Source organism: Salmo trutta, chromosome 14, assembly GCF_901001165.1.
Source record: "Salmo trutta chromosome 14, fSalTru1.1, whole genome shotgun sequence".
Lineage (NCBI taxonomy): Eukaryota > Metazoa > Chordata > Actinopteri > Salmoniformes > Salmonidae > Salmo > Salmo trutta.
The window spans coordinates 71,093,833-71,215,728 of NC_042970.1; the positions used below are offsets into that span (position 1 = coordinate 71,093,833).

The window sequence follows — 121,896 nt, forward strand, 5'->3', positions numbered from 1 at the left end:
TTCTCAGCATTGAGTACAAAGCGGGGTCTTGAAGTAATGGGTAGATTACTGGAGTTCTCCTTGTTACAGTCCCCCCTATGAACAGGTTAAACGGTCAAACTGTAGGTGTACAGTTCAGGCCCTCCTGCAAATAGACCAAGATGTTCTGGGGCTATTAGCACTGAGGTGAATGTGAGTGGGAGTCATAAATGTTGCCCAAGTGTGCGAGTACTCTTCTCCCTACTATTGACAAGGAGTGACGGTGGGGGACAGCCCACTTTGACCTGATGACTGGGCCTCAAATAGACTGAATGTGTGGGGCCGGCCTCCCGTACCAGCCTACCATTACCTGATTGTCACCACTGTGGTCTGACTGAGGGATTCACTTTTAGGTGCAGGCGACGTAGAAATAGATTTACTAGAACGGGTAAAGCCCCTCAGAGCACAGTGATTCTATTTCTATGTAGTCTATCTCTAACAGTGAATCCCTAGCTTAGGCAGACCACAGCGTGTGACAATCAGGCAGATTTGTGTTCCACCAGTACCCTTATCTTATGGAAACAGTACATTGAACCTACCGTGAAAGAGTTTATCTAAGTTGAACAGACACTTCTCTGTGAGACTAACAAATGGTGTTCGCCTTACTGACTGAGTGGATTGTTTCATTGTATGGTTTCATCAGCCTTTCAGCAAAGATATTCTTTCTGTAAAGGTTGCTGATGTTTTGGAATCTGCAAAGCTTGTTAAACTAAGACCGACATTTCAACAACAAAAAGTGTTGTTAGATGTACATAAATGTATTAACCCCTCTCAAAACCAGAAAAACAACCAGGTAGTAACAGTTCAATTCTGTTGTTGTGAGGGGCTTCGCTTACAGACTTCCTGACAGATGCCAGAGTGCCAGTGAACGCAGATAGACCTAACAGTGACACAGTGACAGAAAAAAGTGACAGCTTTAGTGCCGCTGTAATGTCCATAGGTTATGTAACCGTATGAAATAACTGCAATTAACCCGCATGCACACACACACAACATCTCTTTGGTGAAGTTAAACGTTGCACAAGCCGCTGTTTACCGCACTCACGTGGAGCCGGCATTCCTGCCCACTGCCATTATCTACCATTAAGGCCAGCTAACCAGCATGCATGGCCAAAGGCTTCTTTCCTGTCATGAGATAAAATGCATTTAGGGCTCATCTATTTTAGGGTCCCCATTTTCAATTACAAAAGTAAGTGACTGCCAAAACATTGTAACCTATTTTACGACTGGTCACCACTTTAGCCTATATTTAACGAATTAGAGGACTAGTTTATCGAGTTAGGACATAGAGAGAGGTTATTTGACCGCTGCACGCAGCTAGTGTAGGACCACACACACACACACACACACACACACACACTAGAGCTGGGATGATAAACCGAAAATTATCGACAGACATTTTGCTGATATCTTTCATTACGATAAGTAGCCTATAGTAGAGGAATGTGAAGTTTGAAATGAAATAAGTTTGCTAATATAAAATGGATGTTTGTTAATGGTACAATTGATGGCTACAACCGTCAAACTAGTACCAGTAGATTAAAGGATCGTTTTTAAAACCTGTGGTGTACATTCATGTTGTAAACTTATCGTTCTATTTATCGTTATCGCCTAAATTCAGGCAATTTTTTTCCCCCCATATTGCCCACCTCTAACTCACACACAAACACATCACAAATGACATGTCAGTATTGAGAAAAATACATGTGTTTCAGTTGAACAGGATGTTGGTATAACGGTCATGAAGTTCTGAGGAAGACGCTTCAGACAGGAAGTGTTAGATTAAATCCACAGAGACTTCAGAACTGAACAGGTGTAGAACAAACTAGTACACACAGACTGTAATATACTCTACATTGCTGACAGGTTGTCGGCAAGCTATTTGACCGAAGAATAACCTACATCTACACCACATTCAAATCCACAGCAATTTACAAGACATACTGAGTGGTTATGAAGGTGTGAACTGATAGGCTAAGTGGAAATGTGTTTCCCCCAGTTGAAAGACATTTACAACCAAGTAGTATCATAGCGTCCTGTCATATGTTGCTGCTGTAATTATCTGAAGTAGACTAATGACTAAAGAAAACAGTGACACACAATACCTGGCTACATACAGTACAGTAGCTTAATATAACGGAATCTTATTGTACATCATTTACATGTTAGTCATTTAGCAGACGATCTTATCCACAGCGACTTACAGGCGCAATTAGGGTTAAGTGCCTTGCTCAAGGGCATATCGACAGATTTTTCACCTAGTCGGTTTGGGGATTCGACCCAACAACCTATCGGTTCCTGGCCCACAGCTCTTATCCGCTAGGCTATCTTCCCAGTCTCCATCCATCCATACACACAGTACCAGTCAAAAGTTGACACATACTCATTCAAGGGTTTTTATGTTCACTATTTTCTACATTGTAGAATAATAGTGAAGACATCAAAATTATGAAATAACACGTGGAATCATGTAGTAACCAAAAAAGTGTTAAACAAATAAAAATATATTTTAACATTTGAGAGTCTTCAAAGCAACAACCCTTTGCCTTGATGACAGCTTTGCACACTCTCTCATTCTCTCAACCAGCTTCATGAGGTTCACAATAACTGAACCTGGAATGCATTTCAATTAACAGGTGTGCCTTGTTAAAAGTTAATTTGTGGAATTTTTTTCCTTCTTAATGTGTTTGAGCCAATCAGTTGTGTTGTGACAAGGTAGGGGTGGTATACAGAAGACAGACCTATTTGGTAAAAGACCAAGTCCATATTATGGCGAGAACAGCTCAAATAAGCAAAGAGAAATGACAATTCATCATTGCTTTAAGACGTGAAGGTCAGTCAATGTGGAACATTTCAAGAACTTTGAAAGTTTCTTCAAGTGCAGTCGCAAAAACCATCAAGCGCTATGATGAAACTGACTCTCATAAGAACCGCCACAGGAAAGGAAGACCCATAGTTACCTCTGCTGCAGAGGAAAAGTTTGCAGCACTCAGATTGCAACACAAATAAATGCTTCACAGAGTTCAAGTAACAGACACATCTCAACATGAACTGTTCAGAGGAGACTGTATGAATCAGGCCTTCATGGTCGAATTGCTGCAAAGAAACCACTACTAAAGGACACCAATAAGAAGAAGAGACTTGCTTGGGCCAAGAAACACGAGCAATGGATATTAGACCGGTGGAAATCTGTCCTTTGGTATGATGAGGCCAAATTTGAGATTTTTGCTTCCAACCGCCGTGTCTTTGCGAGACGCAGAGTAAGTGAACAGATGATCTCTACATGTGTGGTTCCCACCGTGAAGCATGGAGGAGGTGTGATGGTGCTTTGCTGGTGACACTGTCAGTGATTTATTTCAAATTCAAGGCACACTCAACCAGTATGGCTACCACAGCATTCTGCAGCGATACGACATCCCATCAGATTTGTGCTTAATGGGTCTATCATTTGTTTTTCAACAGGAAAATGACCCAACACACCTCCAGGCTGTGTAAAGGCAATTTGACCAAGAAGGAGAGTGATGGAGTGCTGCATTAGATGACCTGGCCTCCACAATCACCTGACCTCAACCCAATTGAGATGATTTAGGATGAGTTGGACCGCAGAGTGAAGAAAAAGCAGCAAACAAGTGCTCAGCATATGTGGGAACTCCTTCAAGACTGTTGGAAAAGCATTCCAGGTGAAGCTGGTTGAGAAAATGCCAAGAGTGTTTAACACTTTTTTTGGTTACTACATGATTCCATGTGTTATTTCTTAGTTTTGATGTTTTCACTATTATTCTACAATGTAGAAAATAGTCAAAATAAATAAAAACCCTTGAATGAGTAGATGTGTCCAAACTTTTGACTGGTTGGTACCTACCTACCTACCTACCTACCTACCTACCTACCTACCGGAACATGTCACCCCTGACAGTATCAATAACTGTGGTAACTAATATGTCACTGACAGTGTCCATCCATACATACCTATGGTAAGCCTCTCTGCGGTACTTCTTCATGGCCAGCCCGTCCATGTTGGCTGGAAGGTCTGCATAGTTCTGCAGTCTGTCGCTCCATGAAGTGGTCATATTTATATCTTTAAAATCCTCTGAAAGTCAATCTAGAGGGGGAGAAAATAAGAGAAATTCACTTTGACATGATTCTGCAGTTTCCTCTTCTTGTGCTTTGAGCATAGGCCTAACTGAACATTATATAGGCTTATCTATTAAGCGTCAAATATCTTTAAAATCTTCAAACAGGAGGGGTATGAACTCTCAAACATTTAGCTACACTAGCTCTGCGCAACCTGTATGAACGAGCCACAGTTGCATGCCACTGCCTGAAAACCGGCTGCATCTGGACTAATTATGTAGTTCTAAGGCGGTGAGAGCTGCCGGGCGGGGAGAGCTGCCGGGCGGGGAGAGCCTAGTCCTCCAGTCACACCAGCTGTTTGTTTTGTCAATGACAGAACAAAAGAGCCACAATAATCTTATCAAATCCCTAAAATACACTAGGCCAAGTCTGTGTACCAAGTGGCACCCTATTCCATATATAGTGTACAGGGTGCCACTTGGGACACATCCCTAGTTTGTGAGTCACTCTTGACTACTAAAGAAATCAAACAGCGTGTGCTGTCAATGTTCACACTCTGCAGTTTGCAGGCCATTTCTGTGCAAGACTCGGTGACGAATTAGAAGAACAGGGGATGAATGTAAGACGAATTACTGTCCTCATCCTGACTGTGGCTAATGAAAAACGGTCGGCCACCGAGGTGGAAGAAATCAAAGGAGTCACTCACTTCTTCCCGGGCTACTCAGTTTGAGGGACAAAGAGCTAGGGAAGGTTAGATTAAACCGAGCACACGTGAGAGGAAATTGAGTTGTACGGTAGGCGTAACACATTATTTGTATTTTTTTATGATAAAAACAGAAATGAAAAGAGCCTTCAGTGCCAGCATGCACATATGTTCAGTGTTTAGCAGCGTAACATTCTCAGGGGAAAGATTTATGTTTTTAGTCGTCTCTCCAGAGAATGCCCAGGTTTTTTTTACATTAACTGCCTTCTCTATCTCCCAGGAGACTAGAGAAGGGGGCAGGAGAAAAATCTGAGGTCAGCTTTTCTTTGTCACACAATACACAAACAAGCGAGAAAACCTTGAGGGGTTGAAGGGTGAGGTAGCCAGCAGATCTGACCTTGCTTACAGCAGCACTAGGGTTGTACAGAATTCCTGTATATTAGCACACTGTGTGCCAGCGTGAGATAAGGCTCGGGAAATGTACCTCAATCCAGGGATGAGAAATGTGTTGTACTTCGAATTGTCCCGTTATCCCAACTGTTACACCGAGAAGATTGAACAACTGCTAAAAACGAGCACTCGTTCAGTCTTCTCATGGTGTAACAGTTGGGATATTGGGACAATTCGGAGTACAACATATTTCTCATCCTTGGATTGAGGTACGTTTTCTGAGCAATATCTCACGTCAGCTCTGCGGTGTCTTAATATACATAGGAATGCTGTCCAACCCTAGTGCTGCTGTAAGCAAGCGGGTCAGATCTGCTGGCTAAGGGTGAGGGAAAGACTTATCCCCAGCAACCATGAGTTTCCTCGCTCTCAACTGTGCTAGGGAAAAGTGACATTTGATGAGATGCTCTGAAACTGGGTTCAGGCAAAGTGACGTCACACTGTGAACTACTCAACTGAGCAAGTTTTCTAAGGAGGCCAAGGACAGCCCTTGGCTTTTTGGAATAGATAAAAGTTTGCCTATTCCAGCCTTATGCTCCTTGACAAACCAGTGAAGAAATGCAGAGTATAGCTTTAACATTTTGTAATGGGCTATACAATCAAAGACCAAGTTAATATTTTTTATCCTCAATTGAAAATTATACAGTGTTCAGACTTGGTCCAAGGTCCTACAGGGAACACTGGACCTGCCTTGTCAGCCCAATCAATGCCGGATTGGCTGATGATGCACCATGCCAGATATGTTTTTGATGAAACAAATAGCTGCTACATAACGTTAGCTATCAAACTACTTTTTACGTTTGCTAAAAGAATGGGCAAATCAACACAAGGTAAAAAGAATGTCAAGTAAACTAGCAGTAACTACTCCATTTGAGTAGCAAGCAATAATCAGCTGAGCTACGCTAGCTAGCATGGTAGCTAACAGCAATTTTGTGGCCAACAAAAAGTTATAAGTTAGTTAGCTAGGTCACATTTTAAATTCAGTAGCTAGGTATGTGCTTTAAAAGGTGCAATATGCATAAATCACTTGCTAATATTTCACCTGAGTTCAGTTTGTGACAAAACAACCAGTAATTGTGTAGAGAATCATTGTACCATCTAATATATTTTCAATAAACAAAAATATTGTATTTTCAGCTGTTTGAAGCTGGTATACAAAACCAAAACTTAAGAACGGGAAGCATAGAAAAAGCGCACATAGAACAGATCTACAGCTTCTTAGACTTGCTTTCAATCATAATGAAAGATCTATAACCTGTATTTCTATATGAATTTGGTTGGGGGTCGCCCAAAAAAAAGTTACATATTGCATCTTTAATAACTAGGTTTAGCTCATTGTTAGCCTGAATATATACTGTAGCTACCTTTTAATTATAGGCTCAGCTCGCGCAGGGCTTGTCATTATGCGCTTATCTTGCCAGCACAAACAATGGTCTGTCAAATCACCTTTTCTTTGCTTGCAGGTCGCCAAGGGGGTTAGCTAGTAATGTAGCTCGTTATAGCTACCTCGTCAGCTAACAGCTGATTAGAGAGTTTAGCATTAAATACTAACGTTAGGCAATTTACAAAATGGACGTTAGTTAAGCCACAATTTAACTATTTTGTCGCATTTATTAGCATTATGCTAAGCTAGCTAGCAGGTTACAAAACAACCATTCACATCTGCTCCCCCTTCACGGAAAAGCCAAAGTGGCATACTGTCTATAGTGGAATAGAGCAAAAACGGATGTTCTGTGGCCGGTTGTACATACACTCACCTCTGTATTCCTCGATAAAGCAAAAGCTGCACCGTTTGATAATCTGAGCATGCGCTTCATACACGATCAACGTGGAACAAAATCGAAAAAAGTATCTGAAATGCACTCGCAGAAGAACAAGTAAATAGGTTATGCATACACAGTCCGTGGAGATATGATTCTTTCGCAATTTCTTGGAAAAGCTCTCCACTGACAGTGGATTGTTACCGAGGCAGTGGGCGGCGTTTTTCTGCTGTAAGGGGGAGGGACATAAATTGTATTATTGAACTGTGATGATTTTAGGCTGAATACAATTCTGATATCATCAATGGGCCGTCAATGAGACTACTGTTGCAATTCCTTTCATTCACTAAATGTATGTAGAATAAAAATACAATTGTGATTGTGACTAGGTGACAGTTCCACGTGATGAAGGCCTAAGGGCCAGGCTCCAGTCTGTTATTGCTGTCTCCCTAATCTACCTCTGTGTCTCCCCTGCTGTTTAGCAGTTTTAATGACTGAAAAAATCATGTTTATATCTGTTCAGCCTGCATGTAGGCATCCTATAACACCTCCCCGGTGGCATCAGCTGGAACTCTGTGTTCAGTGCATGTGTGGGGTCCGATATGACCCTGTCCTGGAGAGAAGAGGGAAGTGTCATGGCTATAATCTTCCCTGCTGTCTTAGTCAGTCTCAAGATTTGGCCTTTGAGCTGCGTCGTCAGGTTACCAAACCATGTAACAGTGAACTGCACCGTCAGGTTACCAAACCATGTAACAGTGAACTGCACCGTCAGGTTACCAAACCATGTAACAGTGAGCTGCACCGTCAAGTTACCAAACCATGTAACAGTGAACTGCACCGTCAGGTTACCAAACCATGTAACAGTGAGCTGCACCATCAAGTTACCAAACCATGTAACAGTGAACTGCACTGTCAGGTTACCAAACCATGTAACAGTGAACTGCACCATCAGGTTACCAAACCATGTAACAGTGAGCTGCACCGTCAGGTTACCAAACCATGTAACAGTGAGCTGCACCGTCAAGTTACCAAACCATGTAACAGTGAACTGCACCGTCAGGTTACCAAACCATGTAACAGTGAACTGCACCGTCAGGTTACCAAACCATGTAACAATAAGCTGCACCGTCAGGTTACCAAACCATGTAACAGTGAACTGCACCGTCAGGTTACCAAACCATGTAACAGTGAGCTGCACCGTCAAGTTACCAAACCATGTAACAGTGAACTGCACCGTTAGGTTACCAAACCATGTAACAGTGAACTGCACCGTCAGGTTACCAAACCATGTAACAGTGAACTGCACTGTCAGGTTACCAAACCATGTAACAGTGAACTGCACCGTCAGGTTACCAAACTATGTAACAGTGAACTGCACTGTCAGGTTACCAAACCATGTAGCAGTGAACTGCACCGTCAGGTTACTAAACCATGTAACAGTGAACTGCACCGTCAGGTTACCAAACCATGTAACAGTGAACTGCACCGTCAGGTTACCAAACCATGTAACAGTGAACTGCACCGTCAGGTTACCAAACCATGTAACAGTGAACTGCACCGTCAGGTTACTAAACCATGTAACAGTGAACTGCACCGTCAGGTTACCAAATCATGTAACAGTGAACTGCACCGTCAGGTTACCAAACCATGTAACAGTGAACTGCACCGTCAGGTTACCAAACCATGTAACAGTGAACTGCACCGTCAGGTTACCAAACCATGTAACAGTGAGCTGCACCGTCAGGTTACCAAACCATGTAACAGTGAACTGCACCGTCAGGTTACCAAACCATGTAACAGTGAACTGCACCGTCAGGTTACCAAACCATGTAACAGTGAACTGCACCGTCAGGTTACCAAACCATGTAACAGTGAACTGCACCGTCAGGTTACTAAACCATGTAACAGTGAACTGCACCGTCAGGTTACCAAACCATGTAACAGTGAACTGCACCGTCAGGTTACCAAACCATGTAACAGTGAACTGCACTGTCAGGTTACCAAACCATGTAAAAGTGAGATGCACCGTCAGGTTACCAAACCATGTAACAGTGAGATGCACTGTCAGGTTACCAAACCATCCATGTACAGTAACAATGCCATAGCGTATGATTGACCCAATAGTAGATGGGTGAATAATCTGCCCACGGGGCATTAGAATCTATCTGTCTATCATCCATCTCATGTCATATTTAAAGATATAAATGTCTGCTAAAGCAATTTAGAATACCAGGCTGTATAAAACCAACACTGTCTACATCCATCCATCCATCTAACCACATGCACCTAGCCTTGTATTTAGCTGCAGCTGTCCCATCCCAAGCTCTGGGGCCGTGCAGTACGAGTTGCGTCAACAGAGGGCAGCATCACACAACCATTTCCATGGGAGGTGTGGAGAGAGGTCTGATTCTGGAAAGCTGCATGATGACTAAGGATGATACAGGGATATTTACAAACTAAATCTAGCCATATGTCAGAAATGTGCTGGATCCTCTGCAGGACAATATCTGATGTAGGCCTATTAACGTAGAGACAAGACGCTTCATAGTTCATGGTTCATAATTGTCGTGTCAAATTATGTAGAAGGACCTTTATTACTTTCAGTAATGGGAGTAGCTCACACATGGCAGTAACACGTCAGGCTCACTTTCTAAAATAATATACATTTCAGTATTACTACCGGTTTTAGTCTACAGAATAAATGTGTTAGGCAGCCTAAACGCATCCTAAGTCCAATAGTATTGAGAATGAAAATGGCACAGGTTTAGAACAACATTAAATATAGTTTAGTACAATGTCTCCTCAGAGGTGAGTGGCTAAAACGAGATAAAATATTTCTTGCTGAAATCAGCACTGCGCCAAAACGGACAGTTCCATCTACCGGCTCTAGCGTCCAAAATAGGTACGGCTCCTTAGATGTGAGTTTAATCACTAATATAAATGTGGTTATTAACGCTTTAAACGTGCTTATAATCAATGACTCAGTATATTTAAGGTATTTGATGAGAGGTTGTTTTACCTGGGAAATCTGCTGTGGCCAGTTGGGCAGGCTAGAGGTTGACATCAGCCGGCATTAATTATTGATCGTTGGAAGGTCCCCCTATAAAAAGGAGACGCGCCCCCTGCTCTGCTCCCTTTCATCACTCGCCAAGATGAGCTACGGATCTGACTTCAATTCCGCCTCTTCCTACCGAAAGATTTTCGGGGAGTCTCCCCGTTACTCCAGCTCTCCATCCCGGATGAGCAATGCCTCTTTACGCAGCGGCGGTTACCGGTCCCACTCTCAGTCCCGGAGCATGGGCTCTAACCTGGGCTCCTCTTTCCACCAGAAGAGGTCCTCTGGCCGGTCCTACTCGCAGATGCCCATGCCGATGGAGAACTTGGATTTCGCCCAGAGCACGGTGCTCAACAATGAGTTCAAAATCATCCGCACCAACGAGAAGGAGCAGATGATGGGGCTCAATGACCGCTTTGCCATGTTCATCGACAAGGTGCGCAACTTGGAACAGCAGAACAAGGTGCTCGAGACCGAGCTGGTGACCCTGCGTCAGAGGCAGACGGAGCCCTCGCGCCTGGCTGACCTGTACCAGCAGGAGATCCGCGAGCTGCGCTCCCAGCTCGATGAGGTGAACGGCGAGAAGTCCCAGATCCTCATCGAGCGTGACAACATCGAGGAGGACCTGCAGAAGCTCCGCGGCAAATACGATGACGAGTACCGCCTGCGGGAGGAAGCCGAGCAGACCCTCAAGGCGTTCAAGAAGGACGTGGACGACGCCACCATGGTGCGTTTAGACCTGGAGAAGAAGGTAGAATCCCTCCTCGACGAGATCAACTTCATGAGGAAGGTGCACGAGGAGGAGGTGGCCGAGCTCATGAACATGATCCAAGCCGCCCAGGTGTCCGTGGAGATGGAGGTCTCCAAACCTGACCTCACCTCTGCCCTGAAGGAGATCCGAGGCCAGTACGAGTCCATGGCCTCCAAGAACCTCCAGTCCGCCGAGGAGTGGTACAAGTCGAAGTTCGTTGACCTCAACGAGCAGGCCACCCGTAGTCAGGAGGCGATGCGCGCCAGCCGGGAGGAACTCAACGAGTTCAGGAGGCAGCTCCAGTCCAAGACCATCGAGATCGAGAGTCAGAGGGGAACCAACGAGTCCCTGGAAAGGCAGCTCAACGAGATGGAGGAGAGGCACAACCAGGAGATTGGCCAGTACCAGGTAAGAAATTATTTGTTTAGTTTAAATACACTTAAAAGCTCAAATGTGAGCTTATCTTTCTTGCAGTTTGTTTACAAACATGTACGGGATAAAGCAAGAGATAAAGAACTGTTTAGTTTGGAAAGATGTTGCATTTAACCATGTGCAAGAAATTAAAAGAAATTAAAAGAAAATCACAATTGCTGTTCTAATAAAAGTGGGGAATTTAGCTATATAACATTATTTTAGAGCTATTAAATTGTTTTACTAAAATGCACAACACGAGAGCTGTAAAATAAAAGTGTTGAGATGACAATAGGAGCTGTTCACTTTCCAGGGTGCTGAAACTATTCAGGTGGCGTGATAAGACGCTCGGTCACCGATCACAGGGCTGCGGTTGAAAGCGTATTTGAGCTTTTTTTGAGTTTGGAAGTTGAAAACCACTGTTCTAATTTTAAAATACACACGCGCCTCTCACTGTAACTGTTTTGTGTTGTACTTAGTAACTAAGAAACTCATTGAATGCTCTCTTATAACCGTATTTTATTTGGCGTTACATTTACATTTACATTTGTGCGCGTTAGTGCGTCTCTGTACATAGTGATGAAATATTCTTTGGAGAGCGGCCTGTTCTTGGTTATTTAAAATCGAATTTATAATCTTATTGTTATCGTTATTCTCTTGAGTCAGACATCACGAACTCTCAGAAAAAACGTAGGCTATATTAAAACATAGCCTATATCAACACAATTCACTTTTAGGGTCGCCACTGTATCACAATTTGTTTTCTACTTGAATATGTTACCAGGACAACATGGCCGAGCTGGACAATGACCTGAGGACCACTAAGAGCGAGATGGCCCGTCACCTGCGGGAGTACCAGGACCTGCTGAATGTCAAGATGGCGCTGGATATTGAAATTGCTGCATACAGGTACTTAATATAATCATATATAATAATATAATATATGCAATTTAGCAGATGCTTTTACCCAAAGCCACTTACAGTCATGCATACATTTACCACAGCTTGTATGCATCATTATAATCATAACATTCATCATTGTAATCATAACTTCACAATGCTGTATTACTGTAACATACAAATTGACATCCTAGCTTTCATAAAGTTACAGTAGATTTATTAAGCTTGAAAATGTCATGCCTAAATACCTGCATGACCAACAGTTGATCAGCATCACTTTAAAGATCCTGATTAATCAATGACATAGATTTAGAAGTCATTAGCCACACGCCCTGAGGTGACTTAGCATTACTCTCCTGGGGTAGCATGGGCTGGTCACGTGACTAGTTTATATTTGAACCTGTATTTAACCAACCCTATCTCTCTCCCTTCCTCCCCTCCCGCTATCTCTTTCTCTACATCTCTCCTTCCTCTCCCTCTTCCCTCTGCCCCTGCTTTCTTCTCCCCCCCATCCCTCCCTTCCTCCGTCACACTCCCTCCCTAACACCCCCCCCCCCCCTCCTCAGGAAACTCCTGGAAGGGGAAGAGACCCGCATCAGCACAGGCATCACCTACTCCAGCCCCAGCATGAACATGAGGTCCTCCGAGATGAGGTCCTTCGGCATGAGGTCCTCCGAGATGAGGTCCTCCAACATGAGGTCCTCCGACATGACCTCCTCCGGCGACGTGGACTTGCCCAGCATGGGCAGCTACAACCAGACCACCAGGTACACCACCATCTCTGGAGGATCCAAGAAGGACGAGGGAAAGGACCAGGAGGATGGGCAGAGCAAGTCTGGCAAGGGGTCCAACGACGGAGACCAGAAGGAGTCCAGCGACGCCAACCCCACCAACCAGAAAAACTAGGATCTCCCCTTCCCTTAGGTTTAACCTTCCACCTTCCATCCCCTCCCTCCTACTCCCCATCCCCCTCCCCCCCTTCACAGGGGTATTCTCAGAGGGGAATCCGTTATAGTTTAGACTCTACTACTACTACTGTGTAACCTACCACTATCCAACAACCAATCACTGTACTTCTCTCCACTCTACTCTCTTACTATGACAATAACAAAGTAGTTACAGGCACACTTCTGGCCCTATCAGGAGACACATAGGTTATTATGGTGATAGGAACATACAGTTCAGTACAATACTCCCAACAGTTTACTCTCACTTTGAGCTCGCGCTATTGTATGGCACTAGCCTGGTTTAACCAGACTGAATGCTGTGCTCACTAGAAACAACAGTGAAACACAGCTAAATCAGTTTGGGACGCCAGGCTAGTTTGGCACCGAGCTGTGATAGATGTCATTCAGTTCAAGAAATAATCATGCACCACTGCCACCGCCTATGATAATATTCTCTATACACATTCCATGGGGGGAGGGGGGGATGTGTGCGCGAGAGTTTGAATTTGTGCACGGAAAACAAAAATCCAAAGCATATCAGCTTGTTAACTGTTGTTAATACGTCTACTACATCCACATACTACAATATGAATGAAAGCACTTGTATGGTACGGAGGTGAGAGCTAGAGATCGATCAAGTTTGTTAAAGGAGCACACAGTTATTCAAACTCAGCAGAAAACCAAAAAGATCTGTGATCTTGCTGAGCCATTTTTGCCTTATCTACAACGCAGATAATATTGCGAACTCTGAGTTTCAATGCAATGCAGATAAAAATCTTTTTTTTTTTTCAGACAAACATCACGAGTGACAAAATCAGAGTATATCTAAAAGGCTTGTTCGTACCCTGGTCTCGTCACTGTCAATAGCATCTGCCTTATGATCCCGGTCCACTCAAATTCGCATGACAACATGACAACAGCGCGTTGTTTAAACCGCCACCCCTTCTACACCAGAACCAGAGCTCAACCAACAATGGTTCCACCAAAAGCATCATTACTCTCCAAGATTGCTCTTCGTGTCAATTAACCAAACTTCTATAAAGGCCCAGTCCAGTCAGAAACGTGATTTTCCGGTGTTTTATAAATGTTTACACACTATGAGGTTGGAATAATTCAGTAAAATTGTGAAAATGATGATAATGCCCTTTTAGTGTAAGCGCTGACTGCTGTTTGAATAGACCGCCTGAAATTTCAGCCTAAAAGTGAAACTAGCTAATAATCAAACTGTTATTTGCATGATGTATGTAGTATATCTCAAGCTTGCATGGTGACAGATTGTTAGAGGACCATACTTAATTTTCACACACTCATAACATATAGTAGGAAAGCAATGGGATGCTAGGTTCCACACTTCATTGCCAGTGTTTTACATCGCCATGTACACAACACTCGTTTTAGAACATGAGGTTGTACGTGCTTAGTTGGCCAGTAGGTTAGACTTGAGATGAATGCCATCATTTAGACAGGATGTGACTTCGACACACGCTGCTGACATTGTCCTCAGCTACACTGCTTGGTTCTTGTGTGATGATTATGCGAATGATGAGGATGTTCGTCAAGACGAGGGTCATATTCAGGGCACTTATATATCGATCTAGATGTGATTTCATTTTTACTGTCGATCAGTTTGTGCAAGCCATGACTGGTTACAAGAAAAGGGGCAATGGGAGAAGTGGAAAGAAAAGTAGGAGGTGTGGGACTCTGAGAAACAGGGAGAAAGGAAATTAAACAGAGAGGGAGAGAGAGAAGATGAGCTACCTTTAAATTCCCTTTCTCACGACAGGCTCAATCAATCAAATAGAGAATGCGTAGATAGCGAATGACGTTTTAGCATGAATGCATGGGATTCTACATGGTCCAATAGGGTGTGACGGACAGAATGGTATGCATAAACTCCATTTCCCACGTTCCATTGCGGACTCCTGAAGCCCGTTTGAATTAACAGCGACGTCCAGCCTCCGAACAGTACCACATCACGACACTACGCCTTAGGAACACAACAACTAACAAGCCAAACAAACAAGTAAACAAAAACAAGCCAATAGTCCAGAAAAATGGACCGGACCATGATGCTTTTAAAGCACCATGACCTCTGAAAAATACGGCCATGACGGAATTATTATGTCTGTTGTAAATGATTATGAATGATCTCACCAATAGAAATCTGTATGTAAAGAAACTAGGCAGCCCTTTTGTTTCCTTCTTGTGCACTGTCCAGGTTTCAACACAACTACTTCTGTCTTCTTACCTCTGTATCTTAGCTTGAGTGCCAGTCTATTTCTGCTATGTTGCCAACTCACTGTCTCTCATTGACATAGAGTTGGCAAGAGAGCACAAACAAATCTGGAAATAGGCTACCTCTGTATCTATGTCTGTCTGACTTTCTGCCACGGCTTCTCTAAGCCCTGACCGGCTGCACTCACTCACCCTGCGAATGGAAACCACTGATTGTACAACAAACTACAGAAAGCTGTTGATTGGTGGAGATGTGGTTGCCGTTGTTTTACACGAGGCTTGCGTTACTAAGTGTCTGAGTGTCTGGAGTTGTATGTGTTTGTATATGTGGACAGTTTCCTAGGATAACTCATAGTGGGGAATCAGGTTGGGAAAATCAGAAAGTTTGGCCTACCGTTTCCTTCATTCTTGAGCTCCAATGTAAAGGAAATTTACAAAGGAAAACTGGTTGCAAGTACAAGCACAGCTACATCGACAAGTACAGATACAAGTAGCCTTGTACACAACCACAGGTATAAGTTTAGAATAGCTATGACTTCAACGTAATCAAGAGGGTCAAAGGTGTCTAAATACCATTGCAACAAGCCTCTACAACAAACCTCACTACTACTACTGCAGCACTGCCAAACTTTTCTAAAATGCATGTGCGACAAAAACAACTTTTCGTGTACAAAATAGAGCTGTTTTTGAATACCCATTGCCACGCAAAACCAAAACCGACAAATAATACAAAACAAAACATGGAATGAATGCTATAGTGTTGTCAAAATGCCTTAAAACACCAGCCGCTTTCTAACTGAACGAATCCTAACTTGCACTTGAAGTTAAACTTCCACTTAGCCTCCCATAGATATCAACGCAAGTGAAAATATGACTTAAGTGGAAGTTGGGATTCATGTGCGTCTACGTGTGGTTATGTTTAGGATGTTTTATTCTCAACCATCTTTCTCTAGCGTTAAGAGCAACAGCTACCATGCTAAACTGAATAACTGAAAACATGTAAACGCTTAATATCTGAATGTAGTTGATAGACTATGCTCTGACTCTGTACCTTACTGCTGATGTATGGCACACACCAATAAAACTAGACGTGATTAAGACCGTATCTCTGGGCTTGTTGTGTCTTTCTGATGGGGTTTTTAAAGGACTTGCCTCGTGGAATAAGCGAGCATACCAAACTGGGCACAATTCCACGTCTATTCCACGTCGGTTCAACGTGATTTCATTGAAATGACGTGGAAACAACGTTGATTCAACCAGTGCGTGCCCAGTGGAGTGCACTACCTATTTGACTTCTGATGCACTGTAGCACATTAGACCCAAACTCAACCTTTCACAGTAATGTTTTCTGTGTGTACTCAGTCACGGGAGATCTCAACCAAGCCAAATGACATCGTACATCGACGAATGGGTGGATCCTACGATAAAGTAGCCATTTTTAAGCGGTAATGCAGTCATTATGGTGGTAATGGACCAATCAAGCGAGGTTTAATACATCTATGAAGGAAACATGTAATCCCATTTACTAATGAGATTCTAATCTTATTCAGACACAGGAATAACAGTGGTATGATGGAAAGTGGTTTTCCACTCTTGGTCGTGCTAGGTAAATGAATCTAAGAAATATGCAGGATCTCGGTTTAGATGAATCAGTTATTCTTAGCTTTAAGTGAGCATCTTTTGGGATTCATCTAGCGTTACATGTGTTGATGACTCTATCAAAGCCTAGGTTGTTCATTAGAAGTTGAATGTGCAATAGATAACTCCATTAGTAGACCCATTCACTCTCGCAGTTCACTTTCCAATTAGAGAGCTCTTGTTCATTTTGTCAATGATGAAAGAAGTAGGTAGGAATGTAGGAATGTAAGAGTAATCATTTAACAATTCACACATAAATTCATGAATAAAGAACAAAAGATGTTCATTTCATTTGAATATCCCGCCCCCTCCATCTGTCAGGTGGAAAATGATTGACAGTTGTTGTAGCTGTTTGAACATCTCTGTGTAAAGAAGTGATGCTGAGACAATAAGGGCACAACCACCTTGACGGTTTGGTTATGGCTGTAGTCTGCTCTCCAGTGTCATGGTAGAGAGACACCTTTATAGATTGTCTGCTGTGTTGACCTTTGTATCTCTTCCTCTACCTACCTCATACACACACAAGCGTACAAACCACACACACACACACACACACACACACACACACACACACACACACACACACACACACACACACACACACACACACACACACACACACACACACACAAAACCCTTCCAACACCCAGGCCTTAGGCCTCCATGGACCCCCTGTAAGCCCCTCTCTCCCTGCAGCCTCGGCCTGTGGGCCGGGCCGGATTGGGCTGGGTGGTTCTGTGTGTGTGACGCACTCTGCAGTCCTTCAAAGATTTATACCCCTGCAATGCTGCCGAGTGGAAGGTCTAGCGAGAGGCTCACACAGTGGCATGCCATGTAAAAGCCCTGTTATGAAACAGCCCGCCCTGCATCAGATCAGACCATCCTGCATCGGAGCTATGCCTTTTTTCCCTTGTTATGCAGGTCCCAACTTAACAACCCTGCTCAGAACACTCAGAGATGTTGCCAGATATGTATTTTAGAGAGTGAAACAAATGCTGTCAAGAGTGGATGGCTCAGAGGCCAATGCAAGAAACAATCACAATCACACAAGGTCAGTGTAGCGTGCTGATGGCTAATTTCCTGCTAGCGTCAGCATGTTGCGCACATGCAGTTGGCACACTGTCACGCATAATGTTTTCCTTACAGTGTAAATGATGAACTTAAATGACTTAGTTGGAGTGTATTGGATATGCTTCAGTAGGGACAAACTCTGGATAACCCCAGCAGCTCCATAGCGTGATAGCGGCATATGTTCTAAAATACCTCTACAATGAACTACGTGAACAGAGAGAGGAATGACTAAGGCAATCATGACTAGTCAGCTTGTGTTTTGAGGAAACATTCTCTCTCTTTCTCCGTTTCTATCGCTCTCAACTTCTCTCTCTATCGCTATCTCAATATCTCTCTCTCAGGGTCTCTCTCTCCCTGTTTCACCTCTGTTCTCTATCTTTCTCCCTCTCTCTCCCTCTCTCCCTCCCTTTCTCCCTCCCTCCTCGTCCTCCCTCTCTCTCTCCGTGAGGGATGTTCTGAAAAGTAAACATGTTTTATCTTTCCGGGGTCATGGTGGTGAGTCTTTCTCTCCTCTCTGTTGGCGGTGGACGGGGCAATGACAATCAGGCCGTGGGCTGTGGCTGCGGAGCCATAAACCACACACACACCCACACACCTGACTGGGGCTGGGGGAACGAGGGAGACCATAAACTTCATCTGGCCATCAGCGCCTCGGATCAATGCAATCGCTCCTCTGTGGGAGAACAAGAGAAGGAGTGAGTCATCATGGTACCAGGCAGGTCACCCGCGATACAAGTCAGTATTCGACGTCCATCCATGTCTGAGGACGTCGGGAGATGACGTGGAAACCTGCCACTAGGAGCAACAGTGAGCGCTGTAACCTTCAAGTAGGTTTCAGTTTTGTGGATGGGGATGGCGGATTGGCACCGAACGGTGCATGTTCGAATCCAGCGATATCATTTTTAGTTTTTCTGTTTTAAGCCTATCCCAAACCTTAACCTTTACCTTAATCATTCGGAGGTAATGCCTTGAACACTTCGAAATTTGACGTCTGAGAAACATGGATGAACGTGTGATTTTGACGTGAGACTGTTAGAGCTTGTAGCACAGCACGGACAGACGCAGAGTCACATACACAGATGCACATATTCACATACGCACACATGCACGCACACACACATCCATACACACACACTCCCATAAATCATCTCATTACTTCATCAGTGACGACTTGTGATATATGTAATGTACGTTAATTGATTTGCCAGACGGAAAATATTTACACAAGAAGCAACCTAATATCACACAGTCGAACTCTCAGTCATTTAGTAAGTTCACCATTCTGTAGGTCAAAATCCCTGAACCCAAGGGCCCACTGAAAACAACAATTATGATACATTACCATTACATTGTATATATATTCCCTATAGCAACAGTATGATATCAGCCTGCAGCCTCTTCTAATGAAATGAAATCACCCACAGCTCTAACCCCTGCTGCTCCTTACCCCGGTGGGAGTAGACCCATTCATCACACTCTCTCACAGGCTTACCTGTCACTTAGTCCACCCACAGACCCATAAACGCAGCACACACACACACACACACACACGTGCGCATGGAAGCGGATGCACACACGGGCACACACACACACACACATAAATGCGCAGACACACACAGTCTCTCCCGCCCACCACTACTTCAATGGGCCGTAAAAAAGCACATTCCGGAATCAAGGCAAGGAATACGACTGTTAATGAAAAATTCCTGAAGTTGTAGCTTTTAACCCGCATGTTATGTATCACCTGACGGCAGACAGGAGGAGGGAGGAATTATTGGTTGTAAAATGGTGGACGTGCTGCAGTCTCCCATCTCAAGGTCTCGTTAGAAAGTGATTGAGCATCTTCAGAGGTCACCGTCCAGGGCTGTTGATGTCATCAGTAGGCGTCCTGAGGGTTATCGTTAAGCTTGAACTCTGTGTCTAATGAATGTGAGAGAATAGTATGGCCTTCAATCTTTTACCAGTACCAGTGGAGGCCGGTGGGAGGAGCTATAGGAGGACGGGCTCATTGTAATGGCTGGAATAGAACGTATGGACAGGAGTCAAACATGTGGTTTGATGTATTTGATATTGTTCCAAATCATTCCATTCCAGCCATTACAATAAGCCCATCCTCCTATAGCTCCTCCCACCAGCCTTAACTGACCAGAACATGAATATGTAAATAGGCATGTTGTATTAAACACACTGTATTTGCAATATGCAGATGGCATATGCAGATGCTGTGCAGGACCTATGATCTATTTATCCAATCTTTGTAATGTTTCAAAAACCTTTTTTTCTAGGCAGACATAGACAATCAACATGTTAAAAATAACAAATATTAGGAAAACACTTCTTTGCATAGCTTGGTCTCGTTACCTGTAAACAAAGTGTTAATTCTGGGTCGCTAGTGGCTGCTGTTGCCTTGGATACTGTTGCTAACGTCCCGCTGTGCTCTAGCGGCCTTGAGAGCCACCTCTCAGACAAATTGGGCAGTCAGGAAGATAGACACAGACAGACAGACAGACAGACAGACAGACAGACAGACAGACAGACAGACAGACAGACAGACAGACAGACAGACAGACAGACAGACAGACAGACAGACAGACACACACACACACACACACACACACACACACACACACACACACACACACACACACACACACACACACACACACACACACACACACACACAGTCTTGTCAGTGCCTGGTGTTGCATCCAAAAGACGAAGAAGATCAGACATCACAGTTTAAACTCACGGACAAGTAACCTCTCAGTCGATAGGAACCCAAGCCTACAGGTTCAGTAGTCAGGGACCAGTAACCTCTCAGTCGATAGGAACCCAAGCCTACAGGTTCAGTAGTCAGGGACCAGTAATCTCTCAGTCGATAGGAACCCAAGCCTACAGGTTCAGTAGTCAGGGACCAGTAACCTCTCAGTCGATAGGAACCCAAGCCTACAGGTTCAGTAGTCAGGGACCAGTAACCTCTCAGTCGATAGGAACCCAAGCCTACAGGTTCAGTAGTCAGGGACCAGTAACCTCTCAGTCGATAGGAACCCAAGCCTACAGGTTCAGTAGTCAGGGACCAGTAACCTCTCAGTCGATAGGAACCCAAGCCTACAGGTTCAGTAGTTAGGGACCAGTCATTGTATCATTCAGTGGCTGCAGACAGAGCCCCAGCTGGTCATAGTACAGGGACTATTACAAACAGGACAGTATGTTTTTTTATCATGGTGAATTCTCATAGAGGTTTGTTGTGTGCTGTCGTGGCAGTTTCCTGTGATTGGAAAGTGTCCCACATCCAGAAAATAATAGGCTAGCGTTGTTTTAGTAGCCTACTGCCAGCAGTAGCTTTATCTCAGTACTCTGACAGTCTCCAGTGTCCCGGCCCATTACACAGGCGTCTAGTAACCTGCTGTGGTGCCCCTCTGGAAATCATAGAAACAGCATAAGTCAAATGATGTGGGAGCCCAGAGTCCAACAATCAGTATTACTGCAGATAAAAGGCTTGTATAAGGTGCCAAAAACAAAAGGTGGCTTCAACAGAAGAGCTGCAGGGGCTAAGAATAATACAGGATATTGACATGGTAAAGGACTAAAAATAGCATATTGATTCATAAAGAAAATCCCACTGAGCGCACACTGGTAGAATCAACGATGTTTCCACATCATTTGAATGAAATGACGTTGAACCAACATGGAATAGACGTTGAATTGACGTCTGTGCCCAGTGGGATAATCCAGAAACCAAGAGTACGTCCAAGCAAAATATAATACAGCTAGCAGCTATACCAAACCAAATCTCCAATTACTACAATCAGTGCCTCCCCATGAATGAGAAAAAAAACTGTGTCACGTTACCCAAAAGGATAAGTGACTCAGGACTCTCCCTGCTATGAAAACAGCGTGTTTTTCCGCTAGCTGGTGCTAATTATAGATCAGACCGACTCAACAGAGCGAGACAGACAGAAGAACAAAGGGATCGGCTGTACTGCTGCTGTCACCATGGACACCATGCACTAGTCTTATATAATCTCCCCTGAAGGAGATGGAACAGTCTATTCCCTGGTATTATCTGTACTGAGCCCAGAGCCCTGAACCCTGAGCCCAGAGCCCTGAGCCCCTGAACCCTGAACCCTGAGCCCCTGAGCCCTGAGCCCAGAGCCCTGAGCCCCTGAACCCTGAGCCCAGAGCCCTGAGCCCCTGAACCCTGAGCCCAGAGCCCTGAGCCCCTGAACCCTGAGCCCAGAGCCCTGAGCCCCTGAACCCTGAGGGATCCAGCAGCAGAGGCAGAAGAAACAGAACAGACCTACAGTATCTAACCCCATTAGAGACTCAGTAACGGTTCAACAAGATACACACACACACACACACACACACACACACACACACACACACACACACACACACACACACACACACACACACACACACACACACACACACACACACACACACACACACACACACACACATCTCACCCCATCAGCCTAACTGTTCAGATGGCTAGACAGACCAGCCTGGGGAGGAAGACAGTGTTATTCTCTGTCTCTTTATACAGCTGACTGGGTTGGTGTGCAATATGAGAATCCAGCTGAGCTCTCCCCTGTCTGTCATACAGCAAGCTAGAATGGGAATATTCAGTCAGCTCTCCCCTGTCTGTCATACAGCAAGCTAGAATGGGGATATTCAGTCAGCCCTCCCGTCTGTCATACAGCAAGCTAGAATGGGGATATTCAGTCAGCTCTCCCCTGTCTGTCATACAGCAAGCTAGAATGGGAATATTTAGTCAGCTCTCCCCTGTCTGTCATACAGCAAGCTAGAATGGGGATATTCAGTCAGCCCTCCCGTCTGTCATACAGCAAGCTAGAATGGGGATATTCAGTCAGCTCTCCCCTGTCTGTCATACAGCAAGCTAGAATGGGAATATTCAGTCAGCTCTCCCCTGTCTGTCATACAGCAAGCTAGAATGGGGATATTCAGTCAGCCCTCCCGTCTGTCATACAGCAAGCTAGAATGGGGATATTCAGTCAGCTCTCCCCTGTCTGTCATACAGCAAGCTAGAATGGGAATATTCAGTCAGCTCTCCCCTGTCTGTCATACAGCAAGCTAAATGGGAATATACAGTCAGCTCTCCCCTGTCTGTCATACAGCAAGCTAGAATGGGAATACACAGTCAGCTCTCCCCTGTCTGTCATACAGCAAGCTAGAATGGGAATATTCAGTCAGCTCTCCCCTGTCTGTCATACAGCAAGCTAGAATGGGAATATACAGTCAGCCCTCCCGTCTGTCATACAGCAAGCTAGAATGGGAATATACAGTCAGCTCTCCCCTGTCTGTCATACAGCAAACTAGAATGGGAATATACAGTCAGCTCTCCCCTGTCTGTCATACAGCAAGCTAGAATGGGGATATTCAGTCAGCCCTCCCGTCTGTCATACAGCAAGCTAGAATGGGAATATTCAGTCAGCTCCCCTCTGTGTACATTGAAGGTTCTGCTGCATGGTCTTTATGATAGTGATACTGCATAAGGCATTTAAATGCTCTGCTGTAATACATTATAGAGTAATAATCATACAGATGTAGGATCTTAATTTGAGGCAGTTTTCTACAGCAGGAAAATAATCCTGCAGCAACAGGAAATGTGAATAATTATGTGGATTACAATTTCTGGACATTTTTGTAGGGGTTGATACATTTTTCGTAAGGGAAAATCAAGTTTGACATTTCTAAGTGGAAATTACAAACTTTGGAAGCCTTTTTTATCCCACCCCTTTTTCTCCCCAACTTTGTGATATCCAATTGGTAGTTACAGTCTCGTCCCATCGCTGCAATTCCCGTACGGACTTGGAAGAGGCGAAGGTCGAGAGCCGTGCGTCCTCCAAAACACGACCCCGCCAAGCCGCACTGCTTCTTGACACAATGCTCGCTTAACCCGGAAGCCAGCTGCACCAATGTGTCGGAGGAAACACTGTACACCTAGTCGACCGTGTCAGCGTGCATTGCGCCCACCCCGCCACAGGAGTTGCTAGAGCGCGATGGAACAAGGACAACCCTGCCGGCTAAACCCGCCCCTAACCCGGATGACGCTGGGCCAATTGTGTGCCGCCTCATGGGTCTCACGGTCGCAGCCGGCTGTGACACAGCCTGGGATCGAACCAGGATCTGTAGTGATGCAGTGCCTTAGACCGCTGCGCCACTTGGGAAGCCCAGAAGCCTTTTTAAACCTTAAATACACAAGTTTTACATTTGAGCATTGCAGGAAAGTTCTCCTGCAATGGGGTGACCAAATTAAGATCCTACATCTGTATCCATTGAGGATAAAAGCACTCTCCTGTCTTTACATTCAACATTCTGGAATATAGGCCTTAGATAAATAACTGCTATACATATATTGATGGATGTTATAGTTAGTGTTGCGAGTCAGTGTGTTGATGTGGAGTGTGTCTCTGCAAAACTCCTCGTAAAGCCAAGCCTTTTCTCCTCCTGTCCCTGGGGAGCCCAACACCACGTCACGCCACTGCCGTTCTGACTGCGGCAGAGGATGGCACACACAGAGAGAGAAAGAGAAAGAGACAGTGTGGGTAGATCAAAGCATAATGCAGGATAGCATTTGTTTTCATTTGCATTAGTTTACATTACAAGTTATTGTTTTTGCAGACTTACAGTATAACACATTAATCTTAGAATTGCATAGCAACATGTTCCTTGTTGTACACCACATGGCAGAGAAAAGCAGTCAGTCCACATAAAAAAATACCACAGTGTAGTTTAGAATACTATAGTACTTACAATGGTAGTATTCAGACCCCTTTTCCAAATTTTGATACGTTACAGCCTTATTCTAAAATAGATTCAATTGTTTTTTCCCCTCATCAATCTACACACAATACCCTAGAATGACAAAGCAAAAACAGATATTGAGATTTTTGCTAATTTATTAAAAAGAATCACTGAAAAATCACATTTACATAAGTATTCAGACACTTTACTCATTACTTTGTTAAAGCACCTTTGGCAGCAATTACAGCCTTGAGTGTTCTTGGGTATGACGCTACAAGCGTGGCACATCTGTATTTGGGGAGTTTTTCCCCATTCTTCTCTGCAGATCCTCACAAGCTCTGTCAGGTTGGATGGGGAGCGTCGCTGCACAGCTATTTTCAGGTCCCTCCAGAGATGTTTACTCATTACTTTGTTAAAGCACCTTTGGCAGCAATTACAGCCTTGAGTGTTCTTGGGTATGACGCTACAAGCGTGGCACATCTGTATTTGGGGAGTTTTTCCCCATTCTTCTCTGCAGATCCTCACAAGCTCTGTCAGGTTGGATGGGGAGCGTCGCTGCACAGCTATTTTCAGGTCCCTCCAGAGATGTTAGATCGGGTTCAAGTCCGGGCTCTGGCTGGGTCACTCAAGGACATTTAGAGACTTGTCCTGAAGCCACTTCCTGTTGGAAGGTGAACCTTCGGCCCAGTCTGAGACCCTGAATGATCTGGAGCAGGTTTTCATCAAGGATCTCTCTGTACCTTGCTCTGTTCGTCTTTCCCTCAACCTGACTAGTCTCCCAGTCCCTGCCGCTGAAAAACCATCCCCACAGCATGATTCTGCCAACACCATGCTTCACCGTAGGGATGGTGCCAGGTTTACTCCAGATGTGACGCTTAGCATTCAGGCCAAAGAGAATCTTGTTTCTCATGGTCTGGGAGTCCTTTAGGTGCCTTTTGGCATACTCCAAGTGGGCCGTCACGTGCCTTTTACTGAGGAGTGGCTTCCGTCTGGCCACTCTACCAAAAAGGCCTGATTGGTGGAGTGCTGCAGAGATGGTTATCCTTCTGCAAGGTTCTCCCATCTCCACAGAGGAAATCTGAAGCTCTGTCAGAGTCCCTTCTCCCCCGATTGCTCAGTTTGGCCGGGCAGCATGCTCTAGAAAGAATCTTGGTGGTTCCAAACTTCTTCCATTTAAGAATGATGGAGGCCACTGTGTTCTTGGGGACTTTCAATGCTGCAGACATTTTTGGTACCCTTCCCCAGATCTGTACCTACACACAATCCTATCTCTGAGCTCTACGGACAATTCCTTCGACCTAATAGCTTGGTTTTTGCTCTGACATGCACTGTCAACTGTGGGACCTTACATTGACAGGTGTGTGCCTTTCCAAATCATGTCCAATCAATTGAATTTACCACAGGTGGACTCCAATTAAGTTGAAGAAACATCTCATGGATGATCAATGGAAACAGGATGCACCTGAGCTCAATTTCGAGTCTCATAGCAAAGGGTCTAAATATTTACGTAAATACATTTGAAAAATATCTAAAAACCTGTTTTCGCTTTGTCATTAATGAGGGGAAAAAACGATTTAATCAATTTAAGAATCAGGCTGTAACGTAACAAAATGTGAAAAAAGTCAAGTGGTCTGTATACTTTCCGAATGCATTGTATATTGTGCCACTGGCCTGAGACAATTGACATTCAATATGTAGCCTAGATGTAGCCGAGTAGGCTCACGTTAACTAGCTAGCTAACTTAGCTGGTTCATTGTTGCCCATGCGAGTAAGTTAGGCTAGCAAGCGTTTTAGCTAGGTAGCCTACGACAACAAAAACTAAAAGCGTACTGCATGACAGAGCCATAGACCATTTTGCCAACATGAAAGAGAGGAGGATGGCATTGGTTTTCAGCTAGTTTGTAAGTAGGGAGAGACACACAGACACACACACGCACACAGACATAAATAGACAGCCACTTGATATTTAGCAACATTGATTGAACTAAGTTGTTTTTGGTATCTTTAAGTTTTGTTTTCAGTGTATTAAACTAAGCATATATATAGCCTTGTTGATTTGATGGTGTTTAAATGTTTAAGTTGAAATGGTGCTGAAATAGCAGAGATAATGCTCCTGTTGTCTTGGTGATGATTTGCGGTAACTGTGCTTCTAAATTAGTAGATGTTTAGTAAACGGTCAAATATTAACTTGCTTTACCATGTTGCCGGTCATATAACTGTTTGTTCCATGAAATATTTGCTTTGTAGACTTCACCGGACAGATGTTGCTCTCTGGTTATGTGATGAAACAAACGTATGTGTAGTTGAATTTATTCCGCCATGGACTGTTGTCTTTTTTGTTGCCTCGACCATTTTATATCACAGTGCCTTATGAACGAATGGGTTATCGAGCAAACAACAGAATTATCACAACATTGGTTGTAATATGGATGTTTTACTGACTTGGCTTCCTCAGTGATTTTGCCCCGCTACAATCCGCAAAAACACTACATTAAATACTATAGTATATATCACATTTTTCTTTTACAACAGTATTTATACTATAGTTAACTGTAAATATAACAGTACACTACAGTAAATATTACGGTATTCACTGTATAGTTATTGTAGACTTTAGACTTTAGTCCGCAAAAACACTACAGTGCATACAGTAAGTATTTTTTCATGTGGGAGACTGGCAAAATGATATTCAGGGAATTTGTTTTTACCAGAATCCCTACCACTTCACTCAAAGGCTGCTGATAAAAAAAACAGTGAAAGAATGAGATTTCGCCCAACTCTCCTCAGGCCTGGCAGAGAGAGAGCGAGAATTGAGAACAATCATGTTCTTGAATAATTTCACAATACTGTACCTCAAGCAGCCTCTCACAACAGAACAGAAGAACGTTTTCAGGAGATGTTAAAAGAGAGCTACTTTTAGACTTAACTCTTAAAAGAGTTGACTCCAACCTCAATCAGCAAGAAACTTTCGTAGCCATCTGCAGCAGCAGAGTCCTGGAGGCAGATAGAGCACTTCAGGGTTCCTCTAGTTCCTCTAGGACGCTCCTGAGATGCACTTAAAATGGAAGACTAGTTTTCCAACAGATCGAATGCCAGTTTGCCTTCCAGGAAATCGGAATAGTTAGACATTTTTTTGAGTTTGTTTTCTGCCCATATGAAAGTATGAGTTTGAGATGCAGGACTCTTGATATGGTTGCTGTCTATAATTTGGATGTGGATCCGTTTCTGGACACTAACTATCCACGTGGGTGCGTTCTGAATACACTTGGGAAACCAATCCATTGCCTCCCTTAGAATGTACAACTCTGTACAACGCTCCTCCACTCCAGTGTCCGGCTATATTCTACCATTGGAGTATTTCCACAAAACTCCAGGAACCTTCTCAGAATACAGCACAGAGACCTTGAGCTGCATACAAATAAAACAGTTCCATTTGAAAGCATGCCTTTAACGATTAGGCCTCTTTGTCTCAGCAAATTACTTTGACTCTAGTTGTAATTCCTGCTCAGGATTTCCAGTGTAAACTGGGAGGAGAAACAGAGAGATGTTTAATCTCTATTCAGATGGGACTCGTTATCTTTTTTAGGGCGCATCACAGGAAAAACAAACCCGTCCAATGGGACGTATCCTGACGCCGGTGACATTGCAAATTGGAGCATGAAATAGTCCTCGACATCAGAGAGATTATGTTGCATGGCAGTGCTGAAAATGTAGAGTACAATCAATATCAGAGCAGCCCAACATTAGCGGGAGGAGAGAGACAGCATGACATTGCAAAATGGTGGTGGTGACTGACAATTATTGATAACTCAAGGTTGACAATGTATTGATATCTGTGGTCAATAATATGGATGGCCTTCAATTCCCCCCCCCCAAAAATGTTGTGACTATGCCACCTCACCCAAGCTAGTCATTCATACTCCCAGCTAAATATTCCATAAAATCTCACTCACTCATCTCACTACAAACATTTATTATAAATCAACGATGACTGGCCAGGTTAAATCAACAATGACTCAAGGTTGCACTCCAACAATCCCACAACCGCCTAGGGTGACTTGGCACTTTGAGAGAGGGGACGAAAAAAGCTACAAAATGAACGGACCTAACCAAGCTGCACCGGTCAGGGGAAAATAACACTTTGGAAACAAACGCCACAGTAGGTGACAATAACCCGAAGTGACAAGGTGTTCTGTGGAGTGCAGTGACACTTTCGGGGGGACTCGACTGCGGTGGAGGCTGATTTCATACCCCAGAGATGGAGCGGATTGATATGTGGGTGTATCAGACAGAATAACTAATGATGAAGAGGCAAAAGAGCTCAAAGCCTTTAGGATTTTTGTTTCATATCATTTTTTTATGATTTGACTCAATAGAACGGATTTAGAACTTCCTGTCTCTTCGTAGAATCTCTTCAAGATTGTAAAGCCAGAAATAAGGCATAGGAAATACATTTTTTAAATGGCCTCATTTATCATTTCTCTGTCAGGAGAAACCTCATTTTCTCAAAATGATTTTTTTCTACCTTAAAAAAATCGTATTGAATATAGCAAGAACGCTGATGTACATATAAGAATGGCTAAGTTTCAGTAGGCAGGCCGATGTGGAGTTATCAATGTACAGAAAACACTTACATCTGCAATAATAACGTTTCACGTCTTAATTACAATTAACTGGTTCATAGCTTAATTATATCAGCCCAGTTGACTTTTGGTCGGCTTAGGCAGTCATCCCCTTAGTGATATAGTAGTGCAGCTGTTAAACAGGTGGAAGGGTGGAGGAGGTGAAGGAGATGGAGGGGGACCCTACCCTTCTCCAGACCTCTCTCAGGAGGTGTGTGTGTGTGTGTGAGCTGAGGTGTGAGTGGGGGGGAGTGGGTAGGAAGAGGGGGTTGTGTGTGTGTGTGTGTGTGTGTGTGTGTGTGTGTGTGTGTGTGTGTGTGTGTGTGTGTGTGTGTGTGTGCGTGCCAAGGCACTGCACACCATTCCTAGTACATGCTGTATCTGAACTAGAGGACACGCAGCTCTCAGAGCTTCTCTCGGGTTATTAATAGCACTGCTCCATCAGAGGAGCTTTATTTCACGTGTTTGTGCGCTTTTCACTTAAAGCATCAGGATACAAATAGAGTACAAGAACATCGCCTGCTTTTGGCATATGCTTTATTCAACTGTTTCCCCTCACAATCTGAGAACGATTAGTCTCCACACGGTATATTCTATGAAGCTAAACAACCGGATGTAGGGAATACCATAACTGTAGCTCTGCCACATTGAAATTCTAGCTAGTGATTATTTTCCATTCAACCAAATGGCAGGTTGACGTTTATTGTCATGTCCTGGAGGCAGAACTGACCGATTTCTGCTTAGATAGGCAAGCTGCAAAGTCAAAATTGGCTATATTGTAAACATTTATGAAAACCAAAAATGTGCTTTTTGTCTTAGTTTAAGGTTAGGGTTAGCAGTGTGGTTAAGGTTAGGGTTAAGGTTAGGTTTCAAAACAGATTTTATCACTTTGTGGCTGTGGTAGCTATAGTGATCACTCTGCCGAGCTGCCTCCGGAACAAGATTCATGGCGAAAAAAGCTAACCTGCTTCCAAATCACTATACAGTACAAGCAATCACATTATTTGTACTCTACAGTCTTCAGCACACCCGTGTTGATTCCACAAATGTGCCACAGTCAGATTCTAGCTGGCATGATGGGAGAGATAGAGACACACCCATACGGAGTTGCACTGCAGGTTGGTGTGCTGCAGAAATAACGATTACACCAGAGGTGTGTTTAATTGAGAGATAAATCTGTTTTCGTATATCAAAGTGTCACTGACTGAGCACTGTGTTGTCCCACCCTGGGGCATCTGTTAGGCACAGAGCACACACACTGTGCGCGTGTGTGTGTGTGTGTGTGTGTGTGTGTGTGTGTGTGTGTGTGTGTGTGTGTGTGTGTGTGTGTGTGTGTGTGTGTGTGTGTGTGTGTGTGTGTGTGTGTGTGTGTGTGTGTGTGTGTGTGTGTGTGTGTGTGTGTGTGTGTGTTGGGGGAGGGTAGTGTGTGTGAAACCCACATGATGGAACCCGCCCTATATCTTCCAGTTGAGAATTGATACATCACTGGTGATGGAGAAATCCCATTCTCTTCTGCTTCCCTGCAATACTGTAGCACTGGTCCTTGTCATCCAACTTTTAACCAAAGAACAAAGGAGAATACTAAAATCTAACAAAAAGGGGCTGATATGATTTGGTCAGGAAAGGTGGCCACACCTATTGCAGTTCCATTCGATAGTGTGTGTGTGTGATGCATGTTTCCCCCAAAACTGCATACATGTTACTGCAGAGGTCTTAGAGAGAGAGAGAGAGAGAGAGAGAGAGAGGGGGGGGGGGGGGGGGAGAGAGAGAGAGGGAGAGAGAGAGAGAGAGAGAGAGAGAGAGAGAGAGAGAGAGAGAGGGGGGGGGGAGAGAGAGAGAGGGAGAGAGAGGAGAGAGAGAGAGAGAGAGAGAGAGAGAGAGAAAGAATGAGGTGAAGAGAGTGGGCGCTGCACTGTCCTCGCTGCTGACTCACCCCTCCTCCTCCCTCTATTTTGTAATCATCCCTTTCTTCTCTTCCTCTAACAGACTATCCACTATCCAATGAGGAACCACCTTCAAAGGACCTTTAAGTCGTTTGTAGTCCTGTTCAACGGTATAGAATATCTTTTTTTCACCAGACTTTCCTTCTCTCTTTAATTGGTGGTCAAACACATTTGGCAAGACACTGGCTCCTCTTCCCTGGTTGGGAGGAAATAACAAAAGAGAATGTGTCTCTAAACCCTTTGAAATCAGAGAGGTAATGACCTACAACAGTGTCTATTTATCACTATGCTAAACAACCACTACCATGCAGTGAGGTGCTAGAACTGTAATGTCCTAGCTCTGCTTTAAATGGTTTATAATATACTTCCCTGTAGTACCCCCTCTTGAAAGCATTGCTGTCTGAAGCAATTTTTTCCTCATATGTTATCTGTCTTGTGGTTGTGTGTGTGTGTGTGTCTGTGTTGTTTGTCTTTGTAGGAGGTCTGTCTCTTGATGCCAGGTGGGTGACTGAGGGAAAATGTATTGAGTGCTGCAACATTATCACCGTCACCATCTCTCCTGTGCCCTTACCTGACAATGGGAATGTGTCACGCCCTGACCATAGAGAGCCCTTGGTTCTTTCTCTATGGTGTAGTAGGTCAGGGCGTGACTAGGGGGTGTTCTAGTTTAAAATTTCTATGTTGGTGTTTTGTATGGTTCCCAATTAGAGGCAGCTGGAAATCGTTGCCTCTAATTGGGGATCATATTTAGGTAGCCGTTTTTCCCACCTGTGTTTATGGGATATTGTTTGTTTGAGTTTGACTTGTTGCACCACGTAGTCACGTTGTGTTGCTTGGTCATTGTTTTGGTTGAAGAAGCTTCCCGTTAAACAAAGACGTGGAACTCTACACACGCTGCGCCTTGGTCCGTCTCTCCACACGATCGTGACAGAATGTCTATTTTAACCTTCAGGAACGCACACACACACACACACACACACACACACACACACACACACACACACACACACACACACACACACACACACACACACACACACACACACACGGGCGCACACATACACACACACATATACACAATCCCCGCAGAATCCCAATAGGGGATTTTTCAGGATGTGGGTCTTTCTCCATCTAACCTGCCAGTCACGCGTGAGTGAAAGGCAATTACGAGGCATCATTCAGAACCGTAACGTTGGATTAATGAATGTATCCCCCTTCGATTCCCTCCGATGGCTTGTCTAACACCAACAGCAGAGGCAGAAGGCCAACAGTTAATGGAACCATTACTCTCTGACCAACAGTGAATTTGTTCTGGGGAAATGTCACCGGGTCTGACTTAATGGTAATGCTGGTATTAATCATGAGTTACTGTACCTTAGTGAGGGAAGGGAGTGGAGAGAAATAGAGACAGATGTTGTTTATATTATGTTGTTACGTGGAATCCATTTGTTTACGGTATTTGCACACAGATGCTGTGTTACGGGTTTGACAAAACAACTGCACTGAAAAATTACATTGTTTAAGTAAACGTATTTAATTGCAATAATGACGAATGAAACATGTGGTTGTTTAAGTCCATTTGTAACGGTAATGACAAGCATTATGCTGTGTTACGGGTTTGACAAAAACACTGCGTATGTCCAGTGAAGGCAAACAAACTGAGGGTGTAAAAATAGGATATTAGTTGTTAATACTAACTTAAGTCCATATGTTACGGTAATGACAAGCTGACTAAAAAACTGCACACATATGAGGATCTATGGAGACCTGTCACGGAGGAATCAGGAACTGTAAGTCTGTCTACCTCCATGTCCGGGAGTTGCAGATGAAGCTCTGAGCAAAGCCAGAGGAGAGAGGGAGCTAGGGGCTGTGTAAGCCCTCTAGAGTTGATGGAGAACACACACACACACACACACACACACACACACACACACACACACACACACACACACACACACACACACACACACACACACACACACACACACACACACACACAGCACTGCTGGTATTCATTATTCAGACTTTGTGAATGTTCATCCACTTTTACTCCATGTCTCCCTGTCTCCCTCCCTCCCTCCCTCCCTCCCTGTCTCCCTCCCTGTCTCCCTCCCTCCCTGTCTCCCTCCCTCCCTCCCTCCCTCCCTGTACAGCAGTGCTGAAATCATGAAAGTCCCTCATGATGAAAGAGGGTCCTTCTGTAGTTTTCACTCCCACCCACACTGAAGAGACAGATATGAGTCCTGAAACCCCTATTATGAAATCCATGAAAGATTCTCTCCAGATTAGAGTGGAGAGCATCATTTAATTATATTGGCTATTTTTGGCTACAGAAACATAAATTTAGGTTTTGAAAGATGTTCTAAAGCCAGAGAGCCTGTCCATAAAACACTGATAATGTCCTGCCAAGTTCATGGTAATAGTGAACTAATAGTGACGGAGTACTCATCATAGGCTCACTGGAGGGGCACTACACTTCAACACCTCTATGACACACTTAAAGATCCATATTAACCAATCATACACAATAAAACAGTAGGTTATTCAAGGCACATTCTCACAAGCCCCAGCCATCCTGTCAACAACATGTGCAGTACAAGGGCTTGTTCTTCTCTATGACATGACAGCACACGTATAGAAACACCCCAATTCAGCACTGTCTCCCACAGAATAACATACAACCCACGCCAGCTTTTCCCATCCCCACTCTGCAACCCAAATCTCTCCTCTCCTCTCCTCTCCTCTCCTCTCCTCTCCTCTCCTCTCCTCTCCTCTCCTCTCCTCTCCTCTCCTCTCCTCCTCCTCCCCCTCCCCCTCCCCTCTCCTCTCTCCTCTCTCCCCTCTCCCCTCTCCCCTCTCCTCTCTCCCCTCCCCCTAAGTGCTGACAGCAGTATAACTCAGCCCATGGCTCTCGGTCCTAAGGGATCAAGGGGATAGAAAGTGTTCACTTCCCTGTACACACATAAACAGATATTGATTAACTAGACAAGACCCTAGCATTCCATTACCTCAATATTCTGTAGACAGTCATTAAATAAGTAATTGCTTGTAAAAAAAGAAAGAAAGAAAGAAATAGATGTATGTCTGGCTGACTAGTGGCCTGGGCGGAGCTGTCTGTTTACCTTCTTCTCTTGAAGGGCGATTTAGGAAATGGCTGAGTGGTGGTGTTTTGATGCTAAAATATTTACCAGGCATCTGCAGCAAAGCGAATCACAGTCATGCCATTGGATAGGGCGGAGGGGTGTGTGGGTGTGTGTGTGTGCTTGTGAAGTGTTCTACACTATGCCAAGCCCCTATAATTAGTGAGCAGAGGAGCAATCGATAAAGCAGGATCTTGTATTAAATAAAAGGTAGCTTAGAGAGGGTTTGTTCTGTCAGCAGGTGGTGCAGTCAGGGAGGGGTGATATATCACTGTCTGCCTGCCTGTCTGCCTGTCTACCTGTCTGTCTGTCTGTCTGCCTGTCTGTCCGTGGTGTCTGTGTATCTGTCTGTGTATAGGGTAGGGCAGGTGGGATAGCCAGGATAGCAGGCTGGCTGGAGCAAGCAATGCCAGCTCAGTGACTCTGCAGGGTATGAGAGTGACAGGCAGAATGATAGACAATGATAAGAGATTTGAAATCATCATCTCTCACTACTTAATATATTGTAACCATCGCTCTATCACTAAATAGTCATCTTGACCGGCTGAAAATCTTGCTCACTTGAAATAAAGGGCATTATTGTAATACTTTCAATTTAGAGAATGAAGGATTTGCCAAGTCTTCCTCACCTTTGCAGAGGTGCAGTTTACAAGGCACTGAGTGTGTGGGTGGTAGTCAGGAGATGAAGAGCTGACACAGAGGATCTCATACCCACACACCAAGCCAGTTTACCAGACAGATAGAGAGATTCCTAACTGATCCCTGAAACTGCTGCTCCAACCAGGCTTTGACAGCCAAGATGGATGCCAACTTCACTGTTAAATGTGAAATATGCCCTGGCTCTCACTGTAACTGTCTCCTCTGCCTCATTAAATCCCTCATAGAGCTTCATGTTGACACACAGAGTGTCCATCATCGCTAGGGGATATGCAAATAACATGGTAATCGTTCCGACTTAGCGTTTTGAGAAGATCGTAGAGTAGGCAAATTTCATTCATTTACATATACTGTTAACCTCTAATAGAATGAGAGTTGTAAACTGTGCGATTAGTCCATGGCCACAGTCTCTCTCTCACACGGCCTCTCCACTTATTATCATTGTTCGTAATGTCACATTTAGATGCTACAAACATGTTAGCTAGATGACTTTGTTTTTTATTCCCTCTCGCCGTGAAATGTTTCTCAGCTGAATCTGTATTAAGCTATTTGAGGCTTCTTTCCTCTGCTTTGCTTTGAGTGTCAAATTGAGAAAAGGTTGAAGTGTGAAATTCTAATTGGTTTGAATATGCGATGATACTGAATGAATGTGGAATTAGATTGGATGAGTAAAAAGAAGAGAACAGGAAAGGAGAAAAGACCTCAGAACAAATGGTACCCTATTCCCTATGTAGTGCACGACTTTACCCTATTCCCTATGTAGTGCACTACTTTTGAGTGCACTTTACCCTATTCCCTATGTAGTGCACTACTTAGGGAATAAGGTGCCATTCGGGACGAACCCCAAATATATTTCTGTATAACTGGGCGTTTCGGAGGCGTGATTTTCCCATTTCCCCATCCAAAGAGTAAGGGATTTCGGTTTTCATAAATACACAAAAAGCTTGTTCTGTCTCATTCTGTCAGTGGAATTGTATTACTGTCACTGTAATGTACTGCTCACAGCTTAGAAGAAAGATAGGGATTTTCCTGAGCTGTATGTTGAGCCATTCATACCTGAGGCTGAAATGATTCATCCTCCCCTCCTCCCCCCTCTCCTTCAACCTCCCCTCCTCCCCCCTCTCCTTCATCCTCCCCTCCTCCCCCCTCTCCTTCAACCTCCCCTCCTCCCCCCTCTCCTTCATCCTCCCCCCCTCTCCTTCATCCTCCCCTCCTCCCCCCTCTCCTTCAACCTCCCCTCCTCCCCCCCTCTCTTTCAACCTCCCCCAATGACCTTGCATGTTACTATGACAAACCAGATGCTGCAAACACACACACACATATGCACACACATATCCTCCAGCATGTGTGTGTGGACTGGGGATGATGAGTTATTGTTGGCCCATGCAGCAGCACAGGCAGCAGAAGCCAGAAAAGTAATACGTCTTCTGTAATAAACTGAATGGTAAGCCAAAATGAAAATGTGTCCCAGATGACTCCTTTGCAGTAGGCAGGGTGTGTGTGTGTGTGTGCGTGCGTGCATGTGTGTGTATGTGTGTGTTTGTGACAGCCATGGAGGACTGATTCGATTTTTGTCCCTGGACCAGCCAGGCATGACATCCAGCGACCCCACCAAAAGTGTCACTTCGCTGTGTTGGGATCTACAGAAACCTGCCCCCCTCTGAAAGTTTCCTGGTTGACGTGGATTGTGGATCCCCAGACCCACCGCCTAATTAGGTTGACCCCGTCAGGGCGACACAAAGCTGGGTAGGGCAAGGGCTTAAGCCCTATTGTCCTGGGGGACAGTGGGGTGGAAAGCCTACTGTCTGTTCAGCTCACCACCTGAGTGGTGTCAGTTTCTGTAGCCCCTTTTACACTGAACTAGGTTTCTCCAGGGAATAATATGAGATTCTAAACCCCAGCTGGTGAAAGCAGAGTTTCTGGTAAAAGCAGAGTGTCTGGTAAAAGCAGAGTGTCTGGTAAAAGCAGAGTGTCTGGTAAAAGCAGAGTGTCTGGATAAGGAGCTGCCTTTGAAAACCTGACTGATTATTAGTCTACCCACATACTGTATGAACATCCCAGAACCACCTACACTGGGTCAGATGTTATTACAAAGAATTACTACTTGACGTGTGATGCGTCATTGCACCATGAAAAAGATACGTATTTGAAAAAAGCATAATTAACCTACACTAAAACAAAATCATAAAAAGCAATAATAATTCTCACAGATCCATTTTTTAACTAATTCAGTGATAATGTTTTAATACACACAGTATTGATTCATCATTGACTCAAGGTTTTCCATAGAGAAAGGCTCTAAGTAGCAATGTTGTGACCTGTTAAACGTTTATTCCAGTCTCTCCCGCTTATCTCGTCCTCACAGCAGCTGTCAATCAAGCAAGGAGGAGGGCCAATAAACCATTATCTTTAGACACTGTCACTAGAGCATACAAAGGCCCAATTTAAAATGAGCTATCGAAAGAGGCAGAGTGTGTGTATGTGTGTGTGTGTGTTTGTGTGTGTGTGCGAGCTATCTAAAGAGACTGTGAATGTGGGACAATAGCCTCAATACACTCCAGGATGTCATTTCAACAAAACAGCTCTCTGTAATAACAATGTTATTAAATTGAACAGGAACAAGGTTTTGTTAAAACCCAAGGGAGCCTGAACTTCAGTCTTTTTACACATTTTAGCAAGTCACTGTCTGTTCAAACATGACACGATAGCGGAGCAAAATGGCTAATACGGACACAGACTGAATTCAGGAATAAAATACTTCCAACTTGGATAAGGAAACACAAGAAATAAGGTAAAAACAAACCGAGAAACTTAAAATGTAAGTGGTTTGGAATGAAAAAGTCACAATACTGGTGCTGTGATCCTTCTGTAAACTGTGTTGTGTCGCGGTTCTGTGATGTCGTGCGGTGCACTGATGTAGCGAGGGGCCTTATTCATTTTAGATGCATTATTCAGACTAATAAAGAGACTGGGGAGATAAACATTGTGTTCTGAAGAACCTGTGGCAGGGAGGACAGTGATCGGGCTGCCTGGTTGGATCTCAGTGTGTGGGAGGGAACAGAGAGACAGAACTACAGAGAGAGGAATTACAATTCTGCAAAAACTTAAGTTGACAAACTAAGGCTGGTAAGGAACAATTTAACCCACTATATCAGACTTTGTCCTTCACAGTACAGTCCAAACCCAAGATCACCGACCATGAAGTCTATTTAGGTCCTCTTGCTTCATCATAATTCATTTAAACCAGGTGCTACTATCCTCCCATGCCCCCATCATTGTATTTTATACTGCGTGCCCAGCTCCAGCTACAGCTCCATCTTGGGTTGGGCTGGTACTGAATAATGTAGGCTCCCCACATTTTCTCCTGAACAGAACAGAGAGACCACTGGTCCCAGAACTCTCCCTGACAGCCATTATCATGCAACACCGGGCAAAACACTCTGAACAACCCCCTACACACACACACACACACAGGATAAGAGCAGGAAAGGTGAGGTGAGGACAGAGGAGGGGAGAGGAAGGGAGAAAGAGGAGAGGAGGGGAGAGGAGGGGAAAGAGAGGAGAGGACAGGAGAGGACAGGAGAGAGGAGAAAGGAGAGGAGAGAGGAGGGGAGATGAGAGGAGAGGAGGGAGAGGAGAGAGGAGAGAGGAGTGCGGAGAGGAGAGAAGATGAGGGGAGAGGAGTGGAGGAGAGGAGAGGAGAGGAGAAAAGAGAGGGGAGAAGAGTGCGGAGAGGAGAGAAGATGAGAGGAGAGAGGAAAGGAGAGGAGAGGAGATGAGAGAGGAGAGAGGAGAAAGGAGAGGAGAAGAGAGAGGAGAAGAGAGGTGAGAGAGAAGAGGAGAGAGGAGAGGAGAGGGGAAAGGGAAGAGAGGAGAGGAGAGGAGAGGAAAGGAGAGGAGAGGAGAGGAAAGGAGAAGAGAGGAGAGGAGAAGAGGGAGAGGAGAGAGGAGTGCGGAGAGGAGATAAGATGAGGGGAGAAGAGTGGAGGAGAAAAGAGGAGAGGAGAGAGGAAGGGAGAAGAGAGAGGGGAGAAGAGTGCGGAGAGGAGAGAAGATGAGGAGAGAGAGGAAAGGAGAGGAGAGGAGATGAGAGAGGAGAGAGGAGAAAGGAGAGGAGAGGAAAGGAGAAGAGAGAGGAGAAGAGAGGTGAGAGAGGAGAGGAGAGAGGAGAGGAGAGGAGAGGGGAAAGGGAAGAGAGGAGAGTGGAAAGGGAAGAGAGGAGAGGAGAGGAAAGGAGAGAGGAGAAAGGAAAAAGGAGGGGAGAGGAGAGGACAGGAGAGAGGAGAGGACAGGAGAGAGGAGAGGAGAGGAGAGAGGAGTGCGGAGAGGAGATAAGATGAGGGGAGAGGAGTGGAGGAGAAAAGAGGAGAGAGGAAGGGACAAGAGTGAAGAAGAGAGGGGGAGAAGATGAGAGGAGAGGAGAGAGGAAAGGAGAGGAGAGGAGATGAGAGAGGAGAGAGGAGAAAGGAGAAGAGAGAGGAGAAGAGAGGAGAGGGGAAAGGGGAGGGGAGGAGATTTGAGAGGAAAGAGGAAAGGAGAGGAGAAGAGAGAGGAAAGGGGAGAGGAGTGCGGAGAAGAGAGAAGATGAGGGGAGCGGAGGGGGGAAAGAGGAGAGGAGGGTAGAAGAGAGGAGAAGAGAGAGGAGAGAGGAAAAAGAGAGGATAGAGGAGAGGGGAACGGATAGTAGGGAAGAGGAGGGGAGGGGAGAGGAAAGGGGAGGAGGAGAGAGGAGAGAGGAGAAGAGAGGATAGAAGAGAGGATAGGAGAGGGGAGAGGCGATTGGAGAGAGAAGAGGAAGAGGAGAGGAGAGGTGGAGGATAGGAGAGGAGAGAGGGGAGATAAGAGGAAAGGAGAGGAGAGGAGAGGAGGGAAGAGGTGGGAAAGGGGATTGGAGAGAGGTGAAGAGGATAGAGGAGAGAAGGGAGAGCACAGGAAAGGAGAGGAGAGAAGAGGGTAGTGGAGAGAGGGGAGGAGAGGAAGAGAGAGGAGAAGAGAAAGGAGAGAGGAGAAGAGGGGAGGAGGGGAGAGCAAAGAAAGAGGGGAGAGATGACAAGAGGGGAGAATGGAGGAGAGGAGAGAAGGGGAGAGGAGAGAGGAGAGGAGAGGAGAGGGATTGGAGAGAAGGGATTGGAGAGAGAAGAGGAGCGAGGATAGAAGAAGCAGACGAGAGGAGAGATGAGAATGGAGAGGAGAGGGGACGAGGGATGAGGAGAGGACAGGAAAGGAGAGAGGAGGGTAGTGGAGAGAGAAAAGGAGATGAGAGAGGAGGGGAGAGGAGAGGAGTGGAGAGAAGAGAAGAGAGGGGGAGGGGAGAGGGGAGAGGCGGAGAGAGGTGAGAATAGGAGAGGGAATGAGAAGGGAGATGAGAGGGGATTGGAGAGAGGTAGGGAGAGGATAGGAGCGCTGAGAGGAGGAGGAGAGAGGAGAGGAGAGAGGAGAGGGGAGGAGAGAGGAGAAAAGAGGGGGGAAGGTGATTGGAGAGAGAAGAGAAGATGAGGAGAGATGAGAGAAAAGAGAAAGAGGGGAGAAGAGAGGAGAGGAGAGGAGAGGAGAGGAGAGGAGAGGAGAGAGGGGAGTGAAGAGGGAAGGAGGGGGGAGAGAAGAGATGAGAGGAGAGAAGGAGAGAGGAGGTGAGGGAAGAGGAGAGGGGGGAGAGGAAAGGAGAAGAAAGGAGAGAGGAGAGCAGAGGAGAGGAGAGGAGAGGAAAGGAGAGAGGAGAGAAGATGGGGAGAGGACGGGAGAGGGGAGAGAAGGGAGAGGAGAGAGGAAAGGGGAGAGGAGAAGAGACGATAGGAAAGGAGAGGGGATTGGAGGGAGAAGAGGCAGAGGAGATGAAGGAGGGGAGAGGAGAGGGGATGGGAGGGGAGGAGGGAAGGGGACAGGAAAGGAGAGGAGATGAGAGAGGAGCGGAGAGGAGCGAGGAGAGGAGAGGGCAGGAGAGGAGGAGGGAGGAGGAGGAGGAGGTTGGAGAGAGGAGATAGGAGTGGAAAGGAGAGAGGAGAGAGGAGAGAGAAGAGGGTATGAGAGAGGATAGAGGAGAGGGGTTAGAAGAGGTTTTGACAGGCACGATACACTAGCACAGGATGCCGCGTGTTGAAACACCGCTTCCCATTCATTTCCATGGAAGGAAAGTGGTGAGAAGAGGAGAGGGCGGGGGACCTATGGGCGGTGCAAATGATCAACTTTTACCAACTTTATGCAAATCACCAGCCGCGACCACTGGGCGGTGACTAATCATATCGAGTGGTTCCCATGACGAGTTTGACGCTATGCGACCCAAGGCTGGAGACTTTCTTCAGCAAAGATGGCTGAAAATTGCAAAAAATGTTGACAGGAATAGTTGACAGGAATATGTTAGTTAATGTAGAGACAAACGATTTTGCATTTTTTTCATCATGAAGTTAATTTACGAAAATCGTGATTTAGAAAGCTATCTGACTAGCTAACATTAGCCAGCTAGCTTTATGGGTGTTGTGACATGAGTATGAAATTGTAATTCTGGTTGTTAATGTTTTAGGGACTCCTGATACAACCAGCAAACCAGGCTGTCGTCGTGTGAAACAGTGGATGTAAAGAATCTAGCTAGCTAATGCATTTACTGCAAATTGAATGTACAATTTTGTAAGCTTGCCTCGCTGATATTTGCCATGCAATGCAGATCGATGAAATAACGTAGCTAGCTATGTTCTTGCTTATTGTGCAGTGGATGATAAAAATACCTGTATGCCTATGGATGTGTAGCTAGCCATCTAGCCGATCTGTGTATGGACCCAAACGTTTGTATTTCATATTAGATCAGAACCGACCTATGAACCTCAGCTATCATAGCCAGTTGTATCAACTTCAAAACAGTCTGAATGACATTAATGAAGCCTATGGATTGAGTAGAATATAAGTAGAATTGAGTAGAATATAAGTCGTGTATACATGTAGTTATTACCAGGCATGAGATCCCCACATTGTAGCATATCTAATACCAGGAGTATCAAACTCCAGTCTTTGAATGATTCTGTGTCTACATGTACTGTATGTATTACAATTATACACTTCAACAGTGTTTACCAATCCTGCTCCTGGGACATCAATGGTTACACATTGTAACTAATAGACTAGAAACAGGATTTAACTAGTTAAAGGCTGATTTGTAATTCATATATACTATAATAGAATTTAAAAAACAGTACACTACACTTCCTATGCACCATGTAAATAGTCTAAAACCAGTTCATCTCAATATCTAATGCCCTTCATCTGCATTGATCTGTTAAACACAGGATAGGTGTAGTACCTCCAACCAGTAGAGAATGTGAAATGCTTTATTGAAAGAAGTTCATTATCCAAGTGTTGTAAATACATACATGCATTATAAATATTAGAATTGTAATATTATAAGTACAAGTTCAATCTGTACTCCAATGCACATCTGTTGTGTATTATAAAACAGAGGAAGAAAGAGGAGGTGGCGAGAGAGGTGTAAAAGTGGGTGAGGTGGTGATGATGGGACTGGGGGTTGGCATCCTCTCTCACATCAAAACATATCTGCAGACGAGAGACAGATGGAGAGAGAGAGATAGCATGTTTAAGCCTTGTGTTTTTATTATTTATTCTAACACTGTCAGTCATCATAATCATCAGGAGGTGAAATGCAAAACTGACCTTGGATCATTAACTCTGGGACTACTGCATCTCTATCTGCATTTCAATGTAAAGCATCTCTTTAATAATACTTCCTGTTGACCTGACTAAGTGACCTCTCACCTCTGATCATGCTGTGCCCTCTATGTAGCCAGTTCAGATGCGGGAGTGGTTCACCGACACAGCTGATATAACCTAGAGGATTTAGGGAGAAGGGGGAGAGGGATGAAGTGAAGGAGAGAGACTTATTGAGAAAATAAGGTAGTTAAAGAGACAGTGTTCAACAGGAATCTGTGTGTGGCCTCACCTGGTGTCCACACCACACTAAGTGACTGCAGAGAACTTTATGCTGAAAAACATGAACGGACACGCGAGGACAAACAATACAGCGTAGTTATAGAAATAATGAAGTGTCTTACTATTCTCCATGTTTGGCCCTCTTGCCTATTCTTTGAAGGTGGAAGGAGCCACAGTTATACACCTGAGCCTGTTTACTGCACAACACAATCCGTCAATCAGATTGATACATGAGTGTGGAGGTGTGGGTTATAGGGTGTCTAATTGTTCTACATTTTTTCAATATGGGTGATTTCAAATAGCCTGTTTTGTTTTTGTACAGACATCACACCCTTACCTAAACAGCACCCTCACCTGAGAAGTAGAAATCAAAAGGGAGAGAAACTGGGAATTGAGTAACTGCAGTTGACATAGCTAAGTAAATGGAAGAATGCTCTAATTGCAATGTGAATGGCTCTAAAAAGAGCCTTTGGTGGTGCATAATGTAGTCTATGGTGTTGCCAGGGAACAGCGCCCTCTTCCAAGAAGTAGGAGGTGAAGATCTCCTGCACACTGATTACCTCTCCTGCTGCGTTGTTGGACCCCATCCTTGAAACATCCTGCAGAGCAGCAGACTTCTCCTCTGGCACACGGGGGCGAGCTGCAGATCCCCTCCTGGTCCTCCTGTCCATCCTCATAAAGTTATGCAGGACACAGGTAGCCTTCACACACCTGAATTCCTCCAGGAGGCAGTCCCAGATGACCCTGGTCACCCAACCTTGCGGTGCCCTAAACGTTAACTGTAGGCAATCGTTTTGAAGGAATCTCCAGTTACAAGGTATCTGTAGGAATATGGAAGACAATGTAATTATTAGACTTACACATCACCAGGTCATTGTGGATTACTAAAGTATAATATCCCTGATAACAAATCATGATAACATTGGATTGATAGATGCACGGGCACACATACAGTTGAAGTCAGAAGTTTACATACACTTAGGTTGGAGTCATTAAAATTCGTTTTTCAACCACTCCACAAATTTCTTGTTAACAAACTATAGTTTTGGCAAGTCGGTTAGGACATCTACTTTGTGCATGACAGAGTAATTTTTCCAACAATTGTTTACAGACAGATTATTTCCCTTATAATTCACTGTATCACAATTCCAGAGGGTCAGAAGTCTCACATACACTAAGTTGACTGCGCCTTTAAACAGCTTGGAAAATACCAGAAAATGATGTCATGGCTTTAGAAGCTTCTGATGGGCTAATTGACATAATTTGAGTCAATGGAGGTGTACCTGTGGATGTATTTCAAGGCCAACCTTCAAACTCAGTGACTCTTTGCTTGACATCATGGGAAAATCAAAAGAAATCAGCCATGACCTCAGAAAAAAATTGTAAACCTCCACAAGTCTGGTTCATCCTTGGGAGCACTTTCCAAACGCCTGAAGGTACCACGTTCATCTGTACAAACAATAGTATGCAAGTATAAACACCATTGGACCACGCAGCCATCATACCACTCAGGAAGGAGTTGCATTCTGTCTCCTAGAGATGAACGTACTTTGGTGCGAAAAGTGCAAATCAATCACTGAACAACAGCAAAGGACCTTGTGTAGATGCTGGAGGAAACAGGTACAAAAGTATCTATATACACAGTAAAACGAGTCCAATATCGACATAACCTGAAAGGCTGCTCAGCAAGGAAGAAGCCACTGCTCCAAAACCGCCATAAAAAAAGCCATATTACAGTTTGCAACTGCACATGGGGACAAAGATCTTACTTTTTGGAGAAATGTTCTCTGGTCTGATGAAACAAAAATAGAACTGTTTGGCCATAATGACCATCGTTATGTTTGGAGGAAAAAGGGGGATGCTTGCAAGCCGAAGAACACCATCCCAACCGTGAAGCACGGGGGTGGCAGCATCATGTTGTGTGGGTGCTTTGCTGCAGGAGGGACTGGTGCACTTCACAAAATAGATGGTCTCATGAGGAAGGAAAATTAGGTGGATATATTGAAGCAACATCTCAAGACATCAGTCAGGAAGTTAAAGCTTGGTCGCAAATGGGTCTTCCAAATGGACAATGACCCCAAGCATACTTACAAAGTTTTGGAAAAATGGCTTAAAGACAACAAAGTCGAGGTATTGGAGTGGCCATCACAAAGCCCCGACCTCAATCCTATAGAAAATTTGTGAGCAGAACTGAAAAAGTGTGTGCGAGCACAGAGGCCTACAAACCTGACTCATTTACACCAGCTTTTGTCAGGAGGAATGGGCCAAAATTCACACAACTTATTGTGGGAAGCTTATGGAAGGCTACCCGAAACGTTTGACCCAAGTTAAACAATTTAAAGGCAATGCTACCAAATTCGAATTAAGTGTATGTAAACTTCTGACCCACTGGGAATGTGATGAAAGAAATAAAGCTGAAATAAATCATTCTCTACTATTATTATTCTGACATTTCACATTCTTAAAATAAAGTGGTGATCCTAACTGACCTAAAACAGGGAATTTTTACTAGGATTAAATGCCAGGAATTGTGAAAAACTGAATTTAAATGCATTTGGCTAAGGTGTATGTAAACTTCTGACTTCTACTGTATGTGTATGTGTATGTGTAGCATGTGACAATATCAGGATCAGATCAAGGATAGCGTCACAAATGAATACATAAATACCACACAAAGCTTGATGATGAGTTGATCCTTTGAAGCAGATGTGCAGTGCTAAGGCAAAAACAAAAATGTGCACCCTTTTGAGTCCCCAGGACCAGGACTGAGAACCACTGCTCTTCATTGGGACCTCTTCATATGTAGACAGGCTTTCATAGCTCTCTTTATCTGAGGACAGAAAACCTCATAAGGAACAGACTTCATTATAGTCAAATTACACCGCACTCATGTTTGTATTATCTCCATCCTCACTTCTAGGGATAGGAACTACACAAAAGTACCTGCCCCATCCAGAATAGTCTACTCTCTCACTTTGACAGTTGGGGCTGCTATCCTAGCCAACTAGTTAGCTCATTTGAGGTAGCCTGCACTGTAGCTAGTTAGCTAATAATACATCGTTTTTTAAAACATTTTCGAAATGTATTTACTTACTTGAATAGGTTCTCCCAGCCATGTGGACAACTGGAAACAGGGCAGCAAAGTTTGTTTGTCACCAGAGCGTTTTAGAGGATATTACTATTGAGCTATGTACCCATTTAATAACCAGACCATACAAACTTGCTATGCTGAATTCTTGATGCACAATCGAACATGCTGCTATATGCTGCCATATGCTGCCAGCACGCCCACAAGCAAGTCACAATGGGCGGCCTAAGCGGCACGCGGCAGTTTACCGCTATCTAGTGTACATGCACCGTGAGAGAGGAGAGGGGTAAGAGAGAGAAGAGGATATGAGAGAGGAGAGAGGAGAGGAGAGGGGAGAGAGAAGAGGATAGGAGAGGGGAGAGAGGAGAGGAGAGGCAGAGGAGAAGAGAGAGAAGAAGAGAGGAGAGAAGAGTGGGGGAGGCCAGACCGGAGCCACACATAGAGAGATGAGGGAGTGTTTTTATCAGATCTGAATTCAACAGCATTTGTTTTCTTTCAGCATGCTTTGAGTGTTTGATTGAGACTGCCTGGTGTGCCAGGTGGGAGTGTTTTGCACTTTTGGGACTATTCCATTATTTCCATTGCGCCAGGCAAGCTCAATCAAGTTCAGCTAGAATATTTGCAAGAAAACAGATACTATTTGAACCTAGGTCTGGTGAGAGGGCTTGCCCAAGGCTATACAAGGGAGATGAGGGAGTGTCCTTGAACTTCAGATAAAATGTACCCTCTAAACCATCAGATCTGCCTTTGAGGTTGGCATGAAACGATGTGGGGTTGGATGGAACAGTAATTGGATGTGGGGGGATATGGAGTGGGTTGCCAGATTGCCAGATGAGAAGGTTCATATGATCACTGGTCTGCTGGTGCCTCAGCTTGCCAGGTGGGGGTTATGGAGTGCGTTGCCAGATTGACAGATGAGAAGGTTCATATGATCACTGGTCTGCTGGTGCCTCAGCTTGCCAGGTGGGGGATATGGAGTGGGTTGCCAGATTGACAGATGAGAAGGTTCATATGATCACTGGTCTGCTGGTGCCTCAGCTTGCCAGGTGGGGGATATGGAGTGGGTTGCCAGATTGACAGATGAGAAGGTTCATATGATCACTGCTCTGCTGGTGCCTCAGCTTGCCAGGTGGGGGATATGGAGTGGGTTGCCAGATTGACAGATGAAGGGTTAATAAAACTATCAGACCAGGTCACCTGTGTGCAAATGAAAGACAAGAGGCTGGTATCTGCTGTGATGTGAAGCAGCTAGGTGGAAGCATCTGTTGGTGGTTGCCCCTGTTAGGCATTCAGGGGTTGCCCTGGTAGCCATAGGCGAGGGACTATTTTCTCTCCAATAGGATTTGATTAGGGAGGATGGGGGCTGATGAAAGAGGTGTGCCTCAGGGTGAAAGAGGGAAGGTCTCCTGGATTCGCTCTCTCTACCTCCTTCCCTCTTTTCTATATCCCTCCCTCTCTCTCTTTTCTACTACATCACCCACGTGCCACTTTCACCCCCACCACTTCCCTTTCTACCTCTCACTCTCTCTACCTCCCTCTCCTCGACACATTTCCACTTTTCATCCCCATCACTCTTTCTACCTCTCACTCAATTTCTCTCTCTCTCCCGCCCTCTCCTCTCTACTACATCCCCAACAGTCACCTCTCTACATCCTCCACCTCTCTACATCCCTCACCTCCATTTCCCTTTACACATTTGTTCTTCCTCCATCCCTCCTTCACACCCTCCCTCCCCCTCTCTCTCTTCCCTCTCCTTCCTTCCCTCTCTCCCTCCTTCTTTCCCCCTCTCTCTCTCTCTTGGGGTGTTTTCGGCTTCATCTGTGATCCACACCTTATGAATTATTCAATGTGCAACACAGTTGGGGGTGAGGAGCCGCACTCTCCCCATTTGCACACACACACACACACACACACACACACACACACACACACACACACACACACACACACACACACACACACACACACACACACACACACACTTCAGCAGAGACCTTTCAAACAGCCGATGCATAGACGCTCATTTGGTAAAGGTAAGCAGTGCCTCGAACACTCACAATTTGGGCTAAAATATGAAAACCTGTGTTCAGTGAGCAGTAAGGACACGTTTTATGATAAACTACAACCCAGCACTAAGGAAGGGCAGTGAACACAAGGCAACCAGCATCTTATCTTTCGAGAAACAGCTTGAGGAACTAGTTCACTGACCAGGCAGGGGCTTGAGCAATGACAGAACACAGCAATCACAGATTCTGAAGGCAGTTAAAGACAGCAAAGCAAAGGCCTTCTCTCACAGACTGAACGGATAGAGAGGGACCAAAGACTGACAATATTGCATGGCTATTATTTTACACACACACACACACACACACACACACACACACACACACACACACACACACACACACACACACACACACACACACACACACACACACACAACAAAAATATTTTTGGCAGTGTGTATCATCCTCTCACAGAAGACCTCAATAAATGTTTTGTTAAAAAGTATAACATGCAATTTGTTATCAGGATTCACTGTATCTTTTGGCAAGTCTTTGTCAGTTCCTCGTTCTCTGTGCCATGTGCTTTCCCTGAAACACACACACCTAACAAGAGGGGTAGTGAAGAGGGGGAAGGGAAGTGTGGATGTACCACGCCCTATCTCAGTCCTCCTCTGCCACAGAATGGTGTTACATTGCTCTCCTCTGTCAAGTGGAAGACACGCACGCACGCGCGCACGCACGGGCACGCACGCACGCACACACACACACACACACACACACACACATACACACACACACACACGCACACACACGCACACACACACACACGCACACACACACGCACATGCACACACTTCACACATTTCAATCTAATAAGAAAGAAGACTATTCACCAGACTGTGCATTGAAGGGAATTACATGATTTATATCAACTCAATGACTGCAGATTGATATCAGACCAATTGGAAAGCCCCGGCAGGGAAGAGGGCTCTAGAGAGTTCTGTCCTCAGAGTACCTAGCGAGCACCTGAGTGTGACAAAGGAGATCTCTATGGCTACAGTCACCAATGCTGCAGACTGCGGTGCACTTAACAGACAGTCAATGGCTGTAAAACTCCCAAACGATCTCATCATCAGGGCAGCATTTTACAAACAGGTTTAAACAAGACAGCTTTAAAGGGCCATTCATCAGATCTTTTAATATTGTTTAGTTTGGCATGTGGTTTAGATTTACGTAGTGCTACTGAACTGTAGATAAAATAGTCCTTCTTGTTTCTTGGAGTGCTGGTGGGTGTGCGTGACTGCGTGCGTGGTTGCGTTTGTTTGTTGTGCATCGTTGGTAGTGTTTTTGTCATGCGGTGCGACCGTGCCACACCCTGTTGTGTTACCCACACAGTCAACGTGAGGGATGTGTTGAGAATGCAGGAGGGAGGGAGGGAGGGAGGGAGGGAGGGAGGGAGGGAGGGAGGGAAGAAAAGAGGAGAGGAGAGAGAATGGGTTTGTTCTGACACCCAGTGTGTGACTAGGAGAGTTGTCACTTTCCTCCTGTGATGCTACTGAGCATGTGAACCCTCCCCCCTCACACACAACCAGCGGGCATACACACACAGACGCTCGTAAGAATATGAGAGAGTGCACTGCACACGTATAATACGGAGCAGCACGCAACCCGATGGTATTAAAGCACACCAGAATACACACACACACACACACACACACATAAACACATGCTCACAGCGCACCCCATGAATATTCATAGAACATTAAACCCAACAGCACTGCAAGTTTGGGCACAGAACACATACCGTTATCACATTACACATCAACATACAACACATCCACTTCCTCTCAAAGTATCCCACAGAGAAAGAGTAGCAAACTGTAAAAAAGTGTAGTAGAAAAACAATAGGAAAAACACGTTGGCATGGTTACCTCTTTCATCAGTTGGATGCTTTCACAAGATTTACTGGCGTCCAGGATGTGTTCATTTCACAAATCAATCTGGCACTGAATGTCTTGACGAAAAATCGAATTACTCCGTTTTATTTCAAATCACTGACAGCCGCAGTGGCAACTGCCAAGATACTTTCCAGCTCTTAGACAAGCATCTGGGTCATTGCCATCCAGAACATTATTCATTTGTTTCTACCAAACAACATTTCTGTTTCGTTTCCTACTACAAACAAACTACCACTACATCCATTCCTCAACAGTCTGTTGTATTTTGTAATGGCAGGAGCAAATGAAACTACTAAGGAGAAACAACCAGAATAGAAGCTGTGATCCACATATAGATAGCTAAAGGATGGACATGTTTGAGACTGACTACCTTGTGCTGCACATGATCCCTGATCTACGAATCCCCTTGCGCACACACGCACACACACGCAAGCACGCACGCACACACACCTCACACGCAACGTCGCGGAGACACAAAGATTCATTGATGCTCCACATGGACACTCAGGAAGAGAGAAGCTGCTATCTGTACATTGATGCTATAGGAGGTCTGCAGTATGTCTATGAGGCATTTCAGGAGGCAGGTGGCAGGTTCTGCATTAATTAAGACTACACCCTGCTGGTAATTGGTAATTGCTTTTGGAGGGGAGGGCTAAACAGCCATTGATCTTAAATCAATAACCTTAGACCCTTGTACGTGTGCTTCAGCCCTGAGCCTGCATTAGTAGGGGGCAGATCTACAGTTCTATACATTATAGATCTACCCGGGGGAGCAGCGGAGGGGGGGGGGGGGGGGATTCTTATCAACAAACATTAGGATTTTGTTTTTAGGTGATGAAGAAAGAATTAGTATCGCTATTAACAGAAACAGTAACTCATCTAGGAAAGTTTAGCTTATTTCTAGGGAGTTGTCTACGTGACAGGTTCCTCCTCATCTCCAGGTTCTCTGTAGACCGCTGCTACCTCCTACCTCCAGGGTGTCATTACACTGACAGTCCAGCACCAGCTTTTACATGCGGTGGACCTGGGTCCTTGACAGGGGAGGAGGAGGAGGTGTAGCTGGAGCACTGCGTTTGTTGCATAACAGCTGCGGCAGTCTAGGGCGGTGTGGGGCGAGGAGGGAGAACGTACAGACGTTAGCATTACCCAGCCCAGGGTGTGGTCCCATGCAGGAGCAGATGTGGGACTGAAAGTCCGTTCTAGTACTCTCATCTTCATCCTCCAAACAATCTCTCTGTTGTGTGATCCAGAAGCGGACATTCTAAATGTTAAACGCTCGTGGTTCACTAACTGCTTATTCTATTAATAATAGATGCAGGGGTTAATAAATTCACTTTTGACCAGAATGGTAGCCTAGCGGTTAAGAGGTTGGTCCAGCACCCGAAACGTTGCTGGTTCGAATCCCCGAGCTGACTAGGTGAAGAATCTGCTGTTGTGCCCTTGAGCAAGGCACTCCACCCTACTTTCTCCAGTAAGTTGCTCTGAATAAGACTGTCTGCTAAATGACTAAAATGTCAAATGGATGGACCTTTCCCCACAGAGTATAACTTTCAACAGAAACCTATTGAATTTCCTACTTTATGCTGACAAGACCTCTTGCTAAGATATTGTATACGAAACATACAAGTTTGCCTTTCAACTGAAATGGTGCATTCTCTTCCTGTACTATATCTATGTAATTGATAATGAGGTCTGGTGTACAGCCCATACTGAGGAGTCTGGGGGATTCTGTACGAAGGACTGCAGTGCAAGCTCAGCAGGTGTGCTACAGAAGGGGATCTGATAACCCCCTCTTCTTCCCCCTTTTCTCTCCTCCCTGTAACACCAATCACATTGCAATAAATCACCTTATTCAACAGAGGTCCCCCCCAACTCACAGGGTGCATCCAAAATGGCATCATATTGTCACACCCTGATCTGTTTCACCTGTCTGGTGCTTGTCTCCATCCCCCCACCAGGTGTCTCCCATTTGTCCCCATTATCTGTGTATTTATGCCTGCGTTTTCTGTTCGTCTGTTGCCAGTTCGTCTTGTCCCATCATGTCTTACCAGCGGGTTCCCGTGTTTCCTGTGCGCTAGTTTTAGTTTTTCCTAGGCAGCCCAGTTCTGACCTTTCTGCCTGTCCTGATCCTGCGTGCCTGCCTGCCGTCCTATACCTGCTTGACTCTGAATTGGATAACGACTCTTTGCCTGCCTTGACTTCCCTTTTGCTGAACGGATGATCTCTGCATGTGTGGTTCCCACCGTGAAGCATGGAGGAGGAGGTGTGATGTTGTGGGGGTGCTTTGCTGGTGACACTGTCAGTGATTTATTTAGAATTCAAGGCACACTTAACCAGCATGGCTACGACAGCATTCTGCAGCGATACGCCATCCCATCTGATTTGCGCTTAGTGGGACTATCATTTGTTTTTCAATAGGACAATGACTGAACACACCTCCAGGCTGTGTAAGGGCTATTTGACCAAGAAGGAGAGTGATGGAGTGCTGCATCAGATGACCTGGCCTCCACTATCACCTGACCTCAAGTCAATTGAGATGGTTTGGGATGAGTTAGACCGCAGAGTGAAGGAAAAGCAGCCAACAAGTGCTCAGCATATGTGGGAACTCCTTCAAGACTGTTGGAAAAGCATGCTAAGAGAGTGCAAAGCTGTCATCAAGGCAAAGGGTGGCTACTTTGAAGAATCTAAAATATATTTTGATTTGTTTAACACTTTATTTTGGTTACTACATGATTCCATATGTGTTATTTCATAGATTTGATGTCTTCACTATTATTCAACAATGTAGAAAAAAAAAAAAAAAACCTTGAATGAGTAGGTGTGTCCAAACTTTTGACTGGTACTGTATATACATTAAAATACAAAAACACAGTCATGGGAAGCACAAATACAACGTCACAAATCACCCAGAAAAAAACAATTACATTCCTCAACTCAGTCCCCAATCAATGTTTTAAATTGACCGAATGGCATCAGAACATCAAGATGAAATGTACACTACCGTTCAAAAGTTTGGGGTCACTTAGAAATGTCCTTGTTTTTTTTAAAAGAAAAGCACATTTTGTGTCCATTAAAATAACATCAAATTGATCAGAAATACAGTGTAGACGTTAATGTTGTAGAAAAAAAGGGCAGCATCCCGGAGTCGCCGCTTCACTGTTGACGTTGAGACTGGTGTATTGTGGGTACTATTTAATGAAGCTGCCAGTTGAGGACTGGTGAGGCGTCTGTTTCTCAAACTAGACACTCTAATGTACTTGTCCTCTTGCTCAGTTGTGCACCGGGGCCTCCCACTCCTCTTTCTATTCTGGTTAGAGACAGTTTGCGCTGTTCTGTGAAGGGAGTAGTACACAGAGTTGTACGAGATCTTCAGTTTCTTGGCAATTTCTCACATGGAATAGCCTTCATTTCTCAAAACAAGAATAGACTGGCGAGTTTCAGAAGAACGTTCTTTGTTTCTGGACATTTTGAGCCTGTAATTGAACCCACAAATGCAGATGCTCCAGATACACAACTAGTCTAAAGAAGGCCAGTTTTATTGCTTCTTTAATCAGCCCAAAAGTTTCCAGCTGTGCTAACATAATTTTAAAAAGGGTTTCTAATGATCAATTATCCTTTAAAAATGATAAACTTGGATTAGCTAACACAACGTGCCATTGGAACACAGGAGTGATGGTTGCTGATAATGGGCCTCTGTATGCCTATGTAGATATTCCATAAAACATCTGCCGTTTCCAACTACAATAGTCATTTACAACATTAACAATGTCTACACTGTATTTCTGATCATATTGATGTTATTTTAATGGACCAAAAAATAGCTTTTCTTTCAAAAACAAGGACATTTCTAAGTGACCCCAAACTTTTGAACAGTAGTGTATTTTGAATTTTTCTCCAGCAATAGGGTGTATTAAAACTAAAACATGATTTATTTAACTGCTGACTTATAATAGATAAAATTGCTATGAAACTGTTGAACCATGTTAACACATACTGACGTGGTTTTGGCCAAATCTAAAGCAATAGTTACAGATGTAATTTGATCACTCTTTTGTTGCTGAAAATGCACACTAACACACGGTTATATTAACAGTATTGCACTTCATGTAGACTACTTTCGGCCAGCTAATAGCCTAACCACCGATCAAGCAACATTATAGACTAAACACTCAAATCCTGTTGCTGCAGGATTGTTTTGCTGTGACTGAATATAGATCAAATTAAGATCGTACACCTGTATGTTATTCCTTAAAATAATCAATATCTTAAATGAAATCTCTATGTACAATGTCCTTAGACAAGATGACTAGTCTGGCTAAAGTCAGATAAGCAGTGTAGAATATAAGAGGATATACAGGGATTAGTGAAGGACAAAGATTCCCATCAGAAATCTTGCTGGGAGAATGATTGAGCACAGGCTGCAATAGCATGAATCCTTGTGGCTCAAAAGAGAGAGAGAGAGAGAGAGAGAGGAGAGAGAGAGAGAGAGAGAGAGAGAGGAGAGAGAGAGAGAGAGAGAGAGAGAGAGAGAGAGAGAGAGAGAGAGAGAGAGAGAGAGAGAGAGAGAGAGAGAGAGAGAGGAGAGAGAGAGTGTGTGTGTGTGTGTGTGTGTGTGTGTGTGTGTGTGTGTGTGTGTGTGTGTGTGTGTGTTGGCCACATTGTAAAGGGGTTACCATGAATTGGACAGTAATTTACAGCCAGCTCGGTGGCAAGTAAAATTCTGTATTTAATATTACTGTACACCGACTGTAATATAAACATGGTATCAAAGCAAGTACTGTGTAATGACACACAGTACAATACCGTAAAATGTACATTCTCACTCACGGGTGCAACAAATATAGTATTTTACAAGGCGCGCCTCAAAATATGTTAATGAGCCAGAAACAACAATACCGTGCACCCACTAGTGGTCAAAAGGTTTTTGACGCTCCAAAGATACGGTATTCTATGGGGTGGAATTACAGTACCATTTGATATACAGCAATTTTCCCACAATGCACCATAATTTACAGTATGCTGCAGTAAAACGTTTGAGTTTTTTACTGTTGATAATACCTATAATGACGGTATAAATTACAGTGCAGAGAGAGAGAGAAAGTACAGTGGCACACTTCACACGCACTGTAACAATGAGTACGTTTACATGCACACTAATAATTCGATATTACACATGATTATGGCAGTAGGCCAAGTATGGCAATAGTCATGTAAACACTTTAGTCTGTTTATCTTAATCGGCATAAGGTCAACATCTAAGCATGCGCCAAATAAAACACCTAGTTTGCTGAGAAATCTTTGGAATTATTAGGAATGTAAACACCTTACTCGGTGTTCCAGCGGTGTGTTTGATCTGCGCAGGTACCAGCACCGGTAGGACAAGCCTTCCTCTTAAACGCAAGTGAAGGGAGTTCGGAAAAAGTGAAAGTATGCATCTTAGAGATAGTTTTCACATACAAACTTTACATGTCCGAACTCAGAAACAAATAGGCTTCACAAAAATACCATGGTCGCTGTGGTAGAAAGTTCAATTTGACAGGATTTTTTTTTCTGCATTTATTTAAAGGAGAAGTTTACCCAAAATCAAGAAACTCTGAAGTGATTCCATACATTGAAACTAGTTCATTGTAGTTTGTCCTCTCCCCCTCTCTCACTGTAGTGTTATACTGAAACAACTGCAAAAATGGGTCACATAACTCCTGACGTTGCTGGATGCAAGCTCTGCGACTTTGCCATTTTTAAAACTTTCAATATCAGTTGAAAGATATTGTGACTAAACTGTAATTTTCACAACATTCATGAGCCAATGACATAGGTAGGTACGTTGGAAATCTACACAAAAATCTTTTCCGTATATAGTGAATTCTGAATTCAGAAATCTGTGAAATGTTGTTTTATTGAAAGCCTCTGGCCGAATTAGCTATTTTGGTCAAAAGTACTACCGGTTTGAGTCAAGAAATGTTTACTTATTCACCTAAGTTCCTCCTTATTGTCCCATCAGGTAGCCTGATTTCAGATGTGTCCATGTAAACTGCATTATTAGGAAAATCGTTCTTCTTGCAAAGCATGTAAACAGTTTAAAAAGTATTATATTAATCTGACTATGCACAATAATAAAATCAAAATTGCATTATTGTATTGTGTGCATGTAACTGTACTCAATATGTCTTTCTCGTAGAATAGATTGACAGCACAGCATTGTTGAAGAAGCAGCAGGTAGCTTAGCGATTAAGAGCGTTGGGCCAGTAACCGAAAGGTCGCTTGGTTGAATCCCCGAGCCGACTAGGTGAAAAATCGATCGATGTGCCCTTGAGCAAGGCACTTAGCCCTAATTGCTCCTGTAAGGCACTCTGGATAAGAGTGTCTGCTAAATGACTAGAATATAAAAATTTATTGCTTTTTCTTTCTTTTTTTTTTTTTTACACCACTTCATTGAAACATCAGCAATAAAAAATATACTGGTATTGCCGAATCCCTTTATGGAGATTTGATCACTCTCTCAAACGTCAGGGAAAGTTACAGTGGGCCCAAAGTGCCACCTACTGGTACAACTGACACATGACTGGTACATATAGATCACAGATCCCCAGTCAAGGATAATCATTTTTTTGTATATTTTTGTCAGCAGGTGAAAAATATATACTGACTAAAACTAAAAGTAATATTTACCTCTAAGCTATTAGCTGTCCTCTTCAATAATGTTAACTAAGTTACAAATACAAGATATTCATATGATACAAAAATTTAAACATCATAGCACAATATTTCTACAAGCAAGAAATATGAGTTGGCCATAATAAATCGTTTCTAAAAATAAAAATAGAAATTGTTATAAACTCGAATTTTGATTGGCTGCTGTACAGGAATGACGATTCTCTAAGAATCCGCCTACACCACTGAGAACCGACGAAACTACAATTTGTCCTTTGGGAGGACCAATCAGAATGCCAGATATTGTGCGGTCCACGTTTCTTTATTTTGTCCGTACATGCGCACTTCATTTCGAAAATGGCGGCTGTGCAAGATGGTCAGCTCAATCTGGAGGTCGAAAAAGACATAAAAACAGAAATAACAAACGATGGGTCTGGAAATATCAATGCAAACTCTTCGTCACCCGGTTCTACGTCTTCGGGCGGTAAAGCGAAATCTCCTGCGGGATCGGGTGAAGATCAACAGACACTGCTCGCGGTGCTGCAATTTCTCAAGAGGAATAAATTGACCGAGTCGGTCGACATTTTGCGGCGAGAAGCGGGCTTATCTGCAGATGCAGATGATTCCCCGGTATCCGAGTCGGCGGGAGCTGGATCGGGTGGCGTCCCAAATGTCAGTGCTGATGGGGGGGATGCCAACTCTCTCCTCAGCCGAGTGTCAATCGCCACCCCCGTCGCACCCCCGGCCACCGCACCCCCAAAAGGTCTCGTGCGATCACATTCAAAAGTCATGCATATTGTTTTTATTTTCCTTGTTAGCTAGCTACCCAGCTAAGATACCAAACGCATGATTATAACTTGCATATTCACAAGGGCATGTAATGCAATTGATTTGTTATTGCCAGTTGGCTTACTGTTGAATGAATAAGACACGAGAGAGCTTCACAGGCAGTCCTGAAACTGCTGTTTTTGTTCCTCATAATGTTGCTGGTAGATGTATGAAAACCGTTATTGTGATAAGACCATAGCCGCGGGAAGTAGGGGTGCTGGGTGTGTGCAGCACCTCCTGAAAAAACAGAATTTAAAAAAATAGTAATATTTTTGGAAAAAATTATTTTCACAAAAGTAGTGCACTTGGCCTTTACCAGTATAAGCAGACTGATATAGAGGTCTGTTACCATGAAGCATCTCTGCTTTGGCAAAAAAGGTAGTTGTATAATTAAGAACAGTATCTTGCAGAATTCAATAGTTGCAATTGTAAGAGTTGTTGCCCTGTCCCTGCGATTGTCATTCTAATGGAATCCAGAAAGAACAAAACCCTGTCCTCAAACATTTATATTTGAGGACAGGGTTTTAATATTTTTCTTCACCAAATAAAATAGAAAAAACACAATTGTCCATCCTTACAAACCACTTAATGTAAATGTACATTACTGTATTGTACATAGGCTGGTCATCTAGGTTAGTACCAGTAGACTTTCCATTACCATGAAGAAAAACAATGTATAATACAGTAATTGAGTACATTGAGACATCAAGTGGTTTCTGGTGATGTGGCTCACTTGGTAGAGCATGGTGCTTGCAATGCTAGGATTGTGGGTTGGATTCCCATGGGGGGGCCAGTATGAAAATGTATGCATCACTACAGTAAGTTGCTCTGGATAAGAACGTCTACTAAAATGGAAAAGCAATGAACAGACCATTTTCACTTTTCACAAAGAAATAAGTTGTATTTCAAGAAACTGGAAAACGTAACTGTTTTGTACAGATACTAATCAGACTCTGGTTACAAATGCAGGTAAACACTCAAATACATTTAGCTTCTGTTTTCACACAAGTAGTCCACTGGGCGTTTACTAGTCACAACACCCCAACCCCCAAACTACTATGGATATGACCAATAGTTATATTACTATTAGTTAGCTCCTCTAATATATTCATTCTTCTAACAACTACCACTGTGCTTTTACAGTGGTGGCAGCATCAGGTGGGGAAGACCAACCAGACGTCAACGTTGTCTTGTCGGCCTATAGCCAGCAGGGGGACCCTGTCCTCTACCCACTCTACTATAACGGCCTGAAGAAGTTTATTGAGTCTGTCCTGGACTGCCACAGAGCTGAACTCTCCCAGGTCTTCTACCCACTGTTTGTCCACATGTACCTGGAGCTGGTCTACAACAACCACGAGAATGAGGCTAAACAGTTTTTTGAAAAGTAAGTGTTGTGGACTGGTAGTGTTGTTGCTCCCCTTGTAGTGTCTCCAAAGTTCCTGCCTGTCAAGTCTTTATTGATTTTAGGTCCAACTGGTGTATTTATTTGTCAGGGACTTTTATGAGTTCCACAATCAAATGGAAAACAACCTGTTCTATTTGTAACTGCCTAACTTAGTGTAATGTTACACTATGCGTGTTATTTAGATGTTTGCTCCACTGACTCTTCTCCCTGCTGTCTCTCCCTACCTCAGGTTCAGCGGTGACCAGGAGTGTTACTACGAGGAGGACCTCCGCATCCTCTCGAGCATGTCCAAGAAGGAACACATGAAGGGAAACGAGACCATGCTGGACTTCAGGACCAGCAAGTTTGTCCTCCGCATCTCCCGAGACTCCTACCAGGTAAGTAGCCTTGGTGGGCCAGCAACTTCAAAATCCCAACACCGACTGGGGGGGAAGAAAACCAGAAACGTCAAGGTCTCTGTGGCAGTTGACAATAACATATCATATGTTATCTTACCAGCTGCTGAAGCGGCACCTGCAGGAACGTCAGAACAACCAGATCTGGAATATTATACAGGAACATCTCTATATTGATATCTTTGACGGGATGCCTCGGAGTAAAAGTCAGATTGATGCCATGTCGGGCAGTCTGGCTGGGGAGGGCAAGAGAGATGCCAACAAAGCCAAGGTGGGAGTGTGTGTGTGGGGGGGGGGGGTGAGCAATACTTTTTCATTTTAGATATGTATTACTGTATTTGCTGATTGAGAGAATAAAACTCTGTACTGACTACACTTACTGTACCACTCCTGGCTATTGTGCAGGTGTTCTATGGTCTTCTGAAGGAGCCAGAGATCGAGGTACCTCTGGATGATGAGGATGAGGAGGCAGAGAACGAGGAGGGCAAACCCAAGAAGAAGAAACCGAAGAAGGACAGCATGGGCTCCAAGAGCAAGAAACAGGACCCCAACGCACCCCAACAAACTAGGTACTTCACCACTGACACACATTTCTTTAGTTAGGGGTTGTTTTCCTTACACCACACACCCTAGCGAACCGTTTTGCTAGGGAAAATGAAAATGTTTATTTCTTATTGGACCAGTCCAGGTAGTCCCTGTTTCAGTCAGTTTTCATTTGGTGCCTAATGAACACGGCCCAGATTTCCTTATGTTTCAGAAACCACGAACAACATTTGTGCTCTATTCTGCACTAGCGTTAGCCACGAAGCTTGTTAGCATTTGCGGTCCCTCCCCATTGAAACAACTGTTACTGCCTGACTATGACTTAGGAAGGATGTATAAATTGACCGTGTTCATTTTTATTATCCAAGAATCCCCCTCCCCGAGCTGAAGGACTCTGACAAGCTGGACAAGATCATGAACATGAAGGAGGCCACTAAGAAGATCCGTTTGGGCCCAGACAACCTACCCTCCATCTGTTTCTACTCCTTCCTCAACGCTTACCAGGTCAGCCATGCTTGGATATGGATTTTGAATGACAACTTTATTAGTATTCAAGTATAACTTGATTTCAATGTTGACAAAACGTATTCATTTTTTTTTGTGATGAGCTCAGTGTTATCAACGTGAAGCATCATTATTTAATATTGTGAATAAAACTTTTATTCACAGTATTACCACAAAACAATGCGGTAACATACAGTATTCTGTCTTGACCTTTGACCTGTAGGGTCTGACAGCGGTGGACTTCACAGATGACTCCAGTCTGATCGCGGGGGGCTTCGCTGACTCCACCGTTAGGGTGTGGAGCGTCACACCCAAGAAACTACGCCGGGTCAAATCCGCAGCAGGTGAATGACAGTGGTGACCACAGAGATAATATACAATACATCATACACACATCGAAACGCATGTTATGACCAAGGCGGAAAGTAGCATTCCACAAGCCGTCTATAACCATTGTTGAACTTGAGATCATAAGCTTGCACATACATTGATAGTAACCATGACTTTAAATCTGCTCCCTCTCTCGTCTCCCTGTAGACCTGAGTAATATTGATAAAGAGTCTGATGACGTGTTGGAGAGGATCATGGATGAGAAGACGGCCAGTGAGTCTAAGATCCTGTACGGACACAGTGGACCAGTATACGGCATCAGCTTCAGCCCTGACAGGTAAGATGTTATAAAGTGATCATTGGGGGGGGGGACACTTTCCCAAACTCAGATTAAACCTGCTCCCGGACTATGAAGAATGCTCAATGGAGAATGTCTAAGGTAGGGTTGTCAAAATGATTTTGCCATGGGGGCCGCTGTTAAGTTCATATTTTAAGTAGCCCCGTAATAACAGAAATATAGGGATATCACTCAGTCAAGAGTGCGCCTGTGTAGGGAGTCTTGTGGTTGGTGGACCTAGCCTAGAGTGCAACGGCTACCTTGTAGTGTGTTCATACGGTATAGTAAACTTTGTTAAACTGGAACCTTGTCGTTGTCATTTCGTGTTAACATTGGTAGCAGAGGATGGCTAATGACTACAATGTGCCACCTCGCTTCGACGAGAAGAGGTCGAACGAAAGTTGGAAAAATGAACTTGGAATCTGGACACGGGTTACTAATCTGGACGCGAAAAAGCAAGCACTTGCGGTGGAATTATCGCTCGAGGGAAGAGCGAGAGATACAGCACTGGAAATATCCCTGGAGGATTTGAAAAGGATGACTGTATGGGATCTTTGATCAGAGCACTGGATTCTGTATTTCTTAAAGAAGAGAAAGACCGTGCCTACGAGGCATATTCAAACTTTGACAGTGTTACTAGAGACATTTCAGTTGCAACGACGGACGACATCATTGATTTGGAACAGAGGTACAATAGGATGCGCAAGTACGACATGGTTCTCCCAGATGCAGTGTTAGCTTTCAAGTTGCTAGATACTGTCTGTCTAGATGGTAGGGAGAAACAGTTGGCTTTGACTGCTTGTACTGTGCTGACTTTTGCACCAATGAAGTCAGCACTAAAAATAATGTTGGTGATAAGACGTCTGTCGCGCCAATAACAGATGGAATGCAAGTGAGTGACGCAGCATATTACACTGAGCAGCAGAGAAAAGGCGCCAACAAGTCACGTTCAAGACAACCAGAAGATGGCGCCATTTCCCGGCACAAATCCACTGGACAAATATGGAAGGAGATCAAAATGTGCTATTTGTCAAAGCACTTACCATTGGGTTAAAGACTGTCCTCGTAAAAATGAACAAGTTAAAGTAACAGAGGAAAATGTAAACACAGAGATAGAGCAGTGTAACATTACACTGTTTTCAAATGAATCTGCTTCTGATACTGAGAGTTTTATAGTTGAATCCTTAGGATCTGCTGTGATTGATACTGCATGTACACGCACAGTGTGTGGTGCAAAATGGCTTGATAGCTATGTCAGTGAACTAAATATGAAAGAAGTACAAAATATGATTGGCACACCAAGCAACAGAGCGTTCAAATTTGGAGATGGGAGAATTGTCCATCCTACCAAGAGAGTCAAGGTACCAGTAAACATTGGTCAGACTAAGTGTCACATTGAAACTGAGGTGGTCCCTGCAGATGTCCCCTTACTATTAAGCAAAGCGTCCCTCAAGAAGGCAGGGGCTGTACTAGACATAAAAAATAACTAGGCAGTGATGTTTAAACAACCAGTGACCCTTGAACTTACTACCTCAGGCCTCTATTGTGTAAACATTTTAGACAAAGACATCATACAGAGTCCATGTAAAAATGAAATTCTGACGGACACAGAGCACATGGAGATTCTGACAGTCACAGAGAACATGGAGATTCTGACAGTCACAGAGAACATGAACACAAAAGAAAAACACAAAGTATTGTTAAGGCTTCACAAACAGTTAGGACATGCTACAGTTGACGGACTTCAGAAGTTACTCAGCAGTTCAGGGAATAATGACGATGAGAAGTACGAAACTGGAAACAAAGTGTACTACAAACGAGTTGACTGTCAAGAGTGGAAAGGACCGGGAGTAGTCATTGGCCAAGATGGTGTGGTGATATTTGTGAGGCACGGAGGCATCATTGTCAGGGTGCATCACTCAAGATTGCGGAAAGTAAATGATCAACAAGATGGAGGGGCTGTTGCTGAGAATCAGTCTCCTAATGAAAATGACAAAAAGGACACAGTAACAGACACAAACCTACCAGATGTCGCATCCAATGATATGGACACTGAAACTGACACAGGAAATGAAGCAGAGACCTTCAACCATGCCACAGATAATACTGTTGAGCGTTCAAATGAGGAAAACATTCAACAACAGCCACATGTGTTAAGACAACATGGTTGTTCCAATCTGAAAACTGAACAAACTGTTAAATACATGGACAGAGAAAGTGGTATTCCACATACAGCAACCGTCATTGGACGAGCAGGAAAAGTCAAAGGAAAACACCAGAACAGGTACAACTTGCAGTACTCTGAACCAGCTACACTTTCTGGTACAACAGGGTCAGCTGACCTGTCACTTGTAGATAATCTCAGAATTGAACCAATTCTGAAAATTGAGAAAAACAGAATGACATTCAAAATGATGTACTTGAAACAAAGGACGTGTCATTTTCCTCAGCTAAGCTAGACGAGCTCAGTATTTGGAGGAAAAATTGAGTGTTTGAGGAAGTCAAAGACATTGGCCAAAAATGTGTCTCAACAAGGTGTGTGTGTACCCTTAAAGAATCCTTAACCGAAATCGTGCCTAAAGCACGTCTAGTGGCTAGAGGTTTTGAGGAGCTGGCTGCTAAACAACTCCCAAAAGACTCACGACATGTCCTCAGAGTCACTCAGATTGCTGATGTCAGTGATCTGCCAGAAAAAATTGAAACTTAATTCCATAGACATCAAATCTGCATTTTTGCAGGGAACAGAGCTGTCAAGGGACATTCACATCTGACCTCTGCCTGAAGCTAAAAGCGAAGGAACACTGTGGAAACTAAAAAAGTGTGTGTATGGACTGGCAGATGCATCACTCTACTGGTACAACAAAGTCAAGGCAACAATGCTGAATACAGGTGGGAAAATGTCACAAATGGATCCTGCAGTCTTCTATTGGCTTGATCAAGACTGCAATGTGACTGGAGTACTTGCCTGTCATGTTGATGACTTCATCTGGGGTGGCTCACAGACCTTTGCTACAACTGTGATTCCAAACCTCAAAGCTGTTTTCCAGGTCGGCTGTGAGGAGCATAATCATTTTTGTTATGTTGGCATGGAGTTTATTACAGTTGACGGAACAATACTGATGCAACAGGAGAGCTATATCAAGAATCTTCAACCCATTCACATGGATTCTTCAAGAGCCGTACAAAGGAATTCCCCTCTATGTGGAATTGAAGTTGATCAATTGAGGTCAAAGATGGGTCAAATTTTATGGGTTGCTAGACAGAGTAGACCTGATTTGTAATGTTTGATGGTTGCAACTTGGCATCTAACACAAAACACGCCACTGTACAAACCATTCATGAGGCAAACAAAGTTGTTCGTAAACTGAAATCACAACAAGTGACTTTAAAGTTTCAGCATGTTGGAAAAGATGACTCTTTTGAAACTAGTTGTCTTCGGTGATGCTTCGCTAGGGAACCTTACAGATGGAGGTACACAAGGTGGACATCTAATCGTGTTAATGGGTGAAGGAGGAAGATTCTCACCTATCTGTGGCAGTCAAAAAGGATCAGAAGGGTTGTCCGAAGCACACTTCCTGGAGAAACACTTGCTCTTGCGGATGGAATTGACAATGTGATCTTTCTTGCAACTCTGTTCTCAGAGCTTACCACTAGTGAGACAAAACGGCACATTCTACCTTTTAGTTTGTGTCACTGATAACTACTCATTAGTTGATGCTGTGAAGTCAACCAAGTCTGTCACAGAGAAAAGACTTCGTCTTGAGATTAGCAGCATCAAGGAACTTATTCAAGCACAGAGAATCCAGAGGATTCTGTGGTCGACCACAAAGGAACAGCTTGCTGACTGTCTGACTAAAAAAGGAGCATCCGGTCTTGTGCTCCTACAGGCTCAGTAATGGAAAGTGGCAGCTTGAGTAATACAAATAAAAACTGTCACACAACCCATTTGTAATGGGGAACTTGAATAATACTTGGACATTTAATTATGTTTTATTTGTCTTTAAAGAAAAGGGGAGATTGTTAAGTTCATGTTTTAAGTATCCCTATATTTCTGTTATTACGGGGCTATCACTCAGTCAAGAGTGCGTCTGCGCAGGGAGTCTTGTGGTTGATGGACCTAGCCTAGAGTGGAATGGCTACCTTGTAGTGTGTTCATACGGTATAGTAAACTTTGTTAAACTGGAACCTTGTCGTTGTGTCATTTCGAGTTAACAGCCGCATTCGGTCTTCAATGAGGTCTGGAAGGCTGTGCTGAAGCTGTCTTATTTCCTTGCCGTCAAATGTTTCTAAAAAAGGAGTCCACTATACATTGTTAACGGAATTTTTATGCTCCCTGACGGTCTAGTGATTATTAGCAAGCTGGACAGTCAAGAAACAACAGTTTTTATTTGACACCCCTGGTCTATTGGCTTTTTAGTCCAGGACCATCCTGAATCTGTCTGGAAAACTGGACCTGGGTGTATCATGTAGTGTGGCGTATTGGACTAATGTTAAAGAGGAGGCAAAGATACATTAGTTTGAATTAATTGTTAACTTCATAGAGATTTAAAACACAAGAGTTACTGTCTTTTCTTGTGTTCTTATTTCTATGGTTAACTTCAGTTCTCCTCTAATCATGTATTTTAGGAACTACCTGCTGTCCAGTTCTGAGGACGGTACGGTCAGACTGTGGAGTCTGCAGACGTTCACCTGTCTGGTGGGGTATAAAGGACACAACTACCCTGTCTGGGACACTCAGTTCTCACCCTATGGTTACTACTTTATCTCTGGGGGACATGACCGAGTCGCTCGGTAAGAACCTTTATTAATACCTAATGTTACATTTGTTTCAATGCAATTGATTAATGGCATTCTTTGGGCCTGTTTCCTGGACACATTGAGCCTTGTCCTGGACTTAAAAGGATGCACAATGGAAATCCTCTATTGAAAGGGATTTCAAGGCTTAATTTATGTCTAGAGAAAAAGCCTGACTGTAATTTGGTTTTGTTTACCTGATGGGTCACAAGAAAACAGCCACTGGTCTTTTGAGGTTTTGCGTTGTCTTCTTCCGCAGTCTGTGGGCGACTGACCACTACCAGCCCCTGCGTATGTTCGCTGGTCACCTGGCTGACATCACGTGCACCCGCTTCCACCCCAACTCCAACTACGTGGCCACAGGTTCAGCTGACCGTACCATCCGCCTCTGGGACGTCCTGACTGGAAACTGTGTCCGCATCCTCACGGGTCACAAGGTACGACGAGTTCAAGGTCGTAGGGCACCTGGTGATCTGTTCTCTCCCAATAGAATGTGTATAGGATGGTTTGGTGTTCAAGGTCAAAATGGGAGACTACACTTTGAAAGGGAGGAGGAACAACCTGAATTCATTTTTTCCCACAACCCTGAGTAACATGTCCTTTTGTACAAATGTATATATATGATTTAAAATAACTTGTTGCATACTGTACACAAGAGTAGTGTGTGTGATGTTACTGAACCTCTATCTCAATAAACCGGTTTGGTTCCCAGGGCCCCGTTCATTCCCTGGCTTTCTCCCCCAATGGGAAGTTCATGGCCTCGGGAGCAACTGATGGGAGGGTTCTACTGTGGGATGTTGGTCACGGCCTGATGGTCGGAGAGCTGAAGGGACATACTGACACCATCTACGCCCTCAGGTTCAGCAGGGACGGAGAGATACTAGCCTCAGGTTGGTGTCCCTTTTAGTCGAACTGGCATGTAATAGCCTTTTCATACTACTGAGCCCTTTGTGCTGGCCTGGTCCTGCACCCACCATACTTGAAAGGACCATGTGAAAAGAAAATATCTGAGCAAGCACAGTATGTTTTAGGGGGATATTGGGTCTACAAGGAATGTATGCTTGTAGTTTACCACTTATATAATCTTTTCCAGGCTCAATGGATAACACTGTTAAACTGTGGGATACACTGAAGGCCTTTGATGATGTGGAGCTGGATGACTTCACCGCGGCAACAGGTCACATCCATCTACCAGAGAACTCCCAGGAGCTGTTGCTAGGCACCTACATGACCAAGTCCACCCCTGTCATTCACCTGCACTTCACCCGCAGGAACCTACTGCTGGCTGCAGGGGCCTACAACCCATGAGGACATTCAGAGAACCCCCTGCTAAAAACAAAAACTAGGGTTGTGTGAGATGAGATTCGTATCCAACCAGACAGTGGATCAAATCAAAATGCCCAACCAGTTGAATTGGCTAACTGAAGTTTGTCTACTGTGATGCAGACTTAAGGACCATGGTTGTTCCAAAAGCTGCAGCACCATCGATCTGATTGAGCCCACCCAGCCCAAAATGGCTCTGGGGTGAAATTGCCCTAGATACAGATCCAGGATAAGCTTGTCCTCACAAATCTTAATCCTTAGTGGGGAAATGCAAAACTGACCCAGAACCAGTGTCTAGGTGCAATGTCACCCTACTCCCCTAAAAAGAGTGCCATTACTAGCCTAAAGATACCATGTTTTTTTTCACTGCCACAAACACAGCTTTGTGGCTGTCATGCTGTATAGTCTTTTATAGCGGTGCATATTGTGTAAATAAAAACACTTTTTTAATGACTTGGTGGGTTAAATTTTACATTGTTTTTATTGTTAATAACACGTTAATAACAAATAATATGGCCTTATTTCTTACAAGCACATCCAGCTGCCACCAAACTTCCGACCACTATACTACAGAACAGTCAGGACACCTGTGGGGAAACAAGAACACATGGGAAATATACAGTTAGCTTTCCACCAGGCAGAAACCCATGTATTGGCCAAACAAAGACTCCTGATTAGTCAAATACACATTTCTGAATAAATCAGTGCATTCCTAACAAAATTATACAATTTTAAATTTGCTAGACAAAATGGGTACAAGAAACTGACGGCATCCTATGCAATACACTCACATATCACTTTGCAGTGACAGCCGCCTGTTTCTTGGGCTTCAACTTGAAGAAGAGGACGATGGTGGCTATGCTTGCATATGTGAGCAAGACACACTGTGGACAGAATAGCACATGTGACCTTTCTAAGAATGTCAAATGGTTGTACACCATCTTGCACAGTTGATTGAAACAATCACAACTCCGCATGCCAGCATTTAACTCATGCATGAACTTACGTTCCTCCTGCCTGTGATTGTGTATGCGTTGAAGTACTTGGCAAAACCAGTAAACTGGTGACTGGTTCCTGCGTCGTGTCCGCCCATGTTGGATAGTAGCTGGTCCCGAGAGAAATAGATTACTCAGTCAATGACAATGCATTGATAATAGGAGGATTACAGAGGGCAAGTAAAAAGTAATGCCAACCACTGAAATTATGGATAGGCCCATTTCTAACACCCGTGTGCAAATAGTTAATCAGTACTTATTGTATTGGGGGAAAAAATTATTACTCAAGACAACTTGCCTGTCAAACATTGAAGCCCAGTGGCCCTTGTTGACAAGCCTGACAGCTTCTTTCCACCACAGTGGAAACAAACGGGCTAACGTAACGTTAGCTAGTTACAGTAATTATAACGTAATTGTGTGGTACCATTCAACCCGAAGCGGACTGCTAGATTTGTGTGGGTATTGCTTGTTTGTTTGTTAGCTGGTTCACTTTCATTCAAAAACAGTAGCCGGCCAGGCAGTAGCTAGCTACCGCTAGAGGTTAACGTCAAACAATTTGGCTTGTCTTGAGCTACCTCGCTAACGTCAGCAAGATTAGTTGGTACTGACAAACAACTAAACGGGCATTTTAGAAACACCATAAGCAACCGCGTCCTGGACAACGCTGTTATAAGACGTATGGAAGTAAATAAAGCTAGATGTATATATTAATTGTCAATATTCTTACCTTCGACACACGACCCTTGTGCACTGAATTGAACAAGTGCCCTTCAACGAGAGAGGCCGAAATGCTAAAAGTATCAGGAAATCCCGCCTACTCTCTACAGCGCATGTTCAGTAGTTCGTTTTTACTGAACCAATGTGTGTGGACGAAGCTAACGTCAGTCAAGGAATAACCCCGCATTTTTAAGGTAAAATTGGACAATGACAGGTTTGTTGAAACGCCAATCACTTGAAAGATGGACATCAATGGACAATTAGGGGGCGCCCACTGAAGTCCATTTCCGGTTTCAAAACATGGCGTGCTTCTGATCCACACATGTGAGCTTGCATACTAACTTCTGAACTGGATATTTAAAAGAAAAAGGTAGTGTTTGCTAGTGGATGTTACCTTTTTATAAACATGTACAATCGAGGAAAACGTTGGCACGTATTGATTGTTGTATTTCTGTGTTTTAACCGATTGTCTGGTTTGTATGACTTGCATGCTAACGGACTGTAGCTTACTAGCTAACGTTAGCAATGCTGCTGATGTTTTGGGATGTCCTAATGGGGATGTAGCTAACTAGCAAGCCATCAAGATTCTAACTAAATATTTTTTGAAGCAGAAGGTAAATGATACACTCGATGTGCATGTAACAATGCCAGTGTTCACAATAAAAATATTTATCATAGGTGTATTCGAAATAGTCGATATATGAAACTGTTCAATCATACATTGCTTGACATGTGCATGTTTTTGGGGTATCTGTACATTACTTTAGTATTCATATTTTTGACTACATTCCTAAAGAAAATAATGTACGTTTTACTCCATACATTTTCCCTGACACCCAAAAGTACAAAATACATTTTGAATGCTTAGCAAGACAGGACAATTGTCTAATTCACACACTTATCAAGAGAACATCCCTGGTCATCCCTACTGCCTCAGATCAGGCAGACTCACTTGACACAAAAGCTTCGTTTGTAAAATTATGTCTGAGTGTTGAACTGTGCCCATGGCAATCCTAATACAAAAATAACATTGTGTCGTCTATTTTGCTTAATATAAGCAATTTTAAATGATTTATACTTCTAATTTTGATACTTAAGTACATTTAAAACCAAATACTTTTAGACTTACTCAAGTAGTATTTTACTGGGTGACTAACTTTTACTTCAGTCAATTTCTTTAAAGTTATCTTTTTACTTTGACTCAAGTATGAAAATTGGGTGCTTTTTCCACCACTGGCATGTGTTCTAAAAGAGCCCTTGTCGCCCCCTTTCCTCTTTGATAACATTCACTGTGTAATTTGTCTCTGTAGACCTTTAAATCAGTAACCAACCATGGCATCAACGGAGGAGGACTTCCCTCGTGGAGGTAAAACCAAGCAGACCACTGAAAGTAAAGCAGAACCTGTGAGAAGGCATACAGAAGTGGACAATCTGTTCGAGGTAAAAAAAAAACCCGAGTCTAGTCAATCATCAATGTGATATACGAACCTTATTGTGATTTACCTCAAATTAGCTCTGGTCCAGAGATTTGTTCGCAACTGTGCAACCTACTGACACCCTAGACCAGAGCTAAGCTCAAATGTGCGTCTCAAACAGTATTCTGTCTGTCAGTAAATATACTATTGTGGTTGACTCTGTCAGACACATAAACCAGAAGAATCCAAGAAAAGGAAGGGACAGAAAGAGGATGCCTTGAAGAAAGCTAAGAGGCAAAAGACGAGCAAAGAGGAGGCTCTGAAGCTCAATACAACAACCTCTGTAGATATCCTACAGTTAAAAGTAAGTTCGATCAACAACGTACTTTTTAACATTTTATATTTCTCTGCCATCTCATTTCCTTTGCACACCCTTTGAATGTGCTCAGAACCTGGGTCATGCTCATAAGGGCACAACGCTGCATTTTTTTTTTAAAGATTGTGTAACAGAGAAAGGGGGGAAAAGCGTTTATTGGACAAGTCCAGGGAGTCCCTCTATGTTTCAGTACATTTTTTTCTGTTTGATTATTAATTAACACAATCCTGTTGTTTTTTTTACCCCCAGAGCCTGAAGGTGGGCACCTTACTGCTGGGCTGTGTGAAGGAGGTGGCAGATTTTGAGGTGACGATTAACCTGCCCAGCGGCCTTTTGGGATACCTGAACATTTCCAATATCTCGGACTCGTACACCAAGATACTGAGTGACCACCTGGACTCTGCTTCTTCAGAGGTAACACATTGAATGTAACTCCTACCGAGGGGATTGTTCTGTCTTGTATAGGTAACAGGCTATGCACTTGTTTTTGAGATGTCTAATAAGGCAATTCTAAGGGCAGGTCTACACTTGACACATAGATGCTACTTCTGCTATCAGAATATGATATTCACTGAAAAGACCGTTCTAGGCACACAAAAGATGCATTGGGTTCATATAAGGCTGATCACCTCAGGGACGTATTGTGTGCAGATTTCTCCTGAGTCTGAACGCAATCAGGCTACTGAAAGCGTATGTAGTGGGCGACGTCATCAGCATTCCAACGGCAAGTCTTTAGAAACTTGTTTTTTGGGAGCGAAAGCCATCTTTTCATTATACTGTTGTGGGGGAAATGCGTTCTTAGTGTGTGAGGAACGTGTTTGCTGGCTTCATAAATGCAATCCAGCTGGCTAATATTTTGAAAAACACCACTTTGTTTGGCTAGAGTTATAGAGATGGTTATGCTAACCCCTTTAGCTTTCCGAGCTTGCTGGCTAGCTACAGGGGCTAGTTGACTAGTTACAGTATTTTGCTACTGCCATCAAGTTCTTGTGCTATTATCATCTTTGCCTATGCCACCGTTTGCTGATTGCTTACTGACATTTGAATATAGCGCGGGAAAGGGAATCCGGACACGGTAGACATATTTAAATGTAGTGTAGAGTAGATGCATGATCAAAACTCCTTGATCAGAATCCAAAAACTTAAATGACTAGTCTACACACGGCCTGAGAGGTCTTATCCTCATATTACACCATATTTAGAAGAACTGCTCTGAGTTCAAAAAACGTACACAGCTTTAATTATTGTTTTTTTGCTTGGTGCACCGGGGGCTCCCGACCTCACGGAGTTCAGAAGAAAATTCCTGATACTGTACGAATGAGGTGTGAACAACACATCCTAATCGATCCACTTTGCTCTTTCTCTCCAGGAGATCTTCTCTCTCTCCAGTCTCTTCTCCCCGGGCATGCTGGTCAGGTGTGTGGTAGCCAGGTTGGACACTGCCAAAGGAGGATCGGTCAGCATTCAGCTGTCAATCAACCCCAAAGAGGTCAACAAGGGCTTGAGTACTGGCTCTCTGAAGGCTGGTTTGGTGAGTCAACACCTACAGTATACATGATATAGTACAAATTAAAAACCCGGCTCTGGGCCCGTGATCTCCTCTTCAGTGATGATACGTTGACAAGTCGGAACGGGGCACAGTCTGTCTCGGGGGGGGGGGGGGTCACTGAGTCAGGGTCACATTTTGTGTCTCTGGTTTCAGTTCCCCAAAGCAGTGTCTCTTCAGTTGAAAACATAGAGGCATTTGTCTAAGAAGAGCTAGGAAAAATAAAGAAAAGTTGTGATATCCTGTTTATGATTTGAGGTCATGTTTTAGGCTAAGACTGATGTGTCACGTTTTTGTTTCAGGTCCTGAGTGGTTGTGTAGAGAGTATTGAGGATCACGGCTACCTGGTTGACCTGGGCATCAAGGGAACCAAGGCCTTCCTGCCCAAGCAGGCAGCCAAAGACAAAACTAATAGTCCTAAAGGTATCTAAAGAGTCCCCTTTCACATCAAATATAGTACACATTCCATTCAATGTCACGCTGTTAGTTTCTCCAGAAGCCTGATACGTTTCGTCAATGTACTCTGTAGGCGTAATTAAAATTACTATTGTGTTGTTGAATGTGGCTTTTCTGGGTCATGTTCATTGGGGCTCGCAGTTTAAAATGTTTTGCAACGGAAAGTATTAATGACCATTTCTTATGGGACAAGTCCCGGTAGCCCCTTCCTGTTTGTCTGTTTTCTTCCGTTTGATGCCTAATGAACACAACAACCCTGGTGTTGCAGAGCTGAAGGCTGGCCAGTATGTGACTTCTCTGTTGGAGGAGGTGAAGAACGATGGGCGTGTGGTCCGTCTGTCCATCAGCCCCACGGCGGTGGCTCAGGCCGTTGCAGACACAGAGCACGGCTGGACCCTTACCAACCTGCTGCCTGGCCTAGTGGTCAAGGCCCAGATCAAAAAGGTACATTGACTGAGTACTCTTGTATTCTAACAACAATCTTATACATATTAGTAGTCTAAGTCTAAGCACGGAGAAGTGTTGGTTTACACCTATGATTATAAATGAACTATTACACCGTTTCGTGGCTTAGTATTTTTGGCAAATGTCTCTTGTTGCTTTTTGTAATATTGATAGCAACTAGAGAACTTGCAATTTAGTATATCTGAGAGGTCTTTTTTTTTTAAGTCAATAATATGTTGACGTCCTGTTTCATTGTGGTTGACCCTGTGGTTCTAGGTGACCCTACACGGTCTGATTCTGGACTTCCTCTCCTCCTTCACCGGCCTGGTGGACTTTATGCACCTGGAACCAGAACAGGCCTCCACATTCAGCGAGGGAGACAACGTAAGAATTTACAGTCTATTAGGCTATTGCCAATCAGTCTGTCGCACAGTTGGATGAGACAGAATGGTATAGAATGTCGGACTTTGCATCGTATGAAAGCGAGTTTTTCAACAATAATCGTACATGCAAGAGTTGTACATATTTCTACCTCAAATAACAAAACAAAAACAAGCAATTCGTGAGAATTTCAAATTGGCCAATTATGACTGTAATCTAGTTTAGACATTACATTCAGTTGACCTTTATTGACTTTTGACCTCTTACCCCTTTCTCTCCCAGTTGAAGGCCTGCGTCCTTTATGTGGAGCCGTCCACCCGCCTGGTGGGCCTGTCCCTGCGCAGCCACCTGCTGCAGCCAGGGGGCGACGTGGACCTGGTGGCCACTGAGAGGATAGGGGAGGTGGCGCATGGCTGCAAGATGACCGCTCTCCATCACCTGTCTGGAGCCATGCTGAAGCTGCCTGACCAGACTGTGGTGTTTGTACATGTGAGTCCGGGTTGTTAGACCATACTTGCGTTACGTCTTGGGAGTTTAAGTACCAACTCGGGTCTTCGTCCATGTTAGTTCCTATTGCTGGTAGACCATATTGTTGGTGTACCATACTAACTATAGCCAAGGCCCTCTTTGTAGACCTGGTAGAGGACCTTACTACTGCCAAAATTTTAAGGATAAAAACAGTGTTGTAGAGAATATTGCAACGGTTTTGGATGAGGAAGTTCATCAACTATGGTGAGAACATAATGGTGAGCCCATGCCCTTTGGATCATGTGACAAACCAACATTAAAAACAATGCAAAACCTCAAACCCATGGCTGTTTTGACCTGGCCCAGTGAAAGTGGACTAATGTGCTCTGTGACTGGCCTAGGGGCAGTGGTTTGATTTGATAGCTCCGTTTCTCCCGTCTCCAGAGGAACCACATGAAGGAGCCCAGGGAGGCGTTCAACCTGAACCGTGTCATGGCCAAGCCTGAACACACCTGTAGGATCATGGACTTCAGCCCCATGGAGCAGGTGCACCTGGTCAGCCTGCGTCAGTAAGTGTGGTGTGTGTGGATGGACATCCTGTAGTGCAGTGGTATTCAAATATTTTCATTTCATTTTCTTGGCCAGAATTTCTGGCGACCCCCACCCCAAACCTAATGATTTACATCAACACTTAACCAATTCAATATTTTCCATCAAAATTAGGAGAACCAATAAATACATGAATTCAATAAAATAGTATTTTTCAAGTTATCTTTCTTAAACGTTTGTATATTGTCCCATATAATAATCTGTATTCTTAATTGTCTGTTTGGGGTGACCCCACTACAATTCCCAAGCAACCCCGCCAGGGGTCACGAACCCGACTTTGAATAGTGTGTGTGCGTGAAAGCCCTGTTGCAAATGTGTGTGACGTTTTCAATTCCATTCAATACATCTGGAAAGGACGTATGTTTGTTCCAGCTTGGAAAGGACGTATGTTTGTTCCAGCTTGGAAAGGACGTATGTTTGTTCCAGCTTGGAAAGGACGTATGTTTGTTCCAGTTTGTAACCTTGTGGTCTCTCCTATAGGAGCGTCATTAACGCCCCATTCTTCAGAAGATACCATGACATTCAACCTGGACAGATTGTTCAGGTAAGATATTTTATATTTTTAGTTTGTCTCTCTCTCGCACAACACCTCTGAAAGGTCTTCAAAAAAATAAACCATGTTAGCCCATTAAAGTGTGTGTGTGTGTGTAGGGTGACAAAATTCTTGTAACTTTCCTAGGTTTTCTAGAATTTCAGGTTGGGGGATTCTGGATGATTTGCTCCTGATTCCAGGAACCTTCCAACCGGGAATTCTGCATTCCTACTGGCATGTGTTTTAACCCAGTTTGTCCTCCCTCTCTCCCAGGGCATGGTGACCTCCCTCCAGAGCCATGGCATGATGGTGAAGGTGACAGACTACATCAGAGGCCTGGTTCCACGGACACACCTCTCTGACATCATCCTCAAGAACCCCGAGAAGAAGTACACCGTGGGCATGACCATCAAGTGCCGGGTCAGTAGTACTGTGTAACCTCTCACCTTTAGAAAGGGTCAACTGTGGTGACCTTGGGGAACCAATCATTGATGAAATAAACACCTGCTCATAATTCTCTTTAGCAAATATTAGGTGTAGGTTAATCTACCTAATAAGTAGATGAAAAAGTGTCTTATAAGGATCTGACCCTTTTTTTCAATTTTCACCTAAAATAACATATCCAAATCTAACTGCCTGTAGCTCAGGACCTGAAGCAAGGATATGCATGTTCTTGATACCATTTGAAAGGAAACTCTTTGAAGTTTGTGAAAATGTGAAATTAATGAAGGAGAGTATAACACATTAGATCTTTTTTTGTTCCATAGTCTTTGAAGTGCAAGAGAAAGGCCATAATGTATTATTCCAGCCCAGGCGCAATTTAGATTTTGGCCACTAGGTAGCAGCAGTATATGTGCAAAGTTTTAGATTGATCCAAAGAACCATTGTATTTCTGTTCAAAATCTTGTCAATACTGCCCAAATGTGCGTAATTGGTTTATTAATAACTTTTAAAGTTCATAGCTGTGCACTCTCCTCAACAATAGTATGGTATTCTTTCTGTAATAGCTACTGTAAATTGTGCAGTTAGATTAACAAGAATTTAAGCTTTCTGCCAATATCAGATATGTCCTGGGAAATTGTCTTGTTACTTACAACCTCATGCTAATCGCATTAGCGCACATTAGCTCGACCGTCCCGCGGGTGGAACACCGATCTGTAGAGATCCTTAAGAGGTTTTAACGTACTCTGTGCTTGCTTGTCTGATTTGCTGTTTAATCTCTTCGTTTAAAACGGTTTCCCTCCATCCCTCTGTCTTAGGTGTTGTCGGTGGACCCACAGGAGAAGAAGCTGACCCTAACCAGGAAGAGGGCCCTGGTAGATTCCTCCCTCCCCCTGTTCCTGACCTACAAAGATGCTCGCCGCGGTCGCGTCTCCCACGGGTTCATCGTCTGTGTCAAGGACTTTGGCTGCATTGTCTGTTTCTACGGCGAAGTCAAGGGGCTGGTGCCCCCCAACGAGCTCAGCACGGAGCCGGTGATAGTTCCTGAGAACATGTTCTACGTCGGACAGGTGAGGGGAAACAAAATGGCTGCCTGGCACTTTTCTGTATCTTGATCATTCTTATGCGTTGTAGATTTGTTGTTGTTTTTCTATGTTCTACTTGCGATATAGGCTAATTGTCCTCTTGAATAACCTTGAAGTAGCCTACTGATAGTTATTGAACTTTGACACATAAAACAGTCACTTTAACTGAAGTTCTTCCACCCGTTTGTCTTGCCGGTGTCAGAAAAGGTTCCGTTTTTAAACTTCTGTATCAAAACAGGGAAGTCTTAGTTTAGACAGACAGCCCAATTCTGATCTCTTTTTCACTAATTGGTCTTTTGACCAATCAAATCTGAAAAAGATCTGATATGAAAAGGTCTGATGTTAATTGTTAAAATACCAATTAGTGGGGGGAAAAATCAGAATTGGGCTGCCTTTCTAAACGCAGTCTTAATGGCAACCTTGGTTCTCTGTTCTATTCAGGTGGTGAAGGCTAAAGTGCTGAACTGTGACGTGGAGAAGGAGAAGCTCCTTCTTTCCTTCAAGGCAGTGGCAGGAGGAGACACCGAGGCATCGCCTAAACCCACGTTTGACTTTGAGGTTGGGAAGGTAAGAAAATGGCAGCACATCCTTTCATATTGTTAACACATATCATAATTTCTGAATTTGTAAAAAAAAAAGACGGTCTCTCTTTTATATAGTTGAATGTTCTATGCAGTTGTTGAATGTGTTAGGTTAATCTCCGTTGTTGGCTTGGAGTCTAAACTGATCTTTGCATTCTGTTTTTTGTCTTTTTATTGTTTTAGAAAGTGGAGGTTAAGGTGGTGAGCAAAGTCCTTACCGGTCTGGAGGTGTCCATTCTGCCAGAGGAGACCATCGCCTTTCTACCCATGATGCACCTCTCCGACCACGTGTCCAACTGCCTACTGCTGTGGGAGGGGCTGCAAGAGGGTGACATCATCTCCAACGTTGTCTGCCTCAGCAAGAAGAAACCGAATATTGTATCCTTTTTATACTTTTAAACTTCAGATCGCTCACTTACCTTCACACATTGATTTCAGACACATAGCCCAAAACATAACAGAACGCTCATCAGTGTGGCTGAATGTTGTGTTCGTCTCACCATTGCGGTTGGCTGTCGTGGTTGTGTTTAGAATGTAGTGGCTATACCAAGGAAACGACTACCTCTTACTAAAGGACATCGTAACTGCTTTTTACTGTAGTACGACTACACAGTACCTTTCCCTTAACCCTGCCTGTCTCAAGACCCTGACTAAAAAGCCCACTGTGAAGTCATTCCTGGAGGAGGGGGGTGTGGTGGCTAAGGAGTTCTCTGACATCACAGTTGGGGTGCAGCTGATTGGCTGGGTTAAGAACATCATGCCCTACGGAGTGTTTGTGGAGTTCCCCTATGGCCTGGTTGGCCTGGCCCCTAAAGCGGTGAGTTAGTAGGGAAGGAATTACTAGTGGCACTTAGCCACAGTTAATTGGAGTTAGTAGGGGTCAATGGGAGTTAGTAGGGGTCAATGGGAGTTAGTAGGGGTCAATGGGAGTTAGCTCAGAATATATTATGCAGTTTGTTGAAAAGGTATAATCGCCCTGACAAAGATCCACAAGGATCTGAAGCTCAATCAGAGCAGAAACCCAATCAGCAGAATATTTTTCAGGGTTCGTTTGTAGAATTTATGCAGCTCACCCCTCCTTTCTCCTTCAAATCATCAATAACATTGTCTAAAAGCCATTTAGTATAGAATAATTTATATTGACGTACTCTTTCTCCTCTAGGCCATGAGTGACAAGTTCATCAGCGACACGGCGGCTCACTTCCAGCTGGGCCATACGGTGGTTGCCAAGGTGACCAACTTGGACGAGGAGAAGCACAGGTTCCTGGTCAGTCTCAAGGTGTCAGAGGTCACCTCCCCCAAGAGAGACGGCCAGGCCAGGCTGATCCGAGGCCTGCAGGAGAGGAAGGCCGTGATGGAGATGATGGCCAGCAGAGGTACGTGTGTTGTAACGTTGTTGCCAACTGTTCTAGGAACTATTCGTTTTCTTACGTTTGCTAAGTTCCCTTTTCCTAGTAGGTTCAAAAGTGCTATTCCAATCAATTTAAATTGATCAAAAGGATTATGCTAAGAGTTACCTTTAACTCTCTCTTTTCTCTTGTTCCTCCTCTCTCCTCCCTCTGGCTCTGACAGGTGACTCTGACTTACTCACGCAGCTGTCTGCGGTGACCATAGGCCAGAAGATGAAGATGAGCGTAGACGAGGTGAGGGAGGATGGGAGTGTCACCTTCAAGTCAGACGAACTCAGCGCAGCCACCGTACTGGCCACCAAGGACAATGCGCCGGGTGAGTATTCACTATGTGTCCAATCAGGGTTGGGCTCAATCCCCTTTCAATTCAGGAAGTGAATTGAAATTACAATTGTAACTCCTGCATTGACTGAATTTACGTGGAATTGACCCTGTACCCAGTGGAACTTCTACCAGACATAATATGGGGAATCTTTTGACTGTTACACCTTAGTCATCGCGATGAACCCAATAATAGAGCTTTGTTTACCCTTCTACCAGACACATGAGAAATGTTTTGAGTGTGACACATGGGGAATGTTTTGACTGTTACATCATAGTTATAATGTAAACTAAATGTGTGTAATGTTTCAGGTAAGTTGGCGACGGGGCAGAAGTGCATGCCGGTAATCCTCCACGTTGACCTCGTGACCTCTCAAGTCTACGTGTCCCTCTTGACTAAACTGACCGGCAAGAGGCAAGAGGTGAGTACAAGGCTGCATCGCAAGTGACACCCTAGTTCCTATATAGTGCGTTTGGAACACTGCCTTACTATAGCTAGTATCGTTTGTGACTACGTGAAGCTTCTTTAAGAGTGGTTGGGTGGCTGAAAAGTCAATAGTGGATAATGTGGTTAATTTGGTAAAACATTTTTTGAAAACATTCAATGCAATATCTGTATTATCCCTCAAGGTGAAATTCCCTGCACCTTTATGGACTAAACAATCTTTTCCACTTTGAAAAGCCTTAAAATATTGATAGTTCATAACCTGTGTCCTTATAGGTGTTGGCAGGGTCCACACACACTGCCACTGTGCATCACGCCGACCGCGACTTTGCCGTCATCTCATTGGGCGACACGGCCCAACTGACGGTCATCCAAACCACCAATCACCCCAACGAAACGTTCCGCTTCGACTCTGAGAAGCTGACTGTCGGTAAAACCCTGACGATCACCGTCACCAAATCCAGCTGCGAGGAACTAGAAGGGCTCCCCCTAGTGTCCTGGGAACTCGCCCCGCCCGAACGCAAGAGATTAATCTCCGCCTCCAAGGGGTCGAAGGGCACGTATCGCTACGGCGACGTGGTCAAGGGGAAGGTGAAGAAAGTGAAGCCTACGTGTGTGCTGGTGACGCTAGAGGACGGGAGCACGGGGTGCGTGCACGTGTCCGAGATACAGGAAGTGGTGTGCGTGGGAACGTTCCCCACGTCCCTCCTCAAGATAGGAAGTGAGGTCACAGCCCGGGTCATCGGCGGACGGGAGGGCAACAGTCACAGGTAAGGATAACAACATAGTAACAGATTTAAGTAGCCACATTTTGTTCGATCATTTGAAGGATATTTCTGAATTACAGGTATTCTGTTTGAAATATTTGCATTATTTTAGAGTTGCAAATATGTCTTCTTTTTTAGGTTCTTGCCGATCTCCCATCCCAACTTCACTTACTCCATGCCTGAACTCACACTTCTTCCCAGGTAAATGTTCTGAACATTTAGAAAAACATACTCTGTTATTATAGTGCCTTTTTGGTTTCTTGTTAGATCATCTTTCCCTCTCTGGTCACAGTAAACTGAAAGAAGACGCAGATATTAAGCCTGTCAAGACCAAAGAGAAGCTGAAGCGTTATCAGGTCGGAGACGACGTCATTTGCTTTGTGTCAAAGGTGAGTTTGAACAAACGTAAATTGAAGTTAAGTAACTTGTTAAACAGAATGTGTGAAACATGTTTAGTAGTAGTACTAGTTGTGTTAAATGTGTATTTCTTCCTCAGTACTTTCCAACGAGGAAGTGTCTGGAAGTGACTACTGGTCCCTCAGTAACTGGAACTGTTGAACAGCTGGCCATGACCTCTGACCCTAAAGTATGTTTTATATACACTCAACTCAATGTTTTTCTCATTCCTTCTATGGGGAATTCCCTCAAAGACCTCAAGACATTTTTGTAAAACTGTAAAATGAAGATGGTGTCATCCCTCAGATGTCCCTTATACTGTATGGATCTGTGTTCACCCTAATAGGTTCACTGAAATCCTTTTTTTATTTGTATTATTCAGCATGCCAAACACCCAGAGAAGCTGTTCAAGCTGGGCCAGGCGGTCAGTGCTAAGGTGGTGACAGTCAGCTCCTCCAAGCCCTCACGCCTCTCATTGTCTCTCAATGGTAAGAACACAAAATAAATACAAGAAACACAACCCTCTTCTAACCGTCAATACAGTGAATATAAGACCCTTCCAACCATCAATAGTACATTGAATATTACATAGAACCTTCTAAACATCAGTACATTGAAAATAGGCCCTTCTAACCACCAATACAGAAATATCAACGTATAACCAACTTTTAAACTTGGAACCATCAATACAGACAGGTCACCTCACCATATACAGCTCTCTCGCTGTGTTGTAGTTGCATTTACTCACTCGTCAATCACTGTCAGGTGTACACAAGTTGGAGAAGGGCCATGTAATCATGGGGTTGGTGCAGAAGCTAGATCCAAACCTGGGTCTGCTGGTGAAGCTGCCATTCAGCGCCATGGGAACGGTTGCCATGGAGGACCTGGCCGACAAATATAAGCCAAAACCTCTGGAGCGGTACAGCAAGGACCAGCTGGTCAGGTCAGTGGCACACTTTAAACCTGGGTTAAAGGCTAACTGGACCAGTCTAAAAGTTAGTCAAGTTAAAATGGTTTTGGAGTGTTAACGCTCTAAAGCTGGTCTTTTTATTTATGTAATTCAAGTTATTTCAAGGTTATACTAAGTAATGTGTTAATGTTTTTGTGCTCTCTCTCTAGGTGCTGCATTGTAGGAGAGGCGAAGAGCAAATGGCAGCTGTCCCTCCGTCCTTCGAGGTATGATTCCCTCTCTGACTTGGTTTTCATGGACAAAGTGAATTAAAGAGTTCAAGTGTATTAGGAAATGACTCCCAAAGCAATAACGACACCCTATTCAACCCTATACATGCCTCTCTCTTCATTCTTCTCTATTCTACTGGTCCATTCTAACTATCATCATATATCTATGTTTGGCGCTTTGAGCACTGGAAAAGGGCATTTTCTAAATGAATCATTTGATGATCTTTCAGGACGAACCCAGGGAAGGCCTCGGTAGTAAAGGACCCAGAGATTGTGTCTCTGGAAGACCTGTCAGAGGGGCAGATCGTCAGAGGCTATGTGAGGACTGTCAATGCACAGGGAGTCTTTGTTAGGTAACTCAGTCCATTATCCCTTTATAGAAACCAGACCTTTTATTTTAAAAAATGACATACCTTTACAATGTCCTGGAAAGATATGAAACTATGAATGAAAAATACATGTAAGGTGTTCAGTACTTCTGTATTATACTTAGACAATATATCTCAGATTCACAGTCCCTTTAGTATACATGCACAATGGCCTGGGAAGATATGAAATGATCGTGCAGCTTTTTCCTGAAGATCAATTATGATTATGAAAACCCAACGTAGAAAAGCTGTTGCTATGGCAATATAGCTAATTGAAAATGTTGCCTTTTTTTGTTTTTGACAGTTTGTCTAGGTCCATAAATGGCAGAGCCCAGTTCCAGAAGGCCACTAAGTACTTTGTGGCTAGCCACCAAGACTATGCCAAGAAAGTACCACAGTCCACACTGCTCACCACCAAGATCCTCAGGTAAGACCCCCCCCCCCCCCCTTACAATAATTTGGTACAACCCCACCACCACTGCTAGGGGAATAGGTCGGCCCTTCCTGACCATCTCATTCTTGAATAGGGGTGTTCCATAAAGCAAGGAAGTTGTTAGTCATATTTTGGGGTAATAATCTAGATTTATTTGTTTTATTGAACATGTTTGTGACCCACAGGGTTATTATGGAGCAAACAAAGAGCACCAATGTGTAGGAGTTTTTAGTTTTCTACATTTTGGTTTTTAACACGAATGTGTTGTTCCTCTCAGCATCGACAAAGAAAAAGGGCTGGTGGATCTGTCTCTGCTCCAAGAGGACACTGGGAAACCAGATGTGCTCCCAGAATCCCTGGGGCTGCACCTGCGCCTGACAGGAGAGGACAAGGAGAAGCGTGACACCACCAAGAAGAGGAAACGCACAGAGTCGGAGAGCAAGCAGGTGTCTATTTGTCCCTCTTTTCTTAATACAAGGTCATCTAACGTAGCAGGTGTAAAACAGAAACGCCTGAGCGGGGTCACCACATCCAGTTTTCAGAGGAAAAGGAAGCTACGCTGGAGATGCTGTATCCCTGAAAACCAGATGTTTCTGCTTTCTAGTGACCCCGCTGAGGGTGAAATACAAGCTAATCCTTTTTAGTTTGAATAAACAAAGGGATACGACATTTGCAACAAGATAACTGAGATGTGTGAGTGGTTTTTATCCCCAAAAATTATACATGTAATACAATTTAGATAATAAGCTATTTTAAAAAGAAACCTGTCCTCTTCCATGATGTCACTGATACTAATAATACTACACAGAATACAGGAAGCACTGATCACTGTATAACTTGGATCGCCCTAGCAGTTTGACTGGGGACTGGAATGTCTAATCCATATAATCACTTCTGTCTTAACGCAGGAAACAGCGGAGACAGTTTCGAAGAAGAAGAAGAAGGGGAAAGGGGAGGACAGCGACAGCGGAGTGGAGGTGTACTTCAGAGAAGAAGAGGTAGAGGAGGAAAAGAAGTTGGAACCTGCGGAGGTGGAGAAGCCCGTCCCAGTGCAGCCGGCCAGACTGCAGGTGACCGGAGGGTTCTCCTGGGATGCAGCGCTGAGTGCCCTGAAGCCAGCATCCGCTGCCCTGGGGGGAGAGGACTCCAGCGACGGGGAGGACGACGAGGTGAACACTAAGGTAAGGGGTAATGCTGGGGTTGTACTACGAGTGGCACTTAGGAAATCACTTAGTAAAGGAATGTTTGCGTTGCATTTTCTATGAGGGTCAGAATGGCTGTACAGCCTCCAAAATGTTCACGGAGGTGTACGTTTGACCTCTACTCTTGGATTATTTATGGTACTGGTGTTGTCTTTATGACCTTTCTCTATCTCTCTTTCCTTCCTCTCTTTAACTGTCACTCTCCCCTAAATCCTTTCTTTCTTCTTCTTTCCTTGCTTTCATCCCCCTCGTCCACCCAGCCCCAGAAGAAGTCTCGCCATAAGCAGGAGGTGGAGAAGCGGGAGGCTGAGAAGGCCCTGACCAAGCTGGAGACGGAGCTGATGGACCCAGGCCTGCGACCCCAGACGGCGGCTAGCTTTGAGCGCCTGCTACTCAGCTCCCCTGACAGCTCTCTGCTCTGGCTGCAGTTCATGGCCTTCCACCTGCAGGCCACACAGATAGAACAGGCTAGAGCGGTGGCCGAGAGGGCTCTGAAGACTATCTCCTTCAGGTTAGTGGTGGGGTGGGGACAGGTGTGTGTGTTCATAACACGCTCCTTAGATCCACCTCTGGAGGGATCTCCTGTGCTGGTGTTGTCGTCGCTCTCTGAGTGCTGCAACTCCAGCCTGGAGGCCTTCAGCAGCTTTCTGGCTGTACAGTTGGAGGTGCTTGAGTCATTGGTGTGTGAGAGCAGTCTACCTGCCCCGCCCAGCCCCACTGTTGCTCTGGCAACCCTCAGTCCTACTGGGGGGATTCTACCAGCGCAGCTAGGCTGGGGGGCGGACAACACGAAGAAGAAAGCGGGTGGGTGGGTTGGCATGGGGGGATATGAATGTGTTGATTAGGGCTGGGCAGTATACCGTATTTTATGATGTACCGGTATTGATGCATGGACCGGTTAGTTTTTTTTACTTGACCTTCTAAAACGGTATTTGAATGTTTGGTTTGTTAAATGGGATACGCTGTGTGTACCGTCCATTTTTCTAGTTTACTTCGCTACTTGGGTCATCTCTCTGCTCTCTCTCCATGCCCTTCTCCACAGACCTAGCCCCGCCCCCCGTCACTAAAGGAACGCATTTGTTGTTCCTCGACCATGAGACACTTGCGTTCAGTCTGCATGGACAATGCAGCACATGCAGCAATGTTGATGCCAACGATGCTGTTTTCACTTTGCTTCTTAATATAAATCCACTAGTGTTCTATAATTACACTATTAGTTTGTGTTTCTTACATCTGCAAACAGCTAGTTTGTCTTTTCTTAGAAAATTGGGCCTTAATCTTATTTGCCGCTAATGCTAATCCCTAGTTAGCTGGTTCGCTAGCTAATAAATGTACTGAGTCAGAGCAAATGTCATCAGCTATACTGCCTGATAATACTTGTATTAACTGTATCTTCTAAATCAGAGAGGAATACGCAAAGCATGAATTTGTTAGCTAAATTAAGTAGCTAAAAGAAAACATTCAATGTAGCCAAAGATTATAGGGTCCCCAAGGAGACACTTGTCAACACTTTGGTTCCTACCCTGTCACAATAACTCCTCCCTGGCATTTTAATTCGTCATGTCAAACAACACTATTCAAAGTGCCCACTATTATATTCTAACTATAGAATTAGAATAATCAATCTATTTCCATGATTCCAACAGTTCACCCAAGTGTTTTTCTCTGAATTGCGAGTCAAATCGCAGTTGCAACATTTGGTTAAAAATAAGGCCTAGATTGTTTGCCCGTATCGTGCAGCCCTACGTGGCAGTATGGAAAGGAGCTGAAATTAGTGCAGGAAATGCAGAAATGTATGAAAATGTAGAAAAAAAAATTTGGTTGAATTGAACAGTATTCAACAATCAGAATGTAGAAAGACCCATTTGAAATCACTTAGAATGTATGTGTTGCCATCCTAGGGTCACGCACTACTCATAAAGCAAATTTACAACATTTATTATTGAAAAACATTAAATACCGTCATACCGCCTTAAAAAAATTATTTCAAAGCCCAAGTGTTGATTGTGTGTAATGTCTGTATCCTGTCTGTCATCAAATAATTCTTACAAAAAAATGTATCACAAAAAAAAAGAGTGAAAGAGAAAGAAGGAAAGTGTGTATAAAGTATGTATTCTATAACACGCGTGTGTTCTCCCTCAGAGAAGAGCAGGAGAAGCTAAATGTGTGGGTGGCTCTGTTGAACCTTGAGAACCTGTATGGGACAGAGGAGAGTCTTCAGAAGGTGTTTGAGCGAGCCGTGCAGTATTGTGAACCCATGCCCGTCTACCAGCAGCTGGCTGACATCTACGCCAAGTGTCAGAAGACTAAGGTAGCTTACTGCCAGGGCTCACAACCATTCATTAAAACGGCTAACATTCCTCAATGAAAAAAAGTGATTATACTTCACGTATTTACTTGTGCCGTATTAGAGCACATTAGATGTTGTATTGGGAGTTTCTTTCTGAGCTTGTAAGGTTTCTTCTGTTGAATGGTGTGTAGGAGGCGGAAGGTCTGTACAAGACCATGGTGAAGAGGTTCCGTCAGGAGAAGGCTGTGTGGCTGAGCTACGGGACCTTCCTGCTTCAGCAGGGTCAGAGTGACGCGGCCAGCGCCCTGCTACAGAGGGCCATCAAGAGCCTGCCTAACAAAGACAGTAAGGCCCCTGTTATTACCTTTAGGACTCATACACACCTTTTGGGAGCCCCATACCTCAACACATTCTCTATTCGACCTCTAGCTCCTATTGGACACTGGGTTGGATTGATATAAACAAGATGGCAATAGCGCCATCTTGTGGACTTTTGGCTGTATTGCTTACGCCAATCTTTCCTGTCCTGATTCCACTCAGTCCGTTTTTATCTTTCAACAGATCTACTCACCAAGTCATTTTCCCAGGTTGACAGCTCTTAGTTAGTACTTTTTTGTCATAGAGTCAAAAAGGTACTAACACCTTACAACCAGTATCTCCATGTTAACCATCCACCTTCTCCGTCGTCCTCCTCTTCAGATGTGGATCTGATAGCGAAGTTTGCCCAGCTGGAGTTCCGCTACGGAGACGTAGAGCGAGGAAAGACCATGTTGGACAAGATCCTGACCAGCTACCCCAAACGCACCGACCTGTGGTCCGTCTTCATAGACCTCATGGTCAAACACGGCTCCCAGAAGGAAGTGCGGTGAGTGAGCCCGATGGCACCTCACTGGTTTTGTTTACGAAATGACGTTGGAATAGCCTGATCCCAGGTCTGTTTGGCATGACAGTGACCATAGGAGTTGGCATTAAAGCACCAACACATCTGGGACCAGGCTAACCCGGTAATATTTCATTTATGAAAACATGTCATATTTGAATATTAAATATGATCAACTTTAGTCTAGGAAATATGTACATGTAAGTTCTTCCTCAACTGACAAACTTGTATTCATTAATTTGAATTTTGTAACATAACTAGTCATGAATTTAGGTGTTATTGAGGGCATATGCTAACTACCATATACGGTGCATTTGGAAGGTATTCAGACCACTTGACTTTTTCCACATTTTGCTACGTTACAGCCTTATTCTAAAATGGATTAATCTGCACACAATACCCCATAATGACAAAGCGAAAACAGGTTTTTGGAAAAGCATTTGCACATTTATTCAAACTAAAAAAACAAGATACCTTATTTACATAAGTATTCAGACCCTTTGCTATGACACTTGAAATTGTGCTCAGGGGCATCCTGTTTCCATTGATCATCCTTGAGATGCTTATACAACTTAATTGGAGTCCACCTGTGGTAAATTCAATTGATTGGACATGATTTGGAAAGGCACACACCTGTCAATATAAGGTCCCACAGTTGACAGTGCATATCAGAGCAAGAAGCAAGCCATGAGGTCGAAGGAATTGTCCTTAGAGCTCCGAGACAGGATTGTGTCGAGGCACAGATCTGGAGAAGGGTACCAAAACATTTCTGCAGCATTGAAGGTAAAAGGCACATGACAGCCCGCTTGGAGTTTGCCTAAAGGCACTTAAATGATTCTCAGACCATGAGAAACAAGATTTTCTGGTCTGATGAAACCAAGACTGAACTCTTTGGCCTGAATGCCAAGTGGGATGTCTGGAGGAAACCATCCCTACGGTGAAGCATGGTGGTGTCAGCATCATGCTGTGGGGATGGTTTTTCAGCGGCAGGGACTTGGAGACTAGTCAGGATCAAGGGAAAGATGAACAGAGCAGCGTACAGAGAGCTCCTTGATGAAAACCTGCTCAGACTGGGGCAAAGGTTCACCTTCCAACAGGACAACGACCATAAGCACACAGCCAAGACAACGCAGGATTAGCTTTGGGACAAGTCTCTGAATGTCCTTGAATAGCCCAGCCAGAGCCCGGACTTGGGCCTGATCGAACATCTCTGGAGAGACCTGAAAATAGCTGTGCAGCTTCGCTCCCCATTCAACCTGACAGAGCTTGAGAGGATCTTCAAAGAAGAATGGGAGAAACTCCCCAAATAAAGGTGTCCCAAGCTTGTAGTGTCATACCCAAGAAGACTCGAGGCTGTAATCGCTGCCAAAGATGCTTCAACAAAGTACTGAGTAAAGAGTCTGAATTCTTATGTAAATGTGATATTTCATTTTTTATTTTATAAATTTGCAAACATTGTCATTATGGGGTATTGTGTGTAGCTTGAGGGATTTTTGTTTCATTTTAGAATGAGGCTGTAACGTAACAAAATGTGGAAAAGGTCAAGGGGTCTGAATAATCTCCGAATGCACTGTCATTGGTAGCAAGGTGTTTCCTGTCATGTGACCTGGTCTAACATCCTGTGTTCAGGGCTGTGTTTGACCGTGTGATCCACCTGAGTGTGGCAGTGAAGAGGATCAAGTTCTTCTTCAAGCGTTACCTGGAGTATGAGAAGAAGAACGGCACGCCAGAGAGCATCCAGGCTGTCAAGGAGAAGGCTCTGGAGTACGTGGAGTCTAAAGGGACCGAGGCCGCCAGATAGAGACACACACACACACACACACACACACACACACACACACACACACACACACACACACACACACACACACACACACGTACGTCATGTTTTGGGGATTTTCCAACAGCTGTTGTGCAACTGTGGGGAAAAGAAGCAAACTGACAAAGAGCTCAAGGGAAGCCTGACCGGAGTGTCATAACCTCGACACACACACACACACAGAGATGTAGCCACATAGATACACACCCTGTTGTTGGATATTCAGAGAAGACATTTGTTAATTGCTTGAAAGCTTTCAAATGGTGACATGTCACACATGATATGGACTTGGAAATGTTGGAGGTCATTCTACCTGGTCGTTTTAACCCATTTTGTATTAATACCATCATTTAAACTAAATGGACTTTTTTGTGGTATGGATGGATGAAAAATCATGCTGACCATCATTTTGTAATCAAATAAATGATACTAAATAACCTAAACTGATCATGTCTTGTATACCATCTACTAATCATTTACAGAAGATGCACCACAGAGAGGAAACATATTTTATTTAAAAGCAACAAACGATACAAAATTACAAGATGGGGGGGGGGGTCACAACGTTACGTACATACAGGCAAGACTAGCTGTCTATCAGTCTTCGAGGTTATGGACCTGGTTTGTGTCAGAAATGGCACCCTATTCCCTATATAGTACACTACTTTTGACCAGGGCCTGCATAGGGTTCTGGTCAAAGGTAGTGCACTGTGTAAGGAATAGGGTGCCATTTCAGATGCACTCCTGGATATATAGTTCTGTACATCAGAGAGCTGCTGTGATGTTGGTATTGGACTGGTTTTGGGATTGCAGCCTTTGGCCGTGTTCCAGCCCGACTACATTGCAGTCGCTTGCCAGATCTCCACGCCTGGATAAGTGTTTAACATGTCAGCTAACCGCATATGCTCAGTCGATGACGTGGCGCAGAACCATTTGTTGCTGTGTGTAGCGCGACTGCAATGTAGTCGGCCTGGAACGTGACCAATGTTTTGACTACCTCAGTATAGTGTTACCTAGGTTGGAGTTGGCAGTATTGGACATGTTCTGTGTGTGGCACATGGTATTGAATGGCATGTTTGTGCTGGCTTGTATTGTAACACCCCTGAGGTATGAGAGGTATCCATTTACATCAATCCTGATACTCGACCAATGACCTTCTCAGAATGCCTGACGTGTCGTTTGTGATTGGCTGTACCAGGTATCGTCCAATGACTGGGGGACAACTCGGTATTCTAAAGTGGCTCCCGTTCCTATGTCACTTTCCTCTCATTCTCACTGGAGATACTATTAGTACGCTGCTGACCTGCAAAATGAATATTCGGGTCAGGAGTGTCCGTACAGCCTTTACTCATTCTCACTGATCTAAAGGGGGAGGACAGACAACAGCTTTATGAAGCTCCACTGCTAATCTAGTAGGGCCAAACACCACATCCCTCAAGGTTAGGGTTATCATTTTGTTTTTAGGTTCCATTGCTAAACTAGTAGGGCCCGATCCTGAAACACTCTCTTGCGCCCTGCCCCTCGGACATCGTTGACTTTCATGACGATCTGAAAGGCCTGGACGGGTGTAATCAACATCCATATACAGTACCCAAACCCCAGCCATATTGATCAATGCTCAGTCAAAGACTAACACCATGGAAGCCACTTTAAGAATACAATCGACTCTGTGTGATGTCCATAAAATGACCATCAATTCCGTGTAAATGTGTACAGGTGCGTATGGCGGTCGTGGTGGCCCCTGTGGGTCCTTCACACCTCCTCTGGGTCCTGGGGCCCCTCAGTTCCCTGTGTGGGGTCTGGGTGGAGCCTGAGGATGGGCTTGTTACACATGGGGCACACGCTGCGGATCTCCAGCCACTTCAGCAGGCACCTGGATGGGACACACAAAACAGACTGAGGTTTCCTCAAAAGTGCATAACCTGTTCAAATATTATAGAGATGCATCCTTCATTTATTCTGTCTGTCCTTCATTCCTTTTCCTTTCTTCTGTGAGCCAATCATTGATCTGACAAGTATGTTAACTTCGAGGATGGAACCAGAAGGATTTATGGTGTAATCATGTTAGTTTCAGCTGCCTCTTGAATTTCATTATGTTGACATTTTGTAAGTTTTGTCTATAAGGAGAGTCTGATGGTTAACTCACTTCTTGTGAAATGCGTGCGAACACGGACACACGGCTAGCTCATCTCTGGTCCGAAACTCTTCCAAACATACTGCACACGTTTGCTTTAAGGGCAAGAAGAAAAAATTGTGTTAGTGTGTGTGCGTGTGACTACATCTACAAGAAAAATGATTGAGTCAACCCGCCCTGAGTTAAATACATCTGAGTTCCCATTCAAACGCTCAACACCAGGTTAAATCAAAGGCATTGCATCGCCACGGGGGTTTCCCAAGTAGCTAACACGAGCCACACAGAAATGGTTCAGAAAATGTTACATTATTATCCAAACAATCTGCATTGAAATAAAAACGTCACACAGAATAACAGGACTTACACCTAGAAGACTCAGCTTCTTGCCCGCCCCTTTAAGAACCACCTATCGAGAACGAAAAAGAATCAAAAAAGCAGTTTGTACATGTGTTAGAGTGAGCTATATCCAGGGTTAACTATAAACAGTAGTGGGCGTTGTGTTTCAACACACGCTGACCACAACAGACAGTGTGAAATACTGTAGAAGTAGTTGAACCCTGGTCTGACCCCAGTGCTACATGTGCTCGTGTAGTGATAGGCCTACCTCATTGTAGCTGAACTGCTCCCTCGTCCCTTGCTGTTTCAACCTACAAAGAGACAAATACAAAATGGTCGTGTTTAAAGATGGAGTCCGGGAACTTAAGCACTTACAAATTTGAAACATATTGTGCGAATTGGAATTCATAACATTTCTTATTGGGGGGGGGGGGGGGGGGAATAACGTACACGAAATGGATGACGTAGTACACAGTTGGGCACAATTATACAAAACCGCTGTAGCATCACTTTAAAATGCAGGGTATTCCAATGGCCTATCTTATACAGTGCCCTCAAAGTATTCACACCCCTTGACCTAGACAGGCACTGTATGTCGGACTTGGTATTTATTGCTTACATTGTATGGTGCTTTGTTAAAATGTAGAATATAACGACTGATGCATTAACAGTGTAATATATCAACATAATGTAATATACAGTAGCAGTCAAAAGTTTAAAAACATACTCATTCAAGGGTTTTTCTTTATTTTTACTATTTTCTACATTGTAGAATAATAGTGAAGACATCAAAACTATGAAATAACACATATGGAATCATGTAGTAACCAAAAAAGTGTTAAACAAATCAAATATTTTATATTTGAGATTCTTCAAAGTATCCACCCTTTGCCTTTATGTGAGCTTTGCACAATATTGGCATTCTCTCAACCAGCTTCACCTGGAATGCTTTTCCAACAATCTTGAAGGAGTACCCACATATGCTGACAACTTGTTGGCTGCTTTTCCTTCACTATGCAGTCCAACACATCCCAAACCATCTCAATTTGGTTGAGGTCAGGTGATTGTGGAGAACAGGTCATCTGATGCAGCACTCAATCACTCTCCTTCTTGGTCAAATAGCCCTTAAAACGCCTGGAGGTGTGTTGGGTCATTGTCCTGTTGAAAAACAAATGATTGTCCCACTAAGCACAGACCAGATGGGATGGCATATCGCTGCAGAATGCTGTGGTAGCCATGCTGGTTAAGTGTGCCTTTAATTCTAAATAAATCACTGACAGTGTCACCAGCAAAGCACCCCCACAACATCACACCTCCTCTTCCATGCTTCACAGTGGAAACCACACATGTGGAGATCATCCGTTCACCTACTCTGCGTCTCACAACAAGACAGCAGTTGGAACCAAAACTCTCAAATTTGGACTCATCAGACCAAAGGTCAGATTTCCATCAGTCTAATGTCCATTGCTCATGTTTCTTGGCCCAAGCAAGTCTCTTCTTCTTATTGGTGTTATCGGGTCACGTCAATTCGAATCTGGTATTAGAACAAATTATTTAGCAAAGAGTATCTCATGATTTCTTTGTTCTTTAATTATTGCAAACACTTGAATGGTAAATATGTTGTTCGTATATACGGTCTCACTATAACACCATGCAGGGCAAGACAGCGAAGAGAACGACACATCCTTTTGTTCTCCCTTATATACTCTGACAGAGATAGTTCCCGCTCAATGCTGGCCTGTCAGAGCGAGGATGAGCGTGGTTTAAACTTACTCATCCTATCGCTGGCATGCAGGCTGGTCCCATCCTCGTGACGCACTTCCTGTTGCCGGGTGTAGTTCTTGTCTTCAGCAGTTGACTTATCCGTAGTTTATATACTTAATATTGTAGCATAGCTTCCCTGGTATATTATATAGGTTATGCAAACAAATAGCCAGTTCAACCCTAACAATGTCCTTTAGTAGTGGTTTCTTTGCAGCAATTCGACCATGAAGGCCTGATTCATGCAGTCTCCTCTGAACAGTTCATGTTGAGATGTGTCTGTTACTTGAACTCTGTGAAGCATTTATTTGGGCTGCAATCTGAGACTGGTAACTGTAATGAACTTTTCCTCTGCAGCAGAGGTAACTCTGCGTCTTCCTTTCCTGTGGTGGTCCTCATGAGAGCCAGTTTCATCATAGCACTTGATGGTTTTTGCGACTGCACTTGAAGAAACTTTCAAAGTTCTTAATTTTCCCAGATTGACTGACCTTCATGTCGTAAAGTAATGATGGACTGTCGTTCCTCTTTGCTTATTTGAGCTGTTCTTGCCATAATATGGACTTGGTCTTTTACCAAATAGGGCTCTCTTCTGTATACCACCGCTACCTTGTCACAACACAACTGATTGTCTCAAACGCATTAAGATGGAAAGAAATTCCACAAATTAACTTTTGACAAGGCACAACTGTTAATTGAAATGCATTCCAGGTGACTACTTCATGAAGCTGGTCGAGAGAATGCCAAGAGTGTGCAAAGCTGTCATCAACGCAAAGGGTGGCTACTTTGAAGAATCTCACATATAAAATATATTTTGATTTGTTTAACACTATATTGGTTACTACATGATTCCATATGTGTTATTTCATAGTTTTGATGTCTTCACTATTATTCTACAATGTAGAAAATAGTAAAAATAAAGAAAAACCCTGTAATGAGTATGTGTCAAAATTTTTGACTGGCACTGTTTATAAATAATATCATAGGCCCATAATGTGATAATACGTAATTAAATAAAGGCTCTTGAAGCATAATAAGTGAAGCCTCCATGTGGATAAGTCTACATGTTAATATCCTGATTGCAATGGCAACTAGCCAGCAGCCATCTTTGTTTAGGTCCTTCCCCCTACGGTTTCCAATAGGTGGCACAGCCACAGAGTCAAAATTCACTATATCGTAAAAATGTATGAGCACAAAAACTAGCTTTTTGGTCTTAATTTAAGGTTAGGCATAAGGTTAGCAGTGTGGTTAATGTTAGGGTTAGGTTTAAATTCAGATGTTCAATTGTAGAAATAGGCAGGGTTTATCACTTTGTGGCTGTTCCAGCTAGTGATGACCCTACATACCTGAAGAGGTAGCAGCAGAAGATGAGGCTGAGCATGAAGACGAACAGGCCGATGCCCAGCACTATCACGTAGACATTGAGCGGCAGGTGGTAAGTGGTATCCATCTTGCTAAGTCCACAGTACTTCTCAAAGTGCTGGAGACCTAAACCACAGGCATCCTGAGAAAAAGATAAATATTTGCACACAGCTTGTTGTCATGAAAGAGGTTGTCAAAACAATAGAGGGACTTCGAACGAAAACATGTCACAGCTTACCTCACCATATAATGAAAGTGTTATAAATACTCATATGTTTTCCCCTCTCAGAACAGAGGAGCCTGGGATATATCCCCACATGCAAACGGCTCACAGCTTCTTGTTTACACACCTTTTAAAACAGGAGAGAGAGACACTAAAATGGAACACAGATGATCTCGCTGATTCACTTCTCATGTAGGTGTTATAACTAGAGACATATTTATATATGGACTAATATATTTCAATCTAAATATAGGGCTCTTGTTATATCGACATCGCTTATTTTGTGGTATTCCTCCCTTAGACAATACATCTCCATTATATCCTCCATGTAGGACACAAGAGCCACCGACATGTGTTTTACTATCTAGGGATGCGTGTTAGAAAGCCTTGTATTGACAATTCAAACGACAAGGTCAATATTTGGTGAGGAGGGAGGGGGAAGTGACTGCCTGGTATTTGGCTCTCATCCCACCCATACTGCTCTGTATTGCTCTGCTCTGACTGGAGCCGAGGCACGTAATTGGCAGTGAACTAAACCAACATGGAGTACGGTGGCTCCACTTCCGTCGGTACGCCATCTGTTCCACAGACTCCCCTTCACAGACTAGGTGGCTGGCCTGTGGGCTGTGTGTGTGTGTGTGTGTGTGTGTGTCATGGGTGGGGGTTGGTTGGGGGCTTTAGCTAGCCTTTTCATGAACAGACACACAACACTCTAGGGACTGAGGCACCATTTGGCAAGACAATGGTAACCAGGAAGCACCACTTCCACCCATATGCCCCATGTGTTCTGTTCTTGTGAATTTGCCTCACCACGGACGAGATGCCCCCTTACCCCCCCTCACTTTGCCAGTCTGTTTTAACAGCCATGGCCGTGTCACTTCATTTGGAGTGATAGAACGGGTACAGCTTGAGCACAGTGGGGGGTATGGGGTCATTCGTTTGACATTGGGGTAAAGGGAGGGGGGAATGGGAGTGGGGGGGGGGGTTAGAATTGAAACGTGGTTACATAGACAGTTTATTTTCTCAGATGTAGAATGGACCATATGCAGAGACCAGCTAGGTATTGAATAGTTAAACAACCTCTAGTAGTACTGTTAGTTACATGATGGTTGCTATGTAGCCTATACATAACTAACTAAACATGACCCTGGAAAATGGAATTATTCTGAGTGCTGTTTCACCCTTTCGATAAACTCAACTGAACCGACATGCAATTTCGTCATTTCTCATTTCTCAAGCATATCAATTACAGAAACCCTGTTAGCAGTAAGTAAAGAGTTGAAGGGAGAGGGGAGAGTTATAGTGGAACACACAGGCTGTGTAAGCTACGGACTGCATTACATTGACTTGGCAGAAGGTTGAGGAAAAACACTTACCGTTACACCATTGGAATGATTGCATGAAATCTGACTCCCAGGACTGCAGCAGTAAATCCAGGCCCTGTCAGGAGAAGGCTGGACCTGTGTGAGGGCCAAACTACCAGGTTACCCCGACGCCCGGAAGCCCAAAATCAGTCTCTAAACTGGGGCTAAAAGAAGACAAACGAGTCAGTGGGGTGGTTTGAGGTTGTGGTGGATCGTCCAAAAACAAAACCATGAAGATGATTAGAAATCGAGAAGATTGTGCAGATTCTGGCTGTGCGGTTTTGTCCACTCAGCAATCCATGCGCGACATTCCCAAATCTGGATTAGCTCCCGAGGGTTAGGATTGGGAGATGTGGGATTGGGAGTGCTGCAGTCCTCCTGTGTGCTCCTTCTCCTCTCTCAACATTGACGATGACGTCCAAGTGATGACTGTCTGAGAGAGACGAAGAAATCAGTTTAGTCACATGGCTCTTACCTCATGTCAATGTCCACTGTTGAAGTGGTGAAATCTGCTCTCAACACTGAGCAAAACAACACACATTTCCTTTCCTCCCAATAAGCCCCATAAATTGCAATCTGGTAAACAACAACAATCCAGTTCATCACAGTGACAGAAAACCATTCCAAACGACAGAGTCCCTGCTCTTATTCCAGTGTGGGAGGTATTAGTCCCTGCTCTTATTCCAGTGTGGGAGGTATTAGTCCCTGCTCTTATTCCAGTATGGGAGGTATTAGTCCCTGCTCTTATTCCAGTGTGGGAGGTATTAGTCCCTGCTCTTATTCCAGTATGGGAGGTATTAGTCCCTGCTCTTATTCCAGTGTGGGAGGTATTAGTCCCTGCTCTTATTCCAGTGTGGGAGGTATTAGTCCCTGCTCTTATTCCAGTATGGGAGGTATTAGTCCCTGCTCTTATTCCAGTGTGGGAGGTATTAGTCCCTGCTCTTATTCCAGTATGGGAGGTATTAGTCCCTGCTCTTATTCCAGTGTGGGAGGTATTAGTCCCTGCTTTGTCCCCCTCCAAATCCTTCTGAACAGAGGGATTTTCACAAGCCTTATCCCCTCTGTCTGCCCTCTCTTCTCCTCCTCTTCCTCTACTCCTTCAGTGCTCTGATCTACTAGGGGGGTAGAACGTACTCTTCACAGCAGGAAAAACACGATTCCCCCAAAACACAAACAAAGAACAGTCTTCTAGCTGGGATATTTTGCTAGTGTGTGTGTGTGTGTGTGTGTGTGTGTGTGTGTGTGTGTGTGTGTGTGTGTGTGTGTGTGTGTGTGTGTGTGTGTGTGTGTGTGTGTGTGTGTGTGTGTGTATTTAGGAGGGGGAAGTTCCTACTCTCCCTCTAACCATCTGCTGTTTCGATTGAGAAGAATGTTGAGACAAAGACAGTCTCCCACCTCCAGCTGGCCTGGTCATGATGGCAGGGTTCCCTCTCCGTCTCAATCCATAATGGTGGTCTAGAAATCTGCCTCGATCCTCCTCTGCTGCTTCTGCTATTGCTGCTGCTGTTCCTATGTGTCTGCCTCTCTCAATTCAATACAAGAGTCTCTCTCTCTCTCTCTCTCGCTTTGGTTTGTAAACAGAGCTCTGGCTGTTGGTCATGTGACCAGTCCTTTGCCTCGCAACTCTCGTTTCCCTCCTCCCTCTCCCTCTCCTTTGGGCCCTCCCCTTCTCCCTCCGTCCTCCAATCCCTGTCTCTCTCCCTCTCTCCCTGGGAGAGATGAAAACTGGCATAGGCAGGAGAGTAGGCAGGGGGGCTAGACATTGACGAATGAGACGTCTGGATACGGTGTGAGGGGTGTGTGTTTCTCCCTCTGTGTTGGAGTCTTGCAGGAAAGACGAGGAGGGCCCGGTCAGTGACATGTGCACTGCTGCTGTCCAGACAACAACCCAGTCTCTCATTAATTATGTGATATATGCACGTTGCAACCTAGCAATGCAAAGCCAGGCAGGGTGAGGGGAAGGCCAGCAGCCAGCCCTTTTAGTCAAAACAACAAAACCAACATGGCTACCACAGCCAACGCATATAGGGGGATTGGGAAGCTAGCTCTGTCAGTCAAAGCCCTGATTATTTTCCAGTTTTGTTTCTCTTGATCTATAGTCTATATATAAACGTGTTGCTATCATGTTGGTTGAGAGACAGGAGCAGGGTTGGAGGGAGAGAGAGAGGGAAATACAGAGAAAGAGAGATCAAGAGAAAGCAGAAAGAAAGACAAATACTAGAGAGCGAAAGATGGCCAGAGATATCCATCCTTCCACCCCCACACGTCAGTCCTGCCAGACCAGCAGGCCTCAGAGACAACAGCTGCAGGATTTGGGCTGATTTGAGCTAGGAAGGAGGATATATGCTTTCCTGGCGCCCTGGTTCCCTGGGCCATGTTCATTAGGCACCAAACAGAAGAAAACAGACTAAAACAGCCCTTATGGGGAAAAAAACAAATGAATTTCACATGTGAAGGTTCCCTGGGCCATGTTCATTTGGCACCAAACTGAAGAAAACAGACTAAAACAGCCCTTATGGGGAAAAAAACAGATGAATTTCACATGAGGTATTCCAAAAACACGTTTTCATGTTATCATGTGATCTTATCTGAAGTTAATGTGATAACGTGACAACATGGAACTACACGTGAAAACGTGATCACATGCAGTGTTCCAAAAACACGTGAAATCATGTGTTTTTCTGTCATATTTTTTTTCTAGAAAACCCTTTTTACATCAGCAGATGTCACAAAGTGATTATACAGAAACCCAGCTTAAAACCCCAAAGAGCAAGCAATTCAGATGTAGAAGCCCGGTGGCTAGGAAAAACTCACTAGAAAGGCAGGAACCTAGAGGGAAACCAGGCTCTGAGGGGTGACCAGTCTTCTTCTGGCTGTGCCAGGTGGAGATTATAAGAGTACATGGCCATTATAGCCAGATTGTTCTTCAAGATGTTGTAAAAGTTTAATAGATGACCAGCATCGTCAAATAATATTCACAGTGGTTATAGAGGGTGCAACAGGTCAACATCTCAGGAGTAAATGTCAGTTGGCTTTTCATAGCTGAGCATTCAGAGGTCGAGACAGCAGGTGCAGTATAGAGAGAGAGATGGTCAAAACAGCAGATCCGGGATAAGGTACCAGGTCCGCTGAACAGGTCAGAGTTCCATAGCCTCAAGCAGAACAGCAGAAACTGGATCAGCAACATGACCAGGTGGACTAGGGAGGGGACAGCCAGGAGTCCTCAGGCCAGGTAGTGCTGAGGCATGGTCCGGTCCTAGGGATTAGGTCCTCCGGAAGGGGAGAGGAAGAGAGAGAGAGAGATGGGAGAATTCCAGGAAGCATACTTAAGATCACACAGAACACCAGATAAGACAGGAGAAATACACCAGATAGGACAGACTGACCCTAGCTCCCCCGCACATCGGGGGACACTGTGGCCCTGTCCGACGATACCCTGCTTTCCCATAGCATACCAGGGAGGGAGTGACTCCCTGAACCTATCTAATGAGAAACTGTTGTTTTCTTACAAATGAAAATGACCAGTGTGTGGGAGGATACCCTGTTCCCAGATCTGCTCTATAGCTAACCCCTATGGTCGTACCAGTTGGCTATACAGCCCAAACTGATCTGGGACGAGCTGCTATGAGGAGGAAGTGGAGGCTTCCGTGGGATCCGGGGGATTCATTACATTCTCATCATCCTATAATTATGACATCATCATTATCCAGAGCACAGCTGTATTGTCTGTCGGTCCAAGATGAATCTCTGCTCCCAGAACCAAATCAGCTATTCTGTTCAACGCTTCCACGAGAGTGTAGTACAAAACAAGATGAAGATGTTCAGTCGATATGGACGTTTTTGATTTATAAGGATGCCCTAGGCTCCATTAACATCCTCAAATCAAATTTCATTGGTCACATACACGTGTTTAGCAGATGTTATTGTGGGTGTAGCGAAATGCTTGTATCTGGTGTCCTGTGATTTAAAAATGAGCAGGGTGTTGATCATTCTTTTATACCTCAATGGTGTTGACAAGCAGCTTTGGGAGGTTAGATTTGGTATTTGTAGTTTTTCTACCCTCTAGTGGTATGCTATGGTTATGGTTTTGTCAAACCGTCAACAACTCACTGATGCATGAGGATAAAGGTAATCGATCGCCATGCATATGTAAAGAAATAAATAAATGGCGCTTTAAGAAATGTTATTTTAAAAGCTTTATGACAGATAAAGTGAAGTAAATATTGATTGCCAAAAGGCTACCTGACTGATTAAAAAGCACTTTTCCTGAAAGCTTGGGGATAGGATGAAACGAGAGACAGAGATGCAAATCCTGACCTTGTTTCTATCCCATCATGTAAATTGTTATGGCTGTGTGTGTGTGTGTGTGTGTGTGTGTGTATCCAGTTTGCATGCAATGACTGAGTGAGATGGAATATCAGGTCATGAGGACACTTGTCATGGTTGAGAGAAGGCTTGGAATTCTGATAAGTGTTAATTGAGTCACAACTGTAAATACCATATGAAATTACATACAGTATGCTGATGTTTTAGTATCTGGGTTACAGTTGACAGATGTTCTTCAATTTGTAAATTCTGTTTGACAGAATTGTGACACTCAATCAATAAAAGTTAATTTTGAGTGTGCCAAAGAACATTCCAGAACAACTATCGAACACTATCGGTCAGCATTATAGTATGAAAGGAAGTTTAAATCATTGATTGTTTGCAAAATGCCACTAATACAAACAGCACTACTCATGGTAGCTTTTAAGCCAGCATTCAGGGCATTCTGATCTCTTGTTTGGTATTCTACAAAGGGTTTAGCAAAGAAACAACAATGCTTTTAAGGAAGACAAAAGTTGATTCCACAAGCATGAGGCGCACCAGCATAATTCTGACTCAAAGGCTCATTGGAATTACATATCTTTGTTGTGGAACCTCTCAGAGCCAAGTTGATCACACCAATGCTGCATGCATACAGTTGAAGTCAGAAGTTTACATACACTTAGGTTGGAGTCATTAAAACTCGTTTTTCAACCACTCCACAAATTTCTTGTAAACAAACTATAGTTTTGGCAAGTCGGTTAGGACATCTACTTTGTGCACGACACAAGTAACTTTTCCAACAATTGCTACAGACAGATTATTTCACTTACAATTCACTGTATGGCAATTCCAGTGGGTTATAAGTATACATACACTAAGTTGACTGTGCCTTTAAACAGCTTGGGAAAATCCAGAAAATGATGTCATAGATTTAGAAGCTTCTGATATGCTAATTGTCATCATTTTAGTCAATTGGAGGTGTACCTGTGGATGTACTTCAAGGCCTACCTTCAAACTCAGTGCCTCTTTGCTTGACATCATGGGAAAATCAAAAGAAATCAGCCAAGACCTCAGAAAAACAATTGTGGACCACCACAAGTCTGGTTCATCCTTGGGAGCAATTTTCAAACGCCTGAAGGTACCACGTTCGTCTGTACAAACAATAGTACGCAAGTATAAATACCATTGGACCACACAACCATCATACCGCTCAGGAAGGAGACGAGTTCTGTCTCCTAGAGATTAACGTACTTTGGTGCGAAAAGTGCAAATCAATCACTGAACCACAGCAAAGGACCTTGCGAAGATGCTGGAGGAAACAGGTACAAAAGTATCTATATCCACAGTAAAACGAGTCCTATATCAACATAACCTAAAAGGCCGGTCTGCAAGGAAGAAGCCACTGCTCCAAAACTGCCATAAAAAAAGCCAGACTACGGTTTGCAACTGCACATGGGGACAAAGATCGTACTTTCTGGAGAAATGTCCTCTGGTCTGATGAAACAAAATTAGAACTGTTTGGTCATAATGACCATCGTTATGTTTGGAGGAAAAAGGGGGATGGTTGCAAGCCAAAGAACACCATCCCAACCGTGAAGCACGGGGGTGGCAGCATCATGTTGTGGGGGTGCTTTGCTGCAGGAGGGACTCGTGCACTTCACAAAATAGATGGCCTCATGAGGAAGGAAAATGATGTGGATATATTGAAGCAACATCTCAAGGCGTCAGTCAGGAAGTTAAAGCTTGGTCGCAAATGGGTCTTCCAAATGGACATTGACCCCAAGCATACTTCCAAAGTTGTGGCAAAATGGCTTAAGGACAACATAGTCAAGGTATTGGAGTGGCCATCACAAAGCCCTGACCTCAATCCTATAGAAAATTTGTGGGCAGAACTGAAAGTGTGCGAGCAAGGAGGCCTACAACCCTAACTCAGTTCCACCAGCTCTGTCAGGAGGAATGGGCCAAAATTCACCCAACTTATTGTGGGAAGCTTGTGGAAGACTACCCAAAATGTTTGACCAAAGTTAAACAATTTTAAGGCAATGCTACCAAATAAAATGAGTGTATTTAAACTTCTGACCAACTGGGAATGTGATGAAAGAAATAAAAGCTGAAAAATCTTTCTCTCTACTATTATTCTGACATTTCACATTATTAAAATAAAGTGGTGATCCTAACTGAGCTAAGACAGGGAATTTTTACTGGGATTAAATGTCAGGAATTGTGACAACTGAGTTTAAATGTATTTGGCTAAGGTGTATATAAACTTCTGACTTCCACTGTATTTCCTGGTAGGAAAACTAAATCAAATCTTACAAACACATTTTTTTTGGGGGGGGGGGGGTTGATCTCAGAATTATGCTTTTTATGTAAGCTAAGATGAGTAAAAAAGTTATGAATTTAGGCTACCATAGTAGCGAGAGGCTAAAGGAAACATTTCATCGAGATTCTACAAGGAGCTATTTCATGTTTGGTTTAATTGATAAAGAATTTTTCAAAAGTCTACACATAGCAGTAATAACAACAGACAGACTACATCATCATGACATTTCTGACACATTATGTACAAAAACTCAAGTAAGGTTCCCCCTTTTGGGTACTCTAACAAAAAAATACAGTTAACCATCCTGAAACCAAGGAATAACACAATTGTGTGAGTGTTTGATGTTGGATGCTAGAAAACATTTCCAACTAAGCCCCCCATCAAAATATGAATTATTATAAATGATCACACCACAAAAAGGACTTCACTTTATATTTAAACCACAGTCTAAATCTTAAAGGACAATCAGTCTTACCAGTCTAAATAGTCAATCAGTGCTTAATATCCATGCCACAGTGAATGGTGCTTTTTCCTCTTTTGAAATGTTCAAACTTTGCTGTAGTATACCGCCCATTCCCTCTTAGGCAAATCGGGAGCGTGACGGTTAGCATATCCATTTGGCCCTCCACTGACATCTCCATTTGGTATGAGCCCTTCATGGGATTCTCCATCCGGATGTTCCTTCCTCAGGGCCAGAGGCGGCTTACACGTGTGCCAATTCCACAGAACTTTATTCATATCGTCCTGGTCGCGGATCCCGAGAAGCTTGTCCTCGTCGCTCTTCTTCTTGTCATCATCATCGTCGTCGCTATCGTCTTTGCTTGACCGGTGCTTGTGGAAGCTGCGCATATCGCCGCTGATGCTCTCGAAGTACTGCTGGATGCAGACCTTGGCGAAGGTCTTGGCGTGCTCCTTGCACGTCTCGTCAAAGAGCTTGCGTTCGATGTCGACGTAGTGAGACCAGTATTTGGTCTTGAGGAAGGCAGCTTGGGTGAAGCAGGGTCGGATGGCTCGTATCATGAAGGCTGCTAAGGTCATCAGCAGCAGGAATACCCAGCCAAACGCCTACAGGGAAACATATGATGATAATACGTAAACAAAGACCTTGCTTTACCACTACAACAAACTTGCTTTGAACCAATGGCCCGGTTCACACTTAGGTTGGACAACTGATGTACAATGGATATAACACAACAGTTATTTTGAAAGAGATTGTCTGCACCTAAATGTGAACTAGGCGAATATGGAAACTACCAACGACAACTTACCTGGGATATACACTTGATATATCTCGATGCCGCTTCTCTCGATATCACCTCGGGCTGATCAAAGATATTCTTGCATGGAATCTTCGCTAACAATTTAACAATCTCCACTTCCGTCATTACCTCAATCAGGGTAGAATTCCCAAACTGACGAATGTCCAAGTTGACGCTGAACGCACACAGGAAGCTCTTCCCGTCCATAAGAGTCACAGATATCCACACCATGGGCGCGATCAAGGACCGCTGCGTGATCGACACGAACATGTAACGAAGGATCGTCGGATCCTTCACCCTCTTCCCTGTCGGTCTTTTCCACTCCTCGGCTAACATCGAAACATTGTTATTCAACACGAACCCTAGTAGGAAGAACCATATAGGTGGGATAACCAACAGTCCAATCCCATAGGCGTAGTTGTACTCCGGGATACAAGGGCAGCTAAACTCGAAGGCTGAGTAGAGCTGGGCGCTAGCTAGGGCCATGATACCACAGATGCCATTCATAAAGGACTCCTGGTTGGATTGGAGGAACTGGAACATCATACGGAACTTATCCATCTTGAATGGTCTGCTGGCGGTGCCTTTTTAAAATGTACTGAGATCTGTAGAAAAAGATGGATCCAGTTGTTTGAAATCAATTTGGTAGTGGTGCCTCTGAAGTGTTCAAATCTGTGGGAAAGCATGGAGGCAGATGTTAGAAGTCAACAACAAAGAATGTGACGGGGCCCAAAATGTGAAAGGCACTCAGTCATATGATGTGGGAGAAATCTTGTAGCTCTGTGTCTGTATAAATTTGCAACTCATAAAATGTAGACAAAGAAGTAAATGAAGATGTTTACAAGCAGTACTGACTAAACAACTGAATCAATCTCCCACTGCTTTATAATGAAACATCAATGGAATGAGTGTCTGAAGAGCTCACAAATCAGTCAAGAATGACTTATTTTTATTGAACAACTGGTAAATCAATGTTTAGTTTCTTTCCAGCAAGCCATAAATTATTTACGTGTCTGAAGAAGACTCAACAAAATAGACAGTGAGAAATCAGTAATCTCAGTAACTGAAAAAAAGGCCTACTTACGTCACAATAGGCTTTTCTCCTCTTCCAAGTATGCAGGTGATGAAATAATCTCAAATGATGATAAGGCAACAAATGGACGTTCACAAATATTTCTTCAACTTCTCTTGATACACTCCAGCTTTGCCAAACCTCTTGGTATACTATCACTCCTCTTTCTAGCATGCAGTCTTTGATTAAATCAAGTTCAAGATCAATGAGCTCAAATGATGATAAGGCTGAAAATGTATGGCAAATAGTTCTCCAGGTACTTTTCGAATATTGTTGATTCTGATGCTCACTCAACCCTTCAAGAACAGTCTATGTGGATGTAGAATGGTAGAAAGCAAAGGCAAGGTCACGTCATCTGTCATCAGCTAGGCCCCTCCCTGTGAAGGCACCTGCACTCCTTTCTGTTGTACTGATGTAACAGGTTTCCCATCTCCCCCTCTCCATTGTCCTAAAAGTAAACATGTTACCGGCCCTAGAAAACACTTGGGCTACGGCTACTGCTTTGCAGACTTCAGTCTGCCATAAAACAGTAATGACTCAGGACTTTCAAGAAGAGGTGACAACCACCTCAAACTAGAGCAACTAATATTTATTGTATTTTTATTCTACTATATGTCGGTCTGTGAAATGCGTTTTTTTGGGTCTACCTTTATATGCCTATATTCATATAAAGAAGAGGTTTGATACATCTATTTGCAGTAGTCTGGGCAGGATGAGGTGGTTCTCAGCATCTAACCAGAGTGACACAGCTGAAATTACCACAGCTGAGATGCAAAAATAGTTTCAGCCCATTCAAATGATCTGGGTTATTCTCTCTGAAATATTTGTTCACAGATTAATGAATCACTGTTTCCACTTGAATCACAGTGATGTGACTGGCACCTCTGTATTTAACAATATTATTTAGAGACCAAATCCATGACTTTATAATTAGTTATACCAGTACACATACAGTATACTGCTGTCATCTTATATACCCTTAGTCACTCGTGACTTTCACCATATTACATAAGGTTTAGGCATCCTCTGGCCTGCCTTCCTGTGTTGAGTCTTACCTATACAATAGTATTGGGCTTTATGTGGCATCCAACTGCACCTAGGAGAATGAGGCACAGCCGGACAAACCAGTTAAAGCTAGCTAATACCAGTTCATACCCCACAGGACCATATAAAAGTTTGTGTTTAGTCCCCTATTGTGGGACACAAGTCATTTTCCATACATTGTTAGCTTTTGTTTGAACAGCATTGTTAATGTGAGGGTATGATCAAAAACAGTAGTAGTATTTTACTGGGTGACTCCCTTTTGCTTGAATCATTTTCTATTCAAGTATCTTTACTTCTACTCAAGCCAGTAGCTTTAGATGTATATCGGTGGTAGAATCTTTCTACAGACGGCAAAGGAATTTACTCAAACGAAGTTCAGTTTACTCTGGATTTACTCTGATCGCCACAGAAGGATGTGGCAGACTTGAGAACTTTGGAAGAACACGGTCTTCTTCCCGGCTTTTTAAATGATGGTCGATCAACAATTTCAGAGAAAATAAAATCAAAAACATGGAAGAAAGGAACATATTGGAGCATTTTCAGAAATTAAACAAGAATGTGAGCTTTTGAATGAATAAAATCCAAAGTCCAAATCGATTTGAGTCATCCATTGACTAACTAAAGAGATAAACATGGTAACAATAACATGCTACTACCATTACGTCTCACCCATAATAGCTACTGTGACGATAAGGCAGGAACAACATTGTGTTTTAGAATAGTGTAGTGCAGGTGGTACAGCCACGTGTTCTACTGTGCACATTCTGTATGCATGATAGCCGCTCATTGGTTAGTGGGCGTGTCATGTTGACGTTAGCCAGTTATCTGGTTTTCCCACAGCTAGAAGGTTTGCTCGCATGCTCATCGCACGGACATCGATCTGTGCCCAAGCAAGAGCGCCTAGACATATACTGGTGATAACACATGCGAAGAACAAATCTACTGAATGCCAGTATCGTCATGCGAATTCCCATCATCATACCTGTATCATCTGCAATGCCTGACTTGGGCAGGAGCTCACTGGAGCCGAGTACCGGCATCTCACATTTACTACTGCTTGAGCTCCTGTTCGAGCTCCTGCACGTATCCTACTTGAGATACGTCTATAGTTGGCTCTGCTTCCTCATGTACATGAAGCTCAAGGTCAAAAGTACATATAAAGGTCTGTGAGGCAGTTGAGAAATAAGTTTAGCTGAACCTACACCACACCAGGTTTAAACAAACGCATGGGGAGCTATGCCTAACACACATGCAGGTTCTTAAAGTTTGGGTTGAGTGAATAAATAAAGTCAACAAGTTGTATTATTTTCTCCTTCACCATTAGTCAAAACATCAGACTATCTTTTAAGCCTGGTCAGAGAGTACACAGGATAACACAGTGAAATATACAAACAAAAACAGGTTTTGCTGCAGGGTCAAGGTAATCACTACCTAAACTTTAATTCAATTTCAAATCACGATCCATCAAATGTATTCTCTAAAAACTTAGTCAGTCAAACACTAACAACAGGCCACACGGCAATTTCCCCTTACCTGCACCTTTCCCCATGCAGCCATACCTTAAAAAAAGAGACTCTATTTAAAGAAACAGTCAACCACTGAAATTAAATCAAATTGTATTTGTCACATGCGCCAAATACAATAGGTGTAGACCATACAGTGAAATGCATACTTACAAGCCCTTAACCAACAATGCAGTTACGAAAAATACCTAAATAAATAAGAAATAAAGTAACAAATAATTAAAGAGCAGCAGTAAAATAACAATAGCGAGGCTATATACAGGGGGTACCGGTGTTGATGTAATTGAGGTAATATATACACGTGGGTTAAAGTGACATGCATAGATAATAACAGAAAGTAGCAGCAGCGTAAAGGGGGGGGGGGGGGGCAATGCAAGTAGTCTGGGTAGCCATTTGATTAGATGTTTAGTAATCTTATGGCTTGGGGGTAGAAGCTGTTTAGAAGCCTCTTGGACCTAGATTTGGCGCTCCGGTACCGCTTGCCGTGCGGTAGCAGAGAGAACAGTCTATGACTAGGGTGGCTGGAGTCTGACAATTTTTAGGGCCTTCCTCTGACACCGCCTGGTATAGAGGTCCTGGATGGCAGGAAGCTTGACCCCAGTGATGTACCCTCTGTAGTGCCTTGCGATCGGAGACCGAGCAGTTGCCATACCAAGCAGTGATGCCACCAGTCAGGATGCTCTCGATGTTGCAGCTGTAGAACCTTTTGAGGATCTGAGGACCCATCTCCTGAGGGGGAGTAGGTTGTCGTGCCCTCTTTACAACTGTCTTGGGGTGCTTGGACCATGTTAGTTTGTTGGTGATGTGGACACCAAGGAACTTGAAGCTCTCAACCTGCCTCACTACAGCCCCGTCGATGAGAATTGGGGCGTGCTCGGTCCTCCTTTTCCTGTAGTCCACAATCATCTCCTTGGTCTTGATCACGTTGAGGGAGAGGGTGTTGTCCTGGCACCACATGACCAGGTTTATGACCTCCTCCCTATATGCTGTCTCGTCGTTGCTGGTGATCAGACCGACCACTGTTGTGTCATCCGCAAACTTAATGATGGTGTTGGAGTCGTGCCTGGCCGTGCAGTCATGAGTGAACAGAGGGTACAGGAGGGGACTGAGCACGCACCCCTGAGGGTCCCCAGTGTTAAGGATCAGCGTGGCGGATGTATTGTTACCTACTCTTACCACCTGGGGGCGGCCCGTCAGGAAGTCCACGATCCAGTTGCAAAGGGAGGTGTTTAGTCCCAGTGTCCTTAGCTTAGTGATGAGCTTTGAGGGTACTATGGTTTTGAACACTGAGCTGTAGTCAATGAATAGCATTCTCACATAGGTGTTCCTTTGGTCCATGTGTGAAAGGGCAGTGTGGCGTGCAATAGAGATTGCATCATCTGTGGATCTGTCGGGGCGGTATGCAAATTGGAGTGGGTCTAAGGTTTCTGGGATAATGGTGTTGATGTGAGCCATGACTAGCCTTTCAAAGTACTTCATGGCTACAGATGTGAGTGCTATGGGTCGGTAGTCATTTAGGCAGGTTACCTTAGTGTTCTTGGGCACAGGGACAATGGTGGTCTGCTTGAAACATGTTGGTATTACAGACTCAGACAGGGAGAGGTTGAAAATGTCAGTGAAGACACTTGCCAGTTGGTCAGCGCATGCTCGTAGTATACGTCCTGGTAATCCGTCTGGCCCTGCGGCTTTGTGAATGTTGCCCTGTTTAAAGGTCTTACTCACATCGGCTGCGGAGAGTGTGATCACACAGTTGTTCGGAATAGCTGGTGCTCTCATGCCTGTTTCAGTGTTACTTGCATTGAAGTGAGCATAGAAGTAATTTAGCTTGTCTGGTAGGCTCATGTCACTGGGCAGCTCTCGGCTGTGCTTCCCTTTGTAGTCTGTGATAGTTTGCAAACCCTGCCACATTCCATGAGCGTAAGAGCCGGTGTAGTATGATTCGATCTTAGTCCTGTATTGATGCTTTGCCTGTTTGATGGTTCATCGGAGGACATAGCGGATTTCTTATAAACTTCCAGGTTAGAGTCCCGCTCCTTGAAAGGCGCTGCTCTACCCTTTAGCTCAGTGTGACTGTTGCCTGTAATCCGGTTCTGGTTTGGGTATGTACGTACAGTCACTGTGGGGACGACGTCATCGATGCACTTATTGATGAAGCCAGTGACTGATGTGGTGTACTCCTCAATGCCATCGGAAGAATCCCGGAACATATTCCAGTCTGTGCTAACAAAACAGTCCTGTAGCTTAGCATCTGCTTCATGTGACCACTTTTTTATTGACCGAGTCACTTGTGCTTCCTGCTTTAATTTAGAATTATGGTCAGATTTGCCAAATGGGGGGCGAGGGAGAGCTTTGTACGTGTCTCTGTGTGTGAAGTAAAGGTGGTCTAGAGTTCTTTTCCCTCTGGTTGCACATTTATCATGTTGATAGAATTTAGGTAAAACGGATTTGTTTCCCTGCATTAAAGTCCCCGGCCACTAGGAGCGCCACCTCTGGATGAACGTTTTCCCGTTTGCTTATGGCAGTACACAGCTCATTGAGTGCGGTCTTAGTGCCAGCATCGGCCTGTAGTGGTATATAGACAGTTATCAAAAATACAGATGAAAACTCTCTAGGTAGATAGTGTGGTCTACAGCTTATCATGAGATACTCTTCTATTCATGTCGTCGTTCAGCCACGACTCGGTGAAACATAAGATATCACAGTTATTAATATTCCGTTGGTAGGATATACCTGCTTTTAGCTTGTCCAATTTATTTTCCAGTACTACGGATGGCAAGGGCAGATTAGCCACTCGTCAGCGGATCCTCACAAGGCACCTCTCTTTCCGCAATATCTTTGCCGTCTCTTCCTCGTGCGAATGATGGGGAGGAGGGCCTGTTTGCGTGTCTGGAGTAAATCCCTCTCATCCGATTTATTAAAGAGAAATTCTTCACCCAGTTCAAGGTGAGTAATCGCTGTTCTGATTTCCAGAAGCTCTTTTCGGTCATAAGAGACGGTAGCAGCAAAATTATGTACAAAAATGCGAGAAAAAACATACAAAATAGCATGGTTGGTTAAGAGCCCATGAAACGGCAGCCATCTTCTCCAGCGCCAATTACAGGATCAATCATTCAATTAGCAAGGTAGATGCATGCATAATAAGCAATGGAGGCTCATTGTCACACCTGTGTCAAATTGAACCATACTACCTTACAGTGAATGCCAAGTCAAAGTCTCCAGATTTTGCTGCCAAAAAAACATTAAAAAAATTATACTACATAGGAAAAAAATCCTAACAATGTACACAATGTACTCCACATTTCCAAAGTGAAAGAATAATTATAGAACATTTTCCACATTTTGGGAGGGAATACTCCATTTAAAAGAAAATGTATTTTAGTTTGTTTTCTCCCTTTTGTGCATATTCAAATACTTCACCGTCAACGGATAATATATGTATATAAAAATTATGTTGACACTAGCATATAAAAGCATGCTGTCGTCATTGACATTGAGATAACGAGTCAGATCTGCCTCTGTGTGCCATTGTATTTTACATTTTTGTGGTGGCAGCATCATGTTATGTGTATGCTTGCCACCAGCAGGGGCTGGGGAGTTTGTCAGGATCAAAAGAAATATGAAAGGAGCAAAACCCAGGTAAAAAGTTAGATGAATACACCCTTCAGTCTTCTTAAAACCCTGGGATAGAGTTGTATTTTTCAGGGGGGCAATTACACAATTTTCTATGCAAAAGACACACCAGAATAGCTTTTCCAAGAGGTGTTGAGTGTTCCAGCCTCAGTCCTGACTTTCATTTCAGAGACAAGGTATGAATATTGCTGTCCATCAATGAATTACAACTCAATTTACTGAGCTCGAGCAATTTTTACAAAAACAATGGATAAATGTTGCCCTAAGACAGCTTTTCCCAAACTCGGTCCTGGGGACCCCAAGGATTTTGTCTTAGCATTATACAGCTTATTCAAATAATCAACTTATCATCAAGCTTTGATTATTTGAAGCAGCATGTGTGTAGCGCTAGGGCAAAACCCAAAACGTGCACCCCTAGTTTGGGAAACGCTGCCCTAGGAGTTGTTTAAAGTTAGTAGAATCTTATTCAAAACAATTCACAGCTGTAATAGCTGCCAAAAGGGCTTGGGGTGTTTTAAAAAAAATTATAATTATTTGGAAAATGTTCTGTAATTCACCTTGAAAATGTGAATCCTTTCACAAGCGACTATGTACAGTACCTCTATATTTGGCCCTGCTGTGTTGTGTCTGATGACCCTGATTTTTATCTGAACAGTATAGGAATTGTGCGCTATCCGGTTTGCTCTGTGTATTGCAGAGGAAAGTATCGCACAGCCACAGCACATGGGCAGGGTACTCACTCAGGAAATAAGTCAACCTACAACTGCATCTAAAATAGGAAGAGATATCCTTGCACAGCAACACTGCTCTCTTTTTCGTTTCCTCCTCTACGGTACATCCATAACGACCATTGCTGAGTACAACTAAAATGTACAACTAGACTACTTATTCCAGTCAGGTAAGTGTTATTATTGCAACTTTTATTTTGATTGAGAAATAATGCTGTTCTGTGTGCATACTGAATGAATTTATTAAAAGTTCGATGCTTTCGAGCCAACAAGGAAGTCCCCATCTCGGTCTCTCATCCACTCACTGTTCTTTATGCTTACCATTGTCGTTTTTCAACTGATATGATACATCGTTATGGATTTCTGCTAAATCAGAATTTTACAGAAACTACCTGCACCTTTGATTTCATTGTGCACACTGATGCACCCATCGAAAGTTTGGTGTAATTTATCATACTGTACGTTAAATCTCATATTGGACTTCAGGTGCGTTTTGAATGAGAAGGATGGGAAAATAGATATATATATATATATATATATTTTCCCATCCTTCTCATTCAAAACGCACATACATATCAACATGGATACCATAGAATAGAAACAGACATTTTTCATATGTCTTATTCTACTCCACAGAGACAACGTTAAGGATGCAAGATACCATTCTCTGGGTGTTTGTGCTGGCAGTTAGTCTACTGTATCCCATCCCCAGAGAGGACAGAACAGGACAGGAGCAGGATGATCACATAATAGGTATGCAGGAGCGTGAAGATTGGCTGCTGAGGGAGAGGGCAAAGCTGGAACAGGAAGTGTCACCACTGGTAACCCAAGAGGAAGGGCCCATCGACCAAAAACCCTTACAACTTGAAGTACAACAGGTCTATTAAATCGACCAGAACCATTATCAAAAGGGCTTGGAAGAGACTCTTATCGAACAGAAACATTCTCAAGAGAACAAAGAGGAGAAAAATGAAGAGAAAGAGGAGGGATCTCACATTGACCATGAGCTTTCACAAGTACACCAAGATGTACCTAAGACAGAGCAAAACCTCTCACCAGAGGACAAGGAACAGTCTACCATTGACCTCAGCCTATCATTAACCCTTTCACAAGGAAACGACCAAGAGCAGCCTGCTTTGGACACAGAGGCATCTCACAATGACAAGAAGCTGTACCACTTGGACAAGGCGAATGTCAATCAACAGTGGCCACAAGAGGTCCAGACTGGTAGTTGCCATAGTGACCAACAGACAACACCAGAGCGTCAGGAAGAGTCTCAGGTTGACCCACAGCAATCAAAAACATACCAGGAAGCAGAACAGGAGGTGCCACCCATCTTCAGTACATCAGAGGGGAACCAGCAAGAGCATCTCACAGACCAGCCGTCTAACACACATCAGGAAGTAAAAGTTCCACCTAACCTCAGAAAGTCAGACGACCAGCAACATCTCACAGAACAATATAACACAAACCAGGAGGAGTCACCGATTCTCAGCGAATCATCAAAGGATGACCAGCAGCAGGAGCATGTCACTAATATCATAGACTCAGAGAGCGACTACACCTGGTACCTATGGAACGTGTACTCCCTCATCTCTTTTGTTCATTTCTCCATTAAAATCTCCAGAAGACGTTCACAGAATAAGCCCCATCCAGGAGAGATAATTCAGGAGGATATGGAAGACATCTCTGTCGTGAAAAACCTCTCGGCTGAAGTTCCGCTACCAGACTGAGATACACTCAACCGTTTTTACGACAAATGTGTCAAAGTCTCACCCAATGAGAGCTGGAGGGGGACAGTTTGTGGAGGGTTTTGCTAATGACCTATTAGAAGCCATGAGGAGCATGAGTGATGTGGAGGTTGGCATGGTGATTGAAGACTGTGGTGGAGGGCAGGATCAGTTCCCTTGTGTGTGACATAGTGCCCATTGCCCCGTTAGAGCCATACAGTTTCCAGTTTCAACTCTGGTGTAACCAGGCTATTGATATGCCACCTGAAAATGGTGGGCTGTGGTAGAGTCAAAATGGTGGATGGTGGTGTGAACCAAAATGGCTGCCCATGTCACACAGCTGCCATAGGAGATGATATGCTATGCCTGCTGTGTTGTGAAAATGAGAAAGTCAAAGTTGTGAAAGTCACTGATGTATTGGATAGCGCTCTTTGCTCAAAACACACCCCTTACCTGGCCAAAACCCAGGTTACCAAATGGTCCCAGACCATGATTAGAAAAGCTTGGGGACAGATATCCCACAAATACGAATTTGAGCTGACATTTCGCAATATGGACGCCCCAGGAGCTCTGATGGTTCGATTCAGATCAGGGAAGGTGATAACCTTCAATATGGCTCCTGTGGGGAAACTCAAAGACACTGAAGCTTATTTCACAATTTCTCCTTCCACACCAACTAAGAACACCTCATTGGACACATACTGGAGCCTCTCATTGACCACTTACGAGGACCACAACCTGAAGTATCTGACCAATCACCTGCCTGAAAACTCCTGCCACATTCACTGCCTTGGAATTGTAGCTTTCCTTCACAAAAAGCAAACGGGCCTCACAGACAGAAGTATCCTTACAGATCATCACTTCAAAACAGTGTTAATTCACTTGCTTTTGGGTAAAGAGCCTTCTGACTGGTACCCTGAACACTTGGCTAGCAGGTTACGTGATGCATTGAGCTTCCTAGAAAATAGCCTTCAGGGCAGGAAGTTGCTTCACAGCTTTATTGGAAAGCCTCTGGTTCCAAGTGAGATTGGACTTCCTGCTGTATTTAGGGATGCAGAGCCTGTAAACCTCTTCCGCCCTCTTGGGGTACAAAATGGCAGCTACACCAAGACTGTAAAGCACTTGCAAGAGATGCTCAGGAACTCTTCCATGCTGATACAGGAGTTTTTGCCAAAGCCAAAGGAATGCAATGGTCTGTACAAAACTTCAACTGGTATAGAGAGTTGAACAGTTAAAGGTTGACACTGGACAATTAAATGTAAAGAGATGCCAAATCTACAATGACATTCTCAAATGCAGAGAAGTGCATTTGAGTTCATGTTAAAATGCAGAGAAGTTCCACACACCGCTGGTATAGTTACTCATGGTCTGCAGTTGTGAGGCCAGTTAGACAATGCCCAGTCCTCTAAAATGTGCAGCAGTTTATGGTATTGAAATTAACAATATTCTGGCAAAAGCTCTGGACATTTCTGCAGTCAGCATGCCAGTTGCACACTCCCTCAATTTAGACATCGTGTCTTTAAGGGTGGCCTTTTGTTCCCATCACAAGGTCCACCTGTGTAATGATCATGCCATTTAATCAGCTTCTTGATTTTCCACACCTGTCAGGGTGATGGAGTATCTTGGCAAAGGAGAAATGCTCAAACATGGATTTCAAATGTGAACACTTGAACTAATAAGCTTTGTACGTATAGAACATTTCTGGGTTATTTAATTTCAGCTCATGAAATTAAATTTACATGTTGGATTTATACATTGATTTTAAAATACTCAACTACATACCACTAATTTCCAAGTGCATTTCCAAACAATCCAATATTCAACTAATTCAAATAAAACATCACCAAATATGTATGTCTGAAAGTAATCAACTTTAATAATATTTGAACCCAGTTCTGCCTGGACCTCTGCAGCCATTTTGAATTAACTCAATACACATGATTGTTTAAAGTTCAGTGTTAAAAAGTTTATTTTAGCAAAAAAGTTGTCCACTGCTAATCAAACCCTCCCAACAGCACCTAAAACCACAAGGGAAAAAAGCTATTATTTGCAGAAATTTGTGCTCATACATTAACATAAGAATTAAACATTCTTAAGAATTAAGCAGAGGGACTGAATACCTTTAGTAGCCCCCATCCTTGAAGGTTTCCATGAGCCATGTTTTATTTTTAGCACGTTCGTCATGGGCCATCGTCATAAAATGACTGGTCACAGTTTGTGCGTGAGCTATGAGAGCGTTATCAGATCAGTATTGCGTTTTCCACAGAGATTAGTCAAACAAACCATAATGTAAAATATGAAATGGTGGCATGAATGCATGCCCGCGTTAAGTCCTCAAAACAGCTTCCCATTCCCTTCTAATGCGCTCAGATGAAAGGGTTGGTGACAATGAGACAACCCTTGACTGGTCATGAACCAGGCCTATATGCTCACCGGAGGGTTGTAGAGAAGGAGAAGGACAAGAACCGACACAGCATGAGCAAACCGCAGCATCGCCACACAGTTCCACCCACCTAGGACAATCACAATAAATATTAGTTAACCCTCATAGCAAGGAGTCCCTCAGAACTCAAGTGAACCTACTTTTTAGTCTTTGTGTCATAGTTGCAGGACTTGGAACTTGGAGTTGGAGTGACATTCCCTGTAGTTATTTCACAGTGCAAGTGGAGTTTCTGGAAGAAAATAAATGTACGTTCTCTTTAAGGTGTATTACTTTAGGCCTAAAGTATTAAAGAAGCAAACCATTAGTTGTTAGGAGATGCACACATGAGTCAGACCTGATTGTCCAGGCCCTGGAAGATGAAAGCTCCGACAGTGAACCTCAAAGCATTGTTGGTGGTGTGTGACAGGAACTTTGACTGGACAGTATTCTTGCCATCCACCATGCATCTAGTGAAGAGAAGATCGTGTACTTAACACTAATCCCTCCAATTTGGGACAAGGTTCACCCGCTGGTGCTTATTCCCACCTTGTAAACCAGGGACTGAGTTACAAAAGACACTAGGGCTGTTTACACAGGCAGAAAGTTCTGATCTCTTGGTTGAGGTTTAACAGCAGTTGGCATCCAATATATTGCATTACAGGTCCATTACACTAATACAAAATGGGAACCAAAAGTAGACTGAATATTACCCTACACACTACTTTAACCTCATCTGATCCTTCCCCAGGCCAACAGGCTGAGAGGACAGGACACTACCATGCTACACACGCTGTGCGTGTCTCCGCCACCTTACTGAAGCATATATGTCACTCATTGGCCTATCCCTCTGTGCTGTCAGACATCCCATTCACAGGAATCCTCAGAATTGCTCACCCTTCACCTATTCTCTACTTCACTCCCTCAGCATGCGACATCTGCACTACTCTGACTAGCCACCGAACACTTCTGATCCCCAGCAACATGTGCACCCTACAGTTGACCACTTTATCCAACCCCTGTGTCCCATGCCCTTCTGCACACGTCCACATCTTGGAATCTCCCTCCTACACACTGCAACATGACCATAAATGTTGCAGCTGAAACAGTGGATTCGCCACAAAAGCTCCAACAGGATAACTGATACATCCTAACATGAGCTTGTCAGGTAAAGACTGACTCAACTCAGGACTGACAGTGACACAGTTTCTGCGTCGCACCAAACTTCACACAAGAATCGTCAACTTCCATTGCGCCACCTCTACACTACCCCAGAAATCACTCCCTTTATGGTGCGCAAAGCAAGACTATCCCAAGCGCAAAGCAAGACTATACTAGTAACGTCACAGAGCACCTGCTCCCTCTGATCTAAAGAAACAAGTCCACTTCACCAACTCAAAAGCACACCCTCTTTTCCACCCATGGATCAACCAAAAGACCTGTTTCCATCCTCTTCAAAAAGCTCAGTCCCAATGGACCAAGAGGCATCTTTATCATAACCATGTCCATCAACACAAGGCTCATGCGCCTCAGAAACCTTTACCCCTTCAATTTCACCTTCATAACGCCAACTGGCGTCTGGCCCACTTTCAACTTGACAGTCTTCCTCGACATACCCCTTTCCCTGTTATTGCTAGAGTCAAATTCAAACCCATCCTCTGCCACCATCTGTCTTTACAACCCCTTAAAATACAACATTTTCCCAAACCTGCATTTCTTTAGCCTTTGGGAGACATGCTAAACTCTGTACTCCCACGGCAAACTTCGATTTGACCAATCAGATATGTTCTGAAAGACTTGATGTGATTGGTCTTTCAACCTATTAATGGACAAAATAGAGTTAGGCTGCCTGTGTAAACTGCCCAGTTGTGGAATCTAGCCAATTAACAAGCAAGAAATTAACTACCAGGAACAAGACAAAACCAGGCCAAGATAAATTGTAGTTCTATAACAAATAAGTTTTACCCATAGTTGTCGACCACAGTGTATTTGAGAGTGGAGTTGGGGCTAGCAGTCACGTAACAGTTGTTAATATACACCCGCCGATGCAAAGAAATAGTGGGAACTTTGGCCTCAAAGTACATTGGTTGTCCAAGGATATAGGTTTTATTTCCAGTGAGCTTGTTCCATGATTCTGGAGAGAAAGAGTAAGGTTAAGTATCGTTAACAGAACAACACTGCAAGTGCATTCTGATTTAGGTGACACATCTGTCAAGTCAACTCACCATCATAAGATGTGAGGGTGACTCCAACCTTGGATTTAAGGGCCTTGAAGACTTTCCCCGTCAAACGAGGATGAAAGCCAAACTTGTAAGAGTGGTGAATCCTGCAGAAAATGGCCATTAGTGCAGTCAGACACCCAAATAATATCTAGTATGGAGCCATGTATAGGATATGCTAGTGTGGACTTTGGAACGTAGCCACCAAATGTGAAATCATGATGAAGTGGTAGTTCACCGATTGTAGCGGCATTCGATGTGAACAGAGAATGACAACTCCCTCACAATACCGCCTATGGCCTCTGGCTCATACTTCAGCACGTTGGAGTAGGAAATATAGTCAGCGGTACACTGGAATAGGAGAAACAACTCTAAAAACCACCAATACATCTGAACATAATCATTACAGCCATGGAAATACAATCCCTTCAGACAATTGCAATTTGACTGGATCACTCATGGCATACATTCGATGTCTGAGTGACAGGGGATTGTATTTCTGATGGCATGGGTAGCCAACCTTTCTATGGAAGCCACAGCTTTTGATGTTGTAGAGCATGTAGAAGTGTTCCGCTGTGGATTTGTTGACTTTGCAGTTGTGGAGTTTGAGGTACTTGCAGGCGTTGGGGTTGGTGAAGGCGTCCTTTCTGATTCTCACATAAATCCTGTCGAGGTGGCACAGGACCTCAACCTTCTTAGAGTGAACTGGAGGAGTGGTGGGTGGAGAGGCGGTGGGCAGCAGGATGTGCTTGACTGAGAGGGGCAGCGGCCTGAACTTCCCTTCAGGCTTGAAGACATACGCTTGGTCCTGAGAAGCACGAATAGGGATGTATTCTGGTAGCTTCAGATAGTCTGACTTACGAGAATGCTCCAACACGGGAGTGGCCATGATTTGGGAACGAGATCTGACCTTGGGTTCAGATTCATCATCAAACCTCAATCGCTCCGTCTCATCCCACAGAACTTCAGTGTCATTCCCTTCATCAACAGCTAAAGGGAAGCCCTTACCTGACAAACCATAAGCAGAGGAGTAACTCAGGAGCAAAAGCACCAATTTCACCACCATCTTGCCATTCACCACCAAATCTCACTCTCAACTAATCCAGAACAGTAACAAGGTGTATGAGGGAACCACCCTTCGCTTGTGTGTTTTATATACAAGCTACAGCACCCAAGTAATTGCAACACCTGGTGCTGACTTTAATCAGTAGCAGAATCAACCAATCAGCAGTCACCAGGGCCCAGTTTTTCAAAAGTTATATGATCATAATTTCATTTTAAAGCAGCCATAAATCGCCTTGTGACAGGGAATGGAAGCTTATTATGTTCAACAGGGAGGGGCAATTGAAAGTAAGATTCACAATGAAAGGTTTTATTGTTGAAACCTTTCTAGCCTGTCTATCTATGGGTGACAGGGTTGACATTATGTTTCACCCATTGACTTTTCCACCACAAAATGGGCCAAAAAAGTAGAACCAGCCCACCTGCTTTTATACTATAGTTTGACTATTATATGTTAAATGTTTCTAATGAAATAAATATTTGTAAAAAAATAGTTTCACTACATTAAAACGAGAGTTCAGTTCAGAGTTGACCATAAAATGAGGGACAGATGCATATTAATCACATTAAATTAATAATAATCTTCAGAAATTAATTTGTCAAAGCAACAAAATAACAAAGCAACAAAATAACTAGGGCTTTACGATGATGGTGGACTCTTGGAGAAATGTTGGTATTAAGTGGGAACCAACTGAAGCTAGGACAGCAGAGTCCCGACACATCTTCGGAAAACATCTGAAACCCTACCTCTTCAAACAGTATCTTAAAATCTTTCATAGAAGTCAGAGGGTGCACAGTCCAAATTAGGAATTTTGGCACTTTAGCAAGTCATTATTCATATAAAAAATCTCCTTATTAAATGATCCATGTGGTCTATATTAAAGGGCACTTCAATTAATATAACAGGCTTTTAAAATTCAATATTGGTGCACAATTTTCACCCTACTTAAAATATCAAAGGGAAGCAAAAGGCAGTCATTTCGTGGAACGACCCAACTGCTGGTAGAAGTAAATCGTCAACCTTGGCTTTATACCTGTTCAAACAATACAATCCAGGTGGCAGTATGCACCCTTTCAGTTTGTTTACCAACTCAAAGAAGTAGTAGAATAAGAAAATTGGCTACTTCAAAATGGAGATGAGATGGCCTCAATGGTGCCACAATGTTGCATCACAGAGAGAACAAGGAGCCAGATGTTTCACCATAAAATCTTAAGCATCTGGTTGGAATTTCCGCTCCCCACCAAATATGGAGGGGAGAGGAAGCCCATTGGCCGGCAGTGGGAAAGTATGGAGTGAGATGGAACTGGGCCGACATTTGGCTGATTTTCTCATCGAAGAAAAGCCCGATCTCAATACAGTTTTCTGTTGCCAAAACTATGATCTGTTATGAACAGAGTACACTAAGTTTTGTAGATGTGACCCTTTGCCAAAGTTTTTAAAAATTACATTGTTTACATCGAATTTAGTTATCGCACACTTCACAGTGAAGGCGTTCTCTTCTTCGTCTTCATCTTCTTCTTTGGTGGGGTTTAATGGCGGTTGTCATCCAATATGTTGCATTACCGCCTCCAACTGGACTCTAGTAGAAGAATAACAATTAAATAAATAGTGGCGTGAGGTATAAATGCACAGTGAATAACGAATAACAATAAAGAGTAAAAATAACATGACTATATAGAGGGAGTACCAGTACCTAGTCGATGTGCAGGGGTACGAGGTAACTGAGGTAGCTATGTACAGTTGAAGTCAGAAGTTTACATACACCTTAGCCAAATACATTTAAACCCAGTTTCACACAATTCCTGACATGTAATCCTTGTAAAAATGCCCTGTCTTAGGTCAGTTAGGATCCCCACTTAATTTTAGTAATTTGAAATGTCCGAATAATAGCAGAGAGAATGATTTATTTCAGCTTTTATTTCTTTCATCATGTTCCCAGTGGGTCAGAAGTTTACATACACTCAATTAGTATATGGTAGCATTGCCTTTAAATTGTTTAATTTGGTCAAACATTTTGGGTAGCCTTCCACAAGCTTCCACAAGCTTCCCACAATAAGTTGGGTGAATTCTGGACCATTCCCCCTGACAGAGCTGGTGTAACTGAGTCAGGTTTGTAGGCCTCCTTGCTGACCGGTATGATGGCTGTGTGGTCCCATGGTGTTTATACTTGTGTACTATTGTTTGTACAGATGAACGTGGTACCTTCAGGCGTTTGGAAATTGCTCCCAATGATGACTCAGACTTGTGGAAGTCTACAATTTCTTTCCTGGGGTCTTGGCTGACTTATTTTGATTTTCCCATGATGTCAAGCCAAGAGGCACTAAGTTTGAAGGTAGGCCTTGAAATACATCTACAGGTACACCTCCAATTGGCTCAAATGATGTCAATTAGCCTATCAGAAGCTTCTAAAGCCATGACATCATTTTCTGGAATTTTCCAAGCTGTTTAAAGGCACAGTCAACTTAGTGTATGTCAACCTCTGACCCACTGGAATTGTGATACAATGAATTATAAGTGAAATAATCTGTCTGTAAACAATTGTTGGAAAAATTACTTGTGTCAAGAACAAAGTAGATATCCTAACCGACTTTCCAAAACTATAGTTT

The 121,896-nt window shown here is 43.8% G+C and overlaps 9 protein-coding genes and 1 non-coding gene across 19 annotated transcripts in view; 5 read left to right on the plus strand and 5 right to left on the minus strand.

Annotated features, from left to right (window-relative positions):
- LOC115147248 (cytosolic purine 5'-nucleotidase) overlaps positions 1-10,043 on the minus strand; it is a 31,915-nt gene extending 21,872 nt beyond the window's left edge. The window contains exons 1-2 of one of the 3 annotated variants that reach the window (XM_029689386.1): positions 10,022-10,043; positions 3,988-4,120 (exon numbers count right to left, since the gene is read on the minus strand). In XM_029689386.1, coding sequence (XP_029545246.1) covers positions 3,988-4,088 — 101 coding nt within the window. In that variant the 5' untranslated portion in view covers positions 4,089-4,120; positions 10,022-10,043. Of the gene's footprint in view, positions 1-3,987; positions 4,121-6,999; positions 7,218-10,021 lie in introns of those variants that run through there. The other 2 variants (XM_029689385.1, XM_029689387.1) reach the window with 2 other exon arrangements.
- Positions 10,044-10,082: 39 nt separating this feature from the next.
- LOC115147249 (glial fibrillary acidic protein) lies at positions 10,083-16,406 on the plus strand. The gene is made up of 3 exons (XM_029689388.1): positions 10,083-11,216; positions 12,004-12,128; positions 12,686-16,406. The coding sequence occupies exons 1-3, from the start codon at positions 10,155-10,157 to the stop codon at positions 13,023-13,025; spliced, it is 1,527 nt and encodes a 508-aa protein (XP_029545248.1). The 5' UTR covers positions 10,083-10,154; the 3' UTR covers positions 13,026-16,406.
- A 40,705-nt stretch (positions 16,407-57,111) lies between these two features.
- On the plus strand, positions 57,112-67,703 carry LOC115147252 (transcription initiation factor TFIID subunit 5). Its single transcript, XM_029689395.1, has 12 exons — positions 57,112-57,544; positions 58,753-58,993; positions 59,244-59,391; positions 59,513-59,680; positions 59,815-59,978; positions 60,321-60,456; positions 60,680-60,800; positions 60,994-61,123; positions 65,750-65,914; positions 66,177-66,354; positions 66,630-66,807; positions 67,011-67,703. Exons 1-12 carry the CDS (start codon positions 57,139-57,141, stop codon positions 67,223-67,225), a joined length of 2,250 nt encoding a protein of 749 aa, XP_029545255.1. The 5' UTR covers positions 57,112-57,138; the 3' UTR covers positions 67,226-67,703.
- On the minus strand, positions 67,699-69,090 carry LOC115147255 (ATP synthase membrane subunit DAPIT, mitochondrial). The gene is made up of 4 exons (XM_029689398.1): positions 68,963-69,090; positions 68,247-68,345; positions 68,032-68,124; positions 67,699-67,827 (listed from the first exon to the last, which is right to left on the minus strand). Exons 2-3 carry the CDS (start codon positions 68,331-68,333, stop codon positions 68,035-68,037), a joined length of 177 nt encoding a protein of 58 aa, XP_029545258.1. The 5' UTR covers positions 68,334-68,345; positions 68,963-69,090; the 3' UTR covers positions 67,699-67,827; positions 68,032-68,034.
- A 102-nt stretch (positions 69,091-69,192) lies between these two features.
- On the plus strand, positions 69,193-89,238 carry LOC115147251 (protein RRP5 homolog). 7 transcript variants are annotated; one of them, XR_003866302.1, is made up of 36 exons: positions 69,211-69,322; positions 70,263-70,392; positions 70,594-70,731; positions 70,993-71,157; positions 72,113-72,274; positions 72,592-72,712; positions 73,014-73,189; positions 73,466-73,573; positions 73,853-74,059; positions 74,483-74,607; positions 75,128-75,191; positions 75,453-75,599; positions 76,439-76,690; positions 77,147-77,272; positions 77,470-77,664; positions 77,930-78,103; positions 78,449-78,662; positions 78,859-79,011; positions 79,329-79,438; positions 79,738-80,231; positions 80,367-80,429; positions 80,521-80,617; positions 80,725-80,814; positions 81,007-81,112; positions 81,390-81,567; positions 81,744-81,800; positions 82,034-82,156; positions 82,476-82,598; positions 82,882-83,050; positions 83,513-83,785; positions 84,067-84,317; positions 85,949-86,117; positions 86,288-86,441; positions 86,796-86,961; positions 88,606-88,853; positions 88,979-89,238. XR_003866302.1 is itself a non-coding variant. In XM_029689390.1 (36 exons), the coding sequence occupies exons 2-35, from the start codon at positions 70,285-70,287 to the stop codon at positions 88,775-88,777; spliced, it is 5,430 nt and encodes a 1,809-aa protein (XP_029545250.1). In that variant the 5' UTR covers positions 69,211-69,322; positions 70,263-70,284; the 3' UTR covers positions 88,778-88,817; positions 88,854-89,238. The 7 variants fall into 7 exon arrangements, 6 of the variants coding, with proteins under 6 accessions (XP_029545254.1, XP_029545250.1, XP_029545251.1 ...); XM_029689390.1 differs by having other exon boundaries at positions 88,606-88,817; positions 88,854-89,238; XM_029689391.1 differs by having other exon boundaries at positions 88,606-88,779; positions 88,816-89,238.
- On the plus strand, positions 84,354-84,594 carry LOC115147956 (small nucleolar RNA SNORA53). Its single transcript, XR_003866536.1, has one exon. It is a non-coding gene; the product is annotated as a small nucleolar RNA SNORA53 (small nucleolar RNA).
- A 52-nt stretch (positions 89,239-89,290) lies between the features above and the next one.
- On the minus strand, positions 89,291-97,538 carry LOC115147253 (RING finger protein 122). Of its 2 annotated transcripts, none has more exons than XM_029689397.1 (7): positions 97,368-97,538; positions 95,985-96,401; positions 94,370-94,527; positions 91,534-91,576; positions 91,294-91,335; positions 90,942-91,024; positions 89,291-90,668 (listed from the first exon to the last, which is right to left on the minus strand). In XM_029689397.1, exons 3-7 carry the CDS (start codon positions 94,471-94,473, stop codon positions 90,548-90,550), a joined length of 393 nt encoding a protein of 130 aa, XP_029545257.1. In that variant the 5' UTR covers positions 94,474-94,527; positions 95,985-96,401; positions 97,368-97,538; the 3' UTR covers positions 89,291-90,547. The 2 variants fall into 2 exon arrangements, with proteins under 2 accessions (XP_029545257.1, XP_029545256.1); XM_029689396.1 differs by having other exon boundaries at positions 95,985-96,405.
- A 5,202-nt stretch (positions 97,539-102,740) lies between these two features.
- Positions 102,741-104,531, minus strand: LOC115147256 (calcium homeostasis modulator protein 1-like). Its single transcript, XM_029689399.1, has 2 exons — positions 103,872-104,531; positions 102,741-103,668 (listed from the first exon to the last, which is right to left on the minus strand). Exons 1-2 carry the CDS (start codon positions 104,421-104,423, stop codon positions 103,150-103,152), a joined length of 1,071 nt encoding a protein of 356 aa, XP_029545259.1. The 5' UTR covers positions 104,424-104,531; the 3' UTR covers positions 102,741-103,149.
- Positions 104,532-113,513: 8,982 nt separating this feature from the next.
- Positions 113,514-115,439, plus strand: LOC115147258 (inositol 1,4,5-trisphosphate receptor-interacting protein-like). Its single transcript, XM_029689402.1, has one exon. The coding sequence runs from the start codon at positions 113,860-113,862 to the stop codon at positions 114,814-114,816; it is 957 nt and encodes a 318-aa protein (XP_029545262.1). The 5' UTR covers positions 113,514-113,859; the 3' UTR covers positions 114,817-115,439.
- A 120-nt stretch (positions 115,440-115,559) lies between these two features.
- On the minus strand, positions 115,560-119,374 carry LOC115147257 (zona pellucida sperm-binding protein 3). The gene is made up of 9 exons (XM_029689400.1): positions 118,748-119,374; positions 118,466-118,578; positions 118,234-118,334; positions 117,974-118,142; positions 116,367-116,478; positions 116,173-116,261; positions 116,023-116,102; positions 115,710-115,815; positions 115,560-115,607 (listed from the first exon to the last, which is right to left on the minus strand). The coding sequence occupies exons 1-8, from the start codon at positions 119,291-119,293 to the stop codon at positions 115,712-115,714; spliced, it is 1,314 nt and encodes a 437-aa protein (XP_029545260.1). The 5' UTR covers positions 119,294-119,374; the 3' UTR covers positions 115,560-115,607; positions 115,710-115,711.
- Positions 119,375-121,896: the final 2,522 nt, after the last annotated feature.

Bases quoted from the DNA above. Each gene is read 5' to 3' on its own strand.
- LOC115147253 (XM_029689397.1), bottom strand. From the start codon at position 94,473: ATGGATACCACTTACCACCTGCCGCTCAATGTCTACGTGATAGTGCTG. The intron at 91,577-94,369 runs GTATGTAGGGTC...GTCTCTTTGTAG, and splicing joins TTCTGCTGCTACCTCTTCAG to GTTGAAACAGCAAGGGACGA. The intron at 90,669-90,941 runs GTGAGTTAACCA...TGTCCCATCCAG, and splicing joins TCGCACGCATTTCACAAGAA to GTGCCTGCTGAAGTGGCTGG.
- LOC115147256 (XM_029689399.1), bottom strand. From the start codon at position 104,423: ATGGATAAGTTCCGTATGATGTTCCAGTTCCTCCAATCCAACCAGGAG. The intron at 103,669-103,871 runs GTAAGTTGTCGT...GTTTCCCTGTAG, and splicing joins ATATCAAGTGTATATCCCAG to GCGTTTGGCTGGGTATTCCT.
- LOC115147258 (XM_029689402.1), top strand. From the start codon at position 113,860: ATGGTGGGCTGTGGTAGAGTCAAAATGGTGGATGGTGGTGTGAACCAA.
- LOC115147249 (XM_029689388.1), top strand. From the start codon at position 10,155: ATGAGCTACGGATCTGACTTCAATTCCGCCTCTTCCTACCGAAAGATT. The intron at 11,217-12,003 runs GTAAGAAATTAT...ATATGTTACCAG, and splicing joins AGGAGATTGGCCAGTACCAG to GACAACATGGCCGAGCTGGA. The intron at 12,129-12,685 runs GTACTTAATATA...CCCCCTCCTCAG, and splicing joins ATTGAAATTGCTGCATACAG to GAAACTCCTGGAAGGGGAAG.
- LOC115147252 (XM_029689395.1), top strand. From the start codon at position 57,139: ATGGCGGCTGTGCAAGATGGTCAGCTCAATCTGGAGGTCGAAAAAGAC. The intron at 58,994-59,243 runs GTAAGTGTTGTG...TCCCTACCTCAG, and splicing joins GCTAAACAGTTTTTTGAAAA to GTTCAGCGGTGACCAGGAGT. The intron at 59,392-59,512 runs GTAAGTAGCCTT...TTATCTTACCAG, and splicing joins TCTCCCGAGACTCCTACCAG to CTGCTGAAGCGGCACCTGCA.
- LOC115147257 (XM_029689400.1), bottom strand. From the start codon at position 119,293: ATGGTGGTGAAATTGGTGCTTTTGCTCCTGAGTTACTCCTCTGCTTAT. The intron at 118,579-118,747 runs GTTGGCTACCCA...CTCCTATTCCAG, and splicing joins GCTGTGGCTTCCATAGAAAG to TGTACCGCTGACTATATTTC. The intron at 116,262-116,366 runs GTCTGACTCATG...ATTTTCTTCCAG, and splicing joins TCCAGGGCCTGGACAATCAG to AAACTCCACTTGCACTGTGA.
- LOC115147251 (XM_029689394.1), top strand. From the start codon at position 70,285: ATGGCATCAACGGAGGAGGACTTCCCTCGTGGAGGTAAAACCAAGCAG. The intron at 72,275-72,591 runs GTGAGTCAACAC...TTTTTGTTTCAG, and splicing joins GCTCTCTGAAGGCTGGTTTG to GTCCTGAGTGGTTGTGTAGA. The intron at 83,786-84,066 runs GTAAGGGGTAAT...TCGTCCACCCAG, and splicing joins ACGACGAGGTGAACACTAAG to CCCCAGAAGAAGTCTCGCCA.
- LOC115147255 (XM_029689398.1), bottom strand. From the start codon at position 68,333: ATGGGCGGACACGACGCAGGAACCAGTCACCAGTTTACTGGTTTTGCC. The intron at 68,125-68,246 runs GTAAGTTCATGC...TTCTGTCCACAG, and splicing joins CAATCACAGGCAGGAGGAAC to TGTGTCTTGCTCACATATGC.